General features: G+C 39.8%; 1 protein-coding gene and 1 long non-coding RNA gene across 4 annotated transcripts; one reads left to right on the forward strand and one right to left on the reverse strand.

Moving 5' to 3' along the window:
- Positions 1 to 10,797: 10,797 nt before the first annotated feature.
- On the reverse strand, positions 10,798 to 94,059 carry LOC139166884 (uncharacterized). Of its 3 annotated transcripts, none has more exons than XR_011559052.1 (4): positions 93,896 to 94,059; positions 32,557 to 32,711; positions 31,843 to 31,942; positions 10,798 to 10,882 (listed from the first exon to the last, which is right to left on the reverse strand). It is a non-coding gene; the product is annotated as an uncharacterized lncRNA (long non-coding RNA). The 3 variants fall into 3 exon arrangements; XR_011559051.1 differs by lacking the exon at positions 93,896 to 94,059 and adding an exon at positions 93,564 to 93,762; XR_011559053.1 differs by lacking the exon at positions 93,896 to 94,059 and adding an exon at positions 83,555 to 83,639.
- A 2,633-nt stretch (positions 94,060 to 96,692) lies between these two features.
- POU3F3 (POU class 3 homeobox 3) lies at positions 96,693 to 100,978 on the forward strand. Its single transcript, XM_070751066.1, has one exon. The coding sequence runs from the start codon at positions 97,873 to 97,875 to the stop codon at positions 99,211 to 99,213; it is 1,341 nt and encodes a 446-aa protein (XP_070607167.1). The 5' UTR covers positions 96,693 to 97,872; the 3' UTR covers positions 99,214 to 100,978.
- Positions 100,979 to 106,785: the final 5,807 nt, after the last annotated feature.

The following is a 106,785-nucleotide window of genomic DNA, read 5'->3' on the forward strand; positions in this document are numbered from 1 at the left end:
AAATATACACACAAACATACCATGCATAACTTGTAATGGCCTAGGGGGAAGGAATATCTTAACTCCCCCATGCCTGGCGATAAAGGTGGGTCTTGAGTAATTTGCGAAAGACAAGGAGGGTGGGGGCCGTTCTAATTTCTGGGAGGAGTTGATTCCAGAGGGCCGGGGCTGCCACAGAGAAGGCTCTTCCCCTGGGGCCCGCCAAACGACATTGTTTGGTCGATGGGACCCAGAGAAGGCCAACTCTGTGGGACCTTATCGGCCGCTGTGATTCGTGCGGTAGAAGGCGGTTCCAGATGTATTCTGGCCCAATGCCATGTAGGGCTTTAAAGGTCATTACCAATACTTTGAATTGTGACTGGAAACCGATCAGCAGCCAGTGCAGGCCACGGAGTGTTGCAGAAACGTGAGCGAATCTAGGGAGCCCCACGATGGCTCTCGCGCCCGCATTCTGCACGATCTGAAGTTTCCGAACACTTTTCAAAGGTAGCCCCATGTAGAGAGCATTGCAGTAATACTTGTTTTACTTGTTTTTATTCTATGTATTGGGGTATTTTAACTTTGCAATTCTTTTTTATTGTTGTAAACCGCCCAAAGTCCGCTTGGAGAAGGGCGGCCTATAAATTTGAAAGATAAATAAATAAAATAAATTAACAATGCACTTAAATAGCAACCTTTAAGCACAGGACCATAACTGTGTGCTCGTGGACGTGAATGTGTATGGTTATTTTGTTTTAAAAGTGAACTGTGCATGCATGCCCAAATCAAAATAATTGAAGTTTCATAATGTTGGAGTTAGGGAGGGAGGGAGGGAAGCCAGAGCAGTTTCTTCTTCTTCATGAAAGCATGATAAATAATTAATCAATTGCAGCCATGTGGCAGTTTGAAATGCAAATGTGATGGCTGAAGATACAGTGCTTGCCATCAAGGAGAAAATGAGGTGACTGAAAGGTACAACCTGTTCTACCTGCTGATTGGAAAAGCTTGGACATGGGGGATGAAACAGAGCCAGGCAAGAGCCTCCTTGGCTACTCTTAATGCCTGCCTTTGACCTTCCATTTGCTTTCATGTCCTGCCCCAAAACAGCTCTTGCTTTTAAAAAAAATGATGAAAGGAGAATTTTCTGCAGGATGGGAAAGAAAAACACAACCTGAAGAAAATTTTCCTCCAGGTTGCAGGACGCTGAAGAAAAGCCTCTTTTCTTTTTCCTTCAGTATTATTAATTTGCACCTTTTTCTCTGCAATCCACCTTCTCTAGAGTCATTCCCACAAATAGTTTCATGACTCAGGAGGTGGCAACATCAACTTGCGAAAGACCAAAGGAAAGAGGATGGCATCCTGTGTGCACGTAGCTAAGGTAGGGAGAAGGATTTATTTATTTATTTATTTATTATTTATTTATTTATTTATCCAATACACAAATACATAGGAAGAAAAATAGACATGTAGTAATATATATAAGGGTAAAGTGAACTTAGGGGAGAGGATATATGAAAGGAATAGAATATATATGATAGGTGAGAGAAAGGAAAGACAATTGGACAGGGGACGAAAGGCACACCAGTGCACTTATGTACGCCCCTTACTGGCCTCTTAGGAACCTGGAGAGGTCAATCGTGGAGAGTCTAAGGGAGAAATGTTGGGGGTTAGGGGTTGACACAATTGAGTCCAGCAATGAGTTCCACGCTTCGATAACTCGATTGTTGAAATTATATTTTATACAGTCAAGTTTGGAGTGGTTCGTATTAAGTTTGAATCTGTTGCATGCTCTTGTGTTGTTGCGGTTGAAGCTGAAGTAGTCATTGACCGGTAGGACGTTGCAGCATATGATCTTGTGGGCAATACTCAAATCGTGTTTTAGGCACCGTAGTTCTAGGCTTTCTAGGCCCAGGATTGTTAGTCTATTTTTGTAGGATATTCTGTTTCAAGTGGAGGAGTGAAGGGCTCTTCTGATGAAATATCTTTGGACATTTTCAAGGGTGTTGATGTCTGAGATGTGGTATGGGTACCAGACAGATGAGCAGTAGTCTAGGATGGGTCTGGCAAAAGTTTTGTAGGCTCTTGTGAGTAGTGTGAGATTGCCTGAGCAGGAGCTGCATAGGATCAGGTTAACAACTCTAGAAGCTTTTTTTGGCGATATTGTTCCAGTGGGCTTTAGCACTTATGTCATTCAATATTAGTATTGGCTATCAGCAAGGCTCTTTTTATGCAGAAGGTAAGAAGGGGGAATTGAGCTAGTGAAGCATTGATCTGCACTGCAGAGATATAAATTATAAAGCTCAGGTCTTCCACACTACAGTTTGCTTGGAAGACTTCATTGGAGTAGGGAGAATCTCAAGGTTGGCCTTCTCCAAGTCCCGCTGGCCAAGCAATGCCGGTTGGCAGGACCATGGGGAAGAGCCTTCTCTGTTGAAGTCCTGGTCCTTTGGAATCAATTCCCTTAGAGATGCATACTGCCCCCACCCTCCACACCTTCCAAAAGGTGTTGAAAACACACTTATGCCAGTAAGCCTGGGGCCGTTGAGTGATAGTTCTCCGCTCCGGACAGTAGTATGAATGAGTGATGACTATATGAAATTTATACTGGGTTTTAATTTTTTACTTAGGTTTTTTTTAATGTATTGGGGTATTTTAACTTTGTAATTGTTTTTATTGCTGTTAAGCTGCCCTGAGTCCACTAGGAGAACAAACAAACAAACAAAAAATGGGAGCGCACTGAGTCTATGTGTTCTCCAGAAACTGCTAAAGCTGGTTGAGTCTTGGCAGCCTCCATTAGAAATGTTTACTGGCTATATAAGGGCAAGAATATTTAAGAACCGTTCAAAAAGATTCTGTACTGATTTGTACAGCTAGTCCTTGAACACCTGAGATGTTCATACACAGAGGCTGTTTACAAAGCTGGTTCCTGTTGTCTTTTCAATTCAGTGGATATTCCTTGGTCATCTTCTAACAGGAATGCAGAAACTGTTCCTGCCAAGCGGTGGTGGACTATGAGCTGGAATGCTAAATTGCACTCGCTGCCGCGGCTCGTAAGTTCTTACGGGACCAGCGCGATTTTGCTGCTGCTCCTGTGGAGGTAGCAAAATCGCACACGGAGCCACAGGTAAAAGCTCGCCGAAAACACGGGTGCAATTTTGCTGCCTCCACAGGTGCAGCAGCAAAATCGTGCTGGTCCCACAAGAACTTACAAGCCACCGCAGCGACCACAATTTAGCGTTATTTATTTATTTTATTTATTCATTTGTCCAATACAAAATACATATGGAAGAGAATAGACATGAAGTAATATATATAAAGATAATATGTAAAAATAGAGAAGAAGATATATGAAAGGAAGAAAATATATATGATATATGAGATAAAGGAAAGACAATTGGACAGGGGACAAAAGGCACACTAGTGCACTTATATACGCCCCTTACTGACCTCTTAGGAACCTGGAGAGGTCAATCATGGATAGTCTAAGGGAGAAATGTCGGGGGTTAGGGGTTGACACTATTGAGTCCGGTAATGAGTTCCACGCTTTGACAACTCGATTGTTAAAGTCATATTTTTTACAGTCAAGTTTGGAGCGGTTAATATTAAGTTTGAATCTGTTGCATGCTCTTGTGTTGATGTGGTTGAAGCTGCTGCCAACTATTGCCAAACTATATCGCACAATCTGGACCACTATCTACACAGAAGGGGCTTACTGGAAATGGTAGGTTACCTGTCTGGTAGTGAGAATAACAACAGGAGACAGACTTCAAAGGAACTTCTTTACTAGGCACTTCTCTGTAAAACCAGCAACTTGTAGTCTGACAGCTAGCGCTTTTATAGGAAGCTGTCAGATGTTACAGCCAATAGCATTTGAGCATTGTTCCGCTCAAACTTTGGACCTGGGTGAAACCTTGTAAGCAGTTTCATACATAACATCTAAATGAGAATGGATTCATGTTTTCTCCTTGTAAAGCATGCATTTCTAATCTATTTAAGATCAAGAATGATCAGAATAATAAAATAACAGAGTTGGAAGGGACCTTGGAGTTCTTCTAGTTCTCAGTTTCTGAAAGCAAGTCATCCCACTGATCTAGATGATCTAGATGTTGAGACTCTAGGAAGAGTGAAGAGACGAGCAACAAAGATGATTAGGGGCCTGGAGATTAAAACATACATATATATTATAAAGGAAAAGATGCTACCTTTATTAGAATTCAATAGCTGACAATTCAAACCTGTTAATAGATATACAGTGTTCCCTCGATTTTCACGGGGGTTACGTTCCAAGACCTCCCATGAAAATCGATTTTCCGCGAAGTAGCGGTGCGGAAGTAAAAATACCATCTGCGCAAGCGCGCCCTTTTTCCATGGCCACGCAAGGGCTTGAAGTTGGAGGCGGGGAGCGACGAAAGTTGGCAGGGCAGTTTGGGCAGCCGAGAGTGTTCAAAGAAGAGCCCCCGGTGTTTCTTTCTGCACAAACGCAGTTTGGAAAAAAAAGATCGGGGCAGCACCGAAGGGCAGGAATCGCCGCAAGTTCCTCCAGATTTTGTTTTCACCGCCGCTGGGATTGCCTCTTCTTAGCGACTTTTCCTCCTTTTCTTTCATTCGGTTGAGAACGCCAGCCTTCATTTATTCCACCCTCCCTTCCTCTCTCCGAGCATCTGGGCTTTTTGAGCGAGTGGGGCTGTGTATTTTCTTTCTTGGGAAGAAGAGGAAGGGGCAACAAGAGACCCCGCAATTGCCTGCTCCCCCCCCCAACACACACGCACGCAAACACACCTTTCTTCCTCCCCCCCTTCCCATCCCCGCAACTCCTGCTCCGCGGGGCTGTTTGACTCGGTTCCCACTGCCTTGCGGGCGCCTCTGTTCGGAGGAGAGCGCGAAGCTTCCCAGGTGGCAGATCGGCTGAGTCGAGTTCACCAACGGGGCTGAGACTGGAGCCCATCCATCCTCCCCCTCCCCGCTTCAAGGCCGCAGAAAGTGGGGTACCAACAACTGGGATTTTTGACGCTCCGGTGTACATCAGGGGTTCAAGGGGACTATGGTAAGAGTCGGGGCAGTTTTCGTCTTCGGAGGCAATAAAAGGAGGGGGCATTGATGGGGATAAGGAGAGAGATGAGAGAAGTAGGGTTTGGAGAGCCGGGCTGTATAATCAACAGATCAAAGTTTTAGAGGTGTTTTTCGGAAAACACCTGGAAGAAAGTTTTTTTAGAAAACCCCCACCGTGGGTACAATTAAAGGTGGGGAAGTTCCCCATCCAGCTACTTTGTAATAAAAAATCTCTCGCCACGTAAGTTTGGTGATGACGTATGACGTCATAGGGCGGGAAAAACCGTGGTATAGAAAAAAAACCGTGGACTATTTTTAAATTATTATTTTTTGAAAAACCGTGGTATAGCCGTTTTGCGAATATCGAAACCGTGAAAATCGAGGGATCACTGTACTCCAGTGCCAGTCTATTACATTTTTTTTAAAATAATCCACTTTCTATTTCTTAGTTACACTAAAAATTAAAATACTGTGTCAAATATATACCAAAATTTCCAAATATATTTCAAAATCTCTCTCCTCCATTGCTCTAAAGATACTTATTTCATTGCTTCAAAATGTCTTGAATTATACAATTCTAACTTATGGAAATTTTTAATTTCATTTGACAATAAATAAAAATCTTCTCATTTCTTGTCTTATTTTAAAAGGTAATTAGTAGTTTCATATCTGCATTTTAAAAGAACTTAATTTGGTTTTATCTTATGATCTCTCAATTCTTAGATAAAGGTTTTTTGGTCCCATTTTATAATTAAAAACATAAATAGTTTTAATGTTTTATTGTGGAAGAATAATGTTGCTTTTGTCCAAACAAGCCAATGTAAGAACTTGGGCTTATAAAGTGACTACAAAGCAAAAGTTAAATACTTACAGTTGTAAGAAGAGAAGATGGCTGTAATGACAAGCATATTTTGCAAACTCTGGAAAGATCTTTTGATAGATTATAGAAAGACAGCGCTACAATACGCTCAAGGTAAGTTGACACATCCAACTCCCTGCTGGGCAGCCAGCCATCCCAATTTGCCTGCCTAATCTTAACAATCTTGGTGGTTTTTATTTCTAAATGTTACTTATATTTTTGTAGTTATATTTTAGGGAGCCCCTTGTCATAATATTTCTGCTTATCTATTACTATAATAATAATAATGTATGTGTGTTTGTGTGTGTGTTTCTGTCTGTCTGTCTGTCTGTCTGCCTGTCTGGTTTGGGTCTGGGTCCAGTGATGGGCTGCCAAACTTTTTATTGCCACACTGTGGCTTATTTTATGGGTGTGGCCTGATAATTATGTGACTGGGTAGGAGTGACTTACCAACCAAGATAAGTTTTCAAATAGGTGCTTAGACTCTTTTTCAGTTGATTAAGTCACATTATTTGAATAGCTACAAAAAGGAAAAATGAGAGACAGCATTATTTGTTGAGGAGCACAGTAACATTTTAAGGTTCTGTACTGAACTCACAAGGTTCAATATGATATGATAACAGATGAGGCAAGTAACTCAAATTTCTTTCATTGCTATAAAAGTTCAGTTCTGGATAATGATAAAACGGATTAAAGCATTGATGGGTAAAAACATACTATTTAATTATTTCCTATTTTAAAAGTAATGAAGGATCATACTAAGGTACTAGAGAAGGAAGGACAATTTAAAAACTATTAAGCATTCAATAAATAGTGCATAAACCTACTATTCCTACTGCATCCCCCCCTCCCAAGGGGGCAGCAGCCCATTAATGTCTGGGTCTATCACCTTGCAAGTCTCAAGATGAGATAGCAAGATAATATCTAACCAACTTGACATCTCATGATCAACAGATAATAGAATAGAATAGAATAAAATTTTATTGGCCAAGTGTGATTGGACACACAAGGAATTTGTCTTAGTGCATATGCTCTCAGCGTACATAAAATAAAATATACATTTTATGTGCTCTATGGGAAAAAAAACATATGTCCCTAATAGCATGTTGAAAGATTGAGGCTAAGGAGTGTTCCATATCCCAACCAATATTTCAGCAAAGAATACCTTCCCATACTACAGCAAAATGTACATATATATTCTCTCTTTTAGAGCGTCCCCTATCTCCACAAAGAAGTGTCCCATAATGACACAAATCACATAGACTACTACTCAGTGAGGGAAAGGGTGTTTCCACTCATCCTTCATCTATCCCTTTTTCAGATAAACCAAAAGGCAGGACTTATATTGCAGGATCAAATTCAGCAAGATGAAGAATGGGTATCACGATGTGAAGTGTATATGGAGCCTTGGCCCACATGTGGAACCAATTGGTCTTGCATTGTGTTGTTCTGCCCATCATCTTCTTCATTTGGACCTGTCCTGCATTCCATCCTGACAAGGCAGTCCTGTAGCTATCCAAATGCTGAGTCTGTCAAATTTAAAGACAACGGCCAGGCCTGCTCTTTATGAAGTCTTTACTTCTGAATGGCAAGGATTTTTTTTCAAAAAACAAGAAAGGATAATGATAATTAATGAGTTAGTCAATTTATTTAAATTTTACAATTACAAACTATCTGAGTGGTTGTTGCTTAAATCAAGTAGTATATATATATATATACTGAGCAATCCTAAATTAAGTCAAGCATATTGATGAATTACTCAACTTTGTTGCCAAATGGAAAGGCAAGTTATGATGGTTATTTTGGTTTGTCATACAGTCATCCAGATGTTCAGACTGGATTTGGCATTTTATCAAATCCTTCCCAAGAACTGAAGACAGGCAGATGTGGATATTTGATGGAGTTATAGATATTGACACAAGACGTAAGCTTTTTCCAAATAAAGTTGTTTTTTGCAATCAACTGATGGTCATTTTTATCAATGCCAATGGTGTTCCGATAATGCTACAATTGCTTTGGGATTGCACCCAAAGCATTTATTAATATTGGTACTATCATTGCTTTCTCTTGGTACAGTCATTCTCTTTCTGTTTGTAGGTCTTTATATTGTGTTATCTTCTCTAATTCTTTCTATTCTATTTTCCTATCTACAGATACTGACACATCTACCATCCTGACTTTTAATTTTTTTTTACCAACTATTGTTAAATCTGTGGTGTTATGTGCCAGGTTCTGTCAGTTTGAACTGGAGTCTCAGATCATTTTAGCTTCTTCATTTTCTATTACTTTTATTATTATGGTTATTGTGGTTTGTTACACAATCAGCTGTATGTTTAGATTTGATTTGGCATTTTTATACTTATTGAATCTTTCTCAAGGTATCTGAGATAGTCAGATGTGAATGTTTTATGAGGTTAAAGGTATTGTCACAAGATATAAGTTGTTCCAGGTAAAGTTGCCAATAATTATTAACTTATTATTATTATTATTATTATTATTATTATTATTATTATTATTATTATTTTCAGGGCAATCAAAGCAGAGACTCAATATTGTTAGAAGAAATAAAACATTGTATTTTTATTTCAATTTTTCTAAGTATGTATTAAAAACTAGGTTGATATACTAGGGGTTCAACAGTCCTTCTGTTGAATTGTTAATTGTTTTGGGATATTTATCAAACTCCTGAACACCCTGAATTAAAGTTATATAAAATATCGGTTTGCAGATACAGTTAAAAATCATGTGACATGAATCATGTTTCTATCTAAGAGAGCAAACCACAATTTTATTATATTTAGTAAACTCAATATTTTATAAAATAAGGTTTATTTGATAGTAGTAAATTATACTGATTGCATGAAATTTAAATATTTGTTCTGACTGGTACTGTCACAAAGATTTGTGAAAGGATCACAGAATCACATCTTAAATCCTTACTATGCAGTTTACTGCAGTAATGAAGTATTTCATTCATTAGTCACATAATATTTTATTCCAAAAAAATTAAATTTTATTTACTCTTAGGTATTGCATATTTTATTATTCTACCAGTAGTTTGTTTTTGTTTGCTCTATTTTATTTCAATTGATTTATCAATTTGTGTGTGCATTTGCTTGAGTTTTGCAGTCTTCTCACATAAGTAAGTAAAGTAGTGGTCAGCAATGTTACAAAGAGATGTTTGTTGATTAAATATCCATTTCTGCTTTCTTATGTAGGTTATTGGCATGTTCCCATCAGCTATCACACTCACACACATCAAGATTTGGCAATGACAGTAATCACTCTAGTTCTCTTCCCTGTTGTCTTATAACTGTCTGGAAAAACAGATAGGCTAAAGATTTTTTTGTCTCTTTTAAAAGAATGTCTTTTACTAATAAACTAGTGGAGTTTCTTCTCAGACTGAAAATCAACTCTACCAGTTTATTAGTACCAGTCTAGACTTAAATGCATATAATGCAATTAATAAAACTTAAAAACCCAAGCCATTTTAGTTTTTTGTGGAAATACATTAGCTAGCCATGGTATCATATTCACTGGAATTTTATTTCAATGCTATAAAAATAATATGTCAGTGTAAAGATATTTGGAATAGGGAAAAGTGTTCTGTTTTGACTGAAAATTATAATTATAAATTATATTTCTATAAACACTGCATTTTAAAAGTGTTATCACATTTTTTCATTGTTATTTTGCTCTAGACCTACCGTAAGTATCAAATGACAACTTTCTTTTATGTACACTGAGAGCATATGCACCAAATACAAATTTATTTATTTGTTTAGTTGTTTAGTTGTTTAGTTGTTTAGTTGTTTATTTGTTTACTTACTTACTTACTTACTTACTTACTTACTTACTTACTTACTTACTTACTTACTTACTTACTTACTTATTTATTGGATTTGTATGCCGCCCCTCTCCGGAGACTCGGGGGGGCTAACAGCAACAATAAAGCAGTGTACAATAGTAGTCTGATGTTAGAAATAATTAAAAGCCCATTAATATATTAAAAAAAACCCCAAACATACATACATACATACCATGCATAGAATTGTAAAGGCCTAGGGCTAGGGGGAAGCGGGTCTCAATTCCTCGTGTGTCCAATCATACTGAAACATCTCCCCCTTGCCCATGTTGTTTTGGTATTTGATTGATTGTGTGCTTGTTTTTTACATATATTGGGGTTGTTTTATGAATTTCTTAACTTAAAATTGTAATTGGATTGATGGGTATTGGATGTGTCACTATGTACTGTTTTTACTATTGTTGTGAGCTGCCCCGAGTCTGCGGAGAGGGGCGGCACATAAATCCAATAAATCTAAATCTAATCTAATCTATACTTGACCAATAAAGAATTCTAATTCTAATTCCAATTTGGGGTCCTCAATACCCAAACATTTTAAGCTACTGAAAAGCCAGTTTACTGTAGTTTTGTAGCTTCCTTCCTTTTTTTCCCCTTTTTTATATTTAATCATTGTGAGAGAGGATGTTTTGTTTTTCAGGAAGATTTTCATTACTGCAAAACAATCTGTGTTGTCAAAAACAACAAGATAAAAAGAATTTCCATATTACTCAAGGAGAGGTTCAAAGGTTTGAAACCATTTCTTTTTAAAAAAGTGGTTGCTTTATTTTGACATTGCTTACAGAGTTTGACATGCATTTGCAACCTCACTATTATGACAACTGTATTTAATGAGTTGAAAAGATCAGTAAAATATCCTACAAGCAGGTTTACCAATGCCAACGGAAGACAAAAGAGAAGATAATATGAAGTAGAAGGGGGAAACCCCAAACTGAATAGTTCGTGTGTCTGAAATACGATGAAAAACTGCTGTCCTCCATTATACGTGGACTCTTTCAAAGTACTATTTTGGTCACGCCTTTGAATCAAGCCTTTTCTTGAATCAAGCCTGAATGTGAACTTATGAATCTATGTTTTCTTAGCTTCCTTTCATAATAATGGGTGACTGTTACAGATGGTTTATAGCAGTTCCCCTGGAATTAAAAAAGAAAAGGAAAGAAAAATCAGACTCCAGCTTTTTTTATAAAACTAAACACCAAGACATTTCTGGATATTTATTTATTTGATTGGCTGTTCAGTAGATCACAATCTCTGCTTGAGGTAATGTATGATTTTTTTATAACCTTTTATCTAATAATAAATTTGGAATCATCCCAAGATATTCATAATGAAAGGGGGCCATAACCAAATTTTCTGGACTTTATATTTTTCCTCTAGCCAGCATAGCCTTTGCAAGATATAGTCCAGCAAATTCTGAAACTGGGGTTGGGGATGGGGATCTTTAACCAGTGTCCCATGGCAGTTTCATTTTTCTCATTCTCATGGTTAAGATTGCAGAGAATTTTTTAAAAACCAACATGGCAGCTGTACTTGCACAATGAACCTGCCTTATCCTTCTTTTTGTGTCATATTTCTTTAATGATTTTACTTAAGTCACATTTATTATTTGTTTGCTTGCTTGTTTGCTTGCTTGTTTGTTTGTATAACCCCATATCTGACTCTGCAAAGTGACTCTGGGCAACTTACACTCAAAATAATAAATATAAAAATACTTTAAAAATATTCTCCTATAAAAAGGGATCAATTCTGCAATCTTGACTTTTTTTTATTCCTTCTCATGGGTGTAACTAATAGAACAGGGGTGTCACACTCAAGGCCTGCAGGCCAAAATGCTTAGATCTGGCCTTTGGGGCCACCCTGGAAACAGCAAAGGGCTAGGTCGCAGTGCCTCTGCCAGAGAAGGTAGAAGGCTGGAGGGCTGCAGGTGGCCTTCCCGGACTCTATTTTGAGCCCCAACGGCTTCCTGCAGCCCTCTGCCAGCAGAAACAGAGCCCCTCACAGTAGAAAATGGAGCCTTGATATTGAAACGGACATTGAGCTGGTCACATCCAGGCCAGCCACACCCACTGACCCTGAGGTCAAACACAACCTGATGAGGCCTTCAATGAAATCAAGTTTGACACCGCTCGAGTAGAACATTGCATATTTGGTGTTTTGCCATAAGACACCCCTCTCTATAGTTCGTAAGGACAACTTTGGTTTTTTTCCAAGCTTGCAAAGCTGGTTTGAATGGTTTTCCTGGATTTTCTCTCCAGAAAATCAAAATAGTTGTCCATGCACCTATTCGCAAATACAACTTTGAAAATCTTCTGAAACAGCCATAGAATCTTCTGAAACAGCCATAGAAAGGCATGAGTATTAAAAAGATGGATCACATGTATTCTGCGCAATGCCATTGCTCTACTCCCAGTTTCCTGCTGCAACTGACTTTTTACAAAATGCCAGTAACTTTTAATTTTCATTAGAATTTTACTTTCATTATTTTGTAAATAAAAAGTTGCCATACCAATGGGATTGATCTGCCCTATCCATGCCAGTATAGAAGTGATGTTGCAGGGCCCATTCGACCAGGGTGTTCTGGCTGGCATGGTCTAGAGCAGACTTGGGCAAAGGGTGGCCCGTGAGCCGCATACGGCCCGCCCGCTATCTGTGACTGGTCCGCGAGGTCGGGGTCTGCTCCAGTGCAAGGATGAAGGAGCTCACCGCATCTGCCTGGAGTCCTCCGGTTCCTGCTTTCCTGATGAATCATGAAGAAAGCAGGAACCGGAGGAGTCTGGTAGATGTGGTGAGCTCTTTCATCCTCACACTAGAGCGGACCCCGACCTCCTACCAAAAGCGGCCGAGCACAGAAACCACACAAACACTCTAGCGCAGTGACAGTGATGCACCGTGTGGCTGTAAAGCAAACAATTAGGGGTCTGTAGAGTGGGTCTGGGTGTTTAGGTCAGGCCAAGGTCTGGGTCTTTACAGTAATGGGTAGAACTGAGTTAATTATATTAGTTCGGCCCTCTAAAACCATCCCAATTTCTCATGCGGCCCCATGGCAAAATTAATTGCCCACCCCTAGTCTAGAGGAATAGCCTTCTCTGTCATCGCTCCTACCCCTTGAAACATCTTGTCCCTGGATTGAAGTCTGCTCCAGCTAACCTTCCACAAGAACTTAAAGTCCTGGTTCTGACAATTAGCTTAGGACTTTGATGGAGAGGCTTCACATTGGGGCTATTGTCTATTGTTGTTAGAGTTGAAAGAGACCATGAAGGCCATCAAGTTCAACCCCCTGCCCAAGCAGGAACCCTATAGCACACCAGCCAAGTGGCAGTTTAATCTTCTCTTAAAAATGTCCAGAGTATTGGAGTTCACAACGTCCACTGGTAGGTTGTTCCATTGGTTGATCGCTCTGACTGTCAGGAAGTTCGTCCTTATCTCCATGTTGAATTTCTCCTTGGTCAGCTTCCAGCCGTTGTTCCTCGTCCGGCCCTCTGGTGCCCTGGGGAATAAAGTGATCCCCTCCTCTCTGTGACATCCCCTCGTATACTTGTAGACTGCTATCATGTCCGCTCTGGCCCTCCTTTTCTCTAGGCTGTCCATGCCCAATTCCCTCAGTCTCTCTTCGTAAGTCTTGGTTTCCAGTCCCCTAATCATCTTGGTTGCTCTTTTTTGCACCTTCTCCAGAGTTTCAATGTCTCTTTGAATATTGATTGATAGATTAATAACAGACCTCACCTCCGCCCCTGCTCATCCTACTCCACCCCTCTTCATCTTTCAGTTAGGGTTGAATACTTGTAATTTTATAGTGTTTAATTTGTATTGTGCATAGATTTGCACAGTATCTTTTTGACATTGCAACCCAGATGTAGGAAGTGACCAAGCTGAGCCCAAAGAGGAGTCAAATGCATCATCAGTCTCAAGTCCCTCCCTATCCACAATGGATCTAGGTCCAACCCAATTTGAATTCCACCTACTTTTATCTACCGCCTATTAACTCTATTAGTAGTTCAGATTGTCAGTAGTTCAGATTCTCATATAGAGCATAAACGTGCAATAAATCTTCATATCCATTTGAAATGCCTGGATTTTCTGATTTCCCTGTGCTTGACACTAGAGTTCCCCTTTATAAGATGGGCATCCAATAAATTCAATAAATACTATCCCTCAGTAGCTTAAAATACATGCTAAAAACTGATTAAGTGCAATCTTTCAGAATTCTGTAGTCGGAAAGGATAGATCTTAATCCAAATGTAATGGACCCAGGAAGTCTGTGTTATGTAATAGCAGAAATAGCCCTTAGCCTTGTATACCACTTCACAGGGCTTCACAGCCCTCTCTAAGCATTTTACAGAGTCAGCATTTTTCCCCCAATAATCTGAATCCTCATTTTACCGACCTTGGAAAGATGAAAGGCTGAGTCAACTTTGAGCTGGTAAGAATTGAACTGGTAAACTGCAAGCAACCGGCAGTCAGCAGAAGTCACCTGCAGTAATGCATGCTAACCAGTGCGCCATCCCCATGTCAAATGAAGCTGATTACCTACTATCTTGTCATGATGGAGAGACAGTTAATTCCATCTGCTTCTACAAGCTAGCCTACTCCAGGGACACTGATTTTATGATGAGTATTGTTTTTAATTGCCATTGGCTCTTAGTGAACATACCGAGAGCAAGACGAGATGCACAACTATTGTCATAATTCCTGGCCTGCATGGAAAATTATTCTTATTTAGGGGTATGAATAGCTAATTCATCTGAGGCATACAGGTTACATAAGAGCTCATCAGTGCTCTTTTTCATCAGCATTATAAATTCCATCTAAGTAGGCATGGGAAGCGTATCTCCTTTTTCTAAAATCAAAGCTGCTCCTTCAGATGTTCTCTGGTGACTTCTAGTTTCTCATCCCTTTGTACAAGAGATCTAAGTCTATCATTCCCTCTCGTGTCTCCATATGATACAGTTTCCCAGAATTTTTTCCTTCGGTCATGAAATGACAGCAGAAATAGATTGTCACGCTGGACAATTACAATTTACTCTGGGGGAGTCGAACTCCTCTGGGTGTCTTGAAGCCTTACTGTAAGTTATATTTACTTAATTTATGCCTCTACTGACAAATAATTAGGTCAGCAATTAATTTTAAAATGCAAATGGACTGCATGCTTTCATCTTTTGAGAAGCATGCACCCTTTGTCTTTCATTCATTCTTGCATTAAAATCTTAATGGGTTTAGTTTAGTCAAGGAAGAAAATTATACTTTCTAAGGCTTTGTTTACTTGATCGAGTTGGACTTCTTAAAATTAAATATTGACAGTAAATGTTTGTTCAGATCATGTAAACTAGAATTCAATGAAATAAAAGAATGTAAGCCTGTAGTGCTGTTAAATTTGACTTCTTTTAAAGAAACTTATTTTGCTTATAAAATATTTATTGACCTTGCACAGCCCACAGTCCTTGCAGCAGTGTCTGCCAATTTTTGAACAGTTTTTCTAAAAATGGGAGATGTTCAGCATTAAAAAAAAATCCCAATAGATAGAACTATTGCCTACCATAGTTTTGTGGTTTATAATATTCCATACTTTAACATGAAAGTGTAACGCCCACACATATGGATGAAACTGAAAAATATAATGTGATAAAATTAAGTATATGTGCAGTAACATTATTTAAATTATTATAAAATTATTGTGTGATATCCTCTTCCCTTCTGCAGCAGTAGAAATTGCTTGTTTGCAAAAGTGACAACTTGGCCTTGCTAGGAGCCAGTTCAAGGCTTCAAATCAGCCCTAAAATTGTCCTTTCGAGTTGGCATAAAATGCTCTTACCACCAAGTTTCAGCATTCCAGAGTGGGAATTGGGTGGCACATGTATTTAATAAATAAACTGTTCATAACAATATGAAGCCACAGCTACCAGTTTTTTATCTAGGGTTGGCCATCTTATGTATAGTTTTTCCCAAGAACCAATTATTCTTCACCTAATCATCCAGATGTTTATATTGGATTTGACATTTTTATTCACATATCAATTCCTTCCCAAGGACCTGGGATAGGCAGATGTAGTTGTTTGATGGTGTTAAAGATTTAGTTGCAGGATGTAAGTTGTTCCAAATAAAGTTGCCTTTTGCAATTGACTGATTATGATTTTGTCAATGCCAATGGTGTTCAAGTGATGCTCCGGAAGTTTTGGAATTGTATCCAAGGTGCCTATTAGTTTTGGTACCATTTTTGCTTCTTGAGTAAGACTTTATAGGCAGCAAAAATGCTAGATCAAGTCTAATCATCTGGCTGAATATGCAACTAACCATGTAATTTACAACTGTTCGTTTAGTAAGCAAACTGATGTTTGGCTGAAACAGAGTGGAAGAAATGTTAGGATCTGCAATCTCAGTAGCACAATGAAAATCTGCAATGAAAACCCATTGGTAAAGTAAACCAAACTATTTCCATTCGGCACTTGTGATCAGGAGCTAAGCCTTGAATGAAACCTAAGTAGAATGTACAAGTGCAGTAAATTTGTATTCCACGAATACATGACTGGCTGGTTTCATTGCCATCTCAGAAAGTACGGTCAACCATTCTGGGCTGGAAAAATCTAATGACTCATATGACAGCAGGATAATATAGAAACAGCACTACCTCTCTGCTGCTACCTAGTGGTGTTCTAAACATTTGCATTCTCAATCCGAGTATTGTATTGGCAGTTCTGTGTTAGCAAAAACTTCAGAAGAAAAGGATTTAGGGGTAGTGATTTCTGACGGTCTCAAAATGGGTGAACAGTGCAGTCAGGCGGTAGGGAAAGCAAGTAGGATGCTTGGCTGCATAGCTAGAGGTATAACAAGCAGGAAGAGGGAGATTATGATCCCGCTATATAGAGTGCTGGTGAGACCACATTTGGAATACAGTGATCCCTCGATTATCGCGAGGGTTCCGTTCCAAGACCCCTCGCGATAATCGATTTTTCGCGATATAGTGGTGCGGAAGTAAAAACACCATCTGCGCATGCGCGCCCTTTTTTTCCATGGCCGCGCATGCACAGATGGTGTTTTTACTTCCGCACCTGGGAAGACCCAGGGAAGGTTCCTTCCGCCACCCAGCAGCTGATCTGCTCAGCAGCGCCGCAGCAGTGAGGAGCCGAAGATCCGGGTTTCCCCGCCGCCCACGCAAAGGGGAAACCCGGATCTTCGGCTCCTCACTGCTGCGGCGCTGCCGAGCAGATCAGCTGCTGGGCAGCCGAAGGAACCTTCCCTGGGTCTTCCCCGCCGCCCACGCGCCGCTCGAGAGCAAGAGGGGGAGAGATAGAGAAAGAGAGAGAAGGAAAGAAAGAGATGACAGAGGGAGGAAGAGAGTGTGAGAGAGGAAGAAGCAAGATAGAGAAAGAGAGAGAGAAAGAAAGATGAGAAAGGAAGAGAGTGACGTCATCGGGTGGGAAAATATTTTTAATTAACATTTTTTGAAAAATCGCGATATAGCGTTTCGCGAAGATCGAGATCGCGAAAATCGAGGGATCACTGTACTGTGTTCAGTTCTGGAGACCTCACCTACAAAAAGATATTGACGAAATTGAACGGGTCCAAAGGCGAGCTACAAGAATGGTGGAAGGTCTTAAGCATAAAACGTATCAGGAAAGACTTAATGAACTCAATCTGTATAGTCTGGAGGACAGAAGGAAAAGGGGGGACATGATCGAAACATTTAAATATGTTAAAGGGTTAAATAAGGTCCAGGAGGGAAGTGTTTTTAATAGGAAAGTGAACACAAGAACAAGGGGACACAATCTGAAGTTAGTTGGGGGAAAGATAAAAAGCAACATGAGAAAATATTATTTTATTGAAAGAGTAGTAGATCCTTGGAACAAACTTCCAGCAGACATGGTAGATAAATCCACAGTAACAGAATTTAAACATGCCTGGGATAAACATATATCCATCCTAAGATAAAATACAGAAAATAGTATAAGGGCAGACTAGATGGACCATGAGGTCTTTTTCTGCCGTCAGACTTCTATGTTTCTATCCCAGATCTTGTCTCCCTTTACACTGGCATCCTTCCATCTCGAAAGACCATGGTATCATCCTCTGGATTGCCCAGAGCAAAAAGTCTGGGTAGGTTAGTATGGAGGATAGACTGTTACCCAAGCAGCAGATCCCCAGGCTCCCCATCTCTGAAATAATCCAATGGAATGGCAAAGTCCAATACGATTGGTCCAAGCTACGTCGCAGAAGTTATCAGAACATAGCAGTACAGACACAAACGGCTTCTAGACTCCGGCTCCGGATTTTGCCTCAAGGTTTACTCCTGAAGCCTTTTCCAATGATGGATATAGCCACAAGGCAGTGGAGGTTTGCAGGCAGAGTTTCCCTTTTCCTAGTGGTTGGCCAGGGTTTCTTTTGTGTCTTGCCATTCTCTTAACGTACCACATCACTTGCAGAAACTGCCTTCATGACCTTTGACCTTTTCTAGTAGGTATCATCTGCTCAAGCTGCTGGAATCTGTAACAACATTGCCAAAAAAGCACTAAGAGTTATTAATCTAATCCTGTGTAGCTTCTTCTCTGGCAATATTAATCTACTAACCAGAGCATTCAAAACATTTGCTAGACCAATTCTTGAATATACCTCGCCTGTCTGGAACCCACCCTGCATATTAGATATCAATACAATCAAGAGAGTCGAAAAATATTTCAAAAGAAGAGTTCACCACTTCTCTGCTCGCAACAGAATACCATATTTTATCAGACTTGAAATTTTGCAGTTAAAGAGCCTAGAACTTTGTTGCTTTTGATCTGACCTAAATGCAGTTCACAAAATCATTTACAACAATGTCCTACCTCCAAATGATTTCTTCAGCTTCAACCGCAACGATACACAAGCACACAATTGATTCAAACTTAATGTCAACCGCTCCAAACCTGACTGCAGAAAATACGACTTCAGCAACAGAGTAATCAATGCCTGGAATGCACTACCTGACTCTGTGGTTTCTTCCCCAAACCTCAAAAGTTTTAACCTTAAATTATCTACAATCATCCTCACCCCATTCCTAAGAGGTCTACAAGGGACGTGCATAAGTGCGCCATTATGCCTACCACCTGTTGTGGTTAGCTCTGGCCCAGCTCCTGCCCCAAGGACTGTGGATGTGGGGGAGACATCCACATGCTGCAGGCCTGTTTTGCCCCCGGTGGAATCTGCTGATGAAGGCTCCTCTGACCAAGAAGACATGAGTGACAGGGAGGAGGAGAGTGTAGCAGACAGCTCAGAAGGAGATCAATTCTCTAGCTCCTCCTTGGATTCAGAACAAGAGTTAATGATACAGCCACGCATGCGGAGAGCGATGCATAGGCAACAACAACTGAGAGATTATTATCAAAGAAAATGAGGCCACCTGTGGTTGGGTGGGGCTGTGGTAATTAGTGAGGCTGCTATAAATAGCAGCCTGTGGGTTTGGCCATTGTGGAGGATTATCTGATCATTGTGTTTCATGACTGCTTTGCTTTCTTTGTGTGCTGATTTTTCCCCGCTTTGAAACTTACCCAGAGCAAAGTGTGTTTCACTTTGTGAAAGAAGAAGGACTGTGAATTGCCTCACAGCTACAAGCTAAGTATCACAGAACTGATAAGGGACTTGTACAAATTACCAATTTGTTTGGAGACAAGTACTCTTTGCTATACAAAAAGAGTGCTCTGTTTATTTGCATTTTCGGTATAAAGAACATTTTCAAACGAATGTGTGTCTGAAATTGTATCTGTGCATTTTTGGGAGGATTCTACCAGAGGGCTCGACAGAACACCATCCCTGTCCTACTATTGCCTAATTTACCTGTACCTATCTGGGTAATGTTTATGTTTATACCAATACCTGCTACCTTGTACATACCTGACAAATAAATAAATAAAAAATAAGATAAGCCAACACGAAATATCTATAGATGGTAAATAACAGAGTGCAGTCTTCATCACTGTGATGCCCTCAGAATTATGGGAAGTGAAATACAGCATTTTTTGAAAGATGTCAGGGTAAAGAAGCCTATTATATTGGATAATAAAAAATCTGTAGTACTCTTTTCTTACTTTGTGTTACATTAACTTATTATTATTTATAATTGGAATAATTGCGAGGATAAACACTTGCTCCTCATTTTTTGTCTATCCACTTCAGATTTTTCACAATGGAAATTAAAAGACCAGCTAAAATCAATAAGAATGAATTTAATATATTTACAAAATGAAATCTTTGTGTGATTTTTAAGTACGTCTCTCTCCACTTATACGATCAGTTTCATATCAAGAATTAGTAGAATAGATGGTTTCCTAAAGAAAAACTAGATAGGTTTTCTAAAGACCCTGGTACTGTTGTTCTGAAAATACATTCATAGAAAGAGCTGACAAAGGGAGCAATAAATATTTTCTTTGTCGCATGAATTATTCAAAAAGGTGTCACTGAAAAGTCAGAGTTATGTTTTTAATTCTTTTTTTTTTTCAAAATAGAATCACTTAGTGCTTTTGAAATCAAAACTTCATATATTCATTGCTGTTGTAAGTGGGTTCTGCCATTATGAAAGTCTGGGCTGCTTTTCATATTTTCAAGGATATAATCAAATCAATTCTGTCCAGTTCTTGCAATGTCTCCTATTTCTGTAAGGAAGAGACAGAGACTTGGCAAATTCAGGCTGAGTAGAGGACTCATGATTTTCAACCATAAACCCAGGCAGCTGACTTTCATACTCCTGCTGCCGGTTAACTGCGTTCTCACCATATGACCCCTGATTCCCTGACCACCCTCATTCTCTGGGCCAGCTACTTTCTCTACAACTATCTCTACTGTTGGCAAAGACATGATATTGCAACTTGGTAACAAATCTCATCCAGTTTCCCAGACTCTCAATCTGGCAAAATCCAGGTTGAGAATCAGTCAAGATGGAGAAGGATGACCCAGTATGGAACCTTTGGTTATCTAATTTAGATTATTTATTTATTTATTTATTTATTCATTCATTCATTCATTCATTCATTTATTTATTGAATTTGTATGCCGCCCCTCTCCGTAGACTTGGGGTGGCTAACAACAATGATAAAAACAGCATGTAACAATCCAATCCAATACTAAAATAACTAAAAAATATCCCTTATTATAAAAACCAAACATACATACAGACATACCATGTGTAAATGATACTCTTGCATAAACTCTAGTCTGTCTTTCTATGCTCAAAAGGCAACTAGATTCTACCATAATCTTCTCCAAAGTGTCAGCATTTAGAGTAACCACTTTGAGAATTCTTTTTTCCTGCCATCTTGGTTTAGAATTCTGGTTGATGCACAACCTCCAGAAAGTTGAAGAAAGGTCATTCTAGTAAAAAGCTCCTGAGATACCTTCAGTTGGAACAGAGATGACCACAATGTAATGAATTGTACTGATGTTGTCTCTGTGATGTACATCATTATCTGAGGAAATGTTCTCCACAAAATACATACATATGGGGACACCAGTTGATCACCATGTTGTCAGGTTCATCCGCCTTCAACTATACTAGGGATTGGCAAAGTTGGCTCTTCTATGACATGTGAACTTCAAATCCCAGAATTCCTCAGCTAGCATGCTTGGCTCAGGAATTCTGGGAGTTGAAGTCCACAAGTCATAGAAGAGCCAAGTTTGCCTGCCCTTGAACTATACTGTTGGGATTATTATTTTCTATATGCCCAACAGACATTTAGTCTTTCATATATTTATTTGTTTGTTTGTTTGTGTGTTTATGTATTTATTTATTTATTAGATTTGTATGCCGCCCCTCTCCGAAGACTCGGGGCAGCTCACAACAACAGAACAATACAAATCCAATAGTTAAAAACAATTTAAAACCCTTAATATAAAAAACAATCATACATCTCATACAAACCATACGTAAAGCGGGAACGGCCCAGGGGAATCAATTTTCCTATACCTGACGGCAGAGGTGGGTTTTAATGAATTTGCGAAAGGCAAGGAGGGTGGGGGCAATCCTAATCTCTGGGGGGAGTTGGTTCCAGAGGGTCGGGGCCACCACAGAGAAGGCTCTTCCCCTGGGTCCCGCCAGACGACATATATGGGGTGAGCTTGTCTGAAAAAGCCCATTCTGGAATATATTGGATATGAACTAGTGTTCTCCCTGAAAGATTGCCACTCAGGGTTTTGCCACATAAGTCTCCACTAGGATCAATGCTATGAGGTAGCATTAGTTTAGCAGCTGTCTGATTCTTCAGCAATAGAAGCTTGTGGAGTTGCGGATTAGCTACTCAATCTAGTGGCAATAGCTTTCCAATAGACATGTACGGAATCATTGATTAGTTTGTCCTCTCCTTGTTTGCATTGGAACGCTGTTCAATTTACACCAATTAAAGAATGCTTGGTTTGTGTATTGAAGAATAATTAAGGGACTGAATTCCCTATAGGCTGCTAAAATGACATCTGACTGGAATGGTGATTACAGCATGAAGGCAACATTAGTATTTAAATAGTTTGACTGCTATATAAAATCGTTACAGCAGCTCACCATGAAAAAGAGCATTAGTTAATTTTGCCTATAACTGAATTATTTCTATGTATTTCCCTAACCCATTTAAGCATATTTGACAAGGTTAATCTTAAAACAATCCCACAGTGATCGGTTTCGGATCCAGCTAAAAGCACCATTTTTAATCATTAGAAATATTTCACAGCCTATATATGGCTGTTAAATCTAAATACAGAAAAATGCCAAAGCTCACTCAGATGTCTGTTTCATACCAATTCATTGTTATTTTTGAACATGAGTGACTATATACCATTATATAAATTATTCCATGGTGATATACCAGATCAGGGAACCCCAACCTTTTGGATCTCAGGGACCACCAAGGTCATAATTTTAAATCCCGTGGACCACCAAATTCATGATTTTAAATCCCACAGACCCTAATTCATAGTTTTAAGTCCCACAGACCAGTAATGTGATTTTTTTTTTAAAAAAAGATAAATACATTTGTAAAATAATGATCAGAAAATTTCCATTTTATTAATATGAAATGCAGCTATTTAATATAACTAAAGTATAAGTATAAGTACTGTATAAAGTATAACTAAAGTATAAAGTATAAGTACTGTATATATATAACCCCTCTCTGACTCATCGGAGAGGAACGGCATAAATAAATAAATAAATAAATAAATAAATAAATAAATAAATAAATAAATAAATAAATAAATAAATAAATAAATAAATAAATAAATAAATAAATAAATAAATAAATAAATAAATAAATAAATAAATAAATAAATAAATAAATAAATAAATAAATAAATAAATAAATAAATAAATAAATAAATAAATAAATAAATAAATAAACAAACAAACAAACAAATAAACAAATAAACAAATAAACAAATAAATGTTGTCTGGTGGGACCCAGGGGAAGAGCCTTCTCTGTGGCAGCCCCAGCCCTCTGTAATCAACTCCCCCTGGAGATTAGGACTGCCCCCACCCTCCTTGCCTTCCGCAAACCTTTGAAAACCCACCTATGTCGCCAGGCATGGGGAAATTGATATACCCATAGATGTTCCGTTTTATGTATGGTTTGTTTGGGCTGTATGATTGTTCTTTTTATAAGGGTTTTAAAAATTGTTTTTAATATTGGATTTGTATACTATGTATTGTTTGTTGTGAACCGCTCTAAGTCCTCGGAGAGGGGCGGCATATAAATCTAATAAATTATTATTATTATTATTATTATTATTATTATTATTATTATTATTATTATTACTACTACTACTACTACTATTACTATTATTATTAAATAAATACACAAATAAACAAATAAATAAATGAATCTTATTTAATTATAGCAAAATCATAAATGCTCATTTAATCATAACAAAATCCTTAAAGGTTATTTTAATTGTAGCAAAATTAGTGAAATTTTTGCAAAAGAATTGAAGCTTATTTGACGGTGACTTGCTGATGTTGTTGGGAAAGTCAGTCCCATATTCCAGAGCTCTAGCTGTAGTCCCTTACCTCTCCTTTCCTTTTTTTCATTCTTTCCTTCCCTTCTCTTTCCTTTCCTGTTCTTTCCTTCTTTGCTCTCGTACTCCCCTTTTCTTCTTTTCTTTTCTCCTTTCCTTTCCTTACCTATCTTCCTTCCTTGCTTCTTCCTTTCTTGTCTCCATCTCCTTCTTTCTTTCTTTCTCTTTTTCTTTTCTTGGCAGCAAGAGATGAAAGTGTTCTGGCGGGGAGGGCGGCCCAGAGCCACCTCTGCCCCTCTTGCCTTCAGCTCTGGGAAATTCAAGGCCAGGCAGCATCAGGGTGCACATCTACAGAGCTCTGCCAGCCTTAGGGGCTGGCGGAAAGTTTGATGGGGCAAGGAGACAGTGCCTGGAGAGCTGGCAGATGGGGCTCCACCCCAGAGCACCCAATTTGCACTGAAAGATGTTGAAAGAAAATGCAGGGCATCCTGCATAAGCCACGCCCACAGTGTGGTAGTAAAAATTTTGGTAGCCCTTCACTGGCTTTGCTGCAAGCTAACATCCAGCCTGCCCAGTCCCCAGCAAGGTTGGTGGCCAGTGGGTGGGCAGGTGTGTCCGCAATAGACAGCACACTCCAACTGCTCCCTGGACTGGATGCCGTTTACCAAGATTTCTCCATGGACCACCAAAAATTTTTCACAGACCACAGGTCACCAGTTGGTGACCTGTGTACTAGATTTTGGGTTTTATCATGTAAGAAATAGTTCAAATCCATGCTGATCTGAGACCTTGATTGGATAGTTCTGCTATGATAATGAAATTAACAATCTTTTCTTACTACGAGCAGTGGTCCCTCTAATTTTTTGGGGGGGTGGGCGGAAAAGTATAGTGTCTGAGCGGCAGTCCCTTCGGGACTGGGTGGCACAGAAATAATAAATAAATAAATAAATAAATAAATAAATAAATAAATAAATAAATAAATAAATAAATAAATAAATAAATAAATAAATAAATAAATAAATAAATAAATAAATAAACAAACAAACAAACAAATAAACAAATAAACAAAAAACCCACCCTGTTTTGCCTCAGAGAATTTCAAAATAAAATACTGTACTGTGTGTCTATAACAGTGAGCTCATAATAGGGCAACTCTATCAATATCAAAATGCCACTTAAATAGTTGAGCTAGTTTCAAACTAGAGTTTGATTTTCTTTCTCTCTTCCTTACTCCCATTCTTTTTCTTTCTCTTTTCCTTCCTCTCTTTTTTCTATCTGTTTCTCTCTCTTCCTCTCTTCCTCTCTCTCTACTTCCCTCTCACTCTTTCCCTCTCGGCTTCTGGGCAGGTTTGGAAAACTCTGAGTTGATGATGATTTTTAAGTGAGCGATTGCTCACTGTTGAGCTTAGAGGGAACTATGACTACGAGTACCATTAGAATAGGATTTCAAGGAAGTGTTCTGGAAGCCCAATCAGCAGAATGAGCATGGTCAGATCTCTAAATGCTCATTCATATTTGAAATGGGAGCTGGGGGGAAAAGACACAGAGGTTAAGTGTAGTTTAAAAAGAAAGAAACCAAACTATTGAATAAAGACATGGACAAACACAAAAGATATGGATGTGAGAAGTATCGAGCAGAAAAGATTCCAAATTTTATTTTTATTTTGCTTGTAGGTCATTCCAATTGCAACCGCTTTTCACAGCAGCAAAAGCAAATGGGCGGTCAACCATATGGCAAGCAGCAATGCCTGAATGATAGATCAAAGCTAATTTAGTGGATTCGCAAATTGTGTGGATCAGATCTAAACATTTAAGAAACTGAAGATTTTCTACCATTGCTTAAAATTGCTGCTCACAGAGGTCAATCATGCAAAGGATCCCAAGAAACACACAGCAAGTGATTAGTACGTTGGCAGCAAAACAGTTTGGCAGCCTGATCTCATAAATTGGCTTTAGCTGTTGTAATGTAAACAGTAGTTCATCTTGCACCACTTTCTTGGCGCCAGCACTAATGAAACACCCCATTTTATTCAAATTCAGATTCCATTCCTAGTCTGGCCTGAAACATTGAGCATCACTTGTCTTATGTCAGAGCTTGAGGCTAGAAGTTTCTACAATTTTGCACAAGATTAAATCTTTACAACCACTGGTCCAAGAATATGTGAATTGCCTGCTGGTTGATATGTCTGGCTAAGTCCAAAGATGATACAGTGAAATTCAAATCGAGTCCAATTCTTTATTTGTTTATACCTAATCAGCGGTAGGCTACTAGCCAGAACGCTAAATTGGGCTCGCCTCCGCGGCGCCAGCATATACGACATCCAGCAGCACATTAAGCCGCTGCCGTCGGTCTCTCCGCCCTGGAGCTCCCACTTGCAGCCACCGGCATCCCGCTACTGCCCGGTGCTGCTGCTGCCAGCATGCTCCCGCTGCCAGTGCCCTCCTGCCGGGCCCCAAAGGTCACTTGACACCGCCAGGGAAGCTCCCAAATAAGAAGTTACACAGTTCTGAACTTGGATGAGGGAGGGAGGAAGTGGTTCAGGGTAACCACACACAAAAATATCTCAGGATATGTCTAGTAGATTAGAAGGTTGTAGCTTAAATCTGGTAAGATTTTGTCCATCAGGTGCAGCGGTGGGCTACTAGCCAGAAACGCTAAATTGGGCTTGCCACGGCGGCTCGTGAATCCTTGCATGACCAGTGCGATTTTGTTTCTGCACCTGTGGAGGTAGCGAAATCATGCATGGAGCCGCAGGTGCGCCCATGTTTTGGCATGCGCGGAAGCAAAAAAAACTTGCCGAAACACAAGCGCACCTGCGGCTCCGTGCGTGATTTTGCTACCTTGACAGGTGCAGAAACAAAATCGCACTGGTCATCCAAGTAGTCACAAGCTGCAGCAGCGAGCCCAATTTAGCGTTTCTGGCTAGTAGCCCACCGCTGCACCTGATGGACAAAATCTTACCAGATTTAAGCTACAACCGTCTAATCTACTAGACATATCCTGAGAGATTTTCTTGTTTGGCTACCCTGAACCACTTCCTCCCTCCATCACCCAAGTTCAGAACTGCGTAACTTCTTATTTGGGGCCTCTTTCTGATATATATTGTCTCTTCCCTAAAGGGATCTTTGGTGCTCTTACTGAGATTCCCTCCCACTCCTTCTCCAACTGCACATTCTCTAACACAGTGTTTCCCAACCTTGGCAACTTGAAGATATTTGGACTTCCACTCCCAGAATTCCCCAGCCAGCGAATGCTGGCTGGGGAATTCTGGGAGTTGAAGTCCAAATATCTTCAAGTTGCCAAGGTTGGGAAACACTGCTCTAACAAATAGTTTCCCATCCTTAGGACATCATTATTAAGACTCATCCCTATTGCAAATCCTGGAGAACCAATAATACATGTTATCTCTAGACTCTAAGAGGTAGTACCTTAAAATCTTGCCAACAGCACAATGCTCATTGTTCTGTGTTTTTAAGATTTGAAACACACTAAGATGCATGTACACTGACTGCTTATTATTTTATCTCCACTACCTTCTTGTCATGTCTACAAAATGTTGTGATTCCGTCTGAGGCTCCTCAGGGAACGGCTGAACCTCTGCCGGCTCCCTGCTCAGAGGGGGAGGATGAGGAACAGGAGGAGGAGGAGGAGGCCCAGGCAGAAGGAGAGGAGGAATATCAGGCCGAGGGAGAGGGAGAACAGCCAGAGTCCCCCGGGGTGGAGCTCTCCCCAGCAAGCAGCCTGGAGTCCTTAGATGAAAATGCTCAAGCCATCATCGATCACAGGCAGAGAAGAGCAGAACAACGAAGGGGACAATTAGCCAGGTACTTCCAGTCCTAAATAGGTAACAGCTGGGTTTGGGTGTGGTTCTCCCCAGAAAGGCTGAAAAGGCAGACCCACCCTTCCTGTCTTGTGGAGTATTATCTTTGGGAGTCCTGGGACCTGGCTGTGATCTTTGGCGTCTCTGATTCTGACTTGTGGCCTTGAAGGCTGAAACCTTGGGGGGAAAGGCGTGGGGGCTTATTCTCCACAGTGGTGTGTGTGCCAGCAAGAAGTCTGCTGTATTGTCTGGCCATCAGGACTTTGCTGTGAAGCCTCATAGCCTGCCTGTTGGGAAGAACAGGTTTTTCTCTGTGTTTATTTTTCAAACTTTTGCTTTTACCAGCTTGTCTGGCTGCTTTTTCCAGTTGGTGTTGAAGTCTGGGGGCACCCAGACAGAACACAAAAACAGTATGTTTATTCTATAGTTAGGTATTTCAGCATATTATGCTGATCATGGACCAGTTCAAGACCTTATGGCAACATCCTCTATTGAAGTATTTCTAGGAATTCTTTGAAACATGCTCTTGTTTCCAGTATGCTCTTTAACTGATAGAAAGCTCTATTGTTATAAAACAGAATAAGCTTCAGCATAGGCCCCTAGGGGGCATTAAACCAAAGTCACAATTGTTCCCAAATGTTCTAACAGGCATATATCAACCATTGTGTATAGCAGTAATTTAGCATTTTTATTTGATTTATTTTTGGTTCTAAATGCTTCTTTTAAACTCCCCTTACTCATTTGGTCTCTTCACATCACAGTACCCAGAACATTTGTATTTTATCTGCTGACTTTCTCAAAGAAATGCAGCATCTTTCTATTTTAATGTTTTTTTAATCCAGATTATAGCAGAAACAAATAAAATTGTAACTTAGTTCTTGGCTTTTTTAAAAAAAAAAAATTAAATAACCTATAACAAAAATACCCAAGGGGTTGGAGTAAAACTGATACAGGGGCATTTGTCAAGTCACCAACTGGGAAGTGCTGTGTGAATACTCTATTTTTAAAAGAGAAAAATAACTCCCAATGGAATAGTCACCACCCACACAAATTTAGCTGGACAAGCATTCATTTTTTAAAGTCATGCCAATTTGAAAGATGGCTTTGAAAAAGTCCTGGCCGTTTCAGTACAGTTTAACATATAACAGCTTGCTGAAGATATGAATAGTAACCAAACAGTAACTCTATTTTTCACGCTTCTTTTCAGAGTTCCAACTGGCAATAAGGGTTTAGTGCTTAATTCTTATACATTATATGAAATATGAGGGCTTTACACCTTAAAAAGAAATTGCTTTTCAACTTCTCATCATTTCTTTTTATTACACATGTGCTCTTAGGTGGATAACAGATGGACACAACCTACATAATAATAAATATTCACACTCACATGCTCCATTCTCAGATTATCTGTAAACCAACAGGGCAATAGAAGGGGCTATGTTTACCACCATTATTATTAAAGGTGTTCCTTAACCCTTTGCATTACGCAAGACCAACTTTGTATAAAGTGTAAAGTGACTGGACTTCCACTGAGAAAATGCTTGTGGGATACACTTATCAGTCAGTACCAAAGATCAAGAAGTCTAGAAGATGGCTGTGACAATATGTTCAAAGCCCTGTCTTTTTTCAAATGTGTCACACAATAAATTTATTTTTTTTAATGTATTTATTTTGTCAATCTCATATTAGATAATATATATAAGTACAGTATATACATCGTTTGAATACATGAAATGAATAAAAATAAAAGGGAACATGAGGACAGGAATGGTAGGTATGCTGGTGCACTTATGCATGCCCCTTAGAGACCTCTTAGGAATGAGCCGAGGTCACCTGTCTAAGGTTAAATTTGGGGGGGGGGAGTTGGGGATGAAACCACAGAGTCAGTTAGTATATTCCAGGCATTGACCACTCTGTTGATGAAGTCATATTTTCTACAATTGAGTTTGGAGCGGTTCACTTTAAATTTGTATCTAGTGTGTGCTTGTGTATTTTTGTGGTTGAAGCTGAAGTAGTCATTGGCAGGTAGGACATTGTAGCAGATAATTTTATGAACTACGCTTAGTTCATACTGAAGACGGCATAGTTCTAAGTTGTCTACGTCCAGAATTTCAAGTCTTGTGGCATAGAGTATTCTGTTGCAAGCAGAGAAGTGGAGGACTATTCTTGTGAAATATCTCTGGACACTTTCAATTGTATTAATGTCCGATATGCAGTGTGGATTCCAGTCAGATAAGCTGTATTCAAGAATTGGTCTAGCAAATGTTTTGTATGCTCTGGTTAGTAGAGTAATATTACCAGAGAAGAAGCTACGTAAGATTAAGTTTACAACTCTTAATGCCTTTTTGATGATGTTGTTAGAGTGAGCTTAGATCAGTGATGGTGAACCTATGGCACGGGTGCCACAGATGGCACAAAGAGCCACATCTACTGGCACATGAGCTGTTGCCCTAGCTCAGCTCCAACATGCATGTATGTGCTGGCCAGCTGATTTTTGACTCACTCAGAGGCTCTGGGAGAGTGTTTTTGATTTCCAGAGAGCCTCTGGGAGGATCGAAGAGGGGTTTTTTTTTTAAATCTCTCCTGGCTCCAGGGAAGCCTTTGGAGCCCGAGGAGGGTGAAAACATGAGCCTGCTGGGCCCACCAGAAGTTTGGAAAGAGGCCGTTTCAGGCCTCCAGAAGGTCTCTGGGGGGTGGGAAGATGCTGTTTTTACCTTCCCCAGACATTTAATGATGGGTGTGGGCACTCATGCATGTGTGATAGCACATGCACACACTCTTTTGGCACCCAAGGAAAAAAAGGTTCATCATCACTGGCTTAGATCATTAGATATGAATATTCCAAGGTCCTTGACAGAGTGAGGGTCATCTACAACAGTGTTTTTCAACCAGTCTGCCGTGGCACACTAGTGTTCCGTGAGTCATGGTCAGGTGTGCCGTGGAGAAATTAAACATGGGTCCCCCAAACTATGGCCCGTGTGCTGGCCCATGGAGGCCATCTATCCGGCCCGTTGTCAGCCGCCTCCATCCGAACATAAACATTCCCCTCACAATCCCTCCAGCTATCAGCAACAGGAAGAGTGGAGGCACAGGAAACACTCACTGACCAATCACCTTCTAGGATTCATCCTGATCACTAGTGATGAATCAATAGCAGGCCACCTCTCATAAAGCTAAAGTTTGCTGATCTTCCTTTGGACAATTTTTGGTTATCTGTTGCCAAGGAGTTCCCCGTTCTGGCCAACAAAGCTATTTTTGACATTGCTCCCATTCTCAATCACATATCTATGTGACCTGAGCTTCTCAAGCTTGACTGCGATAAAAACTAAAAACAGAGAGACCAAGAACTGTTGAGGAAGAGCTTCGTGTGTGTCTTTTTACCATTCCTGACAGGATCTCCCTTTTGTGTTCATCAAAGCAGGCCCAGGTTTTACACTAAGTGAGTATAAATACATTTAGAAACTATATTATTAACTATATGTATAATATGTGCTGTGTTAGAGTGTCATTTTGTGTCATTTTGGTTGGTGGTGTGCCCCAGGATTTTGTAAATGTAAAAAATGTGCCATGGCTCAAAAAAGGTTGAAAATCACTGGTCTACAAGATTGTGTCCACTCAGCTTTTATTTATGTTCTGATTCTTTTTGCCAATGTTTAAAACAGAACATTTGTTGATTGAGATTTGGAGTTGCCAATTGTTTGATCATTCTGACAGAAAGTCAACATCTTTTTGAAGGGTAGCAGCATTGTCCGTGGTGGACTCAATTTACACAATTGCTCCCATCATCTTGTCATTTCTTACATTTTTGCAAATGCCCTACCTCACACCGTATCTGTCTTAGTGAGGTTATGTCAGGATACATATAAGAGAGACAATTTTATGTACTGGTTAATGCTCCAAGCTAGAAACTAGGAAGCCATGAGTTCTAATCCTGTTTTAGGCATGAAAGGCAGCTGCTGTCTTTGAGCAGTCACTGTCTCTTGGTTCATCTCATCTCATAGGATTAACGTTGTGGGGAAAATAGGAGGAGGAAGGAATATTTTTACCACTTGGAGTAATTTTTAAAAATAATATCAGGATTTTAAAAACTAACTAAATAATAAAATGAACATCAGTGCCTAGGTACATAGACAGAACTCATATTTTTACATGTTAGTAGTCTGACAAATCTAGTCTTGTTATTAAATCAGAATACCATTGGAAAAGCATAGATAAATTTGCATCTTTTAAAACTACAATTGATCCATTTATCCTTAGAATGAAATGCTCACCCAGCCACAAGATAATTATTGTGATATAAGGAAGGCTTACCTTACCTTACCATTCTCAGTAATCCAAAATCCCAGCAATGGACTCTAGTCTTTAGGGTGGTGTCTTGGCAGCTGTTTCCATAATAACTGCATGCATAAACTGATACTGTTAAAAAGAAAACAGTTTTAAATCAGGAAGCCAGAGTCAGAGTTAGATGGTGACATATAAATCTAACAAATAAATAAATTTAAAGAGCAACAGAGCCTTTGTCCTTCAACCACAGGGAACAGCTTGATATTCCAGAATTAAAGAAAAACAATCCCAGTTATTAATAGGCTTAACTTTTTGTCTACTCTACTCTATGATTGGTTATGTTACATTTCATAGCCTTGTTCACAATAATCAGTTGGCTCTCTTAACTTTATAAATTATATTAGAACACACACTATATTCCCAATCTTGGCAACTTTAAGATGTGTGTATGTCAACTCTCAGAATTCTAAGAGTTGACGTCCACGGTTCTTGAAGTATCCAGGATTGAAAAACACCAGTTTCTATATTATAGTTTATAAACTACATAATATACAATTATTGAACTGCATAATACAGATATAAAGAAAGTTTAGCTATGAATTTAGATTCACACATTCCCTTTCTGGCACTCTCTGGTTAATCCTGTGTCGGTTTGTCTAACCATTTAAACACATGAACAGTAGAAAGTCTGATCAGTTCTGCAGCACAATGAATTAGCATTAACACAGGAAAGATTGTGCTTGTACCTCTTGGGATTGCAGGCACTTTTCTCAGCAGAGGAATCCAAGAGTACTGAATATATTTCCTGCTCCGTAGCTCAATTCAAACATATATTTTGCTTGGGAAGTCATTTGTTGAGTTTTCATAAATGTTCTTCCTTTGATGGTTGCAGTCACACTGCCTGCCAAGGTATAAAGTTGAAAGTTGGCAAGCAATGTGGCTTTTCCCCTTTCCTCCACAAAACCTCCCTCCCCAGCCCACACACACATAAAATCACAATTCCCACAACCCACTCAATTTGCTTTCCGTTTATCAGGAATGCTCAAGGAAAGAAGCTTAAAGAATGTTATTGTCTCAGTAATCTTCCAACAGTCTAAACATGGAAGACAGGATGATGAGTTATAAAATATATCTGAGAATTAATTGCCTTGATTCTTGTATTGTGTTGCTGCTGCTGCTGTTGTTGTTGTTTTCTTAAATGCTGGTGCAAGGGATTTTTTCCCCACTCTTTGATGCATTGAGGATTAAACCAAAATTGCCTGGCCATAAGTGTATAGCCTTTGTGATTTGATTCATTATAAGTTTTAAAAAGCAAAAGATAAACAGGAAAGCTAGTCTGTATTTTTTACCTGCCAGATACTTTTCATTTTATCTGCAGTACTGCCAAATACTTGCATCTAAGAAAATTCCCACATTCCATCATATGAAGCTAATAGTCTGAATCTCTTTCTTTATCAATATGTCATGCAGGAATAACCTGGATACTCGCCAGGCATATCAATTTTGAAACTTGGTTGCTTCTGATAAATATCAGGATTAAGCCATTCAAAACTCCCTCTTAAAATGCTGAAAAATTCCAATAATTAATATAAATACACATACAGACTCAAAGGATGTTTGCAGTGGTGGTGGGGTGAGCCATCACCACAGGGGTCAGAGTTTGGCTCATGTGGTTATGAACACGATATTGACTTTTTTACTCCCCCTCTGGTGTACACCTTGGAACTTCCAATATATTGGCAGCTGCCAAATTAGATGCCTTCAAAGCAAATTAACAATTGCATTGGGGACACGTTAATTCAGATGGCTATACATTACAGGCTATACGATGCTTCTGATTCAGTTTGCCTACTATAGGAGAAATTATCTTCCACAGATTTCCTTATGCCTGTTATGAGTTGATGGGTCCAAATTTTAATAGGGACATCCATAGTTGATGTTATCGGTATTTTTGCAGTTGTGAAAAAAAACATGGTCATGCATGAGTTACTCTGAGCCAGCATTTTCCTTCAGTATCAGATTTTAGATAAATTCCACTGTGAAGCACACACATAGGCAAATGAGTGTACATTACGTACTTCTCTCTTTATAAACCATTATTTTGTTCTTCACCTTTCCACAGTTTTTATCCATATCTCCTATTCTCTGCTTGCATTGCTGTCCTTGGCCTGGGAAAACAAAGGCCTATGACAATTCCCCATGGCCAGCTCATCTTAGCCAATTTGGCATGGCCGACTTGCCACAACCAACTTGCTGCAGGACAACTTGCTACAGGACAAAGGTTAAACCAATATCATAGTGGAACAGAATCATTAAAGAATGTGTGCAAAAGGAGGGACAGAATGAAAAATGAATGGGAAAAATTAAAATGGTTAAATTGGTACTTTAATATATTTCGGATCTCTATTTCTAGAATGCCTGTGATGTGCTTTGGCAGACCTTGATTTATGTTTGCCAATAGTGCTGCTCCACCAAGGTGATAATGTAGTCTATTGGTGAGCATCTATTTACATGCTTCTAAATTTCACTCCAGATTGTGATTCCTGCATAGATCTGGACTTTAGAGATCTATACTGTTGTTTCTGGGTCATTGTAATCTTTTCTTCCTAGATAATATGTATGTATGTGTTTGTTTGTTTGTTTGTTTGTTTGTTTGTTTGTTTGTTTATTCAATTTTTATGCCGCCCTTCTCCTTAGACTCAGGGCGGCTTACAACATATTAGCAATAGCACTTTTTAACAGAGGCAGCATATTGCCCCCACAATCTGGCTCCTAATTTTACCCACCTCAGAAGGATGGAAGGCTGAGTCAACCTTGAGTCGGTGATGAGATTTGAACCGCTGACCTACAGATCTACAATCCTGCAGAGCAGCACTCTACCTGATGTGCCACCCCGGCTCATATTTCTATTGCATATTGCATATTGCATATTGCATATTGCATATTGCATATTGCATATTGCATATTGCATATTGATGATTATGATTATGATTATGATTATGATTATGATGATGATAATAATAATAATAATAATAATAATAATAATAATAATAAGAAGAAGAAGAAGAAGAAGAAGAAGAAGAAGAAGAAGAATTTATTAGATTTGTATGTTTGTTAGATTTTTATTAGATTTTACTTCACTAATTCCTACTTTTTAATGCTTAGCTGTGATTCTCTAGCTTCTGCTTATTTCTTGTACTAGTTTGTTACCTATTTTACCCTCAGGCAACCATTCTGATATCTCTGATACTTTAGCCACTACTTTATTATTTTCATTCACCGAATATTCTGATCTTTACTTCCTTTCCTTCTTCTACTTTCTTGTTGTTTCTTAATTATCCAGTAACAGGTGACAACTTTCCTTATTCTCTGTGCTTACCATCCTTCCCCCCAGCCCTTTCCTTCCATGTTCATCGTCTGACTTCCCACTCAACAGGAGCCAACTTCTGAACTTCTGCAGAATGCCAATCTGCACACTTGTGTCCCTTTCCAATCTTGGGCTTTTGTATATCATCTTGCTGGGGGATTGCTACTACTGTTTATTACATTGTACTTACTGCTGAAGTGAAACTTTGTAAACAGGTTGCTTAAGGAATGTAACTTTTGTATTCTAACCAGAGATTGTACATACATAGAGAGAGAGAACACATTCTCATATGTATCAATCTCTAATATTTTTAATATAATGCAGAAATAGCTTTTGCTACAGTTAAATAAGCAACTACATCTTGTTTTTAGATACAATAAAGCATTGATGTGATAAAGAAGTGTTGTCCATTTAGCACAATGTGTGTTAAACAATGAACTAGATTTCACACATGCGTAACATAGTGTTCTATAAAATAGGAAATCAATTTTATCTGCTTCCATTTTATTCATGCATAAACCAAGCTTACTGTATTATTAGAATGGTTAACCCTCATAGTTTTACAGCTTCCTGAAAGATTTTTCTATCTTTTCTTCATGAAAAGAAAAGATTCTTTCATTTCCTAAGGTGAAGTGCCTCATTTTTCTGGGAACATTGCATACTCGTGTCAGTAGCTCCACTTTTTCACACTTTATTTCCTTCAAAGGTCTTGAGGGAAAGCACCATGCAGAGATTTATGGGGCTTGAGTTTCTCAAATTACTGTATTGCTTCTTCCTAAGAGACTTCATGCTATAGAAAGGCCATGCTCCAGTTCCTGTGCCAGGAGCATTCGGTACAGACATCCCTGGGTCATTCTCAGTGAAGAGGTTGAGATAAAATTTCCATTTCAACTGTATAGTATATAAACATCATTCCACTTGAGCCACGCCATATTAATTGTGCTACTCTGCAACAAACTGTATCTGTAATGAGTAATTTGCTTAGCCTAGAAGATTGGAATACTGATTTAAAAGAGAGGAAGAGGTTACTTTCTCCCCCTTCATTTATATAGCTACTAAAATGTTCAAGGATGCTTTAGGGCAGTGATTTTCAACCTTTTTTGAGCCGCGGCACATGTTTTACATTTACAAAATCCTGGGGCACACCACCAACCAAAATGACACCCTAAGACACTCTCCTCTCTTTTTTTATCCCTGTCTCCTCTCCCCCCCTTGTGTGTGTGTATATATATATACACTCTTGAACCATTTCCAAAAACAGGTGAGGGCTGGGGGTTTTCTCTCTCTTATTCTTTGGGTGCTTTTTATCATATGCTTTAAATCAAGAGTCACTTCTCTCTCTCTTTTGTTTATATCTCTTTCCTCTCATTCTCTGTCTCAATCATTTTCTCATTTCTCTTTTTTCCTCCCCTTTTTGCTCATTTCTCCCTCTCTCCCTTCCTCTCCCTTTCTCTCTCTCTTGCTTTCTTTTTCTCTCTCTCACACTCTCTCTTTCTCTCTCAGCAAAAAGTTGCGAGACTGGAACCTGAGCTTCCTTCTTCGCGGCACACCTGACCATGTCTCGCGGCACACTAGTGTGCCACGGCACACTGGTTGAAAAACACTGCTTTAGGGACCCTCATTCTCTATCATAAATATCTGAATGTATGAAAACCTATTTCAATATCCATATCCTAAAGACAGGTTGAGAACTTCCTGCCCTCTCCCAACACCTGTCTATTTTTACCACATGCACTTTCATTTCTATATTCAATTCAATTCAATTCAATTTATTAGATTTGTATGCCGCCCCTCTCCGAAGACTCAGGGTGGCTCACAACAATAATAAAAACAACATTCCAGCTAAAACAAATCTAATATTAAAAAGCGCATTAAAACCCTATCATATTTTAAAAAGCAAAGAACATATACATACCCAAACATAAATATAAAAAAGCCTGGGGAAAAGGTGTCTCAACTCCCCCATGCCTGGTGGTATAGATGGGTCTTGAATAATTTACGAAAGACAAGGAGTGTGGGGGCAGTTCTAATCTCCAGGGGGAGTTGATTCCAGAGGGCCGAGGCTGCCACTGAGAAGGCTCTTCCCCTGGGGCCCGCCAAATGACATTGTTTGGTCGACGGGACCCGGAGAAGGCCAACTCTGTGGGACCTTATCAGTCGCTGGGATTCATGCGGTAGCAGGCAGTTCCGGAGGTACTCTGGTCCAATGCCATGCAGGTCTTTCAAGGTCATAACCAACACTTTGAATTGTGACCGGAAACTGATCAGCAGCAAATGCAGGCCACGGAGTGTTGCAGAAAGGTGGGTGAATCTAGGAAGCCCCATGATGGCTCTCGTGGCCGCGTTCTGCACGATCTGAAGTTTCCGAACATTGAATATTGTGTTTAAGAATGCCTGAAATTGGTTTCCTTTGCCTTTCTCATTATGACAATGCCACCCTTTATACAGCCAGCCCATTGAATGGTTAATAAATTGAAATATATAAATTACTAGTAGTAACAATTTTGTATTTAATACAGACAAAATGGCTCTAGATATGCAGCAAACTTTTCAGCTTCCCCTTGTACTCATACAGCCATCTTCAAGATACAATCCCAATGTCCTGTTCATACATTTGTTCAAATTATTTATTTTACTTTTATTCATCTATATCTGCACATATATACATCTGTATATCTATGCATACAGTGGTACCTCTACTTACAAACTTAATTCGTTCCATGACCAGGTTCTTAAGTAGAAAAGTTTGTAAGAAGAAGCAAATTTTTCCCATAGGAACCAGTGTAAAAGCAAACAATGCATGTGATTGGGGAAACCACAGGGAGGGTGGAGGCCCTGTTTCCTCCCAGGAAATTCCTAGAGGCCCCAGAGAGGCTTCTCCCCACCTTTTCTGGCCCTGTTTCCACCCAGGAGATTCCTAGAGAGGCTCCACAGAGGCTTCTCCCTGCCTTTTCCAGCCATTTCCTCCCAGGAGATTCCTAGAGAGACTTCTCCCTGCCTTTTCTGGTTACAGTTTCAGAGGCTCAGGGTTGTAAGTGGAAAATGGTTCTTGAGAAGAGGCAAAAAAAAATGTTGAACACCTGGTTCTTATCTAGAAAATTTCATAAGTAGAGGCATTCTTAGGTAGAGGTACCACTGTACGTACGTATGTACATACATACATACATACATGCATGCATACATACATACACACACATCTGTACACATACTGTACACACACACATACACATACACACACACACACCAGTGTGGGGATGGGTGTGTACATATAATATTTTATGATAAGAACACATTGTGAAAGAAATGTAATTTTTGTAAGTTGAATTACTTTTTTTAAAAAACACAGAACTTTGCCTTTTCAGTTGTAAAATGCTTTATTAATAATAATTATACTTTCCCCAACCTACAGTCTCTATAAATATAGTGATCAAACTTTCCCACAAACACTGGTATTTTATTGTAAGAAAAGAAAAAAAGAAATCTCATTTTGTGTTAATTATTACAAACACAAATAGTTGTCTTTCACATGTATCAAAGAAATCTTCGAAAATTTTACAAACATGTCTTTTTCTATAATGAAGAAAAATGTATTGTTATAGTAATAAAATATATATCATTATTACAATCAAGGGGGAAAGGGGATCAGTATATCAGAAGACAAACTTGGAACAAACTTCCAGCAGACGTGGTTGGTAAATCCACAGTAACTGAATTTAAACATGCCTGGGATAAACATATAACCAGCCTAAGATAAAATACAGGAAATAGTATAAGGGCAGACTAGATGGACTATGAGGTCTTTTTCCGCCATCAGTCTTCTATGTTTCTAAGACAGGAAATCTGAGCCGGTGTGTCGCAGCAGGTAGAGTGCTGTACTGCAGGCCACTGAAGCTGACTATAGATCTGAAGGTCAGCGGTTCAAATCTCATCACCGGCTCAAGGTTGACTCAGCCTTCCATCCTTCCGAGGTGGGTAAAATGAGGACCCGGATTGTGGGGGCAATAGCCTATCTCTGTTAAAAGTGCTATTGGTAACATGTTGTAAGCCGCCCTGAGTCTAAGGAGAAGGGCGGCATAAAAATCAAATGAATGAATGAATGAATGAATGAATGAATGAATGAATGAATAAATAAATAAATAAATAAATAAATCCACAGTCTGGATACCAGAAAGGGGTCTAGATTCCTGATAAGCTTTCTGCATCTCTAAAAGTGATTTTGGGAAAAACATATTAGAATATCTCCATTACATTCACTTTGACACATCTTTTGAACCTGACCTTATTTATTTGTTTGTTTGTTTATATTGACCAATTTATTAACAAAATGACTCTGGTCTTTATTATAATACTTAAAATAAATAAATATTTTCTGAGAGAAGGGGAGGAATATTGTGTCATTTTATATAACTATTTTAGACTAATTCCAAGTGCCTTAAACTCGTGAAAGTAATGTTCTCTGCCCAGTTGATCAGTTTAAAGAAGCTCGGGTCGATACAAAGGAGATGTTCAAAAATATCAATAAACATAACCAAAAGAGAAAACAAGTCACTGTAGCTTTTCTTAAATGAAAATTTGAAAGTGATATTCTTCTAATCCAAGAGAATCCTGAGTTAGGGACATTCAGATCCAAATGAGATCCAATTTAGCACTTAAAAAAATCTACTGTTTGTTGATCAGGATTTATTGCCTGAAGTAAACTGTTAGATTGCTGACTAGCAATATAATTACTTTTGCAGCTCACCATGGTAGCACTGTTTACATTTACTTAATAAATAAGACAATATACTCTGTGGGTATTTTATTGAGCCATAAAGCATCAAAAGCAGAGAATTTTAATCATATGAATGCTTTTGCCCTGTCAGTGTAGAAAAAGAAAAATATCACAGGAAGAGAGTCTTAACCACGAACATAATAGGCAAAATTATTTTAACAAAGCAGATTCCAAAAAAAAAAAATTGAAAAGCCACAATATACAAAAATGCTTTGTTTTTTCTAGCTATTATACATGCCATGATATTTGAGGGTTTTAAAGAAGATAGCAAAAGTAGAACTTTTAAAAGATTAGTGAATCAAATGCTATATTACCTTGTAAAGGAACAGTAAGCTTATACTGGCTGCAAAATATTATAGCTGCAGATAACCATATTTTGTTGCAGAAAATAAAACAGACTACAGAGAATAAATTTAGGCTGGGAGTCAGTGGGGATTGTTAGTTCACACTAGGTAATAGCTTAGTATGGGATCTCGTAATGAAGAGAAGGAAACTTTGGACACATATCTTTCCTCAACGATGCCATTCCAGTATATTTGTTTAAAGATACTAGATAGCATTGTTGAGAAATATCTTCAGTAAAGAATCTGGGCTAGATACAGGGGTGGGTTACTGCCCGGACAGGGAGGGAGGATGGACGCAGTGGGGTAGTGAAAATGGAGCTCCATCCCAGAGCATCCAATTTGCACTGAAAGATGTTGAAAGAAAATGCAGGGCATCCTGCATAAGCCACACCCACAGTGTAGTAGTAAAAATTTTGGTAGCCCTTCACTGGTTAGATAGCAACATGTAAAAAGTAACTTATTCAGTGAAGAAAATCTGCGCCAATGTTTGGGGATAGAGTGTTTTGCTTCAGCTCATCAACCAATTATGCATTTCAATATGATTAGCAATTTTATCTTCCTTTCTCAATTTTCCATTCCTCTGAAACCTTGGGTGGAGCTTCTAGAGTCCTTCAACACATTAGAAGAACAAAACTCTATTTATTGTATTTAGATTTAGTGTACATTTGAGTCACATGAAATGTAGTTGTTTTCTTTGTGTCACAAACTTGTTTGTCTTAGTTCTGCTCATTTTATTGAAGTGCAAATCCCAGTATTTCATTCAATGACCAAATACAACTGAATTATCAGATATATCACATGATGCATTGTTTTATGATTCTATGGCCTTAGCTGAAAAATACACAGATTGATCTTACTGAGTTAAATCAATGGTCTGTCAACATCACTCTCAATATTTATTGCTTCAGAGAAACAGTATTAATAACAGCAAACTTAGAAGGTGATAATTTTTCAATGATCAGTTTTCTAGCAAAGAGAAAGCTAAGATTACTATATTTACAGAACCTTGCAAAATACTTTATTTGTCTTATTCCTGCATATATAAGGCATAAATGGTCATGCTGTTCATAATTTTGAGACATAAAGGAATGGTCTTCAGCAACTTATTTAAGCAAATATTCCATCTTTAATTTTTCAGCTTACCTCAAGCACTGCAGCCCTTATGCCCAGTGAATACAGTAAATCTCACAGAAACCATTTTCCCAATCATATAAAAATAAAATTTAAGGAATAAAATTTATATCTCATACCCTATGGGCAAGAAATGGATTTTACTGCTGGAATGTGTTCAGAAACAAACATTCTTTATGTGTCCCATTGTACAGTTATTTTATCCACTTCTCATCTTTTTATTATTTATATTATATTGACCAAAACCATTTTACTATTTAAAAATGTCTTTGCTTGAAATTGTTACAAATATCCAGCATTGAAATCTTCTTTCCGGGAGAGATTTTGTCCTTTTTTATCATTAAATTGAACCTTTTATAAATGTACTCTGGGTCCCACCTTCAAGCATTGCATTTGTAGAGGACTACACTCAGAAAAACACAACTGCCTCGGCATACTGCAACATGAGGCATTTTCATAAATCCCTATATGATTACACAGAGAGAAAAGTAACCTATCCCCAAAAAACCTAAAAATCTAGTTATATTTCCCAAAAGTCAATGATGAGTTTCCAAATAAAGAGCTGTTCCAACTGCTCAAGTCTATTTTTGATTCTGAAGATTTGTTCCAGTAAAAGTGAACATTTAAAACTGGCAAATTCCTTTTTCACATGCTTGTGCCTGATTTGGAGCCATAATAAAGTATTTTACCCACTCTTTATTTATTTTATTTATTTTGTCAAGCGTGTATATGGATATAAACAAGTATAAACATTAATATGAATATATAAAGGTACAACCATGGTTTTGAGTACATGGGGACTTTAGGACAGGGATGGTAGGCACACTAGTACACTTATGCATGCCCTTCTTAGGAATGGGATGAGATCAACGGTAGACAGTTTAAGGTTAAAGTTTCAGGGGGTTGGAGAAGAAACTACAGAGACAAGTAATATATTCCAGGCATTGGAATTGTTCCTGAAGTCAATTTTTTGCAATCAAGTTTGGAGCAGTTTATAATTAAGTTTGTATCTATTATGAAATCATGAATTGTTGCGATTGAAGCTGAAGTAGTCCTTGACAGGTAGGACATTGTGGCATATAATTTTGTGTGCTACACTTAGGTCAGATCAAAGGCAGCGTAGTTCTAAATTTTCAAGGCCCAAAATTTCAAGTCTCATAAGGTATTCTGTTGCGAACTCAAGAATGTAGTGCTTGTCTCATGAAATATCTCTGGACAGTTTCAATTGTATTAATGTCCAATATGTATGGTGGGATCCAGACAGATGGGCTGTAATCGAGAATTGGTCTAGCAAATGTTTTATATGCTCTAGTTAGAAGTACAATGTTACCAGAAAGACCACTCTTTATGAGAAGCCATTGGCCAAAATTCATGTGAATTTCTAACATTTTCCACACACTTTATTTCCACACACTTTAGATAGAAAAATAAATTGAAAAGCATATTAGGAATTTGAAAACAATATATTTCCAATAAATACATATAGCTAAGGATGTATTTCTTGTATGTGGATGTATTTATTATTGTATTTTATTGTCATCTAATTAAGCACCCCTGTATTATAGCAACTGGAAATACAGTGAACCCTCGATCATCGCGAGGGTTCCGTTCCAGGACCCCACGCGATGATCGATTTTTAGCGAAGTAGCGGTGCGGAAGTAAAAACACCATCTGCGCGTGCGCAGATGGTGTTTTTGCTTCCACTGCCGCCCGCCCTTCGCCCGCCCACCCCGTTGCTCGCGCCTGAGGTGCGCGCGCGCTTGGGGACTCCCTAGCTCCGCTTCCCAGCTGGGGAGCGGAGCTGGGATGTCCCCAAGCGCGCGCGCTTTCCCCAGCAACGCGCGCGCGGTGGGGACTCCCTAGATCCGCTTCCCAGCTGGGGAGCGGAGCTGGGATGTCCCCAAGCGCGCGCGCTTTCCCCAGCAACGCGCGCGCGGTGGGGACTCCCTAGATCCGCTTCCCAGCTGGGGAGCGGAGCTGGGATGTCCCCAAGCGAGCGGGCACCCAGGGAAGCCTCTGGGGGAAGGGGGAAGACCCAGGGAAGCCTCTGCCCGGCGGGGAAACTCCACCATCTACGCATGCGTGGAAGGGCACGCATGCGCAGATGGTGGAGTTTACTTCCGGGTTGAAAACTCGCGAAATAGCCCTTTCGCGATACTTGAGGACGCGAAACTCGAGGGTTCACTGTATTGGTGAAGGGAAACGTTATTCCAAACTGCTTTGGCTTTAAATGTATATTTCTACTCTGAAAATGATTGGCTCAGAATTATATGAATGCATTTTAAAACTATTTGCGCCTTACATTTTATAATATATGTTCATCATGACTGTGTTCATAAATAGAGTAATTGGAGATTATATTCATTGATTTTGTTTCAACCAAACTTTCAAAAGATTTAGATCTATGAGGGGATAAAGGCTCATAAAGAAACTGAGCCCAAGAGGAAGTCACTTCTATTGATATAAAAAATCAGAGCACAGGCAGATACTTTTTTTTAGTGGTTTGGCTTTATGCAGAGTAAGGTAGAGGAAGAAGTGGAATACATTCTGTCTATGTGAAAAAAATGTAATCTGAATTGGATTCCTTTTCCTTAAACAAATTTTTGTACTGAGTTGTGACCAAAGAATAATGTTTTTGCCAAGCTGGAGTACTGTGGTGTAGGGCATGACATATTTAGTCTGCATGCTACTCATATAATCCTTCTTTTTTTTACAGAATAATTTAATGGTGTGTGTACTAGTAGTAGCTTGTAAACATTTTTGCTAGCAGTTCATGTGCGCACTTGTGCATGTGCATGATGCTTATGCGCATGCACAGAAGTGTCCTGGTTGGGTGAGCGGAGCCTCCTGCTGCCAGTGCTTCCAGTTCTAAGAACTAATCCGAGCCACTGGTGTATACATAAATTGTTTATGGACTTTCTAGTGATAGAAAACACAGATTAGTTTAGAATATGAACTATAGGTCAGAAAGCCTAGTGAAAATGCAGGATATATTTTAAATTTTAATCTTTAATCACTGTTTCTTTCAAAGATATCTAGTATCTCATATATTATTTTTAAAACAGACCTAGTTATTCACAGGCCTATTCTCAAAGGGTGTATTATCAAAAAATTTAACTAAAAATCTTTACACACATTATTAAACTTACTGCAACTGTATATTTTCTTTGCAAATTATTTTTAACTTTAGAGTTAATTTAAAAAAAGACTCAGAATGATTTAATTTAATCAACCTGTCAACAAATTGTTACATTAAGCAATACTGTCTAGTATAGATAGCTAGTACTGTCTAGTATAAATAGCTAGTACTAATAGAAATGACATTCTCAATGAGACCACATCATATTAAAGCACTGAGGATATTAACAGGATTAATATTTACTTTATTAATGGTGACTTCATTTAGTTGATGACTAAGAACAAAATCCACATAACAAATAAAACAGCAACAGTTTATCCTTACATAAATGCTAACCATGTTTTGGGAATTAGTTTTTCAAACACATTTTAATAAATATGAATATTTTTAAAGGTGGCAATTGCTATCAGAATTTCATTGTTATATATAGTAAGGTAGGTAGGTAGATAGATAGATAGATAGATAGATAGATAGATAGATAGATAGATAGATAGATAGATAGATAGATAGATAGATAGAAAGAAAGAAAGAAAGAAAGAAAGAAAGATAGATAGATAGATAGATAGATGATAGATAGATAGATAGATAGATAGATAGATAGATAGATAGATAGATAGATAGATAGATAGAACCATCTTAATTGTTGATAAAGCTAGGACATTTTTGTAAAGAATGATGGTCTATCAAGTAACCAGTTATCTCTTGAACAACTTCTGCCTGTTATTGAGAACTCTCTGTCTAGTTGATTTGATTTGCAACGGATTGCAGAGTTATGCCATGCTCTTTTTATCTGTTTCTTTTTCTAAAAAGAGCTTAGGGTGGAGAAAGGCAAGGAAAGTGAGACTAATATAAATAGGTTTTTAAAGTTATAAGTCCCTTAAGGACTCTAGCAATGCATTTTCCACCATTTCATACAATACATTCTATCCATTACAATCCTGGAGCAGGTGTTAAATCTATCTGCCATTTCCTTCCAAAACAAGACAAAAGCTAACAATCACAAAGAAAATAAGATGATTTGCTATCGTATTCATGTTTTCCTTCCTATCTCAATGCAAATAACCCGGAAGCATAAATAGAACTGTATGGATTCAGAATAAATGCAGATTTAATGCAGAGACAGAAAGCTACATGGGAAGTCACAAATTATCTTATATCAAGATGTTTAATATAGGATCTTTACTATGCTCATCCTATGAGCCATATTTTCCCCTTCAGCCCAACAGATACAAAGGTGAGCCCCTGGACACAATTTGTTATTAAAATTTGAAAGAAGATGTATAGCAATGCAGGGCTGGGTTTAGGACACTAAATATGATGAGTAGAGCAGATATGGCAGCCTTTTATCTGTTCCTCTTGAAATCACCGGTTCTTCCTTCAACTGTAAATGCCATTCAATTGCACTGGGCATCCTATACTTGTTCCATCACCAAAATTGAAATAGGATTCAATTGTTATTTGAACTGACAGTTCTATGCAGTGAAATGTAGACATCATTTTGTTTTTCACTTTAGAAACTCATGATATAGCTATACACTTCTATGTTCCAAATGAGAAAGCAATGGTTTTTTTTTATTCTGAATCTTCTTTTTCCTCATTCCCAAGAATACCCATGTGAAATATGACAAAGCTAAAACAATGGTTCGCAAATAAAGTTCACTTCTCTGTATTTTATTTGCCCACTCACACATAGAAGCATAATTGCCATTAAAATCACTGTTTATGTGATCATAATCCTATCTTTCACTATGTGCTGAGTTATGATTATTCATAAATCAAGCATATGTAAGGGGAACAGAAGCAGAAATAATCCTACATTCTAATACAGTTACATAGTTAGAGTGTGTTGCAATTTAGAATTATAATTTATTATTTTGGTAAGCAGCAACAGTGCACATGGGTCTTATGATTCAGTTCCACTGAGCCAAGTTCAACTAATTAGATTTTGTGAACAACATAGTGTATTACAAAGCCAATAACTGACAGCTGTCAAGGTTCTCACTTTCAAGGTTTATTTTGCAACCTTGTTATGCACCACTTGTGCCCATCTTAATTAAGAATGTTAAATTGCATATATTGATACATATCGTGTTGCTGGCATTGCTTGAATTCCCATGACGACGTATTGAGCAACTATGTTCTCTTAAGCTTCTTTACAGAAGAATGACTGAACTGCCCCCTTTTCTGTACACTTTTATTGACATTTGTCATATTCACACAGGGTTTGAAAGAAGGATTTACACAAGCTAATTCATTCCATTCAGTTCCCTCTCATGTTGCCTGAAGACCACAACTTTGGGACCAGAAAACAACTGCTGTGTAAAATCATAGCTATTTTTTCTCAAAATGTAAGGATGCTCCCTATCCTTTTAATTTAGTGCAATAGCACTAATCTAGCAATGAAGTTCCCATAAGACAGGCTATCAATGTTAATTTAATGAGTATCTAATCGGCATTATGCACAGCTGGGAATTAATACAGCTTTAGCTTTCATGCTTAAAGGCAGTGAGTGAATCATGTTGTTTCATTGTGCAACCGGACAAATTGTGTGCATGTATATTCACATACTGTAGCAAGCTTGATTTCTTTTCTGTCACATTTGCTATGAGTAGCTACAATTGTTTCATCTCTGTCTCTGTGTGCTTCCAACACATGATTTTTGTCTACTATACAAGGGATTAAAAGTGGTTCTCAGCCTGATCTTTTTTAATTTTTATTTTAATTGTGGAATTCTTCAAATGCTTATGTGAAAAATGCCACCCTTGAAACACCTAAAAATAAAACATATTTAGGCTATCAAAATAATAATATCGAAATAACTGAATCCAGTTCACCTATCAGATGAAGCTATAAATTTAGATAATAATAATAATTAATAATTTACAGTATTAGATTTGTATGCCACCCTACTCCGAAGACTCGGAGTGGCTACATGTATCATGGAGAGCCTTTGAATACAGCAAAAATTACTTCTGCCTAACATGCTTAAGAGTCTATTGCATAAATCTCAGAGGTTATGTAACTTATCAGTGGTGTCATAAAGGATCACCAGTTGATAAATGGAACCATAGACACTAGTCATTTCCAAACACTAATTCCCTCTTGTAATTTAGTGACCAAATGTGCAATGAATTAAAATGATCCCTGTGGCTCACACAGGTATTTTCCTACAACTTTCCGAAGTAATTTTGGGATGTTAAAATGTAAATACATTTTAATCTGGTGTCAAAAATATTGAAATATTGCCAGATTGAAATGATAAATGTGAAGAAGGAAGACAAAAGTTAGGTAGGAGTTCAAATTCTTGGCTAAAATTCAGGATTGGCCAATTATTTCCTCTTAATTCCACATGCCAAAAAAACTCAGGACATCGCCAAGAATGATGCAGCTTTGTGACAATGAGGAGACGACTCATCACACAAGTGTGCCTATGAAAGGCCTTCTGGCTTCCGGCATCTAGCTTCACGCAAACATTTCTTGGCTACACTTACGACAGATAGTTGGAATCAGCCCTAAGTTTCCCAGAAGGCACAGCTCTTTTTAAGAACGAACCATACATATAACAGTGCAATTTAAGAATAAATTATCCAATTCCAGTTAAAGTGAAACTATATTTTCCACATTCTTAATGTTTTAATATTGCTTAAATAGAAATCAAATTTAATCTTCATCCGGACAGATAATTATTATTGCTAATTCTACTTCAGGCACCCTTAGTTTTTTCTCTGTTTCTATTTTTGCATCTCATAAATCACATTAGCACACAGAATCTAAATGTTTAACAAGATTTAAAGTTTATCTTATATACTTTCCACAAGTACCGTATGTAAGCTAAATCTTGGATGATATATAGTAATTGATATTCATTCCAAAATTTATTCATTTGTAGGTACGTACGTACGTACATACATAGGTATGTATCCCGCCTTTATTATTTTTATAATTAATTCATGATAGCAAATACGATACTCATTCTTCCTCCTCCTATTTTCCCCACAACAGTCTAGTAAGAGAGCTGGCCTGAGAGAATACTTTACTTTTTGCAGTCTGTTTCCCCATATTGCTTTTGCTACATGTCTTCGGAGAAGGATGGCATACAAATCTTAATAATAATAATAATAATAATAATAATAATAATAATAATAATAATGTGACTTATTAAGCACTGATGTGATGAGGATTTCTGATTATTTCTACTTACAGAGAAAAACCCTTGTTAGGCTTTGGGCTACAAATATAAGGACAGACAGAGGACAAAGAATTACAATTTATCATCCTGCTTTCTACAGTTATAGTTTTAGGCTGCATGCCTCTATGGAAATTGTTCTTCACATATGAAACATATACTTGTGTGTTCTTCATTCAAGATAAATGAAAATAGGTCTTTCAGATCTGGGTTGCAAACATTCAGGCAACCAGTAAATGGTAGGAGCAATACAGGTACTAATCCTTGATTTATCTCCAAAATTGGAGTTGGAAATTTTGTGGCTAAGCAAGTCCTTTTCAATTTTAGGAATTTTTTTTGCTGAGGTTTTAAGTGAATCACCATGATTGTTAACTGAATCTCATAACAATCACATAACCCTGGGACATAGCAACCATCATATAGTACAGTACATGCTAGTTGACAAGTGCCCAATTTTTTTCATTTGATTATAGAAATACTGCAATAGTTACAAGTTTGAACACTGGTGGCAAGTCACTTTTTTTCAGTGCCATTATAACTTTGAACAGCCACTAAATTGTCATAAATCAAGGATTACATTTATACAGGAAAACCACCCATTCGATGGTTCATATCCTCATCTAACATCAAACCACTTATCCCTCCTCCATTTCCTTAAAAAAATTAAAATGATGATGACAAAGGCTTTGTTTTGGAGTTCACCCATCTGCCTAATAATAATAAAGCTAAGAGGTAGGATAGAGATAAGTCTTCTAATGAATCAAAACAACCAAATGTTTGTTACAAGATGTAGTCTATTCCAAGTAAAATTTGTATTTTGCAATTGACTGGTGATCATTTTGTCAATACCAACAGTATTAAAGATAATGCCCCAGAAGTTTTGGTTTTGAACCAAAGGTACGCATTTATTATTGGTATTGTTTCTTTGCTCTCTTATTTATTTATTTATTTATTTATTTATTTATTTATTTATTTATTTATTTATTTATTTGGATTGGATTGGATTGGATTGGATTGGATTGGATTGGATTGGATTGGATTGGATTGGATTGGATTGGATTGGATTGGATTGGATTGGATTGGATTGGATTTGAATGCCGCCCCTCTCCGGAGACTTATGCCACTGCCATTCTATTTCTATTTCCAGGTCTTTGTATTTTCTGGTTTTCTCCAGTTCTTTCTCATCTCTTTGTAATCCCACCAGCAGTCAGTTTGTGATATCTCCTTATAGCAGTTAAGTAGATGTTTTGCTGATTCTTCAACTTCTTTAGAGGTAGAATTTGCTTTCTGTTGCTGCCTTCTCAATTCTATCTTTGTATGCATTCATTCTTAAGACTTGACCTTTTAAAGCCAGAATTAGACCCTCTGTTACTTTCTTTCCTACTCTTAACCATTGCCAGGTCTTCTTGTTATCTGCTATGTCTGTAATTATTTCTATGGGCCTGACTATGTAATACTTTGCCTTGCCATGTCTCTTTTCTAGTTTTCATTTTGTCTTTCTTGTACAGCAGGCCAGTTTAATCTACTGGCATTCAGGGTGTAGCAGCTTCAATGCATCTTCTTCAAATGCCCTTTTTATTTTCTTCAATTGTCTGGTGTTCTTGCAACATTCCATGGTGGCCCATTTTCTTTGATAAGTAGAGTCTGTCAACCTTGCTTTGTGGATTCAGGGCATGAGTCATTGTCATTATTTTTCTGGTCTTCCCATCCAGGGTTTTTAGTTCTGCTTAAGTCCAGTCCACTATTCCCAGCAGTTTATCTAATGACCAGAACTGCCCAAGTGTTAATTGCCTTGATGGCATTTTCTCCACTGATTTTGAACTTTTAGATCTTATTTACTTTTATGGTGCATTCACTTATAGCCTTCTTCTTGACTTCATTATGCTTGATATTGTCAGTTTGAAGAATGTCTATGTATTTGTCTTCACCCAGATTCCTGATGTTGTTTCCATAGGTCATTTTATTTTATTTTATTTTTTCAGTTTTCACAATTTCAGACTTCATTCCAATGTCTTGGCTGTATATACAGCCAGTGCTGAGCAGCAATTCTGTTATGTTTCATTGCACAGCCGGCCAGATGTTATGTCATTTTATCCACCTATCTAGTCCTTCTCAAAGACTTGGGACTAGGCAGATGTTATTTGATTGGGTTAATGGTATCATTTGAGGATGTAAGCTGTTCCAAGTATAGCTGCTTTTTGCAATTGACTGGGGGTAATTTTATCAATAGTGTTCAAGTGGTGCTCCAGATGTTTTCAGATTACACCCAAGGTATTTATTATGATTGGTACTATCTTTACTTTCTTTGCCATAGTCATTCTATAATACAGTACTTCTATTTGCAGGTTATTGTATTTTGTTATTTTCTCCAGGTCTTTCTCTTCTCTTCTCCTCTCTTCTGTTGTCTCAGGTACTGCAATGTCCACTGTCCAGTTGTCTTTCTTATCTGCAATTGTTAAGTCAGAGATGTTATATGGCAGGTGCTTTGTGCATTTGAATTTTAAAGTCCCAGAACACTTTCTATTGCTTTGTCTATTTTATGGTGGTACCAGTTATTGCTTACAGACAAATGGCATTTCTTGCAGATATTCCCATGCATCATATTGTTTCTACTTTGTCATGTTGCTGTTTGTAGCCAGTCTGTGCAATCTTCTTATTATTATTATTATTTTGCAAAATCACCCACAATTTATTTTCAGGTGTCAAAGTGAGGCAAATAGCCCAAAGGAAGCTCAAGGAACTCTGTGTTATTTGCATCCATTGAAATGCAAATAACTGCATCCAAGAGGCAGTGGAACAACAGAGTGTCTGGTCTTCAAAAGCAACAATTTGGAAGGAGTCAACCTGACAATGCTGGCATATACACAAAGCACAACAAACACACTTCACATCTAACTGCACAATTTACTGAAGTACATTAAGCTTGCTTTGAAGGGTAACAAGAGAATCATCCCTTCAAATACTATAGATACAGTGCAAGTCTATGGGTACAATTTACTATGAGATATAGTTTGCAATACCTTGTGGGCTTCAAGGATTATGTTTGCCCCAAAGGAGCATGTTACACATGTCCCATTGGAATTTCACCATCTTAAGCCTAAAAAACACAAAATCCAAATACAAACAGGCCCTTAACTCATACTTAGCAAAAATTGATTGTAGGCGATCTCTGTTATATTTTTTTTCTATACTATCAGTTGAATTTTCAATTGCCACTCTAGTAAGAGTAGATTAAGAAATAATGTCATTAAGATATTAATAATGATATGAAAGAGCATAATACTTCAACAGTATCTATGGACAAACTGTCATTGTTATATGTTATAAGTTCATTCATATCACATTTTATATATCCATCTCTTCTGGATCACTAAAGGTACATAAAAATATATTCTCTGGGAATGTAAATTTAAATTTTTCCCATCAGGCTTATTCTGTTTATTTATTTACTTATAAGTTTCTATATATTTCTTCACCACCAATCTCAGTAACTTGGGGCAGTATACAATAAAAACATAAAAATTGATATAAAACTATAAATTTTAAAAAAAGATTAGAAACAGAATTAAGAACTAAAATATTACAAATGAAAAAGGCAGGGGGAGTTATCTTCATATCACCACCCCTCTCGGGTAATATATCACTCTCTGATTCCCATTCTAATTGGCAGTCAGATCTTACCACTCTTTCAGAAGGCCAAATGAGGATGAGCCTGCCTTACCTCTGAGGATAAGTTGTTACAGAAGGGTTGGGGCAGCAACAGAGAAGGCTTCCATCAATCAAACTTTTTAACTCAATAGATCTGAAACATATTCTACCAGCCTGACCAAGAGGGACTGATCAGTGTCATTGGGAAGTGTTTTAAACCTGAAAGCAAAGATCTTTAATTGGAAGCAAAATGGCACCTAATACAACTTGGAGTAGCAGAGATGGTTACATGAATGACCTGAGAGATGCTTAAAGCTGCTCACAATTCTGCATTCTGCACCAGCTATAGCTTCTGAATACTCTTCAAGGGTAGCCCCACCTCGACTGCATTGCAATAGTCCATAAGTGATTGAAAGAAAAGATTCTCATTGGAGCAAAGGCTGAAAAACTGTGCACAACCTAGGGTGGAGCAAAGACAGTGTCCTGGGATCATGTGATCACCTTTGACCTTCTAGCAAGCAAAATCAATTGGGAAATCAGATTCACTTAACAACCACAGTGACTCATTTAACAACTGTGGCAAGAAAGTCATAAAATGGGGCAAAGCTCACTTAAAATATCTCACTTAGCAACAGATCAATGTGGTTGTAAGTTGATGACTACCTGTCCTTACTGATACGTATTCGGAGATTTACAGGCTGTTATAGTATGAAACATTCAACTCGTTTATCTGCAACATAAAACATTTCTGCAAAGAAAGCTGGCTTAGTGCACTGAAGAATTTTCTGCTAAAAAATCATACAAAATATTATTTTAAAAAGCAAGGGCAAAGGAAACTGGTATTTATAACTTAGGAATGCTGGACTTTTGCAGTTCCAATATCTACAAGACCTTTCTTTTAAAAAATGTATAGCCTGCAAGAAAATTGTACTTAATTAACAGCTTTGGGGGGGGAAATCTGATTATTATTGGCAAAACTATCATTTTTTCAGTTCAAATGTCAATCTGAAATGGATTTTATTTCCAGTGAAGCCTCATTACCATGTTTATCAAGAGACACCTTTCCCACTATATTTTCCTTAACCATTTAAATGTGAGAATGTTCATCTACAAAAACTAAACATCCTGAAGTAAAGCTGTATTTCTGTTTAGGAAGCAATAGCAAACTGAGAGAGAGACATTCAGATGCAATCAAAGGAGATCTCAGCTTCACTGAGTTCTCACATGACAGCTTGGATCATTTCGGATCTCTTCCAGCAGACACAAAATAGCATCAAAAGCAGGAAGCCTTTTCCCACCCCCTTCCTTCCAAAGATGAAAACACAACATCATTAGTCAAATTTACTCTGAACCTCTGCCTCCTCCTGTTGATTTGCACTCAGGTTGAGTAAACATATCTTTCCATCATGGTAAATAATGTAAAAAGCTTATCAGTAACTTAATTGCTCAATGAGTGATGCAGTATAAAATATAACAACTTTTGTTTAAATGTACTACTGAAACATTTTTTAAAAAGCCATCTATTATATCTTCAAAGAAAATATTTTCCCCTGGATTTTAGTTATGAAAAAGCCAGTCTTTCAACTTCAAAAAAGCTACCAAAACAAAAATATGTAATGGTTCCAAAAAGAAAAAAGAAAAGCAACTATAAATTTGTTTTTATGCACTGAAGGTGTTTTGTCTTCTAATATTTTTTATAACATTTAGCCTGAGAAACAATAGGCTTAGAAAAGCCAACCATAGAAATTAGAGATAGTAACTAAAGAACATCTATTCATCTCTCCTAAGGAAGGATTTTTTTTGTTTCAGATTTATATTGACCACCAAAAACTACAACTTATTAGAACAGGCGTACAGAAAACTTTCCTGATTTCTTGAACATTGATCCTCTTTCTTAGTAAAACAAAAAACAAAACAGGACTATGTGTTAACAAGTCTCAATTTTATGCTCTATTGGGGGGAAACTGTAACTGATATTTGTAAATAGACAAAGAAACCATAATCAATAATGTGCAAACTGTTTTAAATTCTATCCCTGAAATGTCCAATTTATAAAGGGATCTGCTGATTATAAATGTTGGAGATCTGGAAGTATTTCAGCTAATCAGAAAGCACCTGATAGGACTGGCTATTTTTTAAAAACATTGGTACAGTATATGTCATTGACAGAACAGATACTAGAAAGTTAGATTTGCAGAGTATTGGTTATCATTATAGTCTTTAGTCTGACACTGACATTATCAAAATAGTTTTGAACTAGTTTATCTTTTCACCACTTTTTCTTTTATTTATTTATTCTTACAAAGCAGCTATTACAATTTTCCAAAAAAAAAATAGAACATAAATAAAACGCAAGTTTGAAAGAATATAGAAAAATAAATAACAAAATAGAAACATAGAAGACTGACGGCAGAAAAAGACCTCATGGTCCATCTAGTCTGCCCTTATACTATTTCCTGTATTTTATCTTAGAATGGATATATGTTTATCCCAGGCATGTTTAAATTCAGGAACTGTAGATTTACCAATCACGTCTGCTGGAAGTTTGTTCCAAGGATCTACTACTCTTTCAGTAAAATAATATTTTCTCATGTTTTCTCATGTTGCTTTTGATCTTTCCCCAAAATAATGATCTTTGCTTTTTTTTAAAGCAATGAAATAAGAGTAGACAGTCAATAAGCCTCCAATACACCAGTATGAGATTATTTTCAGAGTACTATGCAACATTGTACATTCAATTTCAAATTTTTAAAACATCCCCACTGTAAATGCCTGATTGATCGGATTGTAAAAATATGTTCCAAGACACCAGAATAGAAGCTTTAGTTCCTAACACCCTGTGAAATGGTCATTCATATTTTGTTTTTCAAAAATCCAACTTTTGTCCAGTAGTCCAAGAACCATTTATTCAGTCCTAAAGTTGCCCTTCAAAGAGTACATATCCCATAGATAAACAATCAGTCAAATAGTACAAGAAGTTATCAAAATCCTCTTTACAAATTCAATCTTCTAACCTAACCCCCAGGGGTCCCTTTAATTAAATAATTTCCTTGGTTTTGTATTTGGGTCTTCAGTAGTCATTGGGTAGTTAGACATAATCCAATAAACCTTTTCACATAAAAGTATTCAAGACTTGTATATTTTTTCATCAGCAGGTGGAGCTCTCAATTTAAATTCCAGTGTTGCCACTTGTCAATCATTATTTTAGTTAAAGTTCAATTATAAAAGCAGATTAAGTTTTTAAAGTAAAAATTCCAGCATTTTAAAATGACTACCCATTACCACATCTTCCCGGTTTAAGAGTCCAATTTTCTGTATATTTTAAAAAATATTATTTTTCTCACTTAACATCTCTTCCTTCCGGTCTGCTTTTTTCCTCAAAATGCTTAGCCGCTGCTTTAACAAATAGTTACAGAACTAATTTTAATTATTCCTTAGGGTTAGGTTTTAAGTGAAAAGTGAAAAGGAATCCCCACCCCCAATTAGAGTTCACCTGCTTCACCCCAGCACCAATCTTAGTTGTCCCTTTATTGTCCCAGTTTTGTGGGCAGCCATCTTTAGGCTACCTTTTCTCCTCACTGTGACTGAGAAGGAAAAACCTCAGGCCAGGTAGGAAAGATGTGGCTTTCTTCGATCTCACAGGGCACCCCTCTTTGCTTCACCACCCCTACAGGGTGACTTTGGCTCCTTTTGGAGCCCACTGACGGGGAGAGGTTGGCACGGGAGCATGGAGCTCAGCATGTCCAATCCCACTGTGATGTCAACTAGAAATCTTAAATTCAATATTCTTACATTTTGAAACTTTTGAATTTTAAAAACTTAACCCTCTCCCTCCAAAAAAGAATATTAAATTTCAAAAGGCTCGATATACAAAACTCAGATATGTTTATCTCATCTCAATCAAAACTGGCTAATCTGAAATAATCTTAATGGAGTGATAGACTACTGTGAACGATAGCTAGGAACTAAATAAATATATACATTTATACAAAAGTAAAAGTTTAATTTTATTCCCTACATGCCAGATTTCTAGAAACATGTCTTTTAAGATAATTACCCACTTGTAGTCCGAAGTAATAAAGCACACATATTTATAGAATTAGATCTTTCATTTGCAATAAATAAAAAAATAAAATGCAATTTGAACTTTGAGTTCGAATTAAAAAATACATAGTTTCTACTATACAGTTTACAACATCACTATTCTATTAATCGTTTCCCAACAGAAGAAAATCAGCAATGGAGGAGGATACTGTTTAGAAAGTGTATGCCAGAAAAATTATTAAACACATATTTTTCTATACCACCATACATACCACTCTGACCAAATCTACCTCACACTGAGAGGGAAGGAAGAAGGTTTATTTTCAGTACACATGGCACTTCCACAGAAGGCCCATTGACCAGTTCAAAAGTTGTTCAGGTTCATTAATTCCACAACATGAAGTATATTTAAGATGTGAGGCAATTTCTAGGTCACTTACCATATATTTGAATAGCCAATAAAACTAGCATGTTAATCCATTCACTTACAGAAATGCTGATGCTCTTCGGAAATTGTAAAGATCCATTTCACACTTGCAAGAATTCCTCCTTCCCCAGAACTCCTGATCTTGGGTTGCAGCCAAGTCATTCAAAGAAATCAGTAGCCTGATACCTCATAAAAAACTACAGGATGGATAGATGGCTACATAGCTGGCTTCCTTTTCTTCTTCTTCTTTTTTGCATAAAGAAATCTCCATGTAAAGATATTGGCAAGGTCTACAGTATGTGTATTTAAAAGTAGTTAGTGTATTCTTCATTCATATGGATGGGAAGTAAAGTAAGTCAAGGCAAGACTGTAAATTTATCTCCTTCTTCCTAACTAATTTAGATTGGCCTAAATCAGTGGTGTCAAACTCCAGGCCTACATCATATGCTGGCTATGCCCATGCCTGATTTAAGCAAAGAGGGGAACAGTTGCAATACATCAAGGGACACTTGATACTATGAGTTTGACACCCCTGGCCTAAATGAAGATTGTGGATAATTTTCAACCTTTTTTGAGGTAATGAAGAAAAGTATACAGAAGTATCCATAGGCAATATTCTCTAAAGCAGTGTTTACTTGAAGATATCTGGACTTCAACTCCCAGAATTTCCCAGCCAGCATTCACTGGCTGGGGAATTCTGGGAGTTGAAGTCCAAATATCTTAAAGTTGTCAAGGTTGGGAAACACTGCTCTAAAGTAATAGCATAAATTCCCAATATTTACCAAATGCAAATCAAGGTGTCCAAGGGGAAAGGATTTTGAAATTCCCTGATATTTCCCTGACATTTCCCTGTAACTTGCGATCTAGTTAAGGTGTGGTCGTAGATGATGTCATACCAAATGGCTAAACCATGGAGAAATATCGGTAGCTGGGGAAGCAAATTGTTGCCACAGTTATGTTCATTTTTGCTTGACTCTGCTAGGAAGTGAGATCCGTTGCTTTTTTTACATGAATTTTAAAACTTTTAAACATTTTAATACAGTTTGGTTTTCCCCCCTGATTTATTCTGTTTTTTCACGAATAGCCTGATAATTCCCTGATATTTCCCGAACCACCAATTTCTCTGATAATTCCCTGATTTCCTGGTTTACCGGACATCCTACAAATCTCATGGTCTCACTTGACCACCCTCCATTGTATTTCTACAAAAGTGCAGCATCTAACACAAGCTATAATTAAAATAATCATCTACCAAAATCTATTATCTAGCATTAAGAATGCATAATAAACACTAGGACTTTCATTGTCTTATCAAAATTTTGAACTTAATGCTAATGGAACACTTGACTGTAAAAGAAGAACAAACTCAAGAACTGACAATTTGGGGTAGGAACCATAATTTTTGAAACCTTATGAATACTTTTTAAAAAACTGCTTAATGCACACTTGAAGGCAAAAAAAAACATGTAATATTTGCTGCAAAATAAATTGAATTTCAATATTCTTCAATCTTTATAGGCATGTGTACAGGGCTTGTGCCATAAATAATCACGTACCCATCAACTTACAACTATTCATTTAACAATGGCTCAAAGTTATTTTGGCCTTGGAAAAAGTGATTTACAAGCAATCCTCACACTCATGATTATCAAATCATCCTCCTGATCACGTGATTGTAATTTGAGTGCTTGGCAACCAGCTCGCATTAACAACTGATTGCAACATCCTACAGTTACATGATTGTGATTTGCAATCTTCCAGTCAGTTTCCAACTAAAAATGTCAACTGGGGAAGCAGAATTTGCTTAACAACTACACGATTCATGTAATAACCATGTTGCTTAGCTTGAAAACAGAGTAAAATGGCTTTAAAATTGGATCTGGTTATGTGATGATTCATTTTACAACCATACCAAATTATTACAGAAATTCCAATCCTGTACTTATTTCTAATTACCTGTAATTAAAAGATAAGAAAACAGGGGGAAAGATCTAAATCCACTCCATTTGGCTGAGTCCATTTTGGAGTGAGTGGCATATAAATACAATGAATGAATGAATGAATGAATGAATGAATGAATGAATGAATGAATGAATGAATGAATGAATGAACGAATGATAGGAAAGCAACCAGATTGTTCCCTGGGCTTCCTGCTATTTTAAGTAATTTAAATTTTAAATTTAAAGTATTTTAAGTAATCAATGGTGTTTGATGACTCCAAATCATTCGGACTTGTAAAAGTAAAAAGGAGATTGCAACAAGGTAGCTGAAGTAATGAAAACATTAACATGGCAAACTCAATTCAATAAATTAAAGCATATTAGAACAATACAGTGATCCCTCGAGTTTCGCGAGGGTTCCGTTCCAAGACCCCTCGCGAAACTCGATTTTTCGCGATATAGCGGTGCGGAAGTAAAAACACCATCTGCGCATGTGCGGCCATTTTTTCATGGCCGCACATGCGCAGATGGTGAAGTTTGCGTGTGGGCGGTGGGGAAGACCAAGGGAAGGTTACTTCAGCCGCCCAACAGCTGATCTGCTCGGTAGCGCGGCAGCAGCGAGGAGCCGAAGATGGGGTTTCCCCTTTGCCTGGGCAACGGGGGAAACCTCATCTTCGGCTCCTCGCTGCTGCCGCGCTACCGAGCAGATCAGCTGTTGGGCGGCCGAAGGAACGTTCCCTGGGTCTTCCCCGCCGCCTCGGATCCTCGCTGATGCCCGCCCGCCGTTTGCCGCTCGCCCCGTTCGGCGGCCGCACATCCCGTTCGCCCGCCGCTCGCCCCGTTCGCCCGCCGCTCGCCCCGTTCGCCCGCCGCTCCCCTCGTTCTCCCCCCATTCCCCTCGTTCGCCCGCCGCTCCCCTCGTTCGCCCCCCACTCCCCTCGTTCGCCCGCCGCTCGCCTCGTTCGCCCGCCGCTATCGAACTTGCTATCGAGCCTGCTAATGAAATCCAACCCGCAGCGGCCCTTTCCCTCTCCAGGCTGCGGGAGGGGTCCGGAGAACAATGCCTGGCGCCGCGCTCCCGGCTGGGCTTTTTTCCCCCATTTCCCCTCGGGTGGAATTTCAGACCCTCCGCCGGTTGGATTTCATTAGCAGGCTCGATAGCAAGTTCTTCCTCCCTTTAGAAAGCCCCGCAGCCTCCTCCGCCCGGCGAGGCCGCCAGCGAGGACCCGCAAAGCCGCCGCCGCCGCAGCGAGGCCAAGCCGCCCGCTCCCACGGCACGGGCTCCCAACACAGCGCCGCTCAGCCCGCCCTCGGCGATGCCTCCGCGGATCTGCAAACCCAGCCGAGCGATGCCTCTGGTCTGGGCGAAGGCAGTGGGCAGTCCCCGCCGCAGCAGTCCCCGCGGGCACCGCGCGCCAAGGGCCGGCCAGGCCGCCGGCCAACAAAGGGGCTCCCTCGCCTCCCTCGGGCAGGTTTACAAAGGCAGCGCGGCAACTTGGAGCCCGGCACGCCCCGCAGCCCTCGCCTCGCCCGCCCCCCGCCTGGCCGGCGCTCCGGCTACCCCCGGCTGAGGAAGAACCGAGTAGCCCCCGCCCTCCCCCGCCTGGCTCCCTTCAGCCCCCCGGGGCCAAGCGGGCGGGGGGCGGGCGGGACTTCGCCTGTCTCCGCCGCCAGCATCGCCCCTCCGGCGGGCCGGCCTCCCCCGCCCGCCTCTGCTGCAGCCGCCGCCGCCTCCCCGACTGGCACAAAAGGGCCCCGCCCGCCCCGCCCCGAACCTTACCTTGCGAGTTTTTGGCTGCGGGGGGAGAAGTAGGATTTTCCTAACTCCCTCCCCCTGCAGCCAAAAACTCAAAGCCTGTATCCTGCCGCCCGGTTTACCCAGGACACGAGCGGCGAAGTGACTTGGAGGAATGGAAAGTCCAAACCGCCCGGTTTCAGTGGGGTTTCCCCGTTGCCCAGGGATTCCTTCGCCCGAACGGAGGTGGCTGTGGTGTGTTCAGGAATCCCTGGGCAACGGGGAAACCCCACTGAAACCGGGCGGGTTAAGCCTCCTTCGGCGACTGCGGAACTGCTTGCTGTCAACTTTGCACTGGGCAAAGAACTCTTCACCTCCCGCCAGGCACGGACGAAAGGCGTGGAAGTCTATTGTAGCAGCTGCTACAGCGGAGACATTTGGGGGGGGGGGGGGAGGCAGGAGGCAGGAGATCCGGCCCTTCACTTGCCCTCCCAGCAAAAGGCAAAGCCGCGCAGCTCCCCAGCCGCCAAAGGAGGCTTAACCCCACCCCTCTGTCCCACTCATCGCCCGTGGTCGGCATAACCTCCTCCTGCCTATCCCCGCTTTTCTGCCGGCCACGGGCGATGGGTGGGACAGAGGGGTGGGGTTAAGCCTCCTTTGGCGGCTGGGGAGCTGCGCGGCTTTGCCTTTTGCTGGGAGGGCAAGTGAAGGGCCAGATCTCCTGCCTCCTGCCTCCCCCCCAAAATGTCTCCGCTGTAGCAGCTGCTACAATAGACTTCCACGCCTTTCGTCCGTGCCTGGCGGGAGGTGAAGAGTTCTTTGCCCAGTGCAAAGTTGACAGCAAGCAGTTCCGCAGTCGCCGAAGGAGGCTTAACCCGCCCGGTTTCAGTGGGGTTTCCCCGTTGCCCAGGGATTCTTTCGCCCGAACGGAGGTGGCTGTGGTGTGTTCAGGAATCCCTGGGCAACGGGGAAACCCCACTGAAACCGGGCGGGTTAAGCCTCCTTCGGCGACTGCGGAACTGCTTGCTGTCAACTTTGCACTGGGCAAAGAACTCTTCACCTCCCGCCAGGCACGGACGAAAGGCGTGGAAGTCTATTGTAGCAGCTGCTACAGCGGAGACATTGGGGGGGGGAGGCAGGAGGCAGGAGATCTGGCCCTTCACTTGCCCTCCCAGCAAAAGGCAAAGCCGCGCAGCTCCCCAGCCGCCAAAGGAGGCTTTACCCCACCCCTCTGTCCCACTCATCGCCCGTGGTCGGCATAACCTCCTCCTGCCTATCCCCGCTTTTCTGCCGGCCACGGGCGATGGGTGGGACAGAGGGGTGGGGTTAAGCCTCCTTTGGCGGCTGGGGAGCTGCGCGGCTTTGCCTTTTGCTGGGAGGGCAAGTGAAGGGCCAGATCTCCTGCCTCCTGCCTCCCCCCCAAAATGTCTCCGCTGTAGCAGCTGCTACAATAGACTTCCACGCCTTTCGTCCGTGCCTGGCGGGAGGTGAAGAGTTCTTTGCCCAGTGCAAAGTTGACAGCAAGCAGTTCCGCAGTCGCCGAAGGAGGCTTAACCCGCCCGGTTTCAGTGGGGTTTCCCCGTTGCCCAGGGATTCCTTCGCCCGAACGGAGGTGGCTGTGGTGTGTTCAGGAATCCCTGGGCAACGGGGAAACCCCACTGAAACCGGGCGGGTTAAGCCTCCTTCGGCGACTGCGGAACTGCTTGCTGTCAACTTTGCACTGGGCAAAGAACTCTTCACCTCCCGCCAGGCACGGACGAAAGGCGTGGAAGTCTATTGTAGCAGCTGCTACAGCGGAGACATTGGGGGGGGGGAGGCAGGAGGCAGGAGATCTGGCCCTTCACTTGCCCTCCCAGCAAAAGGCAAAGCCGCGCAGCTCCCCAGCCGCCAAAGGAGGCTTTACCCCACCCCTCTGTCCCACTCATCGCCCGTGGTCGGCATAACCTCCTCCTGCCTATCCCCGCTTTTCTGCCGGCCACGGGCGATGGGTGGGACAGAGGGGTGGGGTTAAGCCTCCTTTGGCGGCTGGGGAGCTGCGCGGCTTTGCCTTTTGCTGGGAGGGCAAGTGAAGGGCCAGATCTCCTGCCTCCTGCCTCCCCCCCAAAATGTCTCCGCTGTAGCAGCTGCTACAATAGACTTCCACGCCTTTCGTCCGTGCCTGGCGGGAGGTGAAGAGTTCTTTGCCCAGTGCAAAGTTGACAGCAAGCAGTTCCGCAGTCGCCGAAGGAGGCTTAACCCGCCCGGTTTCAGTGGGGTTTCCCCGTTGCCCAGGGATTCCTTCGCCCGAACGGAGGTGGCTGTGGTGTGTTCAGGAATCCCTGGGCAACGGGGAAACCCCACTGAAACTGCAGAGCCGAAGGGTGGCCTTTTTGTCTGGGAGGGAAGATGACGCGCGGGCGGCACAGGGGGGGGGGAGGCAAAGCTCTGCGGCTCCAGCCACTTTCAGCCAAGCCTCCCCGGCCACGCAGCCAGGGAAGCCGAGCCGGGCGTGGCGGCGGCGGCGCTGCTGCTCCGGTCGCCCGATCGTCTCCTGCCTCCCGCGCCGATGTTCCACGCCCGGCTCGGCTTCCCTGGCTGCTTGGCGGGGGGGGGGAGGCTTGGCCGAAAGGGGCTGTACCCGCAGAGCTTTGCCTCCCACCCCTCGCCCCTGTGCTGCCGGCGCGTCATCTTCCCTCCCAGATTCCCCCGGCAAAGTGACGTGGAGGAATGGAAAGCTGAAACCGGGCGGTTTGAGTTTCCCATTCCTTCAAGTCACTTCGCCGCTGCTCTCCTGGCTAAACTGTGTGGCAGGAGACAGGCTTTGAGTTTTTGGCTGGGGGGGAGAAGTAGAACCTTCCTAACTCCCCCCCCCCACCAGCCAGAAGGAGCGGCGAAGTGACGTGGAGGAATGGAAAGCTGAAACTGGGCGGTTTGAGTTTCCCATTCCTCCAAGTCACTTTGCCGCTCCTCTCCTGGCTAAACCGGCGGCAGGAGACAGGGTTGGGGGGGGGTACTGGGAAGCCCCCCAGGCCGACTGCCACCTTTTCAAACAGCCGCGCCCTTCCCAGCTGAGTCCTGAAGCCAAGCGCCAAAGGCGAACTTCTGCGCTTGGCTTCAGGACTCAGCTGGGAAGCGGCACGGGTGTTTTAAAAGGTCTCCCCCGGCATGGGGGGCTTCCTAGCACCCCCCCAAACCCGGGTTGGGGGTTCGGGGGGTGCTAGGAAGCCCCCCATGCCGGCGGGAAGACCCAGGGAAGGTTCCTTTGGCCGCCTAGCAGCTGATCTGCCCGGCGGTAATGCAAACTCCACCATCTACGCATGCGTGCAGATGGTGGTGTTACTTCCGGGTAGAAAACTCGCGATATAGCGTTTCGCGAAACTCGAGATCGCGAAACTCGAGGGATCACTGTATATACTACCGTAATTGTGTTTCAGTTGTCTGTGAATAACCAGGAAAATATTGGGTGATTGTAGTTCATGGCTTGAATATTTTTTTTAAGTCAGGTTTTAATGTAACTACTAAGAAGGCAGTACATTCCACAATGGACATCATTCGGAGTAAAGAATTGCATTGCTAATATTTTAAAGCTTTAAGCATATACCGGTAAATGGTTTGACCACAACTGGATTGTAGTAGAATCTTTCAGTCAATGCCTCACAAAAACAAACCCAAATGATCAGGATGCTAGAAAACACTCCAAAGGTATTAAAATGTTTGAAACTTTTTCATTTCAAGAAAGAGCGAGAAAGAGAAACATGACAAGAGATTATAAATTTATGCAAGGTGGGGCAGGAGAATGTTTCCTGTTATTTGGTAGGTTAAGAAAAACCCATGAGTTATGCTGGAATATGAAAATTCAAGACAATAGAAAGTGAAATGTTATGGCACTGGTACCATAAAATGTAGAAATCAATGACAGCTAATGTGGATTGCTTTAAAAAGCCTCCTTTCCTATTAATATTCAGAAAGATGTTTGAAGCACCCATCTTCCAAAGAACTTGCAAGAATAATAAATGTAATGCTGTGGTTGAGTCAGCCTGTAGTTTATTATATGGTGTTTTTTTTACTGTAGTGTTTTTTTGTGATTAATTTGTTTTTTAAATTATTTTGCTTCTAATGAGTTAACTATTGTACTGCAGTAGGATGCAAGCCATATAACCGTGTGTAAGTATACAATCTGAATAAGTGAATAAAAATAAACAAAAATGAAATTAGATAAATTCCTGGAGGAAATAGCTATTATTTATAATGGTGTACATGACTTCTAATACCAAAGGCAATACTGTAGATGCATTCATACCATTTGTAGGCTTCCCATAAAAATCAAATTACCAAGTGGGAATAGTGTGGTAATCCAGAAGATTTTATGTTATCAACTTTGTTTAAATAAATCTGATTATCCTTTTCTGTTTCTTACAACCTAGCCTGCCTTTGATTGGCCTGGTTAAAATATAGTCAGTTATGTCTGTTTCTTATCTGATTTTTTTAAGGTGGCTTATTCCAGGAAGTATTGATCTTAGTGGCTTCAGCAAGAGATTTATTATATCTCCTGTCATCAATGGAATGCATAAATTAAATGTTCATGATCAGATGACTAGCTAATGACTCTAACCTTTGGACAGTGTTACAGAGCTAAAAAGGCCTTCCAATGGAATTGGTAGACACAACCTGAAATTCCCTTGTTCCAAAGATACAGATTATTATCCAAACATATTAATCACCTCCAAAAAATATCTATTTGATCAAAATATTTAAAGTACCATTTTTTGTATGCCCACTCTAAATCTCAATGTACGCATATGCATTTAACAAAGTGATGCTCTTTGTGTACCACGCCGTATGTGTATGAATTGGATGTGTATCTTTTGTAAGCTTCTAATGCAAGCATTGAACACAAAATGAAAAGTCTTTGGCAACTATTCCCTGGAGAGGAAGCACAGAAATAAATTATTAAAAATCTGTCCAATGCTTTAGGCTGATTTTTGCTTTCATTATTTCAGTGCCCAGAGGATGTTTTTTTTTTTAAAAAAAAAGAAAGGTACAGTATATGGACTAGATCTCATTAGATATTAAATCAGATTCATTTGGGTATCTATGGAGCCAAATAAATTTTACTATATTATTCTTAATTCAGATGTGGGGCAACAAAAATACATTTTAAATATGATTTATTTTTATATTTACAGTTAAAATATGTTTTCTCCCAAGAACTTCATGTTTTAGGAAAGTGTTAATGAGACTGAAGCTATATTTCAAAACAAAATGTTATTTCACAACATAATTAAATACATAATATAATTGTGTTCATCCTGCCCTGCTGTTAAATTTAACTGTATCACAATTCTTATTTTTGTTAATTTTTTCCGTGAAAAAGTAATGCAAATATTGTTATCATATGTAGCAAATACTGTAAAAAAATGGCTTAGCCCATACCCAATTTGAAAATTGAATGCATTGGATTCCATTTATGTCAATAGATGTTCCTCGTACGTAAAAAATTACTGTAAATGTTCCACCAAATCGTTTTTCCATCCTTCTGACAGGATGGTCTATCCTTTTGTATAAAACATAAACCTAAATGTGTTCCACCCTCTATACAAATAATTACATCCAATTGCATGCGTACAATGATCCTACAATGTTAGTATTTTTCTAAAATTAAAAAAAAAACTTAATGTATTATGTTTTGCCATAAAGTCTTCTGGATTTATGCTAAGACAAAGATTAGATATGGGCTTGGAAAATCAAAGCTTTCACTATTACTTCACATTTATGGAAGACTGTTCATATATTTATGTCTGATCCAACTTCCTAAGGATTCACAGATGCATCATGCACAGTAAGAACACTAAAGGCATGCAATTAAACTGCTTTATAAATGGTTGTAAGAGCAATAACCATTTACCATTTACACTTATCCCTGGTAAAGGCATTTATTTGTTTCATCAAATAAATACCAAAGCTGTACAACATATCACCATCTAGGCAGTTGGCACTAATCTAAACATTCTTGAAAATCTAGAGTGACACTTCAAAATAATTCACATGAGCACAAACAGGCAGGAAACAATTGTGGATAGAATGTATGCTTTTGCCAAAACCCTATAGACTGAATATTGTATTTACCTTCCCTAAAACGAACCATAGAATTTGCCAATTGGAGTGGATTCCATAAATCATTATTCCATCCAATCTAATCCTCCTATATCTTATATTATTTTATCAAGATTGTTTGTCCCATTTTTCTAAGTTAACTTAAAAAAAAAAATCCCTGAGTTACACTTAAATCATCTTTGTATACTGCAAGCACTGGAAGCATACAGTAATAGCTAAAAAGCATGTAATGTCTAGAATGAGAATTTAGAAATACTACATCTAGCTCCATTATTGTCCCTAATAAATTATTATTATTATTATTATTATTATTATTATTATTATTATTTATTAGATTTGTATGCTGCCCCTCTCCGAAGACTCAGAGCAGCTCAGAAATGATCTTCTATAATAAGATGACTCAAAAACTGTAAATTCAACAAATGATTACTCAGAAAACCCCTCAAAACACTTTATAAGAAAATCCTTTATCCTACCTGAAATAGTTTTTCATATAAATGTTTTTAGCAATTTTAACCTAATGATTTTTGTCCTGTTCCTTATAGTGATAAAAATCTTCTTAAACAATCACATAACCACATAGTCTTTACTTACTATTTCTATTTTTGCACAATGGTTGGATGATTCTACAAGCTTGAAGTCACCAGAGTGTGGGTCCTGCCTTTTTGAGATCAATTAGACTGCTTTTAGAGTAAAACCAACAATGTGATGTCCTTAGATATTTCCCCCTTTTTTTGTATAATAAACATTTGTGATTCTTGTTTTGAAGCAATAAAACCTTATCATGTGACTCTTTTCTAAATAATTTCCTGTTTTTACTAAATTATTACTATTGTCATTTTTTGAACTGGGTCAAATAAAACTGGGAGGGAGCAGGAAGGACTAATACCAACTTATGAAAATATTTCCTTATTACTGGGAATGGTTTATTTGAATGTACACCTTTTTACTGTGCATCTGAAATTCTTGAATATCTAATCTAGTAAGAAAGTAGAAGGTGCAGAGCACACTTTTCACCATTAATGGTGCTTTTTTATTCACTGTATTTATCTGTTCATTTATTCACTGAACCATTAGTGTATGTGTTACAATATGTCATTTTGTCTCATTTTTCCCATTACTATTCTTCAAGGCACATCATAGGATCACCAATTGATCAATAAATAATCCATTTCCAGTTAAAAGAAGGCTCCAAAAAGAATTATGAACAGCAAAAATACAAAGCAAACAATTTAGCCCTAATCCTGTTTTTAACCATTACACTGTAGCTGCAAAGCAAATAAAAATAGATAACAAAGCCTTTACAGGGGGGGGGGGGGGGGGGAGATGAAGAACCAAGCACCCCAAAAGACCTAGTCTTGTGTTGTAATTTGCATGATAGAGACAGAAAGGACACAATAGTGGACCAGGAAATTTAGTTTCTATATTAGATTCAAAAACATTAAAATATCCATGCTTCATTGTGACAGAATCACCATGATCACTCTGAAATGGGAGGGAAGGGGAATCACTGCCTCTATTTTCCTGAAGTTTCAGATTGGTTAAGAATGAAATAAAGTGACAATAGTTCTCTTCAAAGCAATAAATTTAATGTAGGTCCAGGAGTTTCCCATCACTTTGATTGCATAACTTCTCAGCAGATAAAAGAAAAATTGGAGAACAACAACAATAATAGTGTGTGAGGTTGAATTTCGCACTTTTTAAGAAAGTGATCTTTTGAAATTCTCCATATCCATTTTCATAGTTAGAAAAAAGATTGGAAGAAAAGATGGGAGCGAAATAAGAAAGCAGCCAGATGCAGATGCAATATGTTATGAAGCAAGGTATGATGAAAGAACATAAAAAGCGCTTAGATTAGAAGCATTCTTTTTAAAAAATAAAAAATATATACTTTTCTTACAATTAACACAGATTTTCTTCACTCGGAATACTCCATGTTTGGTATACCAAGTGGAAGAATTCTGCCTGTTTTAATAAACAGCAAAGCAATGAATCAAATTTTCTCAATTTGCTTATTTTAGTATTTTAGACAAAAAGTAGATGATATCACAATCCCATAAATTATCAGAGGAATCCCCTTTTGTATTTTTCAAAAATTATGTTTTTAATTTCCTGTTAGCAAGATTCTTAGGTACACAGACTTATTTAATTACAGCTAAATAAGTCTATAGGTGAAAAAAAAAGTTAATAATTTTCACATAAATCAATCCTATGTTGTCTTCCAACCTAACGTTTTGGTTTCTTCCGTACCTACAGGTATATATTTACTGTTATTTTAGAACATTCATCAGAAGCCTAGAATTACTTTTTAGCTCCACTAAGCATTCAAGAGCTTTGAAAAGAACTCATCTGGGGAGAAAATAAATCCATAAATGTTGGCACTTTGTTATTTCCTAAAAAGTTATGCATGCACAACATATGACAAGAGTACGACATATGTACGGACATATTTGAACTGACATGATAGACAATAGTAGTTGCAGCCTGTCATGTCATCCATCTGCATATTAAACAGTCCCCAAGTACACATTGACACAGAAGACCTTAATAGCTTGGAAGCCGTAACAATATATTGAGTTAATAATTGGCATGTTAAAGAGCATCTCCCACTCTCTATCAGTCTTTTAGCTAATTTGCTTATCTATTGCCTTGTCTATCTAACTATGGATAATTTAGGTAACTTAGAATTGTTGGTTTCCCTTTCATCATTTGGAAAGTGCAGTTTCTGTTTTCATGAAATATTTCTTTGCAAATCAAATCCACAAAGATTTTTTTTTCAAGTTTGGATCTAACCTAAGCTACCTGTACTATATCATTTCTAGTTAATAGCAGATTTGAGATTTATAAGTTCACCACTTTCCTCATAGTTGGCCTAATCTAAGGCCTCCTGAAATCTGTAAGAAATATTGTTCAGAAAAAGTTGACATGTGACAGTGGCTATATAGATGGAGAAATATTATCAAACTCCCAACTCAACTATGAACTTTTTGGTTGCATTATGAAATCCATTATTAATGAAAAAAACTTAACCTAAATTATTAATTATTATTACATAGGATACAGTTAAGCATTGTTATCTTTATCATCATTATTCATATTTAAATTTTTGCATTTCTGTCCAAAGAGTGTTCAAAAGATTAAAAACAAGAACTAGACTGTTTTAAATAAATTTTAAATACATACAAAATAACTAGCATAATTTTAAAAGTAAAATATATTAAATACATAGTCCCCCATTTTGCGAATAAAACTATATAGTACAGTACAGAAATTCACAAATACACTATAGTATATAATCATTTTTCATAATATTTTCCATATACATTTTCAAGTTTATAGTTATTTTTTCTCAATTAAAAATAAGAACTCCGGTCCCCATATATATCGTTTACAATGTTGAGCAAAGTTATATGCCTTCCTCGCATGCTGGTTTTCCTGATGTGTACATTTTTATGCAAATAAATATTGCATTAAATAAAAACCCTGTTAAACATATAGGTGTAAATAATCAAAAGTAAAATCATCTACCTCACACCCCTCCCCAAAAAAGAAAAGTTTCATCTTTCTCTGTCTCTTTTTCCCTTGTCAAAAGTTTCCTCCTTTAACTTCCATAAAAGTTTCCCCCTTTACCTTCCATAATGTAATTTCATATATTTTGGCTCAATTATGTTTATCTCATAACATCTATGCCGAATCTTATTATTCGGCTCTTCTACTTTACTCCATTACATTACAGGGTGGAGGGTTGGGGGGGGCAGGTATTTTGGCACTGCACATGTGCACGCCCATGAAACACACCCGTGAGGCATGGGAGAAAACAAACTGGCAGCGAGGTAAGTTAGAACCCACCCCTATGTACACATACTATGCAGATAAATAAGTTGTTTTACAATGGTCAAGTAGCACAGGAGCAAGAGATTGTCTAGCTTCAGAACTCGAAACTCATTGTAGTTCTTGGTCACATGTTTAGAAACATAGAAACATAGAAGACTGACAGCAGAAAAAGACCTCATGGTCCATCTAGTCTGCCCTTATACTATTTCCTGTATTTTATCTTAGGATGGATATATGTTTATCCCAGGCATGTTTAAATTCAGTTACTGTGGATTTACCAACCACGTCTGCTGGAAATTTGTTCCAAGGATCTACTACTCTTTCAGTAAAATAATATTTTCTCACGTTGCTTTTGATCTTTCCCCCAACTAACTTCAGATTGTGTCCCCTTGTTCTTGTGTTCATTTTCCTATTAAAAACACTTCCCTCCTGGACCTTATTTAACCCTTTAACATATTTAAATGTTTCAATCATGTCCCCCCTTTTCCTTCTGTCCTCCAGACTATACAGATTGAGTTCATTAAGTCTTTCCTGATACGTTTTATGCTTAAGACCTTCCATCATTCTTGTAGCCCATCTTTGGACCCGTTCAATTTTGTCAATATCTTTTTGTAGGTGAGATCTCCAGAACTGAACACAGTATTCCAAATGTGGTTTAAAATTGTCTTCCAGGAATTCAGCATTTTATGCTAATGCACAAGGATGGGGAAACATGGAATATGAAGTTGGAACGCACACAATAGGGACATATTTTGGCAACTACGTCTTCTTTGCAGAAATCTAAAATTATAATTAATTTAAGAAAAAAATATTTAATGTTGAACATCTATACACATTGTTAGGAAGGATGTATGCATCCAATATTGAGATGTGATACTCAAAATCTGGTAATGAGCGCATTGAAAATCCTGTGGACAAATTCACACAGGAATATATTTTGTTCTGGACAATTAATTTAAAACTTTTGTAAACTTTTAAAAATATATGCAAATAGTAGGAAGTCAACAAAGTAGTTATTGTATGCCTTCATAACATAAAATGTTATAGTACAAAGGAAGATGGACACCTATTATTTATCAGTTATGCAATTATCTAAATAAGTTTCCTCTTTCTATACTTGAACAGTAATTTACCAAAAATAATTCCATTTGAATTATGTATTAGGTATTTAGAATAGCTGCATCATGTTATATGCCTAATTTACCTATTTTCAAGTAAGTGAAATTATTTAGATATTGATAATGTAACCATATAACATTGCATGTATATGTAAAATTAATTTTGAATGTCTTTGTGGGATTAGTTGTTCTTTCTCCTATAGTAAAAACATTTATTTTTTAAGAATTCAGCTTTTCATACTAAACAGGATGATTGTAAAGCTCTTTATCCCATGACAAAACAAAGCCACCTAAAATATCATCGGTGGCTATTATACTGATAAGTCTGAGCAGGCTATTGAAGGGCAGAAATTATATCTCTCCTCCCTAGCAACCTCATTTAAGTCTTAAAGAGGCTCAGATGTTACTATTCTAAATGTTACTACTTCCTAAGATGTTTACTTGGCCTTTGCCAAATAGAAATTAGTATGAAAACAGTGAGAAAGAAAGCTCAGTAAAGTACTGATATATTTTAAACACACACATTGGGGTTTGCGGGAAGGGAATGTATATTAAAAAAATCATTTTTGTATAGACTGAACTTCATTATCTGTTTGAGGCTACCTAGATTATCCGCTAAATATACCAATCAAAGGATGAAACGTATTCTTAAAACAAAAGTTGAAGGTCCTTCATTCTCTAAATAAGGGGTGTCAAACCCAAGGCCCTGGGGTTGGATCCGGCCTGTGAGTTTCTTAGATCTGGCCCGCAGGGCTGCCCTGGAAACAGTGATGTACTGGTCCATAGTGCCTCTGCCACCAAAAACGGAACTTGGGAGGGCCACATACACACCTCCCCAGCTCTATTTTCATTGGCAGAGGGTTGCAGGAAGCCATCAAAGCCAAAAACAGAACTCAGGAGCCCATTTGCTTTGGCAGAGTACTCAAACCACCACAGGTGTCCCCAGCACAAGTGACATCAAGCTGGTCATTCCCACTCTAGCCATGCCCAGTCCAGTCCCCCAAGGTCAAACAACACTCATGCCTTTTGCACTTTAAATAACCAGGGGCTTTAAGTCAGATGCAAAGTAAAGCCTCAAAGGATGGGGAAGGGGATCTGTTTTCAAAATAAAGAGAGTTTGGTTCAATAAATGGGGAAATAAGCATCATTCTGGAGATAAGACATTAGGCAACTTGTGACCAAGCATTTGCCAAAATACCTCTGTAGAAAGGGCTGAAAATTCTGACTACACTTTCTGAATAGACTATACAAGTTTGATGGATCAGTACCCTGATTTTGGCTTTTTAAAAATGAATAGAACTGCTAGAGAGAAGGAAGACTGGGGCCTAGACTGGGGCTTAGCATTAGATCCTCTCCCAGCTAAAAAATCTTTCTTTCTCACAAAGCTCTTGTTCTTATGGGAACATAAAAATGACCTTAACAGGTTTAAAATACCCAGGAAAAATACCACCTCCACTGTTTTGCTTATATCACATGTCATTTCTCCCACTTGAATTTTTTTTTTAAAAAAAAGTTCAAATATTAATCAGTCATTAACGAAATTCCTACCAAATAAATTAAAGGCAGACTATATTTAATGACATTTTTACTGATGTTCTTGCGATTGCCTATGGAAATCATCAAGTTAACCTCTCTAGCCTTTAATGTGGTAACCGATTTAGGAAATGCAATGACAAAAAGCAGAAATATCAACAAAATATTAAACAGTTTCTAAAAATAAGGTGATTATTTCAAAGCAAACAATTTTTGTTAATCATTCTATCCAAATGTTATACATATTGCTTTCAACATGCTTTCAGTTTATTCAGGGGCATTAAACATTTTCAAAGTATAGTGTCTGATTTCATGCAAAGCCATACTTTGCAACATATTTTAGTTTCACAAAATATTGTTATGGGCAAGTACTGTAAAAACTTGTACATATTTTGCATACTAGCTTTGAATCCACAGAAGAGCTATAAGCATTAATAATTGCAATAGCCTTAACTGAAAATACAGTACCTACTAGAAAATCAAAGAAAATACACGGTGGGTAATTTTAAAGAATGTCATTTAATTTTTCTTATTATAGGAAGCTAATATATTCTATTTACTACCACTGTTTTTTGAAAGGTAAGAGCTCATTTTGTACACATATATCCATCCATGCACCATTCATATTCCAACTGTCCATTTTGTACTAATAATCATAGTGATTGGACATCTACTGCTTCAGTGAATGAAAATGGCGTTACAGTCAAAAACTTACATTTTTAACTAGGTTAATAAGGGCCAGGAGACAGTTTCAACAGCAGGTTATTTGCCTTCAATAAATTGATTCCTTCTTCCTTTACACACTCTGTGCATTCGGCAAGTGTAATTGAAGCAGACCGGGCTGGCTGACATCTGTTTTGTTACAAAATATGCATCTGCCAAGTAGCTGGACAGCAATAGCCATTTGGTATTCACCGAAAGTACTCGCAGAACAATAATGACAATAATTGCTTGTGATTCTTATGTTTACAACATTGCCAAAGAACCATTAGGACTTTATTTATAGATAATGCTTATTAATCACATGAATTTGAATTTTCGAATGTATTAGATTAATATTCTTTTGTAGACTCGCTCTGAACTAATAATGTGATAAGCACAGGAAAACTTATTTGAAAAAAAATTAATGTACAATTTATAACCTGCAGGCGGTACATGACGGGTACAGGTTACGTCTCAAAATGGTGTTTCAGATCTTCTACATAAGTTGCTTGTGTCTCTGAAAAAGGGTTAAAGTAGTAAAGAACAGCCAGACTGCTGCCAGCACACAACATGGATTATGTCAGGTAACTCTGCTGTTATTTAAGTCACAATAGGTTCCAATTTATTTTCAAGTTAATCATTTTTTAAAATCTAGATGATCTAAATTCTAGACATCTAAAGGTTCATCTTCTACCACAGTGTTTCCCAACCTTGACAACTTGAAGATATCTGAACTTCAACTCCCAGAATTCCCCAGCCAGCATTTGCTGGCTGGGGAATTCTGGGAGTTGAAGTCCAGATATCTTCAAGTTGTCAAGGTTGGGAAACACTGTTCTACCATATTGCCTATTCACCTATCAAGATCAACAATGGATGCTTCATGTCTCGCTATTATTGGGAGCAGTATTTCCAGTGAAGGGCTACGAAAAATTTTATTACCACACTGTGGACATGGCTTATGCAGGACAACCCTGCATTTTCTTTCAACATCTTTCCATGCAAATTGGGTGCTCTGGGGTGGAGCTCCATTTTCGCTACCCCACTGTGCCCCCCCACCCAGGTCCAGGCAGTAGCCCACCCCTGAGCACTTCAAATGATAATAAACATCCAACTTTTCTTTTTAGCCATGCTATGGTTATCCTTCTGGATTTCAAACCTTTTAAATGGTATGAGGAAGCCCACTCTTTTGTACTCTGAGCATTATTTAGAGATACACTTCTTGTGAGAGGTGCAGTTTACTCTCCCCTAGAAAATCTGTGTGTTTTCTTTGTTCTGGATTTTTATCTGGAGCACCTTTTTCCTACATTGTGCCTTTTTATTTTGATCTATTTGTCTTTGCTTCATTTATGCATAATGTACATCACATATTATTTCTTAGTTTTCCACCCATGTTGCCTTGAGTAGATACATATAGCAAAAGAATATCCAGTATGTCTAATTTACATTCTGTTGATTTCCATGGTTTAATGTCTGAAACTATAAACTATAAACCTTGACTTGCCTTCTCTTTTCAGGTTGCATACTTGGAAAGCCTTAACTGGAAAAGATACAGAAACCTACTGGCATGCTACCTATCAAAATAAATATGTACTTGTCATATTTGAAGTTTGCTATTTATATACCAATTGGAGTGCTCTTGAAAAAACATCAGTTCAGGTACTATTCTTACCTTCATATTTGTACATATATTTTTCTAGATCACACTGATACATGTATTTTTAAAGTATAAAATTTAAAGTGTCTCTTAATACTGTAGTCACCAACTGATGGTCAGGGACCACTGGTGGTTCGTGATAACTTTTTGGTGTACTTTATAAATATTCTTTGCTTTTATATTGTACTAAATCAGAGATCCTCAAACTTTGGTCCCTGGGACAGACAGAAAATGCAATGTGTTGCTGCAGAGAGTCACCTCTTTTTGTGTAGGTTGGAGGGCAGAAATTCCAATTTGCAGTCTGCTTCGGCCTCCTGGTGCAGAGCTTTGGGCAAAGGCTGAAGGGAAGTGCTGCTGATGGCAAAGAACGGAGAGCGGGATTGTTCCAATTGGACAGGATCATGTCCTAGAACTGGCTGACCATCTCAGCCCATTGAGCCTACAGATGATGGTACCTGATCTTGCACTCCCTCAGGTCTTCCCTCTATTTGGAAAGCCTATGTTCGTAGTCCTCAGTGCTTCTGCTGAGTCTCCTTCTCAGCCAGATTCAATTTAAACTGAGCCTGCTGTTTTACTCTTACTTGTAGTGGCTGCTTAGCTCCAATAATTCTCTCCTATTGGGGCCCTAAGGAACCCGGGCAGGTGAGCAGTTGGGGGGGAGGTGAATAGAGGCTGGAGAGGCACCCCTTGACTTGAGTGATATTGAATTGGCCACACCCAACCAGTCACATGACCACCTAGCCACACCCAGCCAGCCAGTCATTAGGCAGATCATATTAGTGGTCCACGGGATTTAAAATTATGAATTTAGTGGTCCCTGAAGCCCAAAAGGTTGTCTTAATACATAGAAACAGAAATAATATTTAATACATAGAAATAACTTTGTTACCTGGGACTTATTCACATCTTAATTTTATAAACTAAAATTAACATAATATTCAGTATGAAAGAAATGATTGCTCTGTTCAGTGGGAATTTTTTGCCAGACACATCTATGCTTGGGAGAATTAACTCACTGTGTCTTTCTTCAACATAAATATACCTAGATTCATTCTCTGAAAACAGCAGACAGATTAGTATATTTGTAATTATTATACTAAATATATTTTGTTATTATTTTAAGAACAACTTGATATTTCTAGATTTTTCATATCTAATCATAGTATCATGTTTTATTTTAAATATCATCTCTTAAGAATTCTGAAGAAACAAAAAACAAAAAAGCATTCAATAATAATGGCTTTTAGGTTTTTGAGGTTTAAATTCTAAACATCATCATCACATGTTAGCAAAGTAGTTTTCCATATGCACAATATTAAATTTAAAAATGCAATCCAGTTTTGGGTTAAGTCAGGATTCCTCAACCTTGATTTATCTTCTGTAAAATGGGCATAATGTGGTTTTCTTTCACAAGTGTAGGCTTTGTTAAAAAGAAATAAATAATAGCTAAAAGGTGCTGAATGTAAAAAATCTAATTGCTAACAATGCAGATTGAGGGAAAAGGAATAAATAGGAATAATGTAAACTGCATGATGTATTGGCAGATTAAATTTAATTCAAACTTTAACAGGGTGAGATACAGAGAGGAAGCTCTACGACCGAAGCTGCTGAAAAACATTTGATGAGAAAATCTGCATTTAAACAAAAAAAAAAATATATATATATATATAGTATCATTTTAAAAGAAACTGCTTTTCGAGTATAAGATAACGAAATAACAATTTTAAAATTTATTTTTGACAGACTTTTTTTCATCTTATTTAGTGATATATAGTAACAGAATTATTTAGCAAAAATAATTCAGATTAAAGAATCCTTCTAGATCAAATTTATTTTGTCTACACTGAGAAATTCATTAGTGATATTCCACCTGGATAATCAGTCATTTTTCTCTGTTTTAATTTTTTTTTCAGAATAAAATGAATATTTTCACTCCTTTTTTAACTGCATGACGTTTTCATTATTAATAATATATTAATGATCATATTATTAATATGATCCACAGCAAATTTTACTTATAGCCTAATAGATTTATTTAAAAGTTTATTAGTTAAACAAAACTCACTTTCAAGAAAAACAGTTCTTTGCATACTTGCATGAAAACAAGCACTACTTAAAGGGACTAAGATATTGATGCAATCATAATTTTAGGAGATAAAGCTAATTAAGACAACAATTCTATACCAATTTAGTTGGGTGTAAATCTTACTAAAGTGAAGTGGAGTGCATTGTAATATTTTTTAGACTTATGATGCTTCTAGTTAACAAAGTTTAGTTCCTATTATCAGTATATTAAAACAATGTAATTTTCATAAACTCCAACCATCTGTAGCATACTGTATCACAAATAATACAAAATGCAAAACTATTTTCACAAAAAAGTGGAACATCTATTTAAAAATAATAATTAGGGCAGAACTTATAGATCCATGTAGTTCAGGGATATCCAACCTTGGCGACTTTAAGATCTGTGGACTTCAACTCCCAGAATTCCGCAGCTGACCATGCAGCCATAAAGTTGCCAAGGTTGGACACCTCTGATCTAGTGAAACATAATATTTACCACAGTGTGTAGCAATAGGAATTTCTAGGTAGAACATAATGGCAAGTTTTATGTGTTGTTTGTTTCTTTACATAGCGATATAGCGCATTTAGACATGATATCTCCCTGACATTGCGTCTTGTGCCTTTAAAGGTTAATTTATCTGTATCAACTGATACCCACTTACAAAACTATTGCCTATCGCACATGGTATGACAAACAGTTATTAAAGAAAAAAATATATCAACCCCATTGGGGAAACAGAAGACCATAGGTTTGCCCCAAAGTATTGCTGATTTCACCATTGTCATGGAAACATCATTTTCCCCTCACAATAATAAAAAGTAAATATAAGCCACTGTTGTTTTGTCTTGTACACAAACAAAAAAAGAATAAAGATATCTAGAATACAAAACTTAGAATTGCACAAAAACAATGTGAAAAACATGTTTATTTTCATACCTTGCTGCTAAGGACAAGCAGGCTTTATAGTTCAGCCAATGTTAGATTTGTTTATTTTATATGTAAGTGGCTTAACAAAATTCTATTCATTTTAATCATAGTTATGTAGAATAGGATTTTTTATTTTTTTAAAGTTTTGTTTGTTACATGTTCTTTTGTGGCTTATTTTATCAAAGTCAGCTAAATTTTTTAAATGAAATTAAACTTGTAACAAATGTAGATTTATTGCTGACAACACAAGATTTAACCTTGTGATTAAGACACATGCTGAGTATTTGATAGGGTGGCCTTAACTTCATTCATTATTTATATCCATGTATATTTTAATTTTGATTATTGGCCTAACCAAAATGGTACTGCTAAACACATTTTATGGACATCCAGGTATAATTGCATAAAACATCTATTTTTGTAGCTGCTTTAGTGTCTTATAACACTGTCTTATTGAGGAACTCCACTGAGATAATTAACAGTGCAAATCCTCTGTGCTATTTCAGAAGTAAATCCTATTGAGTAAATAGGCAATGGGACTTTTAAAAGAGATGCGTCAGGCCGCAGCCTAAAATATACTTCCAATTAAATATTTTCTCGAACCAAAACAAAAGTTTAAACTAGCTATTTTAGCATTGTACTATAACTTAAAGTATGTAATATTAAGTTACAAAAGTCACATTTTAGCCTGCTTATTTTTTGAAAATGTTAAACTGCACTGATGCAATATACAAAGTAATATGCGCATATGAAATTTCTGTGATAGTTTACTATTAATAAAAGGATTCCAGAAACATTGTTTCTGTTAAGCTTGTATTTTTCAATATAATCTTTGATTGCATATATAATCTCTCTATCTAACCTCAAATCCCAGATGGGTTAAGAAAATAATTTTTTAAAAAATAAAACAGAATAGTATATTATAATCAGAAATACAAATCACAGTTAAAGCATATACCAAATTTAATCTGAATGTTCTTTTCTTTAAAAATATTAAGCTTTAAAGCTTCAAGGAGGGTGTTCCATAGAGTTGATCCATAAGGACAAAATATATCCAGCGGTTATCTAGTCTAGTGCTTTGTCACCACAGCGGTCAGTCAGACACCTATGGGAATCCACAAGCAGGGCATGACATGAGGGTGTCAGCACAGTGCCCTCACTAATTACCAGTGCAGATTTATGGATCTTCAAAAAATTATCTGGATCCTCAAGAAGCATATAAGCAAGAAAGGAGTCCTACGTGATACAGTCTCCAAAACCACTATGGATTAAAATCAGTACCTTCAAATGCATCTGAAACTTGATGTGTACCTGTACATCTGTTTTGGAAACTAGCACCAAAAAGAATTCATCTCAGATAAATAATTCCTAATTTAGTACCTTATACTTTGAGCTCTGTGAAAAGAAGATGAAATCCAAGTTATTGATAATATGCTTTTTTTTCAAGCTGACATTTTTCCAATTCTTTTCTAAGCAAGCACTATTTTTAGCTGTCAGACAAATTCTTGTACATTTCAGTGATATCAAATGGCTTCATTTAATTATATTTATATTTTTTCAGAATCTAATTTGTTAATATATTATTTTTAAATTAATGGATTGAATTATTTATTTATTCCTTAGTGGCATTTTTCTCATATAGATCACGTATAATGCTACAGGTTTAAAAACTTTTTAGAAGTTAAGAACATAAAAAATCAAATTCATTATTAAAATCAAAATATTATTGTCTGTAAGATGTAAAAGTGATAGTTGTTTTATCTCCCATAATATATAGATATCTATTCATTGTACAGTATATACATGTGGATGCATGATATTGCAAGCTTCTTGGTTTTTGTTATAGTTCAGTTCCACATTTCTATTTCATAAACTTTGCGTGAATATTCTTCAATGAGATAAATAAGAGTTTGCTTATACTATACATGCATACTATACGTGAGATTTTGTATGGATGAATAAATGTAATTGTATGGATGCATTAATAAGTCTGCAATAATAGGCAAGAAAATATTTTACTAATGTGAAAAGAAACTTTCTAATACTCTAATCTACAACTTTCTGAAGTCAAATCTCATCCAAATTAATAGATTTAAATTAGTTTAAATACACTTAACTCTTTTACAGCATTGTGAATCAAATTATTATAGTTTGATACAAACACCCAGAAGAATTCATTCAAACCTCAAAAGGTTTTAAAGAAGCACATTTTCCATGCATTCTATTTGGTTTCCATATAAAAATAAGCTGCATACCTTGGTAAACTTTCGTGCTTCACATTTACATTTTCTTTAGATAAGCAAGTACCAGTAATATAATTATATGAAATGGGATTGGTTTATAAATAAACAAATTATATACGCATGTAAGTGTATTTCTGAGCATATTCATTAAAAAAACAAGATTTAAAACATGGGATGTTTATTTTTAAATAAATATGTTTATAGTACTGTATAACAGTTTTGGATTGCCACTGGTACAAAATAAACTCCTAATCATATTACACTGAAGATTTTTGTTATAGCATCGAACCAAAAGTTTTTCCTATGACTGAAAAAGTTATTATGCTGCTTTGAGTTGCCAAATTCAGAGGAAACTGGCCATCCTGATCTAATAAATTCATACAGAATTAGATTAAAACCTACTTTCCTAGGGCCAAAGAAGGACAACAAAGTGCTAAATGAAATATGATCAAAGGCCCCAATGCTGTTTCTCCATCCCACCGAAAGCAACGGCAATATTCTGATCACTATCATGCATTTGATCCTTTTATTATTTGTGAGGATATACTAAATTCATTATAAATATTTTAAACCACAACTCTATTTTAATTTTGTTGTTTAAAACATTATTTTAAAAAAACACAAAAGATTTCACTTGTGTATAGATTATTGTATTTGATTGCTCAGAATAAAAAGAATCTATTTTATTCAGGCCATATACTAATGATCAACTATTTTGTACCCAAGATACTAATATTAATTTATATACCATATTATTCATATACAACGAACATTTATTTCCTATTTATATATTTGTGCATATGAGATGATAATATTTGTTATTTTCTAAAAGCGGAAGAACTGCAAAAGAAGCATTTAGCCTGATAAATAGATATCCAAAATTATTCTATTAAAAATAAGCAATAAACAACATCTATTAATTTTCAGTGAACTTAAGCACATTTAATTGTGTGCTGAAATAAAAAACAGTATTTCATATTCTCTTAAATATGTTTAGCTTTCAGAAATTTGGATCGTTTAAAAACCATTGTGATATTAATACCTTATTTTGTTAAAAGCAGTAAAAGCGTATTTCAAATCCAAGTGATGGGTTCAAATTGTGAAGGTAATATTCTACCTCTACTTTAAAATTATGCAAAAGGTTGGATTCTATTATTGGAATCAAAATCAAATATTTATACCTAATGAAATAGTAATTATTGTGAAAAATGAAGTTCAGATTAATTTTATTTTTTTAAAAATAGCATTTACACTTCCCATATTTTAATAACTTTCACATATCAAAGCTTCATATTTCAAAAGAATATTTTCCCTTATTGATACAACTGTTCTGTCCATTTCATATCACTATGGTTCAAACAAATGGAATTGTATTTAATTTAGGCTAAAATCTTGCACAATGTAGGTTGACATCCCATTTTATATTGCTATATGTTTTATTTTTCCTACCTAAAGTAAGTAATTTTTAGGATGTTATACATATTTAGCTGCAGAAAAGGAAATTGGATATATACATTTCAAAAACACTTTATTTAATTTAGCAGCTCAATGTGATTAATTTATTCATTTTATTATAAATGCTAACTATTATTCTAATTTGTAGTCTAGTAAATAAATAAATTGCGTGTTGCATTTATTGATGAATTTTTCCTCCCATAATAACTATAAAATCGTAGCACAGAATAGAAGAAAAATGGGTTAAGATCTTTCATACATAATTTGGACAATATAATTGTTCTTCATGCCTGAAGGTAAGCAACATCGACATATATGATAAATAGATTAAGAGATATGAAACATATTATCAAATACATTGTTGCAAACAGATAATTATAAAAGAAAAATGTGTCTGAAAATATTGAAAACATGGCAAGTCAAGGGAAAAAAAGGTCCACTAACTTGGTGATAATAGCATACCGTTATTCACAAACCTAAAAATTTAAAGCAGCCAAAACATATATATGTATATATATATATATGCAGATATTGAATATCATTTCAATTGAACCATAGAAAATTTACATACATATGCCTGCTATGTATAATCTCAACAAATTACAACACCCTTGACAAGAGTTCAATAAACATGGCATTTTTATTTAGATCTACTTGGCCAGCCTACAAACTTCTTACCTATCAAACTGAAACCAGTCAGAAATAACCACCACCACCACAACCACAGCTGTAGCTATACCAACCCCCCAAATAACATCTTCCTTCCCCCCCCCCTTTTTTTTTAACAGTCACTACATTTTCACCCAGACAGAATATTATTATTCATCAGGTGAAGGGGGGTTGTTGAGGGTTTTTTGTTTTTTTTTAACTTACTACGGAGTGAAGAAGGGTTTTCTTCCGCAACCATACCAACCTTTCTAAGGGGCTCCTGGGTTAAACTGTTCAGCCCTGTCAAGAAGGAGACAAGTGAAGAAGCAAGTTTTTTTGGAGGGGGTTATCCCCCTTCTGGTATTTTTGGTCCTCGCGGCAAGGAAGAGGGGGTGCGGGTAAAGGCGGACGGAAAGAAGAACGGAAATAAAAGAGAGCGCAATCAGACCGAGGCACCCGGTTTTAGTCAAGGAAGCGCAGAGGGGGACGCAGCATTAAAAAACGCGGCGCTCCGTCACCTCAGCCGCCGCACATCAAATGCATCGCCACAGAGCAGCGGGCGCGCGCGCCGCTTCCCCCCTTCCCCCTCCTCTGCGCGCACCTCTCCGCTAAGCAGGAGCCGAGATCAATAGGAAAACTAACGATCCTGTCAGCCCCCTCGGTTTTACTACTGGCCAAGGCTTCGAGGTCTGAGGTTTCCCTCGGGTCTGGGTGTCCGAGGTGGGTGAAAGCCATACCAGCCGACAGTCCAGGCAGCAGCGGCAGCTAGGTCTCTCGGAGCGGGGTTGTGGGAGGCGAGGCGGGGCAAGCGCGAAACGGGTTACCCGTCTCGGCGGCGTCAGCTACCCACCCGAGGCTGTCCTTTTTCGTTACCGAAGGCGGGAAAAGACGGGACGGCGCGCGGGCGCGCGAGAATTGTATGCGAGACTCATTAATGCAGCCTCTCCCTCCCTCCTTCCCTCCCGCCTTCCTTCCTCCTCCTCCGTTGCGCCCCCCCCCCCCCCCGCCTTCTCCTCAGAGCCGTTTCCCCATCTGGAAATGAAGACTCCCCTGTCCACCATTCCCCCACACACACACAAACTGGAAGCGAGGAGCCGGCTGACCAGCCTTTGCCCCCCGCCCCCCGCCCGATAAACCCGCGCAGGCGGCAAGAGAGGCCGGTGAAAGGCGGCAGCGCGGGCACGCGCGCGGCGGACGCCGAATTGAACTCTGAAGCAGTCTCCTAAACGGTAGACGGCTTGATTTCGGTCAATGGATCGCGCCGGTTGCGGGCGGGCGGCGCACGCTGCGGCAATTGCGCAGGCGAGTCGGGGAACTCCTTTCCCGCGCTTTCCGGCGCTTTAAAGGAGAGGCAACCTGTCAGCCCGCGGCGCCTTCCCGTCGAGCCGCCTCGTCCGCCTGACTGCTGCGAGGCGGATCTCACCTGCCTGCGTTCTTCCCTCCACCCATTTCCCACACACACACATTCACACACCGCTTCTTTGGCTTAAAGTCCTCCCGCTATGGTCAAACGGACGGCCGCAATGCGTGAAAGGCGCGTCCGGTGCTCTCGTTTGCTTTCCGACGTCCCGAAGAGGCAGAGCAGTTTTTCCCGGAGAAGGAAATATATTCGAGGGCGACGAAAATATATAGTCTGAACTACCTCATCCCCTCCCCGCTCTCCCATTTCCAGCTTTGGAAAGTTCCTAGGATCGTGGCGCCTCGTTTCTTTCTAGTCGTTCACTTGTCTTTTCCTCTAGGGTTCGCAGAGGACTAGCCTCTTGAGTCGGATTTGGCACTTTCACACCCAACGCAAAGAGGCCTGCTTTCTCAGCTACTGTATTTAGTATTTGTGTGTGTGTGTGTGTGTGTGTGTGTGTGTGTGTGTGTGTGTGTGTGTGTGTTTTTCAAAACGCAAAGCTGAAGAGGCTTTTCCTTTTCTACAGTCGACGTTGAGGCTGGTTTATTTCCAAGGGGAAACCCGTTACTTCTTCAGAGCGCTTGTGATTCCAGGCCACCTTTATAAACCAATGGCTCAGAAACGAGGGTTTGTTTGGAACTCTTAGCTTTGGCTGGATTACCACTGGGAGAGGGCAAGAATGGGAGGCGCCTTGCCAGGTATCGCATCAATCTGGTTTCTGAACAAGGTGCAAAGTTCCGCACAAGCGGCTGCTTTGGAAGGGGGACGCAGATGATCTTTAAAAGATTTCCCGGCCTTCTATAATAAAATGCAAGGGGAGCCGATTATTTCTAAGCGTTCGACTTGTCGCCGATCCAATTTTATCTGGATTTAGTCTAATTTGTGCTGCACGGCCCTGGGGAAATAATGCCTTGATTAATGTAATCCTGGGTTGGGATCCTCCACAAAGGCCTTTCTCCCAGGAGAAGCTCCCTGTTTGTCAAACAAACATTTGGAGAATTTTTTTTTTTTTTTTTAAAAGCAAGTATTGCAATCTGCACTCACCTTTATAGAAGGTGGGGGAGGGGGGAATAAACTCGGCAAACGTGATGGGAATGTTGTTGTATTTTTTTTTAACGATCATTGCCTCGCGTCTTTGTGTGCACGCCTATCAGCGCGCCCAGGTGGCAACCTCGAGAATTGTGTCCCCCTCTTCCTGTGAGCATCTGTCGGGAGCCTTTCGCTCGCTCGCGCATGCGCGTGCACGTTCCCTTCCTTAGCTCTTTCGACGTTCTTTTTTTTTCTTTCTTTCGTGCACCCACCGCTCCACCTCATTCAAGGTACAGTAGCTGCCTGGAAGGAGAGAGTCTTATAACTTAGAAACCAGGCCCGACCGTTATTTTAGCGCTCTACCAGAGATAATTATTTATTTTATTTATTTTATTTTATTTATTTATTTATTGGACTTTTACGCTACCTCTCTCCCAGGACTGGGGGACTTGGGGCAGCTTACAACATATGAAATAACAATATACCCTGCTCAAATAATAATAATAAAGGGAACACTTAAACAAGACAATATAACTCCAAGTAGATCAAACTTCTGTGAAATCAAACTGTCCACTTAGGAAGCAACACTGATTGACAATCAATTTCACATGATGTTGTGCACATTCAACTTCCTACAGAACAAAGTATTCAATAAGAATATTTCATTCATTCAGATCTAGGATGTGTTGTTTGACTGTTCCTTTATTTTTTGAGCAATATATAACATCCTGAATCTAATTAATAACTAACTAATATAACCTAAAAACCCAAAGACCATAAAAACACTCATATCCATTCAGCCCACTAACTCGCATAACCTTTGCTGGCCAGGGATCGAATAGCCCCAAGATTGGCAACATAAATGAGTCTTGAAACTTTTATGGAAGGCAAAGAGGGTGGGGGCAGTACGAATCTCCAGGGGGAGCTTATTCCAGAGGGCCAGGGGCCCCACAGAGAAGGCTCTTCCCCTAGGCCCCACCAAGCGACATTGTCATTGACTCTGGTTGCTGGGACTCATGCAGCAGAAGGCAGTCCCTAAGTATTATGGTCCGATGCCATGTAGGGCATTATAGGTCATAACCAACACTTTGAATTGCATCCATAAACCAATTGGCTGCCAGTGGAGAGATATGTGCATGTTAACTCCAATTAAAGTGCCCCCCCAAAACTTTAGCCTTAGACTACTGTTGACCTTACCCAATTCCTAAGAGGTCAGTAAGTGGTGTGCATAAGTGCACCAGCATGGCTACCTATCATCCCTCTCCTAATGTTCCCTCTTATCTTATGTATTTAAACTATCTTCTACCTATGTATATTACCAATAGGTACTTGACAAATAAATAAAATAAAAATAAATAAAAAGGAGGAAACGACAGAACACACCTACACAACCACAGAATCTTAAAGCCCTGGTCCCATTGCAAACACATAGAAGATCTGTCTCCAAGTCCCTCAAGCTAAAATCCCAATAGAAGTACAACCCGCCATCCATCACTAAAAGCCTCCCCAACTTTCGCTAAAAGCCCAGGCAACTCCCCACAACCATGCAACACTAACATGAGCATCCAAGGAACAGTTTAAATTGGGCTAATTCCCACAAAGGTGCTATGTAACCTTTTCATTTTTGTAAATGAAAATGAATGGCTTTCCCCCATTACTTTGCAAAATTTGCTACCCTGGTAAAACACCCACAGCCAACAACCAATATCCCTTGGCCCTGAACCACCTGTTCCCAGCGCCTCCCTCCAAAAGATAATCCTACCAGGGCTAGCTGGATGAAAAGTTTAAATTACCTCTAAGAGGAAGCCTGAGGAAAAACATCCACATAAGAATAGCTTATCTCTGGTGGCAGAGTTGCCACCAGGTTGGTTCTTGGAAACATTTCCAATTTCAAAAATGCACTTTGAAGGCCAAATCTGCACCAGGGCCATCAGATTTATTTATTTATTTTATTTATTTATTCAATTTTTATGCCGCCCTTCTCCTTAGACTCAGGGCGGCTTACAACATGTTAGCAATAGCACTTTTTTAACAGAGCTAGGCTACTGCCCCCACAATCCGGGTCCTCATTTTACCCACCTCGGAAGGATGGAAGGCTGAGTCAACCTTGAGCCGGTGATGAGATTTGGCCCAACACTTTCTTGTAGGAACCCACTTTCCTGGATTCCTTCTCTCCCTAGCCTGCACAGACCCACCTTTCCATCTCTTAGGAATTTGGGCCTCGGATTTTTCTGTGTGGAGCGAAGGAGGGAAAATTCACAGGCAATTTACCTCTGTAGTGAAGTTGTACCTCCATCTCCATCCATATAGATATCGCCTAGGTTTCGTTTGCAATAATAATCCCAACGATAGTATTGCTAATATACAAAGTAATCCCCATCCTTCTGGTAAGGATATACAGTATCCTTTTTCCGAATTTTTTTTTAAAAGCAGATTGGTCTACCATTGGTCTGCTGGAAATTAGGAAGGACAACTGGAAGATTAAGGTGCCCGCCCTTCCTTTCCAAATTTCGAAACGGTTTTTTTTTCTCCAGGTGGTCAAACCTGAGACAGAAGGGACGCACAGGGTGGAGAAGGGAAGGACCATCTTAGACCACACTTGTTACAGGCGTCCTGACTGAGTTCACTGAAAATGCCACGTCAGCCCTGCCGTTTTCCGAATTTTCTCGGAGATAAGCGCTTATATAACAGTATGCACCGACCGTCCCCATTAACAAATATCTCTAAAACGAAGGAGTGGCGGTGATGATGTAGAAACGCTCACACAGAGGGAGGAGGCTAAAAAGAGAGAAGGAGAGAGAGAATAGGAAATGATGGATAACTTGGACGGCCAGAGAACGTGAAGTGGAAGACATAAACACACGCGCGCGCCCGCACATACACGCACGCACACAACCCGCACAAGCACAACAGCGGCGAAATTGCGAATCCCCCCCCCTTCCCTGAAAGCGACCGGGCGGCCTGTGTGTGTGTGTTGGTGTGAAATTCCAAAAAGAGCAGCCTTCTAGCTTGACCTGCAATCTGCACCGAGCTCTTCAGACAATAGACAAGTTCAAATGTCAAATTAAGCGGAGGGGGGCTGGGGATTGGGGGAGGGAGTTTAAAACGAACAATGCAAAGCGGAGCTGCCTAAGTATTTGGCGCCTTCTCCTTGGTTTCTGCACACGCACCTATATTATAGTGATGCACGTATATAAATATGGGTCTGGATACGTGCGTGCGTTTTATTTGTTTAAATCTACGGATGCGCACGCCGCTGCAATACAGATGAAAGACCCCCGAGCGCTCAAGCAGCCAGCTCACAATGGGATCCTGCCTAGAATAATAGCAGGGATGCTCTTGGGTCTCCTGTTCTTCGCACACACACCCGACCTCCTCACACCGAGCCCATCTTCAGGCCTTTTCTGGCCATTATGTTTAAGGTTGGCACCCCTAACTCGAGATTGTTCAGAGGCAGAGAGCGATTCCTTTCCGGGTCGGGCAGAACAAGGGCCGCCTCCTTTCAAATGGGCTTTAAAAAAAAAAAAAAAAAGCCTGCGGGAGAAGGGCTACATTGTTCGGTCCGGTCGGCTGCTAACTTTTCCCGTCTCACTCGGCCGGTTTGAAGGGACGCCTCTCCTCTCCCCCCATCGCCGGCTCTGAACAATCAGAAGGCGCGCAGGCGCTCCCCGCAAAGGCGCCCTTTCTTCTCCCCCTAAGCCCGTCTGAGGCCTGCGCCGTCCCTGCCCGCCTGCCTGCCTTCTAATTTATTACACAATCCGAAAGGCTTTTGTTAGGCTGGCAACAATAAACAAAGGCCAGCCTGGGGCCTTCACAATGAGACCCATGGATAAAAAGAGCAGGCCTGCCCCACTGTTGTATTATTATTATTATTTTTTACGGTGCCTGACACTCTTTCAAGGCATATATTCTGCCGGGCCTTCCACCCCCACCCCCCAAACTTACTTTTTCTTTTTTCCTTTTAATTCCGAGGCTTTAAGCCCCTCTCCAGCTCTTACCCACAGGCTGGTCCTGGTCTATTTAAAGATCCCTCTGGAAAGTTTTAATGGAGACAAAGTCAGTTGCACTTTATCCATCCTTCCTCAAACTAGCAGCAAAAAAAAAAGCTGTTCTTTTGAAAATTAATGGAATCTTACCTGTGCACTGTGCCTTTTAATGCAACTGAAGGTTATTAATTAGGAAATTTGACAATTAAGAATTTTGCTCAGCATGGATCCAGCTAAACATTCTGGCATTTAAGTCAGTTACTTACTGTACTATTAAATGCAACCAAAAGATGCAAGAAATCACTAATAATAATCCCTCAATAATACTGATTTGTGCTACAAAGGCACGGATCCGTAATATTATACTAATATTAAAATCTTAGCATTGTCCCATCAGAAGTCATTGTGTGTGATCCATATAAATTTGTTTAATAAATAATAAAACCAAACACAAAAACTACCAATGTGGTGAAGTGTGTGTGTATGCATGTATGTGTGTGTGCGTGTATGTATATATACACACAAAAAAACCCTCAAGTGTACACATAGGTATATAAATGTGTGTTGAGAAAGAGGGATGTAATGAAAGAATATAGCTTGTAAATTAACTTGTTGATAGTTTTTGCTTTGTGTTTTGTTTTTATTTTATTTATGGGGAGATTGTAGTTTTTGATCCAATCAAAGAAAAGGCTGAAAAGTTGCATTTCTGAATGACACACGCGAAGAGAGACACACACACACAAATAATATACATTTAAAATATAAATGAACGTGTCACTGAATGGCAGTGCAGAGGGGAAAGAGGAAAAGACAAATCAAGATCAAAGTTGGACCATAGGGGAAGAGAGATTAAGGTATCAAATATTTTTTTAAATGCTACTTGGATCCAAGAACACATGCCCTAGCACTTGCAAACTGGAATTAACAATCAACAATGAAATATGATAAAGTAGTGGTGGCAGTTCTCTCTGAAGAAAATTGTGCCCTAGAAATATAATAGCCTTGGGTATTGTCAAAGCGTTAGCAGGCAGATCCCTCAATATGGAAACTTCGATTTGTGTAACTAATCCAAGCAAATGTTAACAAGTCGATCCAAAAATCCTTAAATTTGATCTGGGTATGTTTAACCAAGGAACGAAAGGTTGGGAGCTGAGGAAAGATCTTGAACTTGTTATTAAAGAAAGGGGAAGAAAACCTTAAGTTTACTTCATTATTTTTCGATCTTGCCTGCAGGGATAAGAGTAGGAGGGAGGGAGGGAGAAGAGAGGGAGAGACTTGCAACTTCTGTTATGTCCACCTTGATTGCTGTGTTCTAAGACACAGTTGATTATAGCTTCCTTGTCCAACTTGATTCTCCTCCAGTTATTCTGGACCACAACTCTAATCACAATCAGGGTGTTCTTCGGTTGTGATGGTTGGGGATGATGAGAGCTGCAATTAAACACATTTGGGGTGTACCAGATTCAAGAAGAGGAGAGAATGCAAGATTCCAGAACAAAAATGTGGTAGACAGGGATGGATAGAGTAGAGCAGACATACACACGGATTCATATGACTGTTTAACAGTAGCACCAAATATTTACTATTTATCATCTATCTGACTAAGCATTGAGTATAACAAGGACTCTGTGATCCATTAAGAATTGTAGATATTCTTAATTAGTACTGGAAAGTTGTTTTAGCTCAGTAAAAATCAGATAAGAATGGAAAAGTAACAGCCAATAATCAGCAACCATTCAACCCACACAAACCATATTCAAAAAACCCTTTCTATGTTTGGAAGACTTAGGGAGAATTTCGGCCACGATTAACAACCAGGCAACAGACTCCTAAGAGTAGTCTGCTATAGATTCAAATATATAGGGTGAAAATATCTGTGTATCTTGGGACCTTGTTATAGATAGGGATGGTTTATTAATTATTTATCACTAGGGCAAAGTTAAAATCATTTCTCTCACTTCAACCATATCTGTGTTACATTTTCTTCTGTAGTGTTTGTTCCTTCAGCAAACTACTTTCTTGTTGTTAGGGACAAAGAAATTTTTTTAAAAAATGCTGACTTCACTGGAAAGATCAGATAAGAAATATTTCGTCATGTGAGAACAAATTAAGCTTGTTACTTGGGTTCTCAAATAGGCCCCAGAACTTCAAGTCCTGGAGCAAGATATCGCATTAGTGAAGTTAGTTGGGGGAAAGATCAAAAGCAACATGAGAAAATATTTTACTGAAAGAGTAGTAGATCCATGGAACAAACTTCCAGCAGACGTGGTAGATAAATCCACAGTAACTGAATTTAAACATGCCTGGGATAAACATATATCCATATATAAACATATATAAAATACAGAAAATAGTATAAGGGCAGACTAGATGGACCAGGACTTCTATGTTTCTATGTTTCTATTATGGCACCTTGCCCATTCTTTCTCATCTTTTCTTCTTTATTATTTTATTCATTATTATATTTTTGTCCTGCCTGTATTACTTGTATATATTATAACTCAAAGGAGCAAACATCTCTTACTTCCAGCACTACAACACTGTGAGAAGACTTGAGCTGAGAGAGAGTAACAAGCCCAAAGTTATCCAGCTGGCTTAGGCAGGAGTAGAACTCATAGCCTTCTGGTTTCTAGCCTGCTTCCTTAACTACTAAGTAGACCAGACTGGCAATCTGAATGTTTTGGGGTTGGTGTGTATTTTTTTAATGAAATGGCTATTCAGTCAAAGCTCTTAGTAGTTGACCAGTCACAGTGACAAGGTTTCCATTACTGGTGCATCCTTTGTTGCCTTTTTCTTATGGTTCTGACTGCTATATCTAAATAGTAGGTTGGTGTTGTTAAGGGGGAGAGGGCACTATTCCTTAGCCACATGCTTTCTCTTTTCCGCCCTCATACTCACAAGGCAAAGATATAGAAAAAGTATACTGTTATAGAGTGTAGATAAATGGAAGATAGAAAGAGAGAATAACCCCTCCCCCTCCTTATTTTTCTTTCTAACAAACTTTTGGAAGAAGGCAACTGATGCGCAGTGAAAGTACTTTGAATCCCCCTAGCCGATCGCCACCACAGCGTGCCCCCTGCCGGTCAAGACAGACAGTTTCCTCGAAAACTTGAAAAAGTTTTATTTTGTTTAACATACCGTACAGGTTTTTTTTAAATTAAAAAAAAACTAACAACCAATAAAATTCCCGTATAACGGAGTACTGTAAAAAGCCCGCAACAAAATAAAGTAAGTTTTAGTGAAGCTAGAAAAACTCTGGTTTTGGCTCCGTTCCTCTTTGGCTGGAGCATGGCCTTTTATCTAAAGCCCAGTGCACAAACATATAGCTTAATGTGACTAGTGTTCTTCCTTTATTTCTTTCTCTATGGCAACCAATATGTTCCGCTCAGAAATGTTCCCCCATCAAGGAAACAAATGATCTGGAGGGAGCAGCTTTACAGGGCATCTGTTCCAGTGGAACACACAGAGTTAACCCCAGTCAAAAGGGAAGCTGAGCGCGTCCACGAGAGAAGGGAAACCGGCCGGCCATTCTCCTCCACCCCCATCTGAAACCGACACCTCCCTAACCAGCCACCTCTCCACCATCTAATATCGGGATTTGCTGCGCGTCGTTCTTTTGCGGTTCTTTTGTTTTGCAACTCAACATATCCACGCGTGTGAGTTTGTGGGCGGGGGGGGGACTTTCTAAGGCAAAGAGGTAACCCTGGAAGACGAACAGAAATAAGATAAATAAAAATAGGGGTTATGTGAGAATATAAAGGGGGAATCACCGAAATGGGGAGAGAAGGACGCCCACCGCTTTAGGAATTTTAAGAGAGAAGGCTAAAGTGTTCTTGGGGTCTGCCCGGATCGACTCCAACCGTTTCGTCTTCCGACCTGACTGGCTTTCTAAATCACCCCCGTTTAGGTTACCTTTCCGATCTGCGCCTCCGAAGGAAGAGGGATTCCCTTCCGTGGAATCCGGGTTCTAAAAACAAGGGCGCAGAGGAGGATGTTGGGGTGCTGGGGGGGGGGGTTAAGGGGGGATCGGTTTGCCTCGGGGGAAGAGAGAGAGAGAGAGGTCGGGTGAAGTCTACTACTTCTGCTTCAGTCCCAGTCTCCTCGGAGGAAAAAACGAAGGGATGTCCTGGTTAGTTTTGATTGATTATACTCTTTCTGATGGACTTCCACTACAGAGTCTAGATGTTGTGCTTAACCGTCTGTTCCCTAGTTACAACATTAACCCTCTGCGCGCATCACTGCCGGCCTTCGCCGCCGTCGGATTGCTACTCCTCCGGGTCAGCCCGCGCCCCTTAGAAAGCGTAGAGTTAGTGTTTTTAAAGGTACCCTCACCTCTCTGGAGGTGGGGGGCGGGGAAGCGGCATCCCTCTCCGGCCACTTCTTTGCCAAACGCGAGAGGTTCTCTCTTTGGAACGGCGGTCTCTCTTTCTTCGCCCCCTTTTCTTCAAGTGCTACACCAGTGCCCCCCAAAGTGCACAAGCACCACAAGCACTTAGAAATTGTTTTCTTTCTTAGGTTAATCTTTCACTAAGGTGCTTGAGAAAGGGGGAGGGTTTCCACTCATGCATACACATTGCTCCAGGACGCATGGGAAGGTGAGGGGGGGGAGAGAGAGAAAAGAAAAAGTAAGAACAAGAAAGGGAGAGAAATATAAATGCACTTACCAACGGGCGCTCCGGCAAGTACAGAATTTGTATTTTAAGTGCTTTGCCATTAAGGAGGAGAATTCACATTCTCGACTGCAGCGCAACGATCCAGGGAAAGATTTTCCTTTGCACTGACTCCACTAAGCCCAGCTCTCCGCTAGTCTATTATTTTCACTAAAATATATGAAAATTTATGCAAATGAAAATCAGCACTAACTGTTCTCCTCTTGTTATACTTTGGATTTTTTTTTCCCAGACAAAGCAATCACACTCTACAGGAAAGCGGGGTGGGGAGTGAGTAGTTGGAGAGATGAGGAGGATTAAGTTTTCTTTTATACATAAAATAAATTTAAAGGGGAAAAAAAATAAAACGTCAAACTCAGTCAGCAACCTTCTTTGTTGGGTGAGTATAGGCTGATATCCGGGATAATTTTTTTAAAAAAAATTATTATTATTATTATTATTATTATTATTATTATTATTATTATTATTATTGCGTCTGCAGAGGCGCTATCACGTTTCATCAGGCCACCTGAGACGGCTTTTGAAAGCATGTACTGTGAAATTCATAGCAGTAATTTAGACAAAATCCTCACTGTATATTAATGAAAGACGGCCCCATGGCACCGCCGCTATCCTCCCCATTCAGTGTAAACAAAACCACGAGACTCGCTCGGGTTTTTTGAGCCTGATCCAAGCAAAATCGGCTGGAAAAGAAAACATGGGGTTCTGGCACCGGCTATCGAGTCGGCTTTGCACCTGGAGATCTCACACCGATTCAATGGGATCTTGTCTCCTATCCTCCGCCTCTCTAACTCGGCTGGAAAGAGGAAAACCTCGGGCAATGTTTTATGTTTTTTAAAGGAACTCGGGCTATTTGGCCTTTCCTGAACCGAGTCTGCAGGTCTCGGAATAATTCACCTTAATGCCTCTCATCCTTCACACACTCACACACACAAACAAACAACCCTGAAACCAATCTAAAACGGCGTGTCGTTTTTAACTGTACAGGAGATGGATGGAGCGAGTCCTGAACCAACGCTGCCCGTTCTCGGGTTCCTCGTCCTACCGGGCCCAGTCCCACATCCCTTCCCTTTTCTGGGGGTAGGGGTGGGCAACTGGCATTCCCCTTACATTGGACTTTTTCTGTGGCAAGCCTAGGAATTGGAGGGAAGTCTATTGTGTCGCCCTCCTCAATGTAAACACACCGGGCTTATATTTTTGCCGAAAGAGACAGCGAGAGAGACCGGGCAGGCGAAGGTGGCAGGAGCCCCCCACCAGCCCCCCCCCCCCACCAAGTCCCCAATCCACACTGAACGCCCGAAAGGTGCGTTGTTGTTGTTGTCGACGTCTTCGTATTTCTCTTCAGAATCCCCCCCAGACAGGTCCGCGTCCCCCTCGCTTTGGCTCGCCACTTTTCTCTCGGGCTGAGGTCGCCTCGCCGCCGCCGCCGCCGCCGCGCTGCTCCGTCCGCTCTGCCTGCCCGCCTCTCCCTCCCTTTCTCTTCCCCGTCTCTCTCGCACGCTCTCCCGCCCACCTTAACTCTTTCAGCCGGAGGAGCAGCCATCCAAGGAGCCGGGTATTCTCCCTAGCTCTCCTGCGAAAAAAAATACCCTCGGAAGAAAAGGGGTGAGTTTTTTTTCTGGGGGGGAGAAGGAACTGAGAGTCCTTTAAGGGCGGCGGGGGGGCTGGGGGTGTCGGAAAGGCAAGTCCTGGCATATTTTAAGAAAACAACGGGAAAGCCCCGGTTTTTTGTTTTTTTGTTTTTGCCTCAGACAAGCACGTGCTGAAAGAGCCGCCTTTCTTTAAAAAAAAATCCACTCGGTGAGTTCTCCTCAGAGAGACCGGTGGGTCGCGGGCACAGAGGGATAAGCGAGCCGGTGTATTGTACTTTTCCCTCCCACAGATGACGCGCAGCCCCCGGGACAGCCTCAGACAAAGGAAGAACCGGGGAAGCCGGTCACTTTGAGAGGACGACGGGCCCAAAAACGTTCCCGGACCTCTCGCCTCGGCTTGTCCGAGGTTTTTCCTCAGGGAAGCGGGAAGCCGCGTCGGAATAAGGGGGGGGGGGAACCCTCCGACGAAGCCGGTAAAAGAGTAAACTTTGAAAAGGCTGCCGGGAGACCAGCCTTCCTTCCTCTTGTGCCGACAGGGCCGTGCGAATTGGGGGGGGGAGCGGGTGTCAAACCCAACACCCCCCCCCATACATGGATTAAGCGACCATGAGATGAATTTTATGCACGCCAGTAAAATATTATAACGTGGATTTTCTTTTTCCTACCGCCACCACGGCAAGGCCCTCCCCCTCTCCTCTTTATCTCCCCCCCACACAAGTGCGCGCGCCGCCTCCCGCCTTTCTCTCGCCTCCCTCTTTCTCAGTTCAGAGCCGGGAAAACTCCCGATTTATTCGCCGGGCTCCAAGAGTTAAGACGTCGTGGGCTCCTCGGGAGGAGGAGGAGGAGGAGGGAAGAGAGAAGAAACCAAGGAAGGAGGAGGAGGTGGGGGGACTTAGGGGAGGGAGGGGGAAGGGGGAGAGATAGGGCAGGTTTCCAAAGCCTCCACGACACTTTTGCCTAAATTAAAAAGCAACCAATCGGAACGGCCGGAAGGGGGGGCCTCGCGCCCTGAGCCAGTCATCCCGGGCCTGTCAATCACTCAGCGGGTAGCCAATCAGCGGGGGCCCTCGCGCTCGACTTCCTTGTATTTGGGATAGTGTGGTGGTGGTGTGCGCGCGCGCTCGGCTGAGGGTAAACATTCGGCAGTCTGCTCTGCGAGGGAGGGACGCGCGAGAGAGCTGTCAGAGGGAGAGAAAGAGAGAGCGAGGAGGAGGAGGGGGAGGAGGAGAGCAGGCGGCGGCGGCACACCAGCAGCGGCAACGAGGGGAAGAGCATTACCGAGCCGAGCCGCCGGAGCAGCGAACCTGGTAGCCAACTTTCCCCGCTGGAGTTTAGCGGCTTAAAGGATACCTCCTATGCGCGCACCGCCACCGCACACCTCTTCTCGCCCGGGCGATTTCCAAACCTCCCCTCCTCACAAGCAGCTGGACCGCCGCCTCGCCTTCTCCCTTCCCGCCCACCCCGATTAGAAGGGGGTCAGAAACCGTAAAACTTTTTTCTCCCCCCCCCTCGGTTTGTTTTGCTTGGAAGAAAAAAAGGAAGAATTAACCATCCGCGATTCCTCCCCCCCTGCCCCCCCCGTGTGAAAAAAGGAGGAGAAAAGAGGCAACCCTCCCCACGCGCCGAAAGAGCTGAGGGGGAAACATGTCTTCTCCAGACTCTCGCAAAAAGGTTGCCGGAGGACTCCTGTTTCCAAGGGACCCGGGCGCTTCGGCCGGACGTCCACTTTGAGCGATGCGGTCTCCTCCTCAAGCTTCGCCTCAGCCGCCAGCCACGCCAGAAGTTTTCTCAGGACACGAAACAAAACTTGCGCGTTGAGAGGAAAGGACAGGCGAGCGCGCCGGCGGAAAGAAAGTAGAGAGAGAGAGCGAGAGAGCGGGTGCGCGTGACGGGCGAGAGAAAGAGAGCCCACCCGCCTTTACTTTACTTAGCCGCCTACAAATAATTTCAAAACGGAGGGGGAAAAGAAACTTTCCTGAGGGAAGAAAAACAACCACCGCCAACAGCGACTTAAAAACTGCGAGAGAACTATGCTCCTGAGGGAGAAAAGGAAAGCCAAAGGGGAAGCTATTGTGGGGTGACTCCCCCGAGTTTTCGCTCTCCCCCCCCCTCATTCTCTGCCCCCCTCCCCCGCTGCAATATACTGGCGGCTGCTGACAGGTAAATAGGGACTGTTCGGAGGGAGCAGAGGAAGCGCTGGGGGTCGAGGGCTGCCTTTTCCTGAAAAAGGACCCGCGAGGCCGGGAAGGTGCGCACGGCGCGGGTCTCGCTTCGGGGCCGGGCGGGCAGGCGAGGATTCTCCTCCCACGCTGCTCCTCGGCTGCGGAGGCTGGAGCGCCAAGTGGAGGGGGGGCAAGAGCAGCAGCAGCAGCAGGCGCGATGGCCACGGCGGCGTCTAACCCCTACCTGCCGAGCAACAGCATCCTGTCGGCGGGCTCCATCGTCCACTCGGACTCCGGCGGGGGCATGCAGCCGGGCAGCGTGGCCGTCACTTCGGTGTCCGGCGGGGGCTACCGGACCGACCCTTCTTCCGTCAAGATGGTCCAGAGCGACTTCATGCAGGGCGCCATGGCGGCCAGCAACGGCGGCCATATGCTGAGCCACGCGCACCAGTGGGTGACAGCCCTGCCCCACGCCGCCGCCGCCGCCGCTGCAGCCGCCGCTGCCGCCGCCGCCGTGGAAGCCGGCTCGCCTTGGTCCAGCAGCCCGGTGGGCATGACGGGCAGCCCCCAGCAGCAGCAGGCGCAGCAGCAACAGCAGCAGCCCGACGTGAAGGGTGGCGGCGGGCGGGACGACCTGCACTCGAGCGCGGCGCTGCACCACAGGCCCCCGCCGCCGCACCTGGGCCCCCCGCACCAGAGCCACTGGGGCTCCACCACGGCGGCCCACCTGCCTTCCATGGCCAGCCAGCAGCAGCAGCAGTCGCTCATCTACTCGCAACCGGGCGGCTTCACGGTCAACGGCATGCTGAGCCCTCCGCCGGGCAGCCAGAGCCTGGTGCACCCGGGCTTGGTGAGGGGCGACACGCCAGAGCTGGGCGACCACCCGGGCCATCACCACCACCACCACCATCATCCGCACCCGCACCAGCACCACGGCGGCGGCGGCGGCGGCGGCGGTGCCGGCGGCCTCAACAGCCACGACCCGCACTCGGACGAGGACACGCCGACCTCGGACGACCTGGAGCAGTTCGCCAAGCAGTTCAAGCAGCGCCGGATCAAGCTGGGTTTCACGCAGGCCGACGTGGGCTTGGCGCTAGGCACCCTGTACGGCAACGTCTTCTCGCAGACCACCATCTGCCGCTTCGAGGCCCTCCAGCTCAGCTTCAAGAACATGTGCAAACTCAAGCCCTTGTTGAACAAGTGGCTGGAGGAAGCCGACTCATCCACGGGCAGCCCGACCAGCATCGACAAGATCGCCGCGCAGGGCCGCAAGAGGAAGAAGCGGACCTCCATCGAGGTGAGTGTCAAGGGGGCTTTGGAGAGCCACTTTCTGAAATGCCCCAAGCCCTCCGCCCAGGAGATTACGAACCTAGCGGACAGCCTGCAGCTGGAAAAGGAAGTGGTCAGGGTTTGGTTTTGCAATCGGAGGCAGAAAGAGAAGCGGATGACCCCTCCTGGGATCCAGCAGCAGACGCCCGACGACGTCTACTCCCAGGTCGGCAACGTCAACTCCGACACGCCGCCCCCGCACCACGGACTCCAGGCGAGCGTGCAGTGAAAAATACAGAAAAGACAGACAGTCAGAGAGACCGAGTCGTCGCCACAAAAGTGAGAGGAGTTATTAGAGAGAGAAAGAGAGCGAGGAGAGGAGACCGAGAGAAAGAGAGGGAGGGAGGCAAGCACAGCGCTGGTGGTGGGCAGTCCGGGTGGGGGAGGGGAGGGAGATGGAGAAGGGAGGCCAAACAGCGGGGGGGAGACCAGACACCTGCAGCCCACGTTTGTGTTCGGTTCCCCGACCCCATCATTTTATACCCGTCTCTATCAGAAACCTTTGGAAAAGTCCAGCCCAGCGGTGGGAATTCCATCTCGACGTGGGGAAAAAAACAGCGTGATGGAAACCCAGACAGACCAAAAATTGATACTTTTCTTTTCATTTTTCTTTTGGGTAGCATCCTACGACAAAATCTAAATTGCGTCCTGCCGCGGCCTTCAGGCAGCGACGAAACCAGCCCTGTCACCTACTTTCACTCTCTGCCCTCTACCTTTCTCTTCTCCTCCTCATTTCCTAGGCTCCCCCACCTGCCACCGCACTCACCCCATTCTTTTTCAAAGCACTGTCCTGCGAGATTCCCCGAAACTTTTCTCTCCATCTCAAACACGCGCAGGCATAAACACAAGACAGGCATTTAAAAATACAACCACAAAAAAAAAAAAAAAATACACGTGAAAGGTTAGAGAAAGACACAGCCTTAGCAGGAACAAAACCAGGAACAAATATTAGCTGCTTTCCAGAACTTAGTTAATTCTTGGCCAAACTACATTAATTATTGGTACAGGGCAGGAATCCACTTGAGAAGGAAAAATGGGGGGAGTGACAGGTTTTTTAGATGGAAAATTGAGAAATAATGCAAAAAAATTAAAAAAATTAAAAAAATAAGCAGTCAAGATAAGAAAGCAAATTTATTCACCACAAGGAAGAGAGAGGAGGGAGGGAGGGGAGAAAGAAAGAAGAAAGGAAAGAAAGAAAGAAAAGAAAAGAAAGAGGGTAAATGGAAAGCTGACCCTGAAAAGAATAAAAAGGGGGGGTAGGTCTCCTACTGCCGGGAGGGGTTGGAGGGGTGGAAGGCAAAGCAAGGTAGCTGGTCTTTAAAGTTGGAGCTCCCTAGAAGAATTTTGCATGAATTAAGAAAAACAGCAATATGGAAGGAATAATTCAGGGGCTGTCAAAATTATGCTTCTGATGGCTGCCAATCACCCCGGAAGATTAATTTTTTAAAATCTCACCAATAATTTTTTTATTTTTATTTTTTTGGACTAATTCATATAAAGGGATTTAAAAAGCAACTGGGCATCTGCAACTGCACTTATCTGAACTTCTCTCCTAAATCCGTTGCCAACTTGCTTGAATGGGTGCTGTGGAAGTGATTCTATAACACTGCCATTTCCTCGCAGTGTTTTTGGTAGGTTTTAATAAACAGACTTTTCAACAAACAAAAAAAAGAAAAAAAGACGGCAATAGAGAAATGTTTAGATCCATTGTTGATCTAAAAAAATTTGCTTTATATTTTCATTAAATGACTTCTTTTAATATTTTATTCAGAATACCTATGAACTACTGCAAAACGGTAATTTATTTTTTCCCCAGATCTTGTATTACGTGTTTTTTTCAAACGAGCACAAATTTACAAAAATAAAATGGAAAAAAAATTATGGACAGCTATTAGGTAATAAGGGTATCTTTTGATGTGATAATTTGATTGTAATTTAATTTGAGTAGTGATTCCGTAAGAGCTGATTGAGAAAATAAATTTGTTAGAATGAAATAGTCTTTTGTCTGATACATTAAAAAATGTGTCCAGTAAATTGTCTTAAGAAAATACTGAAAACCTTTTAAATGACGGAATCAAAAATAGAACCAAACTGTTTTCTGTAGCTTTTGATGATATTTTGACAGAGGACGGAGAGAATCCTTTCTTCACCAGTACTGGTGGAATTAGCCATTTAGAAGTAGTTCCACTCCTAATAAATCCGTAGGGTAGTTATACAGTATTTCTAGATCAATGCATAGAGAGTGTGTATTGGATTGATAAAGCGAGACTTTAGAACAGAAAGCCATTGTTTAATTCCTTTTTAAGGAATAAGTTTAGCACAGTAACCCCAGGTGATAAGCTATCTATAGAACGCGGTTTCCCGAGAAAATATATTATTTCAATACATTGTGGTGTGTATCACTTTTTTATTTAATTTATCACCATTGTAATTTAACAAATGATACTTCTGAATATATACATATGAATAAGGAGAAAGAAGAAAACACCCAGAGCTTTAATTGGAGTTCTGATAGATTATAATTGTTGTACTGCTTTAGAGAAATATCTGGGAGGTGACATTGGTGCAGATACTGCCCCCTTCTTCTACATTTTACATTAGTCTTATATTATAATAAATGTGAATTTTGGTGATACTAAGGATATTGGTAGGTGTACCACTAATATGCTGGTTATTCTGTTTGTTACTATTATACAAGAAAGGCAAAGAAGCTAGAACAGGTTTGAAGTTTGAAATCCCATGTTTGCAATAATGTAAATGTGTGTCCTGCAGCCCCTCCCAACAGAAACAGAAATCTAAAAGTGATGGTCAAGCTACGGTTTTAACAGACTGTTTGGCCCCATTTCTTTAACTTGATAAATGTTTAAACAAATAACTAATGTTATTTCTTTCCAGTAAGTTTTGAGACCAATACCCTAAATGACATTGTTTTAATTTGAAACTACTTAAACTGGTAAATATGGTATCATACGTTTATTGACTTTGGCAACATCCTAAAAAGGATGGAAGAGACCTTGGTAAGATTAGTGTAGGATTTATGTTACTTTAATTTTCGGAGTCCCCAGTTACAGTTTTGCAACTTAAAAGAGGAACGAAGCTATTGCAACAGAAGCAAGGAAAGAAAATTTCCAGTCTTGAGGCCATAAACTTGATTTTATGTGATTGATACAGTGATAAATGAGATAAAATCCTACTTTCAAAGAAGAGAAAGACCGGAAAGGGACAGGGGGGTTTTGCCAGAAAATGAGTCTGTATATAACTTGTTTTAGTTATTTGCCTATTGCATTTTGAAGAAAGCCTTTATTTTCTGTTAAGAAGGGTTTTAGGTCAATCACTTCTGAAAACAATTATTTGCAAAGTATTTCTATGTCGATATACATACAATCTACCAAGGTGCCTGCCTATTTTTCTTTCTTTCTTTCTTCCTTTCTCTTTCTTTCTTTCTTTCTTTCCTTCCTTCTTTTCTTTCTTCCTCTTTCTTTCTTTCTTTCTTTCCTTTCTTCCTTTCTTTCTTCCTCTTTCTTTCTTTCTTTCTTCCTTCCTTTCTCTTTCTTTCTTTCTTTCTTTCTTTCCTTCCTTCTTTTCTTTCTTCCTCTTTCTTTCTTTCTTTCTTTCCTTCCTTTCTTTCTTCCTCTTTCTTTCTTTCTTTCTTTCTTCCTTTCTTTCTTCCTCTTTCTTTCTTTCTTTCTTTCTTCCTTCCTTTCTTCCTTCCTCTTTCTTTCTTTCCTTCCTTCCTTTCTTTCTTCCTCTTTCTTTCTTTATTTCTTTCTTCCTTCCTTTCTTTCTTTCTTCCTCTTTCTTTCTTTCTTTCCTTCCTTTCTCTTTCTTTCTTTCTTCCTTCCTTTCTCTTTCTTTCTTTCTTTCTTTCTTTCCTTCCTTCTCTTTGATGTTTGTAGGACTGGAGTTTCAGAATTACAAGGCCCTCCAGCACTAAGAGGAAACATTAAGGAGAACATATGTTGTTATATCATGAAAACGATGGAAATGCTTTATCTCATCAGCTCTCTTAATGTTTCTAAGCATTGTATTAACTGGCCAGTTCTGTCTTCCTTGATTGATAATTCAAGCTGCAACTCCTTAAAGGCACAACTGGGGGAAAAAGTTTCATTGAGCATAATGGAAGATTTACTCCTGAGAAGATGTTTAAGATCACACAGCTAGGCTCTTTTCCTATATTTCATTCTATCAAAATGGAAAAGAAGGGGGCAAAATATTTTACAAATGTAATGAAATCAATCTGAGTAATTCCAATAGTTACATTCCTTTTCTGTAAGCTTTTCTATTCTCCAACCACGAGTTTCTAGTTGACCTCATTACGTTCAGTCCAAATCTCTAACCAATATAAAATCCAAATCACCTCACTGATCACTGTTTTCGACAGGCAATTTTGCAGAATATAAGCAGAAACTTTCGGCTTGTATTTAAATCACAGCAGATTTTTTTAAAGCGATACTTTGTCTTTTAATGTAGTCAATGGCATTTGCATATTGCAACGGTCGAAACTTGTTTTATATGAAGGGTTTTCAATTGAACCTTTGGAGAACAATCAATTCTAATAAGAAATGCAGTATATATTATTGATAATTTTATCAATAAGTGTCATATTTTCAATAATTTAACAGTTACATTTGTTTTTAAAAGATTATATATTTGTAAAATATTTATCCTGTCGAAAGCAACAATATATCATTGTATTACTATTTATTCATTTATTTTTGTAATAAAATATCAACATCTTCAAGCTGAAAGGAAAATGACATTTCTATATCTTTATAGAGATATATTATACATTTATATATACCTGTTAAGATGTAGACATATTTCGATAAGTAAGGATGGAAAATAAATCTTTGACTGGCAGCCCTTGGAGGTGAATTGGTGGCTCCTTAACCACTCCATAGCTTAATTTTTTGCATGCAGTTCCAAAGTGGTGAATCACATTGTACAATGGGTGCCATACATGTTGGTCAAGATTGCAGGCTTGTATTGTGCTGTATTAGATTAAATGTCACATTTTCCAGTCTCAGGCTATTTTCAAGGGGGGGAAATAATAGAAAGCAAAAAGAAGAGAGGTGGACTAAAGAGAAGCACAGACACACAGAAATATTTGTCTTTTTAATGCCACTGTTTCAGCGTATTCAAAGATCTGAAAGAATGAGAAAGGACTTGCTAGTTTTGATGTCTGAACGGTGGGTGGTGTGAGGACTCAAGAGGCAGACTGCAATTGTCTGGTCACTTCCTACAAGCTGGACACAGAGTAACATTAAGAAACTTTTGGCTGTTGGATACTGCACGCCAATCATTGTGTGTCTGAGAGAGAAAGAGAGAGACTAAGGATGGAGTAAATCACCAAGGACACATCTGTAGTTTTCCAAAGTCCATAGCACAACTTCCTGAAAATCTTAAAGCAGTTTGTATCGGACACCACTGCTGTGGGTTTAGGGAAATTTTAAAAGAAGAGAATGAAACTAAGCACGCAACCCTATAGATGTCTGCTCCGAAGATAGCAGCCCCGTTGAGTATCCCCAGGTAAGTGGGCAGAACAGCACTGCCTGTCATGACTCGGCCTCAGGCTCCAGTCATGCAGATGGTTGGCCTTGTTTCTCCAGAGACCAGACTCTGCTGGTGCTTTGACTGCTCTGGGGCCTCTGCCTTTACCATACTTGCTGGTCATTCAAGTGACGTCACTGGTTTTTGAATGCTATATTCAGTGTAGGGCTTGAAAGCAGTGTTCCCTCTAATTTTTTTTGGGGGGGTGGCGGAAAAGTATAGTGTCTGAGCGGCAGTCCCTTCGGGACTGGGCGCCACAGAAAAAATAAATAAGTAAACAAACAAACAAACAAGCAAACAAATAAAAAACCCACCCTGTTTTGCCTCAGAGAATTTCAAAATAAAATACTGTACTGTGTGTCTATAACAGTGAGCTCATAATAGGGCAACTCTATCAATATCAAAATGCCACTTAAATAGTTGAGCTAGTTTCAAACTAGATTTTGATTTTCTTTCTCTCTTCCTTACTCCCATTCTTTTTCTTTCTCTTTTCCTTCCTCTCATTTTTCTATCTGTTTCTCTCTCTTCCTCTCTTCCTCTCTCTCTCCTTCCCTCTCACTCTTTCCCTCTCAGCTTCTGGGCAGGTTTGGAAAACTCTGAGTTGATGATGATTTTTAGGTGAGCAATTGCTCACTGCTCAGCTTAGAGGGAACTATGCTTGAAAGGGAGGGAGAGATGGTGCAAACCTTTTACAGGAAGTAAGGCTGGCTGAATTTTGCTGGTAAACCTGTGTGGCAAGAAGGATAACAGCCAAAAGGAAATTGGGCATGCACTAAGGCTTCTTTTAATCTTTAGCTTGTGCGCTCCCTCCCTCCTCCCCCCCCTCCTCTCTTTCTGAGAAAGCTATTGAAAATAAATAAGGAGAAGCACAGCACCATCGCAAAATAAATAGAAAGTTTGCAGGATTTACTTCTAGATACAAAATAGGTTTAAAATGTGGACCGCCAACCATCTGTCCAAATTGGATTCAATTAGAAGTTAAGATGGAAGTGTTGTGTTTAATTTAAAACAATTCAACCTTACTAAAACCAAAACTCAAACTTGTCTTATCCTTGCTTTAAGGCCTTAATACCATAGCAGGCAAGATGCAAAAAAAGTGGGGGGTAGAATTAGGGGCTTGGAATGAAGCCTTATTGCAGTGTTTCCCAACCTTGGCAACTTGAAGATATTTGGACTTCAACTCCCAGAATTCCCCAGCCAGCATTCGCTGGCTGGGGAATTCTGGGAATTGAAATCCAAATATCTTCAAGTTACCAAGGTTGGGAAACACTGCCCTATTGGACTCAATGGAGTTCACATCTGAGAAGAGAAGTGAAGGGTAGTTCTGTCGGGCAGGATGGAAATACAGTATGCCGTGCTGTTCCATGCCATCTTCCATCTTTAATAATCTTAAGAGGGCAATCCTGTATTTCAAAGACAGCTTGTCTATTTACTTTTCCTATGGATGGTGTGCTTCCATTTCTTCAAACTCAAGACATGACCATGGTAGTGCTAGGTTGTTTATATAATTTAGAATGTGTTTGGGGTGTTTTAGAAGATCTTTATGAGTGTACATTGGTTGACTGGTGCTCTTCCTGGAGCAATTGGCCCAAGAATGGGCTTTGGAATTGACCGTCCCCTTCCCTATCTTTCCCCTTCATTTTTCTTACTGTCTGGTTTCATCCCCAATTCCTTCTGACTAACACCGATGGTGGTGCCTAGTTAAGGGTAACGAAAGGTCTTCAAGAAAACAAACAAGCTCAGAGAGCACCAAGGACCCCCTCTTCCTTCTTTGCACACTGTTTGTAGGATGTAGTTCGTATGGTCAGGAAATTTGATAAGCTCTTGTGAAAGATCTTGGCAACAGAGAAGGAAAGGAAATACTATCCATAGTGTGAGGGGCCATGGTTGCGTAGATTCATGGAAGAACTTTCATATGCAGTGGACCTTGGCATGCATTGAGCAGGAGAAGGAGGAAAAGAGAAAGGAAGAAGATAAGGACTCCAGAGATGGATGGATGGATGGATGGATGGTTGGATTGGAAGGAAGGAAGGAAGGAAGGAAGGAAGGAAGGAAGGAAGGAAGGAAAGAATAAGGAGTTCCCTGATGGAAATGCAACCCAAACTCAATAAGGAGCATGCAACCTGGATTTGGTACAGAGGAAGAATTCTCCTTGGCCAAATGCCTTACCCCTCCTGCATAGGGCCATTGAACTGAGGTGGTGAAGAGCACATTTTTTTGTTAAACTTGTTATCAAATAATATGCTATTAT

Source organism: Erythrolamprus reginae, chromosome 4, assembly GCF_031021105.1.
Source record: "Erythrolamprus reginae isolate rEryReg1 chromosome 4, rEryReg1.hap1, whole genome shotgun sequence".
In the NCBI taxonomy this organism is placed as follows: Eukaryota; Metazoa; Chordata; class Lepidosauria; order Squamata; family Dipsadidae; genus Erythrolamprus; species Erythrolamprus reginae.

Excerpts from the sequence above, each read along its gene's own strand:
- POU3F3 (XM_070751066.1), top strand. The coding sequence starts at position 97,873 with ATGGCCACGGCGGCGTCTAACCCCTACCTGCCGAGCAACAGCATCCTG.